The sequence below is a fragment of the Microcaecilia unicolor genome, chromosome 4, assembly GCF_901765095.1.
Source record: "Microcaecilia unicolor chromosome 4, aMicUni1.1, whole genome shotgun sequence".
In the NCBI taxonomy this organism is placed as follows: domain Eukaryota; kingdom Metazoa; phylum Chordata; class Amphibia; order Gymnophiona; family Siphonopidae; genus Microcaecilia; species Microcaecilia unicolor.
In genome coordinates, this window is record NC_044034.1 from 79,547,346 (window position 1) to 79,672,036 (window position 124,691).

A 124,691-nucleotide genomic window follows, 5' to 3' on the forward strand; every position below is an offset into this window, starting at 1 on the left:
GGTAGGTTGGGGGGGGGACTCAGATGGGAGAAGGGTGTGTGGGGTGGGGGTTCTCAGGTGGGGGGAAGGGTGGGGAGGGGGTTCTCAAATGGGAAGGAGACTACTACTTAACATTTCTAAAGCTGAGGTGGGGAGGGGGTTCACGGATGGGAGAAGGGGGTGGGGAGGGGGTTCTTGGATGGTTAAAGGGGACAGGTGGGGAGGGGACTGGGGTTCTTGGATGGGAGAAGGAGACCGAGGTGGGGAGGGGGTTCACGGATGGGAGAAGGGGGTGGGGAGGGGGTTCTTGGATGGTTAAAGGGGACGGGTGAGGAGGGGACTGGGGTTCTTGGATGGGAGAAGGGGACTGAGGAGGGAGTTCTCGGATGTGAGAAGGGGACGGGTGGGGAGGGGACTGGGGTTCTTGGATGGGAGAAGGGGACCGAGGTGGGGAGGGGGTTCACGGATGGGAGAAGGGGGTGGGGAGGGGGTTCTTGGATGGTTAAAGGGGACGGGTGGGGAGGGGACTGGGGTTCTTGGATGGGAGAAGGGGACTGGGGAGGGGCTTCTCGGATGGAAGAAGGGGGCAGGCACTGGGGTCTGAGAAGTGGCCATATGGGAAAATGGGGGCCATGCCTGGGGCTGGTGGGAAAATGGGGCATGCGTGGGTCAGGTGGGAGAATTGTTCTGAAAAGGGGGCCCTAATACAAGGCATGTGGATGAAGGGGGCTGGAACTGGGGCTGAAAAGGAGGGTAGGTGGGATAAGGGGGCTAGTACTGGGACTGGAGGCTGAAAACGGGATAGGGAGAAGTGGCTGGGGGGCTGAAGCTCGGGACTGGTGGGAGAAAAGGGCTGGGGCTGAAATGGGGGACTGGTGGGATAGTGGGGCTGGAACTGGGGACTGAAAAAGGGGCAGAGAGAGGGGCAGATCCTGGATGGGGTAGCAAGAGGGAGGGCAAACCCCGGATGGATAGGAGAGGGAGGTCAAATTGTGGATTGAAGGAGCAGAGAGAAAGGGCAGACAGTGGATGGCAGGGATAGAAAGGGAAGACAGTGAATGGATGGGGGAGAGAGAGAGGGCAGACAGGGGCAGATGGTGGATGGATCATGGAAGGGGCAGAGATAGAGGGCAGATGTGGATGGAAGAAGCAGGGAGAGAGGGCAGACATTGGATGGAGGGGACAGCAGAGAGGGCAGACACTGGATGACAGATGCTGGATGGAAGGAAGACAGTGAAAAGAAGATGAGGAAAGCAGAAACCAGAGACAACAAACTGTAAATAAAATATATATTTTTATTTTTTTGCTTTAGGATATAGTATTGTAGCTGTGTTAATAAATTTTTATAAATAGAACATGTAAATAAGGTAATCTTTTTATTGGACTAATTTTAATACATTTCGACTTAACTTTCAGAGAAGAAAACCCCCTTCCTCAGGTCAGGATAGGATACTGTAACAGTACTATACTGTGTTGACCTGAGGAAGGAGATTTTGGCCTCTGGAAGCCAAATGTATTAGTCCAATAAAATGGGATTATTTTATTTTCTGTATTTGTTTTATTTCTATTTGTTAATTTGTAAAGTGGTGATTGGTATTTGTTAGTTTTTTCAAATTTACATCTGCTGTCTTTATATTTTGCACAGTACTAGGGGTCATTTTCTGTTTCTGTGGTGTTGAATTGTATGCAGAGTCTGGCATCTTGGGGGTTCAGTTTAATTTTTGTCTAAAAAACTTATTAAAAAACACCAAGTTTATTGGCCTATGCAAAACATATGTAGATCAGTCTTTCAGTTTCGCTTCTCACCATTCCTTTGTTCAGGGAATGGGCTCAACAACTTCAGAATGGGTTCTGTTTTATCATGCTACCACCCACATAGTTGTCCCTGTTTGGCTACTACCACCCAAGCAGGTTCCTAACTGTTCGCCCTAACTGTCTTAGGGTTGTCTATACCCAAGTTGACTGATGGTAGGCACTCTTAAGAAAGTCTGAGTATGATTAGGATTCCTCCACCCCCTTCTCTTTTCTAATGATAGGACATATACCCCACCATATATGCCTATGTCCCATCCATGCTGTGCTTAGGCACTACTTTATGGAATAGCATCTCCTGCATATGTATTTATCACTGCTAATTATTGGCACCAATGATGTACACAAGTAGTGTGTACTTCTAGGCACCCATTTATAAAATGTCCCCAATTATTCTGTAAAACTCCTCATCACCCTACTGAGACACAGTTTATAGTGCTTCTCCCCATTGAACTCCAATATAATGTGCTTGAGTCTGCATATGGAGGAAAAGGCAACTTGCCATTGCACCACATTGTAAGCATACACTCTTGAATTTGATAATTTTTACTTTAATGTTTTATGCAATTTCAAATTGTTAACTACACCTTATTAATAAAGGGCTCCTTTTACAAAATGGCGCTACCAATTAGCATGCGCTGAATGCGAAGAAACCCATGGGAATTGAATGGGCTTCTTTGCATTCAGCACACTGCTAATCAGTATCCCCGCTTTGTAAAAGGAGTCCAAAGTGAAAAAGAAATACAGAAACTTAGTAATACAATAAGAGACTTCAGGAAAAATACAATTAACAATATCAACCACACTAAAAAGGAAAAAGTGGAAAATCCAAATAAAAGAAAATCTTATTATTTTAGGCTCCCTCATGTTTCTTCCTAACTACAGTTGAAAAGATTTTCAGCTGTAGCTAGGAAGAAATAGAATATGAAAACCATCTAGGGGACAAAAACTGGCTAACAGAATTAACAAATTGAAGAATCCTTTTCCTTATTTTTCAATTTGTTAATTCTGCTAGCCAGTTTTTGTCCCCTAGATGGTTTTCATATTCTATTTCTTCCTAGCTACAGCTAAAAATCTTTTCAACTGTAGTTAGGAAGAAACATGAGGGAGCCTAAAAACAATAAGGTGAATTTTTACTGGTTTTAAAGCTAATGTTAAATTCACCTTTTTGGTGATGTTCCCTCATATATATAGATAGATGTAAATATAGTATACACATCAGAAATTATAATATTTAGGGTACTAGTCTCAGATGTAAAGGTCATTGAAATTGACTTCCAAGCTTGAAAAACGATAGATATTCTTCTCTTGATGGGAGTCAAATCAGCATCACATGGAATCATAGGAGCCGACTCTGTGGGTGCTGTGGGTGCTTGAGCACCCCCAATATTGAGAAAATTCCTTGTATGGGTCCAAGGAAGGGTTATTTCCACTGGGCTTAGCACCCCCAATAATTTTGAAAAGTTGGCTCCTATGCATGGAATGAATGGGATAATGAGAGCTAAATTTACTAAATGGTGCTATCATGTTACTGCATGCCAACATGCATTAATGTGTTATTTACCACATGTCTCACTTTATGCAATGGGACCCATTTACGAATAACATGCATTAATGCATGTTAGTACACAGTAACACAATAGCACCTTATAGTAAAATCACAGACCGTCAAAACACTGCCTTCGTCTGCATGAGAGAGTGGAAAATGATTGATGGTTTGACTATCATCTGTACTGCACAGATTCCTGGAATATCTGACATTTCATGGTTCTGCTAGCGATTATGCATGGAAAAGAAAAATTTTAAACTGTCATCTGTCTTCAAAGCTAAGTACAAACATGGGAAAAATGTAGAATCCTATTTTTGATTTGCAATTATATAATTCACCTATGCTTAGTGACAGTTGAAAAATATGGAGCATTAGGCTCTTCTTTTCCTTTTTTTTTTTTTTTTAGCAAGAAACTGCAATAACATCACAGCTATTTGAGCTTTATACAGTGGAAAACGAGATCCACTTAGTGATGGTGCAGTGAGTTCAGGAGAAATATTTACCTTACTTTTAATTTACTGACCACTACTATAAGTGCCTAAAAAAAATTCAAAATGCATTTATTAAGAAACTTCCACCATGCATTTTAACTGACATTACACAATCATCTGCCTTTGAGACTGACAAACACATTCTGTATCATCACGCTCTTCAAAAAATATGTTGCTGCAATCCTGCATAATAATGAGCAGAAATCCCTAAAGCTTATTTTCCAAAACAATTAGTAATTGCTCTACTTGTCAACACTAGGCTTTCCATTCTATGAACAACAGGGTTTAACTATTCCTCCTCTTCACAGAGAGACAAGCACTCAACTCCCAACAAAGACTCCCAAAGCAGTCCAGACTGACATTTGTCTAACACCCCCAATGATACATCTGGCTCTTCAGGCATGCTCCTGCCCAACAAACACATTTTCACATGGTAGCAGATAACTAGTGCACAAATCAGACACGATGAAAGGATCCTAAACCATACTTCTGAACCAGGTTAGAAATGCAGTGCAAACAAAACTCTAATGGATTACATTTTTGATAAAAAAAAATTACAGAAACCCCCAGTCCTTACTATCTTATCAGACAAATATTTACAATTGGTTGTCAAGGAACTTGCAGCTGAACATTCAGAGCTGTACCATAAAATAGCAAAGTCCTTGTAAATGAAACTCCAAACTTTCAGTTAAAATTGTTATTGCATGAGAATTTATTTACCTGATAATTTCAAGTCCAAACAGTTCTGAAGTTTAAACCAGCACATCACATTTCCTGCTTTTATCTTCTTGCATACAAAATCTTAACAGTCAGAGATTCATAGATACATCTGCCGAAACCTGCTCTCACTGTGCACCAATGGGGAGAGCCAGGCACAGCATGTGGGAAGTGGCTTCCCTGGAAGCCTACCATACAAGCATATGCTCTCTGAGTCTGAGGTGCCAAATTGGCTTTGCTGACTGGTTTACAAATCATTTCATTATGGATGCCCTATGAACTTTATCAGACAAACAGCACAGCCTACAACACACGCTCTATGCGACTCTCAACATGTATGAAGTTAGACATTTAAACAATGCAACTTACCATGATCAAGGCTATTCCGTTAATGATCTGCCTTATGGATATAATGTGACTTCTCTGGTTTGCTTTATTTAAGATGAAAAATAAGGGGAATACTTTGTGGTCTACTTTGTATCAGAAAAGGCTTTCAGCAGTTATTTAAACTGTCTCAAAAAGGCTAGTCAATGACTTAGAGCATTGTATTCACCACATGCGTTTTTATCATTTCAGGAATTTGTACCCTTGCTGTGCACATGCTCTGAATTGCACTGAGCTCCAGAATGAAAAATGAGAAGATTATTCTGTTGTTCTACTGTAATCAGATCCAGATGTTTGAAAGATAGCAAGAGGCAAAACAGATTACATCTATATACTATAGCCCACAAACTCCTTCACTTCTAGGGGCATGGAATTAGAGTCTTGGACCCTCTCCATCAAGGCAGAACACCACAGGTTGCTCAAAAATCACACTCATTACATCATATTGGGCCTTATTGCTGTTAAATGTTTTCTTCTGCTTTAAATAGATGGGCTATGAAAACTCTTAACCAACTATGATCAGTCTAGGCTCTACAACAGGGCTTCTTAAACTGTGGGTAGCAAACCCATGTTTGAGACACATCATCAGCTCATGACTTCGGGGATGGGTGGGGGGGTCATGCACCTTCTGTGGCTGCACAAATGGGATCACAGCCACAGAAAGTTTAATAAGTGCTGTTATAGAAGCATAACAGTCTCCCACTACTCTGCCAGATTACACCATACAGCAACACAGGAAAAGGTACAGAGTAGAGCAACCAAAATGATAAACAGGTTGGAACTCTTTCTGTAGGAAAAAAGGATAAACAAATAAGGGCTCTTCAGCTTGGAGAAAAAAATGACTTAGAATTGATATGATAGAGATTCATAAATCATGTATGGTGTGCAACAGGTAAAGAGGGAATGGTTACTTACTCTTCCAAATAAGGACTACGGGACATTCCATGAAACTGAAGGCTAGCAGTATTCTTTCACTCACCAACAAGCTGTGGAATTTGTTGCTAGAGGGTGCTATAAAAGGCATCTAGCTTAGCTTGGTTTGAAAGGTTTAGACAAATTCCTGGAGGACAACAAACCTTTTTGTAAGGGAAGTAAATAAAAGTAAAAGAAAAACGAGGCTGCTTTGATCGCAGACAGAGGAAGACAATATCTGGAAAAGCTGAAAGAAGCTGGTAGAGTAGTCAGGAAAGAAAAGTTACAAAAGAGAGAAAATGAAAATGAAAGATGCAAATGAAAGAAAAAAATAGCCAATACGGTAAATGGGAGGACAAGACATTTTTTTACATATGTTAGTGATAGGAGGAAGTGTAAAAGTGGTACTGTGAGACTCAAAGGTGAAGGGGAGGAATATGTAGAAGTTGATAAAGATAAGGTGGAATTGCTTAACAAGTATTTCTGTTCTGTGTTCACAGCTGAAGGGCCATGAGTAGGACCACAGAAGACAAACACAAATAGGAACGGAGGGATAGTAGTCCCTGAACAATTTTCAGCAGACTGTGTCTGTGAGGAGCTGGCTAAACTAAAGGTGGACAAAGCAATGGGGCTGGATGGCATGCATCCAAAGGTACTGAAGGAACTTAGGGAAGCTCTAGCGGCTCTGCTGGTTGACTTTTACTGCTTCTCTAGAGTCAGGAGTGGTCCCGGAGGACTGGAGTAGAGCAGATGTGGTCTTTCTCTATAAAAGGGAAAGTAAGGAAGAGTTTGGGATCTACAGGTCAGTCTGACTTCTGCGGTAATTAAATTAATAGAAACACTTTTATAACAGAGAATAGTAAAGGTTTTGGAAGCCAATAGATTACAGGATCCAAAGTAACATGGTTTCACTAGAGGCAGGTCTTGTCAGACAAATCTGATTAATTTCTTTGACCAGGTGACCAGAGAGTTGGATCGAGGGAGAGCACTAGGTGCAGTGTGTTTAGATTTTAGCACAGCCTTTTGACAAGGTTCCGCATAAATGACTAATAAACTGAGTGCCCTTCAATCTCATATTTCAACAAACAGATTTCTTCATTGCCATCTTCATCCTATGAACTGTTTAAAATAGTTAAGAACCTGATAACTAAGCCTCCAAATATGGAGAAAATTAAAATGTCATGCAATGATTTTGCTTTGGTATTTGATAAGAAAGTAAAAGACGTTTTGCTTTCCTTTGTGGGTCTTCCATTTCCCACTGAGAATTTTGGAGATCCCATTGTCGTATGGGCTGAAATGTCGCAAGTGTCTACTGAGCAGATAAAGTTAGGAAGTAAGAAACACTGTGGCAATGTTCAGTTATCTGTCAATCAAGTCACAGTAACCAAGTCACAGTAACTGATTAAAGAGGGAACTTGAAAAGGGCCCTAATGTAACACTGTTTGCAGTACGTCTTCAAAATAACGCAGGCACATAAGAAGCCAAAATTTCAGTTCTTCTTTGTCCAGAAGAGGTGCTGTGAGGACTTTCAGAGCAGGACAAATCTTCACTGGTAAGTTATTTGCTGGGAAATTGCTTTTAAAATTGGGAAAAGTAGATTGAGAGTTAAATAGGTTATCTCATTGTCTTTATTTTTGAGTTACTGTACTTATTAAGCAAAGGCAGTTTAAGGAATTGTTTTTGTTGTTTTTTTTTTGTTTAGCAGTCTTTATTACAATTCCATAGGCTAGCAGTTAAGGGACTATTCTAGTGTCTTCCATAACATCAATGTAAAACAGAGCTGATAAGGAAACCCTACTTTAGAGTTTTAACTTTAGTTTGCAGCACAGTTTGGCCATTTATAAAAAACAGAAAAGGAATACCTATCAGAAAGCAAGATAGAGTCATACTTATGTGTCTCTATCTTAATATTATTTGTTAAAAGAAAGTTACCTTCACAGAGAATCTTTTACAAAGAGTCTTCCTGTTAGGAAGTAAGGAACACTGTAATAGTGTTCAGTTATCTGTCAATCAAGTCACAGTAACTGATTACTACCATATAGGATGGGAGAGAGATTGATAAGCTTGGCTCAGGAGAGGGACCTTGGGGTGATAGTTTTACTACTAGCGTCTAGTAGCACTATAGAAATGATTGGTAGTAGTAGTAGTGATGGTGTCTGAAGATCAAGAGGTGATGAAACAGTGCAACAAGGGGCAGTGGCTACAGCCAGAAGGATGCTAGGCTGCATAGAGAGGGGTATAACCAGTAGAAGAAAGGAGGTGTTTATGCAAGTCATTGGTGAGGCCCCACTTGGAATATTCTGTTCAGTTTTGGAGGCCTTATCTCTCTAAAGATGTAAAAAGACTTGAAGTGATTCAGAGAAAAGTGACTAAAATGGTAGGAGGTTTACATAACAAGACATGCTTGTTGAGACTTACTGACCTAAACATGTATACCCCTGGAGGAAAGGTGAAACAGGGGTGATATGACACAGACATTCAAATATTTGAAAGGTATCAATCCACAAACAAACCTTTTCCAGAGACGGGAAGATGGTAGAACCAGAGGGCATGAATTGAGGTTGAAAGCATGCCGACTAAGGAATAATATCAGGAAGTATTTTTTCATGGGTGGTAGATACCTGGAATGTCCTCCTGCGGGAGGTGGTAGAGATAAAAATGGTAATGGCATTCAAAAATGCATGGGACAAACACAAAGGAATCCTGTTTAGAAGGATCGGATCCAAAGAGGCTTAGCAGTGATTAGGTAGGAAAGCCGGTGCTGGGCAGACCTCTATGGTCTGTGCCCTGATCGAGGCTGAATAGATTGGATGGGCTGGAGTGGGGCTATTCAGGGGCTTTGACAACAACTTCAGAAATTTTGGAACGGGGCCAGTGCCAGGCAGATTTCTATGGTAAGTGTCTTAAAAATGGCAAGGATAAATCAAGATCGGGTATACAAATTTATCTATCTATTTATTTATTTATTTATTTTATTATGATTTATTTACTGCCTTTTAAAAGGAATTCACTCAAGGTGGTGTACAGTAAGAATAGATCAAACATGAGCAATAGGTAATTACAGTAGTAAAATATTCAAATAAAAATACAAAGTATTAGTCTACTACTTACAATGTCAACACAATATGAAATAGAACATTTTAATTGATAGTGAAGGGTAAAGCAAAGATGGAACATATAAGTAGGTAAGAGAGTAAGAAGGGTTAGAAAGTAAGATGACTAATTTAAAGAAAGTTGCACATGAGGTCAGAGAGATGGTTAAATATTATCTCAGCTAGGGTAGGAGTGGATAAACATGTCCTACTGCAGTTAGTTACTTCTTCCATTAAAGGTCCGATACATATAATGTATCACTTCATACCATATGTAATGAGTTTATCTTATTGAGCAGACTGGATGGACCACACAGATCTTTATCTGCTGTCATCCACTATAATACTATGTTACTATGAATAAACCTACATAGATGCAAAGAAGCCCTTCTACCAAAGTACATTAAGTAATTAATGCACAAATTATCCTGTGTTGTTTCCATATGAGTACATCAATAGAAATAAAACAAAATAAAACATGGAAAATAAAAGAAAATAAGATGATACCTTTTTTATTGGACATAACTTAATACATTTTCAAAAGCTAATCAAAAATGTATTATGTCCAATAAAAAAGATATCATCTTATTTTCTTTTCCGTGTTTTATTTTGTTTTATTTCTATTGATTACCTTTAAAAGTGGACTAACTACTACTACCACATCTCTCTACACATGAGTACAATAGCTTTTCCTGCAGTGGCATGATGGCATGCTAATTTGCATGTTAACTGTATTCTATATTAGGGGGCAGGAACTGGATACTGCAGTTAGCACATGGTAGTTATTATATTTATTAAATTACCCTGTATGTGCATTTGTGCTAGTTGCAAACAGTGTTAATGTGCAGTAAAGAACTTTTCAGTGTGGAAACTGCAGAGGATCGTCTGCCTTGCTGTTTTTAGTGCTGAGATGGTCCGGGGCAGAGTTGGGCTGGATTCAAAAGTTACCCAAGTAACTCCAATGCCTAACTGAGCATAATGGGCATAGAAAGAGAAGAAATGTCAAAAGGACAGGAGAACCTGGAAAGAGTTAAGGTGTGGAATGTATTTGCTTTTTGCAGGATTTGTTTATTGGAGCTCTGAAAAGATGTCTTTCAGCCCCCCCCCCCACCCCTTCCTTACCACCTTGGGAGAGCTGGTGCTATAGGGGGTCCCATCTCAGTTTTTCTGCCTGGGCCCATTCAGTCCCAGCTATGCCACTGGTATCAACAAAAAAAATATCTTCTTGTTTTCTATATGAAGGCATTGATGTATGCCACCTATCACTTCTGGTATCGGCTGATGAAAAGGGTGCTTTTAATACAGACACTTTCTGAAGCAGAAACTGTATAGATCATAGCCCAGTAAGAGCCGTCAGCTGCTTTCCTGTAGGTATACGTTTAGTTAAAAAGATTCTTTTCCTTGGCATAAAGCATAACTCTGAGTCCACTTGTGATTTAGAGACCATAAAAAGTGTGCTGCTGGACACTGTAAATACTTTTCTATACAGCTGCAGGCTGCAATCAGTAATAATGAAAAAAAAATCAGAAGCACTTTTAAGATTAACTGAGTTCTGTGCACTGCAGTTGAACAACACTGCAAAGAAGATAAGGCCTTTCAGTGCCTTCCAAAAACAGCCAGCCTCAATTTATGAGTCACCTATAAAGCATTTAGCAACTGCACCCATAAACCATATAGCATCTGCTGATTGAATGAGTAAGATATGTACCAGCTTCACTTCTGAATTCTAAGAGTTCATGAATGGCTTCATTAAAGACAGAGAATTAGCTTTATACTAGAGCAGTAACATGTCATCCCATTGGATTGCTAATGGATGCCATGCTTTTTATCCCAATGATTTAACATTTCAATGGAACCATTTTTCTAAGGGAAATGTATTTTCTCATCTTTGTCTTTTTTCATCAGTGAATGCCATGAATTCTTTGAATTTAAGTTATGGTAAATAAATCCTATAATCGTTTACTAAAAGAGGCTGTGAGTGTGTGTGTTGGTGGTGGGGGGGGGGGGGGGAGTCTATTCATCTCCAAAGATATCAGCCTCCCTTTAGTAAAATGCAGCAGATTTGTCCTCAAATAGCAAATGTCATAAGGGGTCTGCTTGCCATGTGTGACTGCATATGATACATGTATTATCCCTGTCCTATGCTAAAACATGGAGAGCTGAGCAGGGTTTCCTATCTGGGAGAGCTGTCATAATTAATTTTAGGGATCTGCACATTCAGTGATCTATCAGATGGTGTGGAGGGGCATAATCGAACGCGAACGCCTATCTCCATGGGCGTCTATGTCTGAAAACGGGTACGTGAAGAGGCGAGACAGACCGTATTTTCGAAAAAATGGACGTTTTTCAGCTGGGCGTTTGTTTTTTTTTTTTTTTAGCCATAATGGAAACTAAAAATGCCCAGCTCAAAAACGTCCTAATCCGAGCCATTTGGTCGTGGGATGGGCCACGATTCATAGTACACTCGCCCCCCTGACATGCCAGGACACCAACTGGGCACCCTAGAGGTCAGTGCGGTGGACTTCAGACAACGCTCCCACATGCATAGCTCCCTTACCACGGATGCTGAGCACCCAACCCCGTCCCCCAAAACCCACTACCCACAAATGTACAACACTACCATAGCTCTTAGAAGTGAAGGGGGCACCTACATGTGGGTACAGTGGGTTTTGGAGACCTCCCATTTACCAGCACAAGTGTTACAGGTAGGGGGATGGGCCTGGTCCACCTGGCTGAAGTGCACTGCGGTACCCACTAAAAGTGCTTCAGAGACCTGCATACACACAGGCCTCTAGGATTTGTTGCTGCTATATAACATTGGCACACCAGTTGACACCTGAAGACTAATCTCTCCGAAAAGGTCCTTTATTGGAATAAGCACGCTTACTCACAGTTAACTGCAGATCAGAGGTTGTGCCCCACTGGCAACGAGTCTCCCTGGTACTGAGATTAGCAGTAGGTCTGAGCTGGCAGAATGGTGTACAATGCCCTCTTTCAGCCACATTCAAGGTAAGAACTAAGTTCTGTAACGTGGCTAACACGTGAAAGGGATCTAAAACTGGCTTACAAAAATGGCCACTACCTCATGGACTACCGGAAACAAAACAGGGCACACTCTGACCAAGTAAGCAGGGAGAAAAGCACCATGGGAGTAGAGCCTACCAACTACCAACATTGTGAGACTGTAACACAAGCTAGTGGAATCACGGAGCCCAATACCCTACACCCACCACAATGCATTGCTGATGTGACTCTGCAGTGCGCATAACAGAAAAGGTGTCACACTCACCCGAGAGCCACATCAGAACTAGGGAAAGGCTGTCAGAGGATAGAACACATTCTGCTGTCATGGAGGTGGGTATGGCATTTGAGACTGGCATAGAGGCTGGAAAAAAAGTTTTTAAAGTGGGGTTTTTTTGGTGGAAGGGGGTTAGTGACCACTGGGGGAGTCCGGGGAGGTCATCCCCGATTCCCTCCAGTGGTCATCTGGTCAGTTGGGGCACTTTTTTGGGACATGTTCATGAAAAAAAAGGGTCCACAAAAAGTGACCCAAAATCGCGGTAAAAATGCCTTTTTTTTTTCGATTATCAGCTAAAGATGCCCATCTCTCCTCGGCCGATAACCACTCCCCAGTTCCGCCTTCACCATGCCTCCAACACGCCCCTGTCAACTTTACCCGTTTCCGCGATGGATTGCAGTTGGAAACACCCAAAATCGGCTTTCGATTATACCGATTTGGGCGCCCACGGGAGAATGACGCCCATCTCGCGATTTGGGTCGCAATATAGGCGTTTTTCTCTTTTGATTATAAGCAGGATAGTGGACCAAAGATTTATTTATTTATTTATTTATTTGTAGCATTTGTATCCCACATTTTCCCACCAATTTGCAGGCTCAATGTGGCTTACATTTGCCGTAATGGCAGTTGCCATTACCGGGTAACAGAATTACAAATGGTATTGCATTAAGGTGCATACATACATGGTAACATACATGGAACATGGCATATATGGAACAGATCATGGTATATGTATATACCATGTGCATACATACATGGTAAAGAAAAATAAATTATGCTATTGCATGAAAGTTTCTGAGAATAAATTGGATTGTAGCATACATTAGGTCATCAATTATAGAGAGTCCCTGTTCAGCATGAGGTTGAAGTGGTAATACTTGATCATGAGTATCAAAGAGGTTAATCAGTCATGAGGTAAAAGATTGGTTATGTATAGATCGTGTATAGCGTTGTTATTTAGTATTTAAGGTGGATGTTTATGGTATGCCTTCTTGAAAAGATCTGTTTTCAGTAGCCTTCGGAAGATGGTTAGGTCCTGCATTGTTTTTATGGCCTTCGGTAGTGTGTTCCATAGCTGCGTGCAGATGTATGAGAAACTGGTCGCGTATGTGGATTTATATGTTAGCCCTTTACAGTTAGGATAATGGAGATTGAGGAATGTGTGTGATGATCTTTTCGCATTCCTAATAGGCAAGTCTATAAGGTCTGACATAAAGGTCGGGGCTTCCCCATGAACGATTTTGTGGACCAAGATTCAAACTTTGAACGCAATTTGTTCTTTTAGTGGAAGCCAATGTAGTTTTTCTCTTAGGGGTTTGGCGCATTCGTATTTCGTTTTCCCAAATATGAGTCTGGCTGCTGTGTTTTGAGTGGTTTGAAGCTTCTTAATGATTTGTTCTTTGCATCCAGCATAGATGGCATTGCAGTAGTCTAGATGACTTAGCACCATTGATTGTACTAGGTTGCGGAATACTTCCCTTGGAAGAAAGGCTTGATTCTTTTAAGTTTCCACATTGCATAGAACATTTTCTTTGCTGTATTTTTCGCATGGTCTTCCAATGTGAGATTCCGGCCAATTGTGACTCCAAGAATCTTCAGGCTGTCTGAGACTGGAAGGGTGTAGCCTGGGGTGTTTATGGTATTGGGTTTGTTTGAAATCTTCTCTGTGGCTAGCTACCACTCATGTCCTACCCCTGAAAGCCAGTAGCTGTAGGCATACTAAGCTAGTGTGGTTCCCAAATTAGTCTGACTTTAGTTATAAACTAAATGAATGGTCTTCTGTTTCATAGGCAACAGTGAATTTTAATAATTTCTGATCAAACTGTTTTCTGCCTCTCTCCTTTATTCCACTGAAGGAAATCCAATGATACCATACTCACATCTGTATATAGGTTTCTGGCAGATCCAGTGTTTAGGGATCCCAATTTTGTTTTTAGCACTGACCTCCCAGGAGTTACAATTTCCCCAGCCTGGGAGCTAGATAGGGCACCTTCTCATGCTACTCTATTTCAACAGTTCCTCCAAACAGCATTCTGGAGTGCATCTCCCTCTAAGCTTGGAGTTCTGCCACTAGGGGTCTTCAACACCCAAAAGTGGTTATTTTAGAAGCTCTCTTCCTATTTTGGATATCCAAAATATGGCATTTAGATGCCCATATTGCATGGATGTCTAAATCCTAATTTTATAAAGCCACGACAGGGGTAGATTGACAGTGATCTGGGCTCCAGGGCACTATGGGTCAGGGCCTGTAACCACCTATCAAAAATGATTAAACTAGATGGAAGCTAGGGGAGAGTGGGCTCCACTGTTCCCTCTAAGCTGAGCAGGAGTCCTCCAACTGCATTGCTGCCAGTGGAAGGTGAAGCTTCAATACTGTGTTTTCAATCACTAGGGACAGGCAGGTTCCCTGGAGTCCTGCAGAGCTTGCCTATCCCTCGCTATTGAAAATGTGATAGTAAAACAGCAGCACCCACTGGCAGGATTTTAGGTGGAGGACTCCTGCTCAACTTAGAGGGAACAGCGGTGAGCCCCTATTGTTGTGGGCCCTCGAGCACTGCCCTATTATCCCAATAGCCAGTCCATCTCTGAGCTGGATTATGGAAGTCTAAAACTGCAGTAGGTCTATATGGCAAGTGGTCATAGTCTGGGTATGTTTTGGGAGGGACTAGGGAGAGGCCAAAAGATGGACATCTGAATCCGATTGCAGAAAGGAAAGGGATGTCTATGTCCAAAAAGATGGACGTCCATATTTAGACCTAGTACTTGACACATCCAGGTTACAGTGAGGTGCTCCAATTGAGCAGTTCTCCACTGGAGGGAGTAAGGAAAGTCACAGTAGGAAATGTTCTGTCACCGGAGGGCTCACAGTTTAAAAAATAATAGAAATTTACAAAGAGCTACAGTGGGATTTGAGCCTGAGACCTCTGGTTCTCAGCCAGGCTGCTCTAGATGTAGGTGTCATTGTAGACAGTATGCTGAAATCTTCTGCTCAGTATGTGGCGGCAGCCAAAAAAGCAAACAGAATGCTAGGAATTATTAGGAAAGGGATGCAAGATAAGACCAAGAATATTATAATGCCTCTGTATCGCTCCATGACCTCACCTTGAGTATTTGTTCAATTCTGGTCACTGTATCTCAAAAAAGATACAGCGGAATTAGAAAAGGTCCAAAGAACAACCAAAATGATAAAGAGGATGGAACTCCTCCCATATGAAGAAAGGCTAGAGAGGTTAGAGCTCTTCAGCTTGGAAAAGAGATGGCTGGTAGTGGTGTGTGGGGGGGGGGGGGGGATATGATTGAGGTCTACAAAATTCTAAGTGATTTAGAATGGGTAAAAGTGAATTGATTCATCACTCTTTCAAAAAGTACAAAGACAATGGGACTATCAATAAAATTACATGGAAATACTTTTAAAACAAATAGGAGGGAAATATTTTTTTCACTCAAAGAATAGTTAAACTGTGGAACTTGTTGCCGGAGGATGTGTTAACAGAAATTAGTGTTTCTGGGTTTTAAAAAGGTTTGGACAAGTTCCTGGAGGAAAGTCCTTATTCTGTTGTTGAGATGGACATGAGGGAAGCCACTGTTTGCCCTGTAATTGGTAGCATAGAATGTTGCTACTAATTGGGTTTCTGCCAGGTACTTGTGACCTAGATTGGCCATTGTTGAAAGCAAGATACTGGGCTAGATGGACCATTGGTCTGATCCAGTATGGCTATTCTTATCTTCTTAATCATTTGGCTACTCACCATTTTATAATATGAATGTGCCTATGCTATCACATAACCATCCATGTCCCTCGTTCTGTCCTGTTCACAGTTTGGACATGTCAGTTTGTAAAATGGATGTTCATGCTGGACATAGCCAACACTTGGATGTCCTTTTCTCATGTGTTTTATAACAGGCTGTATGTCTGCAGATCCTATTCTAAAATACATGAGAAATGGACATCCATATCTGACATACAGACTTAGATGCCCATATTCTGAGTTAGACATCCTTTCTAAAATTCTGTTCAAAGTCTCCTGGATATACTGTAAGGGACATATAAATCATTTCCCAATATGTATGGCAGACATATTGGGCTAGATCCCAGGTTCCTGGCAGGAGAGGTACTATCCGAATTGTGCTGAAGCAGTCTCTTCGATTGTCAGAAGCATTATCTGGATAATGTCACTGAAAATGCAGTATGGACCCTATAAGAAGGACTTATCCGGGTTGGATGTGCTCCTAATCGGTCAAGTCCTGCTTAATATTGACTCCTTTGTTTATTTAGTGAGAAGACATTTTTTCTTGAATCATTCAGCTCTTAATCATAATTATACAGTAATCCACCACCATTCAACATAGACAATGCCCTCATTTTCAAAAGAGAAAAACATCTCAAGTGTGACACAAAGCGACAAATAGACATTTTCCCACTCTTTAAACGGATGGCTACAAAGAAATATCTCAGGGGTCCTTTCACTAAGCTGTGGTAAGCACTAATGTGTGCCTACCACAGCTTAAAAGAGCATACTGTGAGGCACACTAAGATGTCCTGTGGTAAAATTCTGATGTCACACTACCCTTGTGCTAAAAACTTAAATTTTTTTTGGCCAAGGGGGCGTGTCTGGAGGGTGGAGAGTGAGAGTGTCTGTCCCTACCGTGCACTAACTGATTAGTTTATGATTAACACATAAGTCCTTACCACCTACAAAATGGGTGGTGATAAGGGCCATGCATTAATAGCAACATTAGTGTGGGGCCATTAATGCTGAAAATTAACAAATCAGCCATTTTGTAGCTGTGGCAAAAAGCAGCCTTAGCATGTGGGAAAGACCCACGTAAGGGCATGTTAAGGCCACTTTTTACCACCGCTTTGTAAAAAGGCTTCTAAATCTTTTACATTAGAACAACCATGCAAATATGATACCTATGTACTGTAAGATGGAATGCCATTCACAGCAGCTATATGATACCTTTAATTAGTCTGGCATCCCCATCTTGAATAGTCACATAGAAACGTGTTGCAAAATTCCTCTTCTTTCTTGAGCAAAAAGTAGGATCATTCACTAGCTAAGAAAACATTGGCATTGAAACTATCTGAACAGTCACGGTCTGTCAGAGCCACAACAGATGTACATTGCATGGATTGAAGTTATGATATCACAGCTCAAGAATTTGAGGAATGATGAACTGAAGTTCAGCCATTAACAATAACCTACTCAAATTGTTCTTTTTCTGAGAAACATTACAGTCCTGGAAATAAGTTTCCATTTCCAAAAATTAGCATTATCTGAATATGTCATTCCTTTGAATTCTGACTTCAAAAAGTTGGTCCCTGCTTTCATGGAAATTATTTACTTATTAGCTTCTTTTGATTTTTGTGGTATTCTTCTTCATACAAAATATATTTTATTTGAATCTGTATACACTGCCTGTGGGTTTGCCTTTTTAACCTTATCCTCTCATCAATGGACTGATAATACCCCTCACCCCAACCCCAGGGCTGCCCTTCAGCACTTTGAAAGCCAGCTACTCCCTTTCAAAGTTGTGGCCTGGCAGCTACACCAGCAGCCAGTTTTACATAAAGATGAAGCCACACAGAAGCCACCTCTGGACAGACTTCCAGTTGGCACTTGCCTAGTCTGTGTTTGGAGACCTGCTTCTGCATACCATAGTATTTGCCCTCTAGCTGAGAAGCCCACATTCTGTCCTATATGAGAACTTTTCTACTCAAGGGCATAGCCTTAGAGGAGCTTTTGGGGCCTGGGTCCCCCCCCCCCCCCTCACTTTGGGCTCATGCTCCCTCCAAAGGTTTCAAGTTGTCTAGTAGACTGAGCAAAGGTTGTTGCATGGATTGTAAATTCTATCATGGAACATATTCTTTAGTTCAACAGAGGACATCTAGTATAGGCACTACTCATCAAAACTGAACAGCTTAAGAAAATGTGGAAAAGAAATGAACCAAGGTCAAAATACTAGAGACAAACCACTGGTAGCTTCCCTTTTCTTGGTGTGAATTCCATTTACCATGACCCTTTGTTATATAAATAAAAGAGAAAATATACATTTAGATTTACCTGGGTTGTCCTGCGAAACTTGAGAATCTGGGGTTTTGCAAGGTGGTGATCAGGAAAGGGTTATGGTAGTCTGAAAGAGATTGGTTGCAGGATTGGAAGTGCAGCACATAAAAAAAAAAAAAGAAAGGCCATAGATTGCATAAAAGTTGGTGCTGGGGCAGTGAGGAAAGAGACCAAGAAATATGGCCATGAATGAAGCTGCACTGAGCTATAAGTAAAAGGGTGGGAGTAGACAGTGCTGAGTTGCAGGGATTGTGGCTGACAACTGAACAGGCAGGCGCAGGCCTGAACCAGCAGGCCACAACTTGCCAGGAACAGGGAGAGCTGCACTGGGGCCTGCAGCAGGCCAAACACTGAAGTTTCACTAGGCCACATTTTATTTAAATGGTGTAGAGGCGTAGTGGGAAGAGACTGCCAGAGTAGGACAGTCATGAGAAGAGAGCTTTGAGTAGTGTTGTGAGGTTCTGGGGGGGGGTTTTTTGTTACATTTGTACCCCGCGCTTTCCCACTCATGGCAGGCTCAATGTGGCTTACATGGGGCAATGGAGGGTTAAGTGACTTGCCCAGAGTCACAAGAAGCTGCCTGTGCCTGAAGTGGGAATCAAACTCAGTTCCTCAGTTCCCCAGGACCAAAGTTCCCCTAACCACTAGGCCACTCCTCCACTCCAGGGAACTGTGCACCAATTTTAAAAGTGTTCAACTGGGGATAAATGTCAAGTTCCCTGTCTATGCAGAGTATGGGCACCGGAGGATCGGATGGCCATCTTGGTTTTGGGCTTGTTCCAGGTTTGGGCAGCCATCTTAGTAGGGGGCAGCTTGTTATGGCAGCCATCTTGGAGTAGGGCAGCTTCAGGAAGGAAGCCCATATTTGGGCGTAGGGTGTCACCAATGGGGCAGCCATCTTGATTTCAGCTGTGCTAGTTTGGGCCTAATTTCTACACTATTTAAGACTCTGCCCTCAGTCCTTCGGCTTCTACTCAGTTCGCTGTTTAGTTGCAGTGCTTTTGGATCTACTATTGACCGCTGCCTGGTATTGACCTCTGCCTGTCCCTGGACCTGCTACTGACAGCTGTCTGGTATCGACCTCTGCCTGTCCCTGGACCTGCTACTAACTGCTGCCTGGTATCGACCTCTGCCTGTCCCTGGACCTGCTATTGACCGTTGCCTGGTACTGACATCTGCCTGTTCCTGGATCTGCTATTGTCTGCTGCATGGTACTGACCACTGCCTGTCCATGGATCTTCTGTTCTCTGCTGCCTGGTCTAACCCTGTGGACTTTGTTCTCTCTCCTGTTGGCTACCCGCACTCAGGGGCTCAACCCCTGGGGAATGGTGGGAGACACAGGGGGAACTCGGGGTTTTGACCGACAGCCGGTGAGGGGTTTCCCTCATCGAGTACAAGGGCTCACCTCTCCAGGAGGAGTCATAGGAGCTCCAACTCTAGTCCTATTCAAATCTAGACTAAAAGCCCACTTTTTTGAAGTTGCTTTTAATTCCTAACTCCTAGTCATCTGTTCAATACCCATGTCTGTCTGTTTTGGTCATTCCCACAACATGTAATTCCCTAAAGCAGTAGTTCCCAAACCTGATCCTGGAGGCACCCCAGCCAGTCATGTTTTCAGGATATCCACAATGAATATTCATGAGATAGATTTGTATGAGGTGGAGGTAGTGCCTGCAAATCTCTCAAAAATATTCATTGTGGATATCCTGAAAATATAACTGGCTGGGGTGCCAGGTTTGGGAACCATTGCCCTAATCCCTTATTTGTCCTGTTTGTCTGTCTTGATTATATTGTAAACTCTGTCAAGCAGGGACTGTCTCATACATGTTTAGTGTATAGCACTGTATCCATCTAGTAGCACTATAGGAATAAGTAGTAGTAGTAATATTAGGAGCTGGGTTTTATGGGATTAGAATGGTATAGGGAATATTTTTTTTTTTTTACAAATTTGACTGGGGTACGTGGTGGTTTAGTGACAGTGGAGTTCAGGAACAGGGTATAATTTAATAGGAAAAAGTCTACTTTAAAGCATTCAAAGCTTAGCAACATTCCATGCATTACAGTTGCCAACCCATGCCATAGTCCCAGCCAAAACTGGATGTTAGACCAAAACACAATATTGAAAACCTGAAATACAGGATTCAAAGCCTTTTGAGAGAAATTTAAATAATTTATGATATGGAGTATGTGCCTATGCTTTCCGTTATTTAACTTGTAACTCTCAGCTTATTAGCTTATTGTTACCCAAGGGTTAAAATGGTCGGGTGGTAAGGGCTGGAGCAGGTAGAAGGGGCCAGCACTGAGGGTATAAAGACATCACAGAGAGCTACCAGCATTTGTAGCAGCTGATGTGGGACAGCATGGAGAGGTGGCAGATGTGTGCCAGGCACCTGGAAGTGACTGTGGTAATGAAAAGAATGTCACTTAGGGTCTGATGGGGTTTGGGAACCTATGGGATATGCTGGGAAAGGTGCCAGAATGCTACAGAGCAGCACTTTTTATGTTGGGGAGTTGGCGGCACATGCACAGTTTTCATGCATGCACGAGAGGTAGGCCCAGTGAGCAGGCAAACACAACCTATATAGCAGGGTCCTGGTAAGGTACCTGGGGGCTCCAGAAGAGCCCTGAGTAGGCTGGGGCACAGCTGAGGGATCCTGGCAAGGTAATTGGGCCATTTTGGGCTTTGAACAAACCCCCTCAATGACCCAGAAGTAATTGTGTGCATTCATGAACATGCAAGTGCATGAGTTTAGGGGAGAAGTGAGCTGCTGCAAGGAGAACTCAGTGGGAAGAAGAACATGACACATGCTGGAGCTTAAAAAAGGACAAAGAAGTGAATGGAGTCATATTTTGATAAACTAAAATGCATGAAGAAGTTTCTGTGGAGTAAATATACAGTGGGGGAAATAAGTATTTGATCCCTTGCTGATTTTGTAAGTTTGCCCACTGACAAAGACATGAGCAGCCCATAATTGAAGGGTAGGTTATTGGTAACAGTGAGAGATAGCACATCACAAATTAAATCCGGAAAATCACATTGTGGAAAGTATATGAATTTATTTGCATTCTGCAGAGGGAAATAAGTATTTAATCCCTCTGGCAAACAAGACCTAATACTTGGTGGCAAAACCCTTGTTGGCAAGCACAGCGGTCAGACGTCTTCTGTAGTTGATGATGAGGTTTGCACACATGTCAGGAGGAATTTTGGTCCACTCCTCTTTGCAGATCATCTCTAAATCATTAAGAGTTCTGGGCTGTCGCTTGGCAACTCGCAGCTTCAGCTCCCTCCATAAGTTTTCAATGGGATTAAGGTCTGGTGACTGGCTAGGCCACTCCATGACCCTAATGTGCTTCTTCCTGAGCCACTCCTTTGTTGCCTTGGCTGTATGTTTTGGGTCATTGTCGTGCTGGAAGACCCAGCCACGACCCATTTTTAAGGCCCTGGCGGAGGGAAGGAGGTTGTCACTCAGAATTGTACGGTACATGGCCCCATCCATTCTCCCATTGATGCGGTGAAGTAGTCCTGTGCCCTTAGCAGAGAAACACCCCCAAAACATAACATTTCCACCTCCATGCTTGACAGTGGGGACGGTGTTCTTTGGGTCATAGGCAGCATTTCTCTTCCTCCAAACACGGCGAGTTGAGTTCATGCCAAAGAGCTCAATTTTTGTCTCATCTGACCACAGCACCTTCTCCCAATCACTCTCGGCATCATCCAGGTGTTCACTGGCAAACTTCAGACGGGCCGTCACATGTGCCTTCCGGAGCAGGGGGACCTTGCGGGCACTGCAGGATTGCAATCCATTATGTCGTAATGTGTTACCAATGGTTTTCGTGGTGACAGTGGTCCCAGCTGCCTTGAGATCATTGACAAGTTCCCCCCTTGTAGTTGTAGGCTGATTTCTAACCTTCCTCATGATCAAGGATACCCCACGAGGTGAGATTTTGCGTGGAGCCCCAGATCTTTGTCGATTGACAGTCATTTTGTACTTCTTCCATTTTCTTACTATGGCACCAACAGTTGTCTCCTTCTCGCCCAGCGTCTTACTGATGGTTTTGTAGCCCATTCCAGCCTTGTGCAGGTGTATGATCTTGTCCCTGACATCCTTAGACAGCTCCTTGCTCTTGGCCATTTTGTAGAGGTTAGAGTCTGACTGATTCACTGAGTCTGTGGACAGGTGTCTTTCATACAGGTGACCATTGCCGACAGCTGTCTGTCATGCAGGTAACGAGTTGATTTGGAGCATCTACCTGGTCTGTAGGGGCCAGATCTCTTACTGGTTGGTGGGGGATCAAATACTTATTTCCCTCTGCAGAATGCAAATAAATTCATATACTTTCCACAATGTGATTTTCCGGATTTAATTTGTGATGTGCTATCTCTCACTGTTACCAATAACCTACCCTTCAATTATGGGCTGCTCATGTCTTTGTCAGTGGGCAAACTTACAAAATCAGCAAGGGATCAAATACTTATTTCCCCCACTGTATGTGTGTGTGTGTTTGTGCACGAGACAGCGGACAGGCTTGCGGTTCCTCTAGACTGCAGGGGAAGCGTAATTATTCTAAACTGCTCATTTTAGCAGTTGGGTGGATAACAGTAAAGAGTTAAGATGTGTGATTGTGCGAGTGATTTATGTTGTAGGAAAACTGAGAAATATTTCTAAGATAAGCTGGTGAATGAATGTGCTTGAAAAGTGTTTCTCAGGCAGTTAACTGGCAGAGCCCCATGGGAATCTCTTGGATCTTAAGGGAATGAATGTGTGAGTATTGTGTCATGTTAGGGAATGTTGTGGTTTTGATAGGCAATTAAAGTTATCAGTTATAAACATCTGTCAGAACAGAGTTATGTTTGTTTGTTTGTTTCATTTGCATCCCACATTTTCCCACCTATTTGCAGGCTCAATGTGGCTTACATAATACCGTAAAGGCATTCGCCTAGTCCGATAGAAAAACAAATACAAGGTGATAGAGTTGATTATAGATACATGTGGGTGGATACAATGGGGATAGAGGAGAGGAAGGTTAAATAGTGTCCATTATTATTGGGATCGAGGAGAAGAGATTGTGTAGTATCCAATACGATCTTTGGGTTTGCTGTGTTGCGGTGTTTAGATGGCTATGCTGGGTCGGTGGGGAATGCCTTTTTGAACAGGTTGGTTTTTAATGCTTTCCTGAAGTTTAGGTGGTCATACGTGGTTTTCACAGCTTTTGGTAATGCGTTCCATATTTGTGTGCTTAAGTAGGAGAAGCTGGATGCATAGACTGCTTTGTATTTAAGTCCTTTGCAGTTTGGATAGTGAACTTAACTGAAGTGGAACAGTAGCCTAATGGTTAGTGTAGCAGCCTGCAAGCCAGGGGGACCAGGTTCAATTCCCACTGCAGCTCCTTGTGACTCTGGGCAAGACACTAAGAGGCCCTTTTACAAAGCTGCGCTAGCGATTCCTGTGCGTTAAATGAGAGGAAGCCATTCAGTTCCTATGAGCTTCCTCTCGTTCGCCACATGGGAATCGTTAGCGCAACTTCGTAAAAGAAGCCCTAAACCCTCCATTGCCCCAGGTACAAAATAAGTACCTGTGTATAATATGTGAACACTTTGATTGTAACCACAGAAAGGTAGTATATCAAATCCCATCCCCTTTCCCTGAAGAGAAGAATATAATCTTCTTGTTTATACATAATTTTCTGTTTTTGAAAAAAAAAAAGGACTGAAACTGATAGAAAATGTTTTTGTTTATCCTTAAATAAATTACTTAATGGCCATTGGTAAGTTATAAAAAATAATAATAGAGAGAAATTTCTCTAGAAACAATTCACACTACTCTGGTGACAGTAGTTAAGCAGTGAGCACTGTTATAGATTTCTTTCTACGTATATCACTGAGAATAGAACTAATATAAAACTCACAACCCTTTTGAGGTCTAAAAAACACCTGAACACTGGTAGAGCTAATGACTGAAGCCATTATTACTAAGTCGCAGGACAGCTGTGCATGATGGATTAGGCTAAAGAAAGAAATTGTACAAATTGGAGAGAAACCGGTTTGAATTCTCTTTAAAAAATATTAACAACCCTGGGCTGCAGGCTGACAGGCAAGACTGAATGGAAGCTTATGAATTCCATGTGCATTTCTATGAAATCTCAGCCATGAATATATTCCTGAAGAGTAGAAAGTGCTTCCTTCTCCTGACTGCTGAAATGTCCATATGATTCCAGAAGATCAGGAGATGGACAAAATACAAGGTAGAAATGAAGTCAGAAAAAAAGGCAGTCTTGAATACAAATATGAATAAAAACTTGAAGAAATCTGCAAACTATAACATGAGCAAAAACTGTAGATCAACCCAGTAAAGAGATTACAAGCAGTGGTTTTGTGGTACTACCACTAGAAGCTGTGCTGGAGCCGGCTTACGTGAGCCGTTTGTTAGTTTTTTAAGAATGTTGGGAGCCGGTTCTTAAAGTAGCTACTTTAATAACCTGCTCCCAAAATTTGGGCTCAGGTCCCTTCTTGGCATTGTCCTCCTCCCCTGTTGCTCAGGCATCTTGTCTCCCCACCCCACCCCACCCCACCCCCAATGCAGCACCTCTCTGCTCTCTCCCTCTTTGTCCTCCCCCTGCAACTGGTACCTCTTCTGCCACAATTGATTTTTTTAAAGCAAAGCCAGCACCCGTCAGCAAGAGCACTTATACTGACAGACAACAAACACAGGTGCTAAATAAAATACTAATGAAACTGTGTTTACAAGAAAATAATATAACCAAGAATGAAAATGGGAAATAACTAAGACCTAAAAGTTATGAACAAATGCTAGGTAAGCTTAGAACGAGGTTGGAAATAAATGTTCTCTATATGCTTTAGAATGAAAGCTTATCAGAAACTATTTGGGTAAATATACTCCCTAAGTTTCACAAGTCACCTGTTTTATTACCCTATAGCAAATACTGAGCTCATCTTATACAACCTCACAGTGAAGCAAGTCTCCTTCCCTCAGGAGTGGTGGGATCAGAAGTTGGTCCTAAGCTGACCGGGCATGCTCTGAAGTGTTCCAATAGATGAGCTGATGAGATGAGTACAGATAAGTTCAGAGGAGTTCACAAGAGAGATAAAGATGATGATGATGCGAGCCCGAGATAACCTGACCCTGGTAAGTACATAAGTAATGCCACACTGGGAAAGACCAAGGGTCCATCGAGCCCAGCATCCTGTCCACGACAGCGGCCAGTCCAAGCCAAGGGCACCTGGCAAGCTTCCCAAACGTACAAACATTCTATACAAAGATATTCCTGCAATTGTGGATATTTCCCAAGTCCATTTAGTAGTGGTTTGCTCTAAAGGCACTGTATCCGAAGATAAGATAGCTGATTAGTTACATTCTGTATGTTATGGTTTGCAAAATCACAAGAATGTCCTTTGAAGCTTTCTATGAATTTGGGCACCATGGAAACTGGGTTGTCCTGACCAAGAGCCCTTACTACTACTACTACTTATCATTTCTATAGTGCTACTAGACATACACAGCACTGTACACTGGACATAAAGAGACAGTCCCTGCTCGACAGAGCTTACAATCTAATTAGGACAGACAAACAGGACAAATAAGAGATAAGGGAATTACTAAGGTGGGAATGATAAAACATGGGTACTGAATAAGTGAGTAAGGGTTAGGAGTTAAAAGCAGCATCAAAAAGGTAGGTGATGATTGCAAACTTTTTGCATCAGCCAAAGTAGATCACAGGCATCTTTCATCGGAAGTGCAAGTCTTAGTAATAATAAAAACAAAGTTCATGCTGTATTGAAGAATCAGCCCAGCACATTCTGTGAAGAAAGGGATAAGGGAACAGAGAGGGGGGGGGTACTGGCGGAGGAGAAGATAAGGCCCAGAGGAGGGGACAACCCAGATTCTTAGCTCAGGGAGTTCCACATGTCAGGAGAAAGCATAGATCATTTTCCCCAGAGGGCTGGAGGCAGGGTAAAAACTACGATTCCCAGCAGCCCTTGAGGAAGTCTTACAACAGAATCAAAGACTTCCTATCCCAGCAGCCCCCAGTACAGCTCAAGGGAAAGGCAGGTAAAGGTGAAATCCAAGACACGGAGGGGAGGCCAGGAATGGAGGGGGAGCCTCTGAGCAGAGCTAATCAGAGGGAGGAGGATCAGCTGGGGAATGGGTGGAGCGAGGAGCCCATGGAATGGAAGGGGGAAGAAAAGGAGGAAAAAGTGAGGAAAGAGGAGCCGACGGAGATTGCAGCTCTGGCAAGATCCACAAGTAAAAGGTTCAGACAGCAGGTAACCACTTGGTGCGGGGCCTTGATAAACAAGGGAAGGCAGTGACTATCGTGGAGGAGCCAGGGAGTGACGAGGTCAAGTGGGAGGAAGCCAGGAGATAGAGCTGGCCAGAGGAGGGAGGGGACCACTGGGAGCTCTCTGCCTCTGAACTGCTGATGGGATTTCTAAACTGCTTGTTTGAACTGCCTGCTTGTAAGTGCTTGTTTTCTTTGAACTGCTTGTTTTTCTTTGTGGAACGTTTTTTGCTTTTGGGATTACTTATTTTGAATTGCATCATTGGAACTGCTGAGATTCATGTCCTGTGGGTTTATGAACTGCATTTTTGAAGCTGTGGAGATTCCTGAACTGCTTTGCTTTTGGAACTGCATTATTAAAAACTACTTTTCTAAACTTTGGTTTTGGGATTGCATTCTTGAAACCGCTGGGATAATTTCCATGACGGATATCTTGGGAGCTGGGCTGGAATAGTACTGCTGACGTACCTCAGGTTGGAGGGTACACCTGGAGGATTACAGGGAGTTGTACCTAAGTAGAATATCATATAGAAACTTGGGCCGGAGGCCAGAGCTTCCTGAAAGGAGCAGAGGGATCCTTCACAATTCATATTCTGGAGCACAGAAGGCTATTGACCAAGCTCTGTAGTACATTACATTGGTGGGGTCTTGCCCCTACAATTACAGTGCCTATACGGTGATCAATCTTCTTTAAGTTTGCGGCCAGCACAGGCACAGATTGGGGGCATCAGCAACAGCTCAAAAGTGGGAAGGGAAGCGGAGGAAGATTATGGACACGGAGTGGGGGGAAGAAAGGGAAAATGAGATGTTGGCCAACTGAAGAGTATTGATGAATACCCATGGGGCCCTTTTACTAAGCAGCAGTAAGCTCACTGTGGGTTTACCGCACAGCAATCCAGAACTACCACCAGCCCAACGCTGGCACCAGCGGTTGTTCCACCCCAGCACATGGCATTTCTGGTGCTAGGGAAAATAGGTTAGCACAGGAGTGTTTACCACTACCTCAATGGGTGGCAGTAAGTGCTCCCTCCTCCCCCTGCATGGCCATGTGGTATGTGTAATCTTACCGAATGGCTATTTCTTTTTTTGTCCTTTTTACCTGCTGCGGTAAAAAAGAGTTTCAGAGCATGGCAAAAAGGCTACCACTGCTAGCACAGGGCCCCTTTTACTGCAGCTTAGTAAAAGGGCCCCTGTGTGAGCCAGAGGGAAGAGCAGAGGCCATTAATGAAGGATCTCTAGTAGTCCCTTCAGCTGGATGTCCTGAATATTTTCTAGAGACGTACAAAATGTGTTTCTTTTTAAAAATATTTTTATTCAAGAATTTTTGTTATATATACAAAATATATTTCTGAACATCATAAATATGTCACAAATATCTCTTTCTGCAACAGTTGTTGTTTAGGAAAGCATTAATATCTCAAGATATTACCCCACAAGAGCTGTGAACTGAAGCCCATATGAGCAACAACTTGCTGGTCTTATATTTTTTCCATTGGATTTATATAAAACAGGACAGAGATAAATGAGATAATTATGGATTTCATTGTTTAAAAGAATGCAAAGAATGTGTGGCTACCCTATAAACATTCTGCTGTTCCTACAGTGATTGTCATGTTTGAGCCTGCAGCATGCAGGTTTTGCTTGCACATTACCTTCCAAGAATTTTATAGTACAGGAACAAGAAAAACAGAATAACTCCTGTTAATACGAACATCTTAATGGATGGTTACACAAGAAAAGGCCTTGAACACTCTAAGCTCACTGAGAAACATACATGCTCTTCAATATTATGGTGTTCACAGCTTATTTTAGTTCTTTCTTTGATTCTTTCCTTCAGAAGCAGATATTGCATTTGTGTTCTTTCTTTTTCTGTCTTTTTTGTGTCCTCTTTACCATTCCTCCATCTCTTTCCCCCTTTTTCTCCCATTCTGCCTCCTCCATTCCTTGTTCCTTCCTCCTTCATTGTGGATTCCTTCCCCCGCTGCAGTCCAAGACCCCCTCCTTCTTCATCTCTTGCCAACCTTGGCCCTTTCCTCTCCCTTTCATTCCTTCCTTCCTATCCCCCCTTTTAGTTTCCACTCCCCTTGCTCTGATCTTTTCATTATTCATCCCCCATCTTTAATTCCCTTTTCCCCAACTTATGCTCTCTCTTCTTGCACTTCCCTTCTTCTTTTGCTTCGACTTGCTCTAACCATTATGCTCTTCAATAGTAACTACAGCTTAGATTATTATATAATCAATATCCCTGATCTTAGCTCGAAAGGAAATCTATTGATCTTCTAGGCCACTTGATAGGGCAGGCCTCCTTGTTGACTGCAGCAGAAGTGTTCATGAACACGCAGTTCTCACTTCACCTGAAACCTTCAAAGGTTTTCCCATAGTTTTATTTTCCTGGAACTTGTATTCAGAAAACAGACACACATAAAAGCAAAAAAAATATATATATATTTTCAAAGTTCAAAGTCCTTTCCTCTTTATTGATGACCAACAATTTCAAAGTATCTCTTACGCTTGGTGGCTTCCATATCTGATCCTTCCACAGGGCTAGCTGAGTCAGGATTAGCAAGTGAATATATACCCCCTAATCCTATATATGGTGCTCATAATTGCATGTGGAAATTTGAACACATGCCTAATTTGCACATGCAGTTTAATTCCTTAATGAGCCAATTAGCACTGATAATTAGGAACTAACAATCAATTACAGGCACTAATTGGCAATAATTGGAATTTACATGCACATTTTTATAGTCGTTATTCTATAAAGATGTGAATGCAAAATTTTCTGCATGGATCCAAAAAGGGACTGTGGCCATGGGAGGGTGTTACCCATCCAACAGAACCAGTAGTGAAAGTAGTCATAGATGCTTTATTTGTTCCTTTAGTCATAAAACTAATTTCTTTCTCTACTGTCTTCACAACCTGTCTCAAATACATAATTGACCTGGCCCTTTGGTGGTGCATGGAAGTTATGCAGATACAACCAATATTCAGGGCCATACCCACACAGCTAAGCAGGCAAAGTTAAACTGTCTTTTTTGTGGTCCTATGTGTCCAGTTAGTTATGTGGGCACTGGCACTGAATATCACTGTTGCCTGCATAGCTCACAGCTGCACCCTGACTCCATTCCTGGACTGCCCTTAGACCTCCACGGTAGTCATGCCTGATTTTCAATGGCATCATCCAGTAAAGTGCTGCTGAAAATCCAGAGATTACCCACTCACCATGATTTAATCAGGTAGGACCTTCTCCTGCCTTGATAAATTGTTCTGAATATTGACCCCTCTGATTTTTTACTAGCCTTTTGTTCAGAATCCCAGTTCTGGCCTGGATTGAATTATTGTGTGTCAGTGGAGTGTGGATTGTGATTACTGGTCCCTTGTCTGAACCCATCAACAAAACAAATATATTTTATCTAAGTGTTCCGCTAAAACTGATTCAGGCAGGAAGGGGCTACAGTAGTCGTTCTGTATGACAACATTCGCACCGCTCTGGATCAGCACCACTTGGTGATTGTCGTCTCCCTAGATCTATCTTCTGCCTTCAACCGACACTGTCTTGAACTGGTTTTCTAGCTACCTCTCTCACTGCTCCTATCAGCCTTCTTTTGCTGGTATGAACACAAGGTGGGAAAATGTGGGATACAAATGCAATAAATAAATAAAAATCTCCACTTTCACTACACTCAGGTGTCCCCATCCTTGCCCCAATTCTCTTCAATATCTTCCTCACTCCCTTTTTTACTATTATCCAGGACTACTGTTACACCCCTTTTTCATATGCGGATGACATCGAGATCTTCTGCCAAGTCTCAGACCCACATCCATCACCCACCTCAATAGTTGTTTGTCTCATGTCTCATCCTGGCTTAGATCTAATCTCCTTTTTCTTAATTCAACTAAATGTGAATCCGTCCTCTTCTCGCCCTTTCATTATGCCCTCTCTACTGTTCCTTCTCTGGAGCTCTTTGCCAGAGGCTGTGGTAACAGCAGTTAGCGTATCTGGGTTTAAAAAAGGTTTTGACAAGTTCCTGGAGGAAAAGTCCATAGTTTGCTATTGAGACAGACATGGGGAAGCAACTGCTTGCCCCAGGATTGGTAGCATGGGATGTTGCTACTAATTGGGTTTCTGCCAGGTACTTGTGACCTAACCCAGGATACTGGGCTCGATGGACCATTGGTCTGACCCAGTATAGCTACTCTTTTCTGATGATGGCCACTCACTACTTTGCAAAGACTGAATTAGAATCCTCAGTGTTATCTTGATTTAAAATTCACAGTCAAATCTCAAATAGATATAAGGTTTGACTGTTCATCTTTCTTTGCGCTCCACCGAATCCATGCTATCCATCTCTTCCTTCCTGTGCCCTTCCTACGCCCTTTCATTCTGGCCCTTATGATATCATACATTGATTACTGTAACTCACTTTACACTGGGATCCCCTTTATTCCTTCAAAAGACTACAACTGGTGCAATCAACCACAGTCAAACTTCTTCACATGCAGGTTTAACCATGTCACTCCCCTCCTTTACTAGGTCTGTCAGTTTCCCAGCTTTTTCGGGCATCGCTGGGCATAATGGCATTTTTCACCACAATATAGGCACAAACCCTGGGTCCACCTTTGCTGCATCTTCTGGTCAGCAACTTCTCCTGGTCAGCAACCTGCATAAGCTCATCGGCATCTCCCACAGGGTTACTTTGTGAGAAAGTGGAACCCTTAGGAAGATATGAGGGTCCTAAACAGAATGGCCAATGACTCACCTGGTGCTCCCAGGCTCATTCCTGGAACTGCACATCCACTCAAGAGTAAAGGAAGACCAGGTCATCGAGGCTGGTAGGGAGTTCACAACTGGACAGCTCATCCTTGATAGCTGAGGACACTCCTTGCCAGAATACGGAGGTGAGACTTTCATCATTTCACTCAAGCTCCGCGGATATGGTCTGAAAGCGGAGGGCATAGTCTCCGACAGTCTGATTTCCTTGACACAGGTTTAGGAGTTCAGCTCTCATGAAGGAGGCCTTGCCAGGTTTCTCAAAGATACAGTGAAAGTGTGTCAAGAATTCTCTGAGATGCTTCAGAATGGAGTCATTCCTTTCCCACAATAGAGAGACCCAACCCAAAGCTGGTCCTGTGAGGTGAGAAATGATATAGGCTACTTTCACTTTGTCAGAAACAAAACCTCGGACCTGCAGCTTGAAGATGATCTGACACTTATTTAGGAATCCCCTGCATATCTTGGGGTTTCTGTCAAACCGTCCCCACGGCTCCCAAGAGTTGCTGTATCTGTTGTAACATTTGCAGGGCTAGTGACTCTGTCAAGTTCATGGCCTTTGCGTGCTGTTGTGTCTCTTTAAGGTGAGCCCTTGGCCCACAGTGGGGAAGCCCAGCTGTGGTAGACAAGTCACTTCCTCAAGCAGGCAATAGGAGCAGTAGTGTGCCAGGGAAGGATGGAGAAAGGTCTCAGGAATCGTCCTATGGCACAGGTGTGGTAGAGACTTAGGAATACCCTCAGGGACTTGTGCTGTATCATCTCAGGAACACTCTGAGGCAATAAAAGCTGGAGCATTTCAGGAAACCTCTCAAGCAACAGAAACTGGAGGGTCTCAGGAACCCTCTCAGGCAGCAGAGGCTGGAGCATCTCATGAACCCTCTCAAGCAACAGAGGCTGGAGCATCTCAGAACCCTCTCAAGCAACAGAGACTGGAGCATCTCAGGAACCCTCTCAAGCAACAGAGGCTGGAGCATCTCAGGAACCCTCTCATGCAACAGAGCCTGGAGCATCTCAGGAACCCTCTCATGCAACAGAAGCTGGAACATCTCAGGAACCCTCTCAGGCAACAGAGAGGCTAGAGCATCTCAAGAATCCTCTTAGTCAACAGAAGCTGGAGAAAGGTCTCAGGAACCCTCTCAGGCAACAGAGGCTGGAGCATCTCAGGAACCCTCTTAGGCAACACTGTCTCAGGAACCAGTGATTAAGAGGATGGAAGGTCTGTCAAATGAGAAAAGGCTAAAGAGGCTATGGCTTTTCAGCTTGGAGAAGTGACAGCTGAGGGGAGACATGATTAAGGTCTATAAACTCCTGAATGGAGCAGAACAGGTTTGTGAATTGTTACTCTATCAAAAAGTATAAAGACTATGGGACTCTCCAAGAAGTTACAAAGTGGCGCATTTAAAACAAATAAGAGAAAATATTTTTTATCACTCAGCATATTCTTATTGGCAGTGGAGAAACAAGCTGTATGTATTCATTACTTTAGAAGAAATTGTTTCTGTCTGTTTGGGAGCTATATATCCAATCATTGCCTACAAGGGCAAGAAGTAAAATATTAATGAGTTAACTGTGTAGACCTATTAACCACAGATTGCTCCATTAGTACCATTCTTTACACTGTCCTTGGGAGAGGGGGGGAAGAGGGATGGTACAAAGGTTTTAAAGGGGGGAAGAGATATAGGAGGTTGGGGGAGGTGGGGGAGTTGTTTATACATTATCTTTGATGATATAACTGTAACGCAAATGGAGCAGTTGGAGTGCTTTTCTTCATTTGGAATGCTATTACCTCTTCTTGTATTGATGGTTAGTCATTCAATAAAGAGAAATTTAAATAAAAAATGTAACAGAGTTTAAAAAGGTTTGAACAAATTCCTGGAGGAAAAGTCTTAAACCATTATTAAGATAGACCTGGGGAAAGCCACTGTTTTTTTTCTAGGGATTAAGTAGTATGGAATCTTACCACTTTTTGGGACTCTGCCAGGTCTAGTGACCTGGACTGGTCACTTGTTGGAAACAGGATATGGGGCAAGATGGACCTGTGGAGGGTCATTTTCAAGAGGGTGTCCAAGTCAGAATAGAGACATCCAGCCTATAACATCCAAAACAGACATCCACCTCACATGTATTTTCCAACAGGAAATACTTATACAAGTCTCCTAAAACCTGTTACCTGAAAGTCTCAGTATCTTGCAGTTAACCTTGACATACCAGCACACCTGAAGTCTCTTTCTTATCTAATAATATTAGACAACATTGCCCCAACTCAAACCAGAACCTCGCACAGAAAGAACTCAATACCGTGGTTCAACGAGGAACTGAAAAAATTCAAAACACAAGTTAGGAAATTAGAATGTTGCTGGAATAAAAAGAAAGACGATCCCACACTTAACGCTTGGAAACAACTCCGAAGAAAATATAAATACACCATAAGACAAACCAAAAGACTATACTACAAAACTGAAATTGGACCAAACTAAAAGGACACACACAAACTCTTCCAACTCGTGAATAAACTACTAGACACCACACCAGTCATGAACAACAGCAAAGACACACCAGGAGCTGACAACCTCGCGAAGTACTTCAAAGAGAAAATCGTACAACTGCGGCTTAAAATACCTGTCAGCCCCATCGAATACGCTGCACTCCTAGACTGTCTAGACCCAGACCCTGGAGTATACCCAGCAGATAGGATTTGGACTGAATTCGAGATACTATCGGAAGATCTCATCTCCCAAACGCTTAAAAGATTTGCCAAATCTCATTGCAAACTAGATATATGCCCAAATAACCTTATGAAATCGGCTCCTCAACAATTTATAACAGACCTAATGAAACACGTCAATTTTATGCTACAAAATGGACTCTTCCCAAAGGAGAAAGGAAACATTCTACTTACCCCCATACCCAAAGATGCAAAGAAAAATGCGAGTGAATTAATCAACTAAAGACCAGTAGCATCCATTCCCTTAATAACCAAAATAACAGAAGGGATGGTGACCAAACAACTCACAGACTATCTAAACAAGTTCTCAATACTACACAACTCCCAGTCAGGATTTCGTTCTAATCACAGTACTGAAACAGTACTAGTTACGCTCATGACTAAATTCAAACAAATGATTGCAACCGGCAAGAACATACTACTTCTACAATTCGACATGTCAAGCGCCTTCGACATGGTTGATCATGGAATTCTACTACACATCCTTGAATACTTTGGTATCGGAGGCAACGTTCTTAATTGGTTTAAGGGATTCCTAACCACACGCTCATATCAAGTGACATTAAATTCGATTACCACATGGACACCTGAATGTGGAGTTCCACAGGGATCCCCCCTCTCACTGACCATATTCAACCTAATGATGATACCCTTGGCCAAACTACTATCAAACCAAAACTTCAACCCATACATATATGCTGATGATGTAACGATCTACATCCCATTCAAACAAGACCTAAAAGAAATTTCCAACGACATCAACCAAAGTCTACATATCATGCACTCCTGGGCAGATGCATTTCAGTTGAAACTTAATGCAGAAAAAACCCAATGCCTAATACTCACCTCTCAACACAACATGAACAAATTCACCACCATCAACACACCAAAACTAAATTTACCAATTTCAGAAACCCTAAAAATTCTTGGAGTTATCATTGATCGGCACCTAATACTTGAGAATCACGCGAAAAACACAACTAAAAAGATGTTCCACTCAATGTGGAAATTAAAAAGAATAAGACCATTCTTCCCAAGGACCGTCTTCCATAATCTGGTACAATCATTGGTACTCAGCCATCTAGACTACTGCAACTCACTCTACGCTGGCTGCAAAGAGCAAATACTCAAAAAACTCCAAACAGCCCAGAACACGGCAGCCAGACTCATATTCGGAAAATCGAAATACAAAAGTGCAAAACCCCTACGAGAGAAGCTACACTGGCTCTCACTCAAAGAACGCATCACATTCAAAGTATGTAACCTAGTTCACAAAATCATCCATGGCGATGCCCCAGCCTACATGTCAAACCTGATAGACCTATCACCCAGGAATGCTAAAAAATCATCTCACACATTCCTCAATCTTCATTTCCCCAACTGTAAAGGTCTAAAATACAAATCAATGCACGCATCAACCTTTTCCTATATGAGTACGCAACTCTGGAACGCGTTGCCACGCAACCTAAAAGCGATCTATGAACTGACCAACTTCCACAAACTACTGAAGACCCAACTCTTTGACAAGATATACCACAAAGATCAACACATGTGAAACTCCCCACATATATCCAGAAATGTTTAATAATGCCTTCTGTTATATTACTATCATGTATTCCATTACCATGCAACCCAAAATCCTTCTGTAACACCAAATGCCTATTCTCTTCTTACATTGAGCCTGCAAAGAGGTGGGAAAATGTGGGGTACAAATGCAATAAATAAATAAATAAATAAATAAATAAATAAAATATTTTCTTTATTGAATAACGCAACAAAGTACTCATGGTCAGCAGTTCAGAAGGATTGCCTCATGGCACAGAGACTTCATGATTCTGACAGTTGCTTCAGTGGATGGAGACAGAAATCTGAGAAACCCAGCTTTGCTGAACAGGTGAAAAAACACAGCTGGGTTTACAGGAGAGGATCAGAGCTGGTCTGTTGGAAACGTTATATCTTAACATAAAGATATGCCCAAGGTAAAAAAAAAACCAAGTTCTCTTCAGAGTGTTTAACAGGACATGAGCTGACTGAAAGTAACATGGAGACAGAATCATAGAGAGGGAGAAAGAGAGAGGGCCAGAAAGTAGGGCACATGCAAGCCCAGAGGAGAAGGTAAAGACCAATAGAAACAGAGCTTGTCAATGAGGTAGCAAGAGTGGTTGCATTACCATAAACTACACACAATGCCTAGCTCACATGACCTAGCAGTGAAATAATAACAAACATTAAGCCATTCCAGGGTTCCACTGTAACTTAGGCAAGGCTAACTTTGCTTTGCCAAAGATGAATCCCACATGGACACTGCCGATGGCATCTATGGTTTTCAGGTATGCTACTGCAGCTATAGCTTTCTCTGATGCATCCAAGAAGACACAAACCTCCTTGTGGCAAGCTTTCGTGAGGGACACTCCATGTCCCTCACGAAAGCTTGCCACAAGGAGGTTTGTCCGTGGAACATGGATTTCTTCTACTGATTTCAGGGAGTTTCTCCATGTATTCCACACTTGTTTTTCCTTTTGCGGCAATGGGGCATCCCATTCTTTTGAACTTGAAGAGAGCTCACAAAGCAGCGATCTCCCTTGGATAGTGATTGGCACCACAAATCCTAGTGGGTCATACAGTAGTCCTAAGCTTGACCCATTTCAGTAATGCCCAGGGTACAAAAAGGTGCACTAATTGAGCATCTGACCACTACAGAGATGTAGAATCTTACCACTTTTTGGGACTCTGCCAGGTCTAGTGACCTGGATTGGTCACTTGTTGGAAACAGGATAAGGGGCAAGATGGACCTGTGGAGGGCCATTTTCGACAGGGCGTCCAAGTCAGAAAAGAGAAATCCAGCCTATAACATCCAAAACAGACATCCACTTCACATGTATTTTCCAACAGTAAATACTTGAGAAGGATGTCTGTGTACAAACTGGAACATCCTACATATGAATGGTACAAAAGCAGGGGCAAGTATGTCTGTCTGACAGCATTCTTAGAAGAATAGCTACACTGACATCCATGCAGAACAGAGGAGCAGCCTAGTGGTTAGTGCAGTGGACATTTGGGACACAGGTGAGCCCTCCAGGAACAGAAAAATGCCTACTGTACCTGAATGTACACCACTTCAATAGCCTACAGGCTTGCAAGTGGCTTAAATATTCAGGTACCGTAGGTATTTTTCTGTTTCTGGAGGGCTCACAATAAAAAACAATGAGTTAAAGTGGAATTTGAATCTGGGTCCCTGGGTTTAAAGTCTACTACACTAGCCTCTGGGCTACTCCTCAGACTTGCTTCCTACTTTGCTAAGAATGTCCATAATGCCTGAAGCTGTCATAGACTCTGGCATCTCCTTTCAGTTTCACTTTCAGAGGAGAGGGAGGGGGACAGCAAACACTGGGGAATTAAGGAGGTGTTATGTCTTAATCCCTCTAGTGGTCAGATCGCTGTTGGATGTCCTGATTTTAGACCCTCCTTCGACCCATCCAAAACATGCCCACAACACCCCCCCCCCCCTTGCTATTTGGACATACTGCAGTGTTGGACATCCTGATTTTGGGCCCTCCCTAGTCCTGTCCAAAACACGCCCACAACACACCCCCTTGCTATTTGAACATACTGCAGTGTTGGGTGTCCCTTTTCTGCCTTTGCAAAATTGGGATTTGGAAGTTTCAAGCACATGGACGTCCATTTGGGCATTTTTAGACATCCATGCGTTTTGAAAATAAGCTCCTTGGTCTGACTCAGTAAGGCAATTCTTATGTTATGTACACACATACCCTTTGCTTGAATAATATTATTTGTATATAGCTTCTGTTATATCTGTTTGGATTTCAGTTTGAAAGAAAATACACCAAAGTAAAGGTTCTGTGGTTGGTTTATATTGTGTCTGAGATAATTTAAAGAGTATGAGGTCTTGTTCAATATTGGTGAGGCTGTTGAATATATATCACACAGAAAGCTCAAAAGGGTCCTCGAACCCTGATTTCCAGGTAGAGGGAAAATTACTATCTCACAGCTTTTCTCTCATACCTGAAGGTAACTTCAGGTCCCCTTTCCTGGTAGTTACAGGGCAAATAAAAACAGAACTCTAGTTCTTATTTGGATACTGCTTTATTCAATATTGGCAAAGAAGGAAGAGAGAGAGAATCATTTTTTTATAAGGCCCTAAATTTTTCAGTTTCACTGCATCAGTCAAATTATAGCACTCGATAGTACAGCAGTTGCCATAAGCATGCACGGCTCATGAGCAGAAATCCCAAGAACAGACACTGATAGCAGGTGTTACTCAGAAATACAATCTGTGCTTAGCTTCTTTGTTTTCTTATAAAGAAGCAATTTATACAACAAAAAAATGTTAGCATGGAATAAAAATGATATATGGCTATTCTACCTAGGGGAAAATCCTGCTGAACAGTGGAAACCTCAAAACTATAAAGAAATGAACATTCTGAACAGTAGCTGTTAAAATGATCTTTTCTCCATAAACAGAGCTCCAAATGTACAATGCTAAGTACCAAACTGTATTTCCATTCCCAGAAGAATCATTTGTGTCTGTAGGACAGTAAAAGAACCCCTCCCACTATGTTTGCCTGAGTAGAATAAGGATATATTAATTTTCCTATCATTGTCCTTTAGGGCATTGGTTGCTGTTTAGAAATATGGTATATAAAATGGTATGAAGGCATATCCTGCAAAATATGAAGAGTAAGTCATTGTAAAAAATGTAACCTGCCTCTACCTCAGTTTTTAATGATACCAGGGCAGGCAAGTCTCGGATCTTCATTTTTGATGCATAATAAAAACATTAGATGTAAATTCTCCCATCTTGTGAGCCGTGTGTCATCCTTTACTCCTTCTTCTTTGGTCTTCCATTGTTTCCCATAGAGGGCATCCTCCTGCTCTCCTTATAGCCTGCCTCTACACATCATGGGGACATTTAACCATAATTGTAAAACACAAGCTGTGTGCTGTTGGGTGGAAATAATAGTAAATCAGAAAACAAGTGATACATTTTTAATGTAATTTCATGAAAGATTCTATTTTTGATGTGTTTTGTGAAACACAGGATTGGACTTTGTCTAAAAAAGGCAGTATACAAACATGCCGTATCTTGCTAAGGATGTAAAAAGAATTGAGGCAGTGCAAAGAAAAGCTACAAAAATGGTATGGGATTTGTGTTACAAGACATAGAAGGAGAGACTTGCCGACCTGAACATGTATACCCTGGAAGAAAGGAGAAACAGGGGTGATATGATACAGACGTTCAAATATTTGAGAGGTATTAATCCGCAAACAAATCTTTTCTGGAGATGGGAAGGCGGTAGAACTGGAGGGCATGAAATGAGGTTGAAGGGGGGCAGACTCAAAAAAAATGTCAGGAAGTATTTTTTCACAGAGAGAGTGGTGGATTCTTGGAATGACCTCCTGCGGGAGGTGGTGGAGATGAAAACAGTAACGGAATTCAAACATGCGTGGGATAAACATAAAGGAATTCTGTTCAGAAGGAATGGATCCTCAGAAGCTTAGCTGAGATTGGGTGGCAGCACCGGTGGTTGGGAGGCGGGGCAAGTACTGGGCAGACTTCTACAGTCTATGCCTCAAAAATGGCAAGGATAAATCAAGGTCAGGTATACATATAAAGTAGCACATATGAGTTTATCTTGTTGGGCAGACTGGATGGACCGTATAGGTCTTTATCTGCCATCATCTACTATGTTACTATCCTGCTTATTTTCGAAGGCGATCGCCGGCCATCTTCCGACACAAATCGGGAGATGGCAGGCCATCTCCTGAAGCTGGCGAAATTGGTATAATCGAAAGCCGATTTTGGCCGTTTCCAACTGCTTTCCGTCGCAGAGCCGGCCAAAGTTAAAGGGGGCGTTTCTGCAGGGTATGGAAGGCGGGATGGAGGCATTGTTAAGACATGGCAGGCTCAGCCAATAATGGAAAAAAGAAGGCCGGCTCGGACGAGCATTTGGCCAGCTTCACTTGGTCCATTTATTTTTAGGACCAAGCCCCAAAAAAGTGCCCCAATTGACCAGATGACCACTGGAGGGAATCAGGGATCACCTCCCCTTACTTCCCCAGTGGTCACCAACCCACTCCCACCCCCCAAAAAAATTCAAAATTATTTTTTTCCAGCCTCTATGCCAGCCTGAAATGTCATACCCAGCTCCATGACAGCGGTATGCAGGTCCCTGGAGCAGTTTTTAGTGGGTGTAGTGCACTTCAGGCAGGTGGACCCAGGCCCATCCCCCCCTACCTGTTACACTTGTGGTGGTAAATGGGAGCCCTCCAAACTCCCCCGAAAACCCACTGTACCCACATGTAGGTGCCCCCCTTCACCCATAAGGGCTAAGGTGTGGGGAGTGGATTTGGGGGGCTCAGCACATAAGGTAAGGGAGGTATGCACCAGGGAGCAATTATTGAAGTCCACTGCAGTGCCCTGGCATGTCAGGGAGACCAGTGCACTACAAATGCTGGCCCCTCCCACAACCAAATGCCTTGGATTTGGCCGGGTTTGAGATGGCCAGCATCGGTTTCCATTATCGGCGAAAATCAATGCCGGCCATCTCAAACATTTGGCCGGCCCCAACCGTATTATCGAAATGAAAGATGCCAGCCATCTTTTTCGATAATACGGTTCGGGACAGCTGTTTGCAGTGCCAGCCATAGAGATGGCCGCCCATATAGATGGCCGGCACCGTTCAATTATGCCCCACTATGTAACAACCACTTCTTTGCAAGATATATCTACTCTCCTTTCTCTCCCACCCCCTTTTTTCCTACAGAAGGAGAAAAGAATGATTTCTCCAAGACATTGACAGTATTTATTGTTATATGTGATATAATGTAATTTTGTCCTAGGGAGTCATACCATTCTACCAGTAACGCAGTACTCACTGCATATTACAATAAATGATGAAAATATAACACAGCAATAAATAAGTTCAATAAAAGATAGAATAGCAAGAAATCATTTAATACATACAAATACTAACATGAAAAATAAAACAATAAAACACATTAAGGACTAGATTCGGTAAATTGCACCGATTAAATTATGCATCAAGCGCGATTCTATAATGCCACCCAGCAGTAAATGGCAGTTTGCGTGTGCTATGTGCTTACCACCCAGGTAGCGCGTGAGACCTTACCACTAAGTCAATGGATAGCGGTAAGGTTTCAGGCTGAAAATGGACGTGCACTGGTTTTCATTTTGCCGCATATCCATTTTGCAGCCCATTAAAATAATCCATTTTGTCCAGACACGGTATAGTAAGGGTCTGGCACATGCCCACACTGCTGTAGGCCAGTTTTTGGCGCGCCTTTGTAAAAGGGCTCCTTAGGTGCCCAAAAACTGGCCTACAGCAGTGTGGGCATGTGCCAGACCCTTACTGTACCATGTCTGGACAAAATGGATTACATTCTTGTACATTCCTGCTATTAGCACATCTTCTGAGAGGGCATTTTCTATTGTAAGAAGGACTGTGGAAGACAGGAGTGCTTCATAGGGAATATATCTTACCCACTTGGGCATACAGAGCAGGTTGTATTTTGTACCCCCCCCTGGACAGTTTAACAGGGTGGATTAGGGTTCCTTGGGGTAGTGGAAGTCAGCTATTGTTGGGGCTGGAAGGGTAGAGGGTGGTGTTGGGGGGGGGGGCTTATTATAATTGTTCATTATTATTATTGCTTTCTATTTGTGATTTATAAACAACAGTTGTAGAGAATATTGTTCCTTTTCATTCTTTAATAAAAAGATTTAAATATAAAATCGTAAGTGTTCAAGGCTTGTGCAGATGAGGACAGAGCCCATGGAGAAGGGGTGGGGATGGGAACAGAGCCCACCAGGGCCGACGAGAGCAGGGGCCGGGCCCGGGACAAGGTCGCCCCCGGGCCCCCCCACCCAAGGTCACGTCGCATTGCGCCCCCCCACCCGAGGTCGCCGGGCCCCCCCCCCCCTCTACCCGCTGCCAGTGCCAGGCTCTCTGAACTAACCTGAAGCGCCTTCATCTTCGACACAAGCAGCAGCACCAGGGCAGACCTCTCCTTCCTTCCCTGCCCCGCCCTCACGGACGTTACGTCAGGCGAGGGCGGGACACGGAAGGAAGGAGTAGCCTGCCCTGCTGCTGCTTGCTTCGAAGATGAAGGCACTTCAGGTTAGTTCTGGGAGCGACGGAGAGTGGGTGGGCCGGACTGCGGCGGCGCGTGGCCTCCCTGGAGGCCCGGGGACTTTTGTGCCCCCTGTCCTCCCCTCTCAGGCGGCCCTGGAGCCCATGGAGAAGGGGTGGGGATGGGAACAGTGCCCATAGGAATGACACAGGGACAGGGGCAAGGACAAACTTTGTCCCCATGTCATTCTCTAGTTTGAAATACTAGAGGTGATTTCTTCACTGGTGGAGGAGTTAGAGGAGACAAAAAGAGGAGAGTATGAGCCAGTTCTGACTGCTAAGTCTTGCCTTGTAATTCTTACCCCTCACTGTTCTTCTATTATAAGTACATAAGTATTGCCACACTGGGACAGACCAAAGGTCCATCAAGCCCAGCATCCTGTTTCCAACAGTGGCCAATCCAGGTCACAAATACCTGGCAAGATCCTGAAAAAGTTCAATACATTTTATGCTGCTTATCCCACAAATAAGCAGTGGATTTTCCCCAAGTCAATTTAATAATGGTCTATGGACTTTCTTTAGGAAGCCGTCCAGACCTTTTTAAAATCCCGCTAAGCTAACCGCCATTACCACATTCTCTGGCAACTAATTCCAGAGTTTAATTACACGTTGAGTGAAGAAACATTTTCTCTGATTCGTATTAAATTTACTACTTTGTAGCTTCATTGCATGCCCCTTAGTCCTAGTATTTTTGAAAAGAGTATACAAATGATTCAAGTCTACCTGTTCCACTCCACTCATTATTTTATAGACCTCTATCATATCTCCCCTCAGCTGTCTTTTCTCCAAGCTGAAGAGCCCTAGATGCTTCAGCCTTTCCTCATAGGGAAGTCGTCCCATCCCCTTTATCATTTTTGTCGCCCTTCTCCGTACATTTTCCAATTCCACTGTATCTTTTTTGAGATGCGGTGACAAGAATTGAACACAATATTCGAGATGTGGTCGTACCATGAACCGATACAAAGGCATTATAATGTCCTCACTTTTGTTCTCTTTTTCCTGGTCTTTCTGTATATGTGAAAGCTTGGGTACTAATGTTTGTGATTGAATCTTGTCTTTGTGTGTCTTTTTTGCTCATGAGAGGAGTATCTGGACATGACTTCTGTGTGTAAGAAGAATACATGAGCTAAGTGGCTTAGCAAAGAATGTGTAAGATGAGGGACTAGGGCTGTTAGCAGCTGTGAAGTACACAGGCTAAGGAAAATTAAACAACCTAATCAGTCTCAGTGTGGATGGCTGCTATGAATTTTCAACTTGGGTATCCAGATGTCTGTGTCTCATTTATATGCTCACTGCCAACACCTGTTCTAAGACCTATCAGTTTTCTTCCCTGTTAAATTCACACTGTAAATACTTATGCAGAACTATTAAGTAGAACACTACAGTCCAAAAGGCAGACAATCCCCAACAAAAGGGCAAAATGTATTATATCGCTAATGAGAATTGTCAGTCATCCCCCAAGCTATCATTCAGGGCTGAGAAGGAGAGGGAGTGAGAAGAGTTGGGGAGGAGAGCATGCCTATCACAGAGGGAAGTGGATGGAGTGCCTCAACAGGCAGCCAGGGCCAAAGGGAAGAAGCAACCAGAGCAGAGAGAGGGAGAAAAGATACAGGCACCATACTGAATAGCTAGGATCCAGCAGACTCTCTCTCCACCACCCAGGTGGTGCATTAATGGTGTCGGCTTCACCCAGGAAGAAAATAACTTCATACTGGAAAGCAGGGCTTTTTTGAGGGGGTACTGAATACCGGCACCTTTTCCATTGTCTGCTAAAATTGACCCATGGTCCCCAAGTTTTAATGAAAGACCTCAGGCTCTACACATCGATTCTGCCTTGTCATAGATTCTGTGACTGGTTGCAGGGGGCCTGGCTATTGTGGGGTGGGTCCCTCAGTGATCACTCCACCCTTGAAGAGTGGCCTGGCATTTGAGTACTGGCACCTTTTTTGCTAGAAAAAAACGCACTGCTGGAAAGGGACATACAGCATTACTTACAGCAGAAAAACAAGGATGCAGCAGATCATGCATACACCGATATTTACAACCTAATTCTATATATGGTGCTATAAATTGTGCATGCAAATATAGGTGCACATAATGTAATTGATAAATGAGCTAATTAGCACCATTAATTGGAAGCTAATAATTATTGGCGCTAATTGGCATTAATTAAAATTTGTATGCACATCTTTAGGTGCTGGGATCTGCATGTAAATTTTACATGCAGATCCAAAAAGGGAGCGCAGCCATGAAGGGACATGGGCAGATCAGGGACATTCCTGGAATTTGCGCGCTTTATAGAATAAGGGTGATCCGCACCTAATTTAGGTGCAAAAATATTCACCAGGTTTTACTTGGTGTAAATCCTCGCACCCAAAATTGGGCACAGATCCTGGCACCAAACGCTATTCTGTAAATGATGCCAATTCCAAGCACCGTTCATAGAATGCACTTAGCACTTATTTTTATTGACACATTATTTGGCTGCCATTTCTAGAACTGAGTCCTTTGAGCCTGATGCACTAAAGGATTTTTTACAGAACAAAGGGTGGGAATGACCTCAAACAGCAGATGAACCAGGATGATAAACCAGAGCCTTATTCAAAACGGTGGTAAAAAGTCCTGCATATATTGGGAAAATGTTTTGTACATCTGGCCCATAAACTTGAAAAGCAGCAGAAAAGAATAATTTACTCAGTTAATCATGAAAACTACAAGCTGCAGAAAGATATGACAACCACTTTTTTGGCACATCCTCTTTTCCAGCTGGCGCTAGCAGTGAAGAAAATGTTCTCAGTAGTATAACTTTCATTATACCTTCTGCTGTGTCTAATCTGAAAAACACTTCAGGCAGTGTTTAACACACTGCAGTTGTTAAAATAAAATTGGTGGTTGTTGCTGGTATATCGTTTGTTCTCTTGCAGAATATTATAGTAAAAAAAAAGACATCTTAATGGCAATATCTTCCAGTGCTGACAAACATGATGGCTATACTGTGTTCACCTCAGCAGCAAACTAACTCAAATCATTTCACCACTCGACTGTGCTGAGATCTCCAAGGATAAAAACTAGTCTTAATATTCAGTAGCGGGCCCTTTTACAAAGGCACGCCAAAAAGTGGCCTGTGGTAGTGTGGGCGTGTGTATTGGACGTGCGCTAAATGCTTTTTCCAGCGTGCCTGGATAAAAGGGGGGTTTGGGGGGGGCCAGTAAATAGATGTGTGGCAAAATGAAAACCAGCGCACGTCTATTTATGACCTTATCCCTTAATGCCACCCATTAACTTAGCAGTAAGGGCTCATGCGTTATCCATGCAATAACTGTCCAGCGCATGCCAACTGCTGATTACTGCCAGGAATGCCCTGCGGTAGAAAATTATTTTCTACCATGTGTTTTCGGCGTGTTTCAAACTCAGAATTACCACCAGGCACAAGTGCTAGCTGGGCGGTAATGCCAATTTGATGCATGCTGCACATGCATAGGCCCTTATGCGTTTTTGTAAAATGGCCCCTAGCTGTCTGCCATATTCTAACTAAGATTGCCTTAAACATACCTTTAATGCTGTCCCAACATCTGCAAGTCTTTAACATGAATATTAACTTGTGATAGAGTTCTTCTGTCCTGTGGGTTGTTGTCCAGTCTTCAACCTCTCTCTTGAGACTGCCAACAAAGCTGCCAAGGAGTACATAACTGTGACAGTAGCTGTAGTGATAGAGATGTTTTTCCACTGAGAACTGAATTTTTAAAAAATCACTCATTTCACACAGGCCACAAAATCCCATCGCAGGTCCTTGTGATCTTGGCCTTCCATTGCCTCACGTTCAAATTTAGGGGCCCTTTTACAAGGAACGGGAGGGCTAATGTGTGGGTTGCGCATGCCTAATTGTCACTACCGCTGGGGTAGCACATGTGCCTGGTGGTAATTTCGATTTTGGCATACACCGAAACCAATGGTAGAAAATAATGTTGCATTTTCTATCGTGGGGGGCATTCCCGGTGGTAACCAGCAGCACACCTACGTTAGCGTGCACTGCATGGTTATCATGTAGGTAGAACATGAGCTCTTACCGCTAAGTCAATGGGTGGTGGTAAGGGCTCAGGCCATAAATAGATGCATGCTAGTTTTAATATTAGCACAGGCCCATTTCCCGGCCCATTAAAAAAAATTGCCCTTTTCCCCAGCCACGGTAAAAAATGGCCCAGCACGTGCCTAAATGACACTCCTACACTACTGCAGGCCACTTTTTACCGTGGTTTTCTAAAAGGACCCCTTAGATTGTGAGCCCTCCAGGAACAGAAAAATACCCACTGTACTTGAATGTACACTGCTTTGATAGCTTTCAAATTTTCAGTTAGTACATGAAAATGTAAATCTTCTGTCCTCGCAATGTTTCATCATAAAGTTTGACATAGCGTTAAACCAATATTAACATCACCAGGGAAAGACTCAAAACTCTTGATCCAATTGTTCTTTAATGCAGTTAATCCAAAGAAAAAGAAAAACAAGCACTTACTATTGAGATGTATTGGAAATAAAAGCCACTGTCACTGCAGATGAGAATCTGTTCTTTATATAGCCCCCACAGACAGGAGAGACTGGTGAATTCAGCTACACAAGCTGGCTGGTAAGGTTGTAAAATATATGCGTGTGTGGTAAAAAAAAAACCACAATGAAATCACAGGGACTTGTAAAGCACAAGCAATAAGTTTACAGGCATGACATGGTGAACATTCTGGACTCAGACAAGATGGTCATGGGAGGGGGACAGGGTTCTTACCCAGCATGTTTGAAGAACAAGCAATCCAACAAGGAAATCCCATAAGACACTGGGAGCAGGGAACATGTTCTCAGAAAGGGCCATTTACAGAAGAACTACAACAATATAGGGCCCCTTTTACTAAACCGCACTAATAATTCCCGGCATACCAAATGCGACACAGCCCATTCAATCTGAATGGGCTACGTCGCATTTGCCACACGGGAATCGTTAGTGCAGTGTAGTTAAAGGGGCCCATAGAAACTTGTAGTTCACAGCACAACATTACACTGTAATCTGCCCACATTTAAATGGGGGCAGCACATTTAATTAAATTACAAACTTACAGCTAAGATTGGTACTAGTTGAATTTGAACTAGTGAACTTCCATTATTAACGTGTTTAGTTCTCACACTCTTTCAAATTTGTTTTTACTGGCAACATAAACATCTAAAATAACTTTTCAGGATCCAGAGAGTAATATGATGCTCTTAATACAGTGGAGGAAGTACATGCAAATATCTCTCATGAATACTTATTGTGGATATCTCAAAAACCTGACTGGCTGGGGTGCCTCCAGGATCAGGTTTGGGACCACTGTATTAATACATGTTTTATTAAGAGCAGATTGTTGATGGCCATACTCTGATTAGTATTCCAAAGAGAAAAGTAAGCCTTAAAAGTAAATTAATGTTGAGTCCAAGGATATCTACATCACAGTTCACAACATGGTACAAGCACCCATATATCACTTGACTATCTCCTGACTTCTACTTTTTTCTGTAATCCTTATCTAGCAACAGCCAAAAAGCTATTTTATATTTTATTGCTTATTGACTCAAATTACTTTTAGACCATCTTTGTCTTCTAAAACTATGGAGCCCTTTTACTAAACTGTGGTAAGCACTTAACACACATTTTACCATACGCCTGTTATGACTGGAGACGTGTGAGCCCTTGTGCCCCGACTGAGCACGGCGAAGATGGAGAGATGCCGTACTAGGTCAGGCAGCCAGACAACCCCTAGCTTCACCTGGGAAGCGACCACCGTTCACCGAGAGTTGAGCCCTCAGCTGCAGGTGGCCACCAGGACTTCTGGAACTGGCGGGGTTGCACAGCCGCTGACCAGGATGGCAGGAATACAGACACAGTCCAGCACCAAAACTCCGAATAGGCAAGAATAGTCAAAAATCAGTCCAGGGTCAAGGCAGGCAGCAAACAAGCGAAATCCAAGAAGTAGCCAAGGTCCAGTACACAGGAAATCAGGAACAGAAGATAGCCGGTGAACAGCACTCCGACAGCAACTCCTCAGAACAATTGAGGCTGAAGCAAAGAAGGCCTGGAGGCAGTGCTTTAAATAGTGAAGCAATCAGAGCAAACCAAACTCAGGTGCATCCAACATGGCAGCCCCCATAGGAGATCCTCCCACAACCAGATATGGAGTTCCTTCCTGTTCTCGTTTAGACAAGATGGCTGCACCCTCCTGAGCTAGCCAAGATGGCTGCTGCTCTTGCTCCAAGCCGGATGACGGCTGCCAGGTTAGGAAACAGATCCATCCCAGAGAAGTGTAGCAGAGCGTAACAACGCCTTTGCGGTATTTTCACAGTTAGTGTGCAGCAATCCTTGCGTTAGTGCTTTTTATGGGCGGAGAGTGGACATAGAAGGCATTTGGCAGTTTGCTTACCACTCACTAACCCCAAATTTTATATATTGTGCCTTAATTTCCATGTGAAAATCGGAGCATATCTTATAACATTGCGCCATAGGAGCCGACTCTGTGGGTGCTGTGGGTGCTTGAGCACCCCCAATATTGAGAAAATTCCTTCTATGTGTCCAGAGAATGGTTATTTCCACTGGGTTTAGCACCCTCAATAATTTTGAAAAGTTGGCTCCTATGCATTGCGCGTAACTTAATTAACTAGCTAATCAGCACTGTTAATTGGAAGTTAACAAGCAATTATCAGCACTAGTCAGCATTAAGATTTACACGCACAACTCGCTAATCGTATTCGGTAGCGTGGTACACCTAAATTCTAAGTTGCATCGTTGAAAAGGGGGCATTGCCATGGGCGAGGCATGGGCATTTCTAAAATCTATGCACTTCTTTATAGAATACACCAGCTTTGCGTCTAATTTAGGCATTAGGATTTACGCCAAGTAAAACGTGGCTTAAATGGATGTGACCAAATTTGGTCACGTGGAGAGGCACTTGGTGTATTCTATATACCATGTGGAAATCTAAGTCTATGCTATAAAATTTAGGCGTATTTAGAGAATACGTCTAGGCATATTTTTTTACCGCGTGGATTTTTCAGGTGCCATATATAGAATCTAGCCCTAACTGCCTAATAGGGAGTTAATGTGTGACCACTTACCACCTCCTAAATAGGAAGCACTTAGGGCCATATTCAGTAAATGGTGCTCAAATTTAGGCACTACGAAAAATCTACACTAAACGTTATTCTGTACAGGGCGTTCCAGACTGAGTGCTCTTTATAGAACAGCGCTTAGATCAAACTCCTGCGCCCAACTTTGGGCACAAGGACTTATGCCAACTGACACCTGGTGTAAACCCTGGTATGCAAGTTGGGAGTGTAACCCCAGTATTTTATAACACTGCACCTAAATATTTGGATTGCCCCTAACCCACTCCTGCCCCTTTTGGGTTGCATGCGAGACACTTTGAGTGCACAACATTATAGGAACAGCGCATAAGCAGATACATGCATAAATCCAAATTAGTGCCAATGACATCAATAATGAATTGGTAGCACCCAATTAACTAATTAGTTTACATTTGCATTTGGGCCTTAAACTTTTGGCAATTTATATAGAATCCAGGGGTAAGTGCTTCTGTATTTACCAGGAGCAGGTACTGTGAATTAATCTGTATGGGGCCCTTTTACTAAGCTGTTGTAAAAAATGGCCTGCGGTAGTTTGGACATGTGGAATTGGCACGCGCTGGGCCTTTTTTTTTACCGTGGCTGGGTTAAAAGGCTTTTTTAATGGGTCAGTAAATGGCCGTGCACTAAAATTAAAAGTAGTGCACAGCTATTTACTGCCTGAGCCCTTACTGCCACCCATTGACCTAGTGGTAAGGGCTCACGCACTACTCACACGGTAATCATGCGCCAATGTGGCCATATTGCTGATTACCGCCAGGAATGCCCCCATGGTAGAAAATAGAACATTATTTTCTACCACAGTAAACAGGGGGTGCCAACTTCTGAATTACTACCGGATGCCCACATACCCCGGCAGTAGTGCCGAGTTGGTGCACGCTACCCGCACATTAGCCCTACCGCTGCTTAGTAAAAGGGGCCTGTATTAACATAAAACATGCAATAGAAAAGAGTGGGAATGCCCCCAATAGGTGCCACATTACAAAATGCAGCTCCCATGCAGTAAAAACCTGCATTAAAAGCCATGATAACTAAACATTTTACCATAAAGGACCCCTATAAATATATGATTTGTGCATTTTATTTTGTGACAGACACTGAACAAGTTAAGGAGTCCTTTAACTAAGCCACACTAAAAAATGGTTGGGGGTAGTTTTAGCACATGGGTTTCCAGCACGCTCCGGCCACTTTTTACTGTGGCCGTAAAAACCCTTGTTTTCAATGGAGGGAGGAAATGTCCGTGCGCTAATAAAAATACTGGCACATGGCCATTTACTACCCGAGCCCTTACCGCCTCCTATTTAGAAGGAGGTAAGGGCTCACGCACTACTCACATGGTAATCAGGCAGCGCATAGCAATGGCCTTGTGCTGCCCATTACTGCTGGGCAACCCCCCCTACAAGAAAATAAAATTTATTTTCTGGGTGTAGGAAATGGCGCACACTGAACACAGTACTACCGCTGGGCGCCTGGACATGGCCAGTGGTAGTGCTGTTTTCCTACGCGCTACTCACACAGTAGCCCTACCGCCCTCTAGTAAAAGGGCCCCTAAGTCAATTTATTTTGGATTTATGCAATTTCAAATGCATCCATATTTTTTATACTCCCAATGATGTGCATACAAAAGGAATTCATTTTCTCTATTGTAATTTTGATTTTTTTTTTTTTCAAATTAAAAATGAGAAAAATTCTGTGATACTCCCTGCATGTCTCCTGTACCATGCTTGAAACTGAAGTGACAATATAAATGAGTATAATGCCATTTTAAACCAACTACCACAAAGTGCATCGAAAGCCAGCAAGAGATTCAGCAGCTGTGAAGTACAGCCTTAGGAAAATTAAAACAACCTAATCAGTCTCACTGTGGATGACTAATATAAATTTTCAGCCTGGGTGTCCAGATGTCTGTGTCTCATTTCTATGCTTACTGTAAACAGTTTTTGAGACCTATCAGATCTCTTACCCTCTTAAACTAAATACTTAGCAAAACAGCTAAGGAGAATACTACAGTCCAAAGGGTAGGAAATCCCCTTGAAATGTACACACTTTATTATATAGCAAATGATAATTGGTTACTGCCTCCCCTCCACCCCTAAGTTATCACACAGTAATCTTTGAGGCCCATCTACTAAAGAATGCAGCTTAGTAAAAGGGCCCCAGAGTGCAATGTTTGCAAAAGTACACATAGAGGGGCATAATTGAACGAAAACGCCTATCTCCATGGGCGTTTATCTCCAAGAACGGGTCCGTGAAGGGGCGGACCGAACCGTATTTTGGGAAAAAATAGACGCCCATGTTTTATTCAACAATGTGTGAGCTGGGCGTTTTTGTTTTTCAGCGATAATGGAAAATGAAAGCGCCCAGCTCAAAAACGAATAAATCCAAGGCATTTGTTCGTGGGAGGGGCCAGGATTCGTAGTGCACTGGTCCCCCTCACATGCCAGGACATCAACCGGGCACCCTAGGGGGCACTTTTACAAAACCAAACAAAAAGGTAAAAGAGCTCCCAGGTGCATAGCACCCTTCCCTTGTGTGTTGAGCCCCCCAAATCCCCCTCAAACCCCACTGCCCACAAGTCTACACCATTACTATAGCCCTAAGGGGTGAAGGGGGGCACCTACATGTGGGTACAGTGGGTTTGGGGGGGTTGGACGACTAATAAGCATTAAGCAGCACAATTGTAACAGGTAGGGGGGATGGGCCTGGGTCCACCTGCCTGAAGTCCACTGCACCCCCTAACAACTCCTCCAGTGACCTGCATACTGCTGCCAGGGAGCTGGGTATGACATTTGAGGGTGAAAATAAAAAGTTGAGAAACTTCATTTTTTGTGGTGGGAGGGGGTTAGTGACCACTGGGGGAGTCAGGGGAGGTCATCCCCGATTCCCTCCAGTGGTCATCTGGTCATTTAGGGCACTTTTTGGGGCCTTATTCGTGAAAAAACAGGGTCCAGAAAAAGTGTCCTAAATTCTAGCTAAAAACGCATACTTTTTTCCCATTATCGATGAAATGCGCCCATCTCTGTTCGGCAGATAACCACACCCCAGTTCCGCCTTCGCCACACCTCTGACACGCCCCCATCAACTTTGTCCGCATCCGCGACGGATTGCAGTTGAAAACGTCCAAAAATCGGCTTTCGATTATACCGCTTTATTCGTTTTTGTGAGATAAACGTCCATCTCCCGATTTAGGTCGGAACTTGGGCGTTTTTCTCATTCGATTATAAGCAGGATTGTTTCTCTCTTTTGCACACAATTCAGCTATTTGCTTTCACTTGGTTATTTGTATGCTTAGCTTTGTGCATAAGACTAGAAAAAATGCAACCAAAAAGTCAACTTAATAGATTTTTTTGGATCCTCAGATGGCCCATGAGCACTCAACGTCTTTAGAACTCAACTGTGGTCAGCATCCTCATCGATCCAATTTTCATAATTTTTGTATATACTTTTCTCAATAGTCATTCTCATTCAGTTCAAAACTATAGCAAATAAATTTTACTTATCATGATTCAATGTTCAAGGTTCAATGTAAAGCCATATCTCCTGAATGAATCCATTTTTTCGACAATCTGAGTCAGGGTTGAGAAACATGAAAAATATTAAAAACATGAGAATCCAAACTATTTCAAACTTTCTTAAGCAAGCAATACCATACTTCCAAAGATAATAGCAAAATTAGCCCGTGGCCATTATTCGTTCCATTCAAAATGGCGGCGGTGTGCAAACCTGCTCCTAATAAGCAATATGCGCATAATAACATCACTGATGACACCAATTTAAAGAGACAAGTAATCAAATTAAGGACTTCAGTTCTTCATTCAAACCTTCAGGGGAGATGGTATGTAATTCATAAATCCACCTTTGTTCTTTAAAGTTCAACAGTTGTTCGTAGTTTCCACCCTCCCCCCTAACATTAATGGCTTCCAAACCTCTCCATCTCAAATCTGACACAGAATGACCTGCAGTCACCCAATGGTTCACCAGAGAGGCTGCTTTCATGTTGGTATTCACATGAGACTCATGTTCAGTAAGTCATGTTTTCACTGGTCATGATGTTCGCCTGACACATAAGGACATTGGATCAGGTAGATAACATATGCTGAGTCACATGATGTATTAACACTACTTGAATACACCTTAACAGACACAGGATGTGTCCAATTTCTTCCAAACACAGCATAACAGCACCATTGGCAGTGACCATATATATATTATGTGGGCCCTGTTGATGAGCTTTAAACACAGGTTGAATCATTGTATTGATCATTTCTCCAATAGTTGAGCCTTGCTGAAAAGCAAACAATAGTCTGTAAGGGAACAATCCCATGCCAGTGACATAAATAATTTGATTAACATGGATAAACAATGGCCAGTACTTCTGAAGAAATGTTAAAGGTGTTTCTTCAATTTTCTGTACATATTGAAGCAGTTCACATAGGGCATATCACACTCTCAAATAGGCAGATTTTACCATCAGATATGGGTAGCCGCACTGAAGAATCCTATTCTTAAGTTCTGTAGCTAGTGATTTAAATTCCTCCAATGTAGAATTTAAAGGGGGTTTGGACAGATTCCTGAGGGAAAAGTCCATTGAACATTATTTAAAAAAATTTTTTTTTGGTTTTGCCGGGTTCTTGAAGCCTGGATTGGCCGCTGTCAGAGACAGGATGCTGGGCTTGATGGACCCTTGGTCTGTTCCCAGTATGGCGGTGCTTATGTACTTATGCTTATGTACTTATGTACTTATCCTTCTGAATCTTAAAAACTGGCTAATAGGTAAACTCTGTCTCATACAGTTTGGGTGGAAACTATGAAAGTGATCAATTTCCCATCCAATTTGTAAATCTGTAAATCCAAAAAAATCAATCTTTGTTTGACAACAATTCATAATGAATTTAATACAGGGATCAAGAGTATTCAACCACTTCACAAAGAGGGGCATTTTCAATATGACGTCTAAGTCCGATTTTGGACGTTTTGCTAAAAACGTCCAAAATCCGAATAGGAAAGAAGGTCATTTTCAAAAAAGAAAAAAACATTTATTTAATACTGTTTTGAACAAGGTTTTGTGATTTGGACATTTTGGTTTTTGGTCCATTTTTGAAAAAAAAGAAGAAGAAGAAGTGCAAAACGTAGAGATTCATGCCACTGGGATGTAGGAGGAGCCAGCATTTTTAGTAGAATGGTCCCCCAGACTTTTCAGGAGAGCAATGGGGCACCCTAGAGGGCACTTCTGTGCACTTCATAAAAATGCTCCCAGGTACACATCTCCCCTTTGTTCCCCTATCTTGTCCCCTAAGCCCTCCAAAACCCAACCAAAATCCACTGTCCCCTACTGTACACCACTACAATAGCCCTTATGAGTGAAAGGGCACCTATATGTAGGTACAGTAGGGTTTTGGTGACCTTGAGAGGGCTCATAGTTTCCACCACAAGTGTGACAGATAGAGGGAGATAGGGACCTGGGTCCCCCACTGTGTACTGCACCGACCACTACACTACTCCAGGGACCTGCATGCTGCTCTAATAGACCTAACTTTAACATGTGTAGCTGTCGAGGCTGGTAAGCCATTATTCACATTTTTAGGGGTCGGGAGGAGGTCAGTGACACCCTAATCCCACCTTTGAAATGCCCTCAACATGCCCCTTTGTGATTTGAACACACTTCTGACAGACTTCATAGAAAAGCATCTAAAAATAGGTTTTGAAAATACTGATTTGGACATTTTTGTCAGAAAAACATCCAAATGCTGCTTTATGCCACTTTTTAGATGTTATTCTCTTTCAAAAATGAGCCTCAAAGTCATCCAAAGATTCCTTAGTGGATGTCCAGATAAAAAAAATGTTGCCCACAAATCACTTCAAAATACAAACTGCTTGAAACTTAGCTGAAGGGTTAATGTCTCTTTCCTCCAAATTAGTGTGGCTAGTACTGGGGCTATAAAAAGCCCCCATGGCAATACTATAGGTCTGACGGTAGTAGTTACCCTGAAACAACAAAAACAAAATGTATACAAGTCAGGCTAATTTAAGCAAAAAATAGGTGGTAATTCATGAGGTGCCCTAACAATGAAGAAACAAATTCTCTAATAGTTGTACTGGTCCATCAGGTGGGATCATTGTGTAGAGGGCTGTAAAATCTATCATTACTAACCACCAGCCACTTAAAACCATTTGCTGTTCTTTTAAGATGTTCAGCATATGGGTGGTATCCTTCAATTAATATTTTACCCCCAGGAGTTCTTTCTGAGGAAAAATATCCAGAAATTTAGAGAGCAGTTCTAATACTGAATTTCTAGACGAGACTATAGGTCTTCCGGGTGGGGCTGTGATAGGCTTATGAATTTTGGGGAGGAAATCCTTCGTGTCACAGGATCGTTCTGACACAGGTACGTCGCCTTTCTTGATGTTAACATATGAGATTTCACAGCTTCTGAGACAATTTAATTTCCACCATAATTTCCTCCTTTGGATTATAGTTCTGTTTTATATAATGTTGCTCATTATTCAATTGTTGACACTCATATTCTGCTGAGGTGTATCGAGGCTGGACTACAGTAGCTACACGTTTATCAGCACGAGAGATGACTAATTCAGAATCAAATTGAAGACTTTGTAATGCTTCCCACTGATGTATATTTATTTATTATCACATTTGATTTATATCTCGCCTTATATCTGAGGCAGATTACAATAAAAACATACATATAAAACAATACAACAAAAGAAACATAAAATCATTAAAATTTGAAAGAAAATCTAACATTGAACTATTTGTCAGAAAAAAAGTCCATAATGCTAGCATGCCTTTGTAAACAGGGCCTTAACTCTGTCTATCAGGATGCTTTGATTTTCTATTTATTTCCCTGCTTATAACACTAGATACACTTTTATTTTGTTTTATATAGGTCCTCTAGGCTACAGTTTAAATATATTTCCATAAAAGCATAGTCTTACTCTTAAAAAAGGGCCTGCATGGTCTCCCTTGATGAATCTAAGACCCTACCACAGTTAGGAAAAGTAGTGCCTACTGGGTGTGCTCTCATTGTTGGTGTGGGAACACTGAGCCCCACGTAGGTGGTGCCGGGAGAGGAAAGCAAGATGATTCCAGTCTTGACTGTCCTATTGAACTATAATCAATCCCTCAACTCAACAATGTGCAACTATGGGAGAACAGTCTAGACCAGTGATGGCAAACCTATGGCACACGTGCCAGAGAGGGCACGCAGAGCCCTCTCTGTTGGCACGCACGCCGTCGCCTCAGCCAGTTCCAGCCCCCCTCCGAATAAAAGTCATACCTGCTCAGGGTTAAGGCGGTGTCAGCAGTGAAAAGCGCTGGCTCGGCATGCCTTCAGCTTTCCCTTCTGTCTCTCAAGCTCTGGTCCCGCCCTCATTTCCTGTTTCCGCAAGGGTGGGACCAGAGCTTGAGAGACAGAAGGGAAGGCTGAAAGTGTGCAGAGCCAGCACGCTTTTCACTGCCGCTGCTGACGCCGCCTTAACCCTGACCAAGTATGACTTTTAAATTTCGGAGGGGGCCCTGGTGCTCGGAGGGAGGGCGGGCAGATGGCCTTGTGCTCGGAGGGAGGGCAGGAGGACAAGTAAGGCAGCCTTGTGCTTGGAGGGAGGGCGAGCGACCTGCCTGGTGCTCAGAGGGCCTGCCAGGTGCTCGGAGGGCCTGCGAGTGGCCTGCCTGGTGCTCGGAGGGTCTGTGGGTGACCTTCCTGGTGCTTGGAGGGCCTGCCTGTGTGCTCGGAGGGCGGGCGGCCTGGTGCTGGGAGGGAGGCCTGGTGTTGGGAGGGAGGGAGGCCTGGTGTTGGGAGGGAGGGAGGGATGCCTGCCTGGTGCTAGGAGGGAGGGAGGGAGGGCAGCAGCCCCAATGAGAAAAACCTAACGGGAGGTGCAGACCTCCCGTTAGGCTTTCCACGGTGACTTCTTCAGAAAACGGTAGTGCATCGCATCGTATTTTAATACTAATTTGCTCATTTGCATACCATTTTCGTTGTCTGCTACTGTGACAGGAAAATGCCCTTTTGTGCATGTCCCCGGTTTACTACTTGCGTTCTAAACTGGCTAAACCAGTTTAAAACCCACGTTGCTGTTATTCATGTTAAATTGCCCTGTTGGCACTTTGCGATAAATAATTAGATTTTGGGTTCCTGTTTGGGCACTTGGTCTCGGAAAGGTTCGCCATCACTGGTCTAGACTACCACCCTAGAAGCATAGGCTTCGCTACAGGGTGGCAAGTGCCACCCCCCCAAAAATGGCTTGCCATCCCTTTGCCACCCCAATTTTACCTGGCATGTAGGTCATTAAACCTCCGTTGGTTCAACATCTTCCACCCACCCTCCCACTAAGATACAGCTTCTCTTCTTCTCCCTGGCATGGACCAAAACCTCCTTTCTATTCCCTTCCTCTGCTCCCCCTTCCCCTCAGTGGTCCTCCAATCATCCAGTGCATTGCTGATATCGTCAGACATTCAGGCAGGGCACTGCTGGCTGGCCCCATTGGTGTTCTCACTGTTGCATCCTGCCTACTCTGATGCAAATTCCTGTTTCCGCGAAAGCAGGACATGGTGTAGAGAACGCTTCTTGAGACAGCTGATGGTATCCTACTTGAATGTGTAATATTGCCAGCAACATTACCTACCTTGAAGGCCGGTGTTGCAGTGGCCTCTGTGGCTGTGGGGGCAGGAAAGAATCCCACTCTTTCCTGCTCGCCACTGCTATTGTTTTTTTGTTTGCTCTTCTGTGCCACGGGCAGCACCACTGTGTTGAAAAAAGGGCTGCCGAGACTTTCGCCGGAATCCTCACAGCCATTTTTAAAACACGTTGGCGGCCCCCACAGCACAGAAGAGCATACAAGAGACAGGGTAGTGGCAGCGGGCAGGAAAGAGTGGGATTCTTTCATGACCCCACAGACAGAGGCCACTGCACCACCAGGGACTTGGGAGGGCTGTAGCATGCGGCGGCAGTGGCCAGTGGAGTGCAGCACAACGGGTATGCATGGCAGTTTCTGGTGCCCCCCTGCCATGCATACCGTTTACCACGTTCCACCGGCCCTGGGGTGGAAGTCTCCGTTTCAGTTTTTATCTGCATGCCGTTTGTAGTCCCCTGCATATGTGACTGAGGTGCAGGATTCTGCTCTCATGTAATGTCTAAGACTTGTTAACAATATACCTACTTCTAGTTTCCCAGTAATAGGTGCATTGATGCTCTAGGGCCAGTGTAATATTTATAGCCCTGTTTTTTCACAGATTGATTAGGGCTCTTATGGTTTGGTAAGTTTACTACATAGGTTTTGAATATCTTTTTGCAGGGTTTTCTCTTATTTTGAAAAGTGTTTGGCCTTATTTGAAAACAGGCCATTAGCACCCAAAATAAAACATAAGTACATAAGTAATGCCACACTGCGAAAAGACCAAGGGTCCATCGAGCCCAGCATCCTGTCCACGACAGCAGCCAATCCAGGCCAAGGCACCTGACAAGCTTCCCAAACGTACAAACATGTTATTCCTGGAATGTTATTCCTGGATGCCTTCTTTGGAATTGTGGATTTTTCCCAAGTCCATTTAGTAGTGGTTTATGGCTGCTCAAGACTAGTGATCTCCACATCCTGTAGATTCATCATACGAAAATCCATCCAATTTAATGTGTCTGGCAGTGGAAGTGTGCTGTTCTTGAGCTGATAATCGTGTTGTAAGGGGCAGTGATGATCCTTGGTCAGCTGCCACCTGGGGCGGATTGCCGCTGTGCACTCCCCCACCCTGGGTGCAACGGCGTCCGTCCCCCCAGGATGCAGCACAACACCCCCCAGCGCGACACCCCCCCTCCCCCGGCACATCAAAAACCCCCACCACCCCTGGTGCATTCTTAGCTGCTGGGAGCAGCCGCATGCTCCGCTGGTTCCCTGCTCCCTCTGCCCCGGAACAGGAAGTAACCTGTTCCGGGGCAGAGAGAGCAGGAAACGAGCGGAGCCGACAGGTGCGTGGCTGCTCTTCACCTCTCCTGCAGCGTGCACCCGGGGCGGACCACCCCCACCGCTCCGCCCTCGGTACGCCACTGGTAAGGGGCTAGCTCCATTGTTAGGGAATATAGAGTTTGTGATACAGAACTGGAGATTCAGGGTTTATACTGAGATTATGTCTAATCCTGTAGAGAATTCATGCTCCATTACCACACTGAAGAATTTACTGAAAAAATGCTATCAATTATAATGGCAGTTTTACTGGACAGCTGAGGCTAGCTAGAGGGGGAGGGGGTGGAGGAGTAGCCTAGTGACTAGTGCAGTGGGCCTTAATCCTGAGGAACTGAGCTCAGTTCCCACCACAGCTCCCTGTGACCCTGGGCAAGCCACGCAACCCCCCATTGCCCCTGTACAAAATAAGTACCTGAATATATGTAAATCATTTTGAATGTAGTTGCAAAAACCTCAGAAAGGCGGTATATCAAGTCTCATTTCCCTCCCTTAATGCATAGAATGATTTGATGTTTATTTTGCTAATTTAAAAAAGGGGGGTTGGGGAGAAGGGTATGTGACGTTGTGAACATGAAGCCCTCCTGTGCCCACCACAAATATTTCTGTCTGGAGTCGCCACTGCCTACAAGCCCTGCTTCTAAGGGTTTGCTGAACCAGATACATATCACCAATTAAGCAGGAAATAGAAAAACGGATCAGCTTCTCTCTGTTGCACCAGACTCTGTAACCAGGATGATGGTATAATAAAAGCTTGTTCTCTGTTGCCATCTGCTGGTAGGGGAACATTATAACTCCCTTTTGACAGGTAGGGCAATAAGGAATTACATTGTCGAAGTATTACTCAACGTATACACAGGGGCTTTAAAAGCTAATTTCTAAGATTGTAATAAAATACGTAGCAATTCTGTAAATTGTAATCTAGTCAAATCCGGAAGTTGTGAAGTCTCTGAAGATAAACCGGTTGCTAAACAAAATTAACAATATTTAAAAGTAAATTTTGTCATACGAATAATAACCACAGTATAACGAAGAAAGAGAGAATATGTTTTATTATCCCAATTAGTGGCACCCATCTAGCAGCTAAAAGGCCGTTCGGAAAAATGACTGAATTTGTCCTACGACACTTGCCGTAGTTGGACGCAGAACTCGCTGTGCCTGGTTGGTTGAGAATTTGTCTTGGCGCTCGCGGGAAGCTAACGTAGCTGTTTTCATTTTCTTTGAGGTTCTGTCTGTGCTCGTTCTAAATTCTCTGGTTTGATTTTCGCGCCCTGAGTTCATGCACTGCGACGGTGTCAGCGATGAGTCTCTGGGTGGATAAATACCGTCCGAACTCCCTCGGGAAGCTGGATTACCACAAGGTGCAAGCGGTCCAACTTCGGAATCTGGTGAGGCAGCACAACTTAGCTTTGCGCTTCCTGCGCGACCGGTACAGGGCAGCGAGCTGAGAAGTGCTTCAGCTTGCTCTGGCGGCCCATCTGCCTCCTAATATCACCCCCGGAACATTGAGATTTCTGATGTTTAATTGCGGGAGTAATTACTCTCACTGTTTACTTTATGCAGTCCTGTGTTAGCATTTCCTACCATTCAATCTACCTAGAATATGAAAAGTGATACCTCGAACATATGGAAGAATAAGCTATATATGATTTTGGGTTCTTCTACATGGGAGTTAAGTGGATTTATTGCCAGCAACTGTTTATTATTGCCAACAACAATTTATTAGTTTTACAAGTTATTAGTTTTATTTTTTTTACAATTTATTTTATTAACAGCATAACAATAGTAAAATAACCAAATGGAAGCATAAATGCAATTAATGAGGTAAACTTCGAAATGGCAAATTGAAACTTAGTAATAATAGAACTAGCATAAAACAGTATTAGAAATATAAACATTTATTAGCACTGTAGAGCAATCATGTAACAGAAATATGATAAATGTCAGTACAATTCCAATGATACCATAATAGCATGGAAGAACATTCAAATAACAGATATATCAGCTAATACCAGTGAAACACCTAATAGGCAAACATTATCACATTCAAATAAAAAAAGATATGTTTCATTGTATTGTAGGAACAGCATTAGCTGAAGGGTCAGGTGCAGATATATAAACAGGGACAAGATGGGTATTACGAAGTTAATTGGGATAATAGATGGATAGCTAAATTGAAGGCAAATTATATGTACAGTTAAATGCAATAGGAGGAACTGGTTTAAGTTACAGTGTGCAACAAGCAAGTCCAGGTGTGGAGTGAGTAGACAGTTGGAAACCATGTGTATTAAAGGCTTGGGAAAAGAGCAAGGCTTTTATCTGCTTCCTGAAGTAGCGCTAACTCTAGTTAGATGTAGTCCTTCTCTGGGAGTAAGCTCCAGAGTGTGGAGGCAACTATCACATCGTGCAATTTCTTTTGATGAGGGTACACATAGTGATGCTCCTTCAGAGTACCTGAGAAGTCTCAAAGGAATGTAGAAGTCTTTAAGTACTTTAGAGTTTGAAGTTTAGCCCTGTTACTTGTGGTCAGTGTAGTTTTTGCATGAAGGCAGTGATGTGTTTACACCACTTGCAGCCTTCTGAATTACTCTAGTTGGAGCTGGTGCAAACTCTTTTTTGTTTGTCCGGTGTACAGGGCATTACAGTAGTTCAGTTGTAATGTTATAGCATGGACCACTTTGGTCAGACTCGTTTTTTTTTCAATATATGGAGAGACTTCATAGTTGCAGTAGGTGATGGAAACAATTAAGTTGTTTGAATTGGTGGAATTATAGTAAGCGATGAGTTTTAGCAGTAACACAATATTCTTAACCTGTGATTTTAGGGGAGTTCATACTTTCTAAAAGGTGTTTTGAAGTTAAGTATTTGTCTATTTGTGTTAGGAATCTCTGTTTTGCTTGGGTTCAGGCAGCTTTTGTTGTTTTTTTGCCCACTCCTGAGTTGCTATTACATAGGAAGTCAGTTTACTCTAAGCTGTACTGATTAAATGGGTATGAGTAGTTGGACACAAAGTGCTATATCTATGCCAATGATGTGCATCAACCGAAGCAGCTCAGCTAAAGGCTTAAGGTGGATATTAATTAAAATAAGTGACTGTATGGATCCCTGTGGCATCCTGCAGTTCAGTGCCCAATGTGATGTTGTGCTGTTGCTGAACAGAACTGATTGTTGTCTGTCTGACAAATAGGACATGAACCATATAAATACTGTGCCACTGATATGTTTCTGCAAAACTTGAAAACATAATATGATCCACAGTGTTGAAGGCTGCTGAGAAATCCAGCAACATTTTTATTGAGGCATATCCCCTGTGGAGATCAAGAAGGGACACACAAACTGCCTCCATTCTATACCCAGACTTAGCCAGTTGTTGAGCTGAATGTAGACCTTGCTATAAATTTTACCAGGAAAGAGTTGTTAGAGACTGGTCAGTAATTTTTGAGCTTGCCTTGGTCAAGGGAACTCCATTTTAGCACGGAGCACACCACAGCCCTTTTTATTGTTGGCAGCTGCCCTTCCACAAGAAAGGAGTTAATTTTAGTAGCCCCTTGAGTGAGGTCTATTCTTGCTGCGCTAACCGTACTGTCTTTGCTGGGCAGGGGTCAGGAGGCCATGTTGGCTGTAGACCTTTCAGGAGCCTCTTCTGTGACTTTGCTGAATAAGTCCTAAATGGCTGTGCATGGTGGGGAGAATGAAGTGTTCTCATTAGATGGTGGGAGGCTCAATGGGACTCTGTGTAGGTCCTCAGTTGACGGCTTTCTAAAATGCCTTTCTATCTTACTAGGAATCTATGCTTTAGCCTGCATATATCCAGATGAATTTTAAGAATAAGGTACCTTGAGTACATTGAAATATCTGAAACGAGGGTGCAAAGTAGACAGTTTTACTATACATGTACATTTTAAACAATTAAGGGGTCTTTTTACTATGGTGTGTTAGCATTTTTAGCTTGCGCTATAATTCAGTAGGGGCTAGTGTCAGCAATCGTTGGGGAGTAATTGGAAAAGAAATATTTTGAGGAAAGAACAGATTAAAACAAAAGTGTCCAGCTCCAAGGTAGTACACCCTATGTGAGACAGTGGGTGAATACAAAAGTTCGGCAGTCAGAGTACAGGAGGCTGAATTGTTCCAGCAATAATTTTGACTTCCAGGAATCCTGACAGCTAGCGTTTAGCGCAAACTAAAAACGCTAGCACACCATAGTAAAAGACCCACTTAATATATTGCATAGTTGCCATCAGCTCTACCCCCATAGATGCCTGTTTGTAATGTGGATAAAAGAATGTGCCATTCAGCCATTTTATCCATGCAACCCACATAGTTCCAAACTAGACCTTTTAGATATTGCCCTCAAAATTTGTGGTGGTAATCTTTTAATATTGCACGCAGTTCTTTTAATGAAAAACACACACACACATGAACTTTGCAGACAAAATAAACCCTTCAGTTCTCCACAAAGGAGTAGCATATCTGATTGTTGCTTGATTTGCTATGTTTTTGCAGGTGCAGTGTGGCGATTTTCCTCATCTTTTAGTGTATGGACCATCAGGTGCTGGAAAGAAGACCAGAATAATGTGTTTACTGCGAGAATTGTATGGGCCAGGTGTGGAAAAGCTGAGAATTGAGCATCAGACTATAACGGTAAGACACCTCATTTTATTTTTTTTAGGCTATTTTGGAGACAATTTTCAAAAGGATTCTATGGGTTTATTATCCCTGTTTAAGGAATCACGATAGTAAAACATGAGTTAAATATGCACCAAAACTTAGCACACCTTTTATGTTACTGATGTTTTTAAAAAATTGCATTAACCTGTGATGCTCTAAGCCACAGGTGGGCAGCCTTGGTCCTCAAAGGCTGCAACTCAGTCAGGTTTTCAGGATTTCCCTAATAAATATGCATGAGATCTATTTGCATACACTGCCTTCATTGTATGCAGATAGATCTCATGCGTATTTATTGGACAAAACCTACTGCATTGTTGCCCTTGAGGACCAAGGTTGCTCACCCCTGCTCTAAGCTAATTGCATACTAACAAATTAGGCATTAGAATAAAAGGTACACATATAATAATAATGTACACATCTTTTTATATTGGCTTAATGTGTTAAGAATGATAGTAAAGTTAAAAATTACGTTATCTTTCTACTGTTTTTAATTTGGAGGCTTTCTAGTGCGGTCCATGACTCTTGTGCCAGAAGGACTCAGGCCCAAAACTAGTGCATCCCCACCCAACATACTCGCACATTAGGCCCATCACCTCCTAATGTACCCCCATACTCTGCTTGACACCATACCAAATATGCCTCCCTAACCAATTTGGGAGATGGGGGAAAAAAAGAAATAGAGAGCGGTGCGTTAATGGGTTAGGGGTGTCAGGGTGTAGTTATGGGTTTAGGAGGAGTCAGGCTATTTTATTTATTTATTGCATTTGTATCCCACATTTTCCCACCTATGACCCCCCTAAATCTAGTAATGTAGTGCATGAATGTCTAAATCTAGAAATGCACCCTGCTGACTCACCAACATTTTAGTTACCCACCAGCACATTTGTGCTCAGCAAAACTATATCTCCCTCCCTCTTCCATACACACACATATATGCATACTTTCTTGGGGGAGTACCTAAAGTGATTCAGCAAGTTTGTGGTTACAATAATTCACTCAACAGATGTTGCACCTGTCTGCCCAGGGTTGATTTAGGGTTGTTGGGTATAATGGTACACTGGTGGGTTGAAAGGAATGTTGTAGGATTGTTGACTTGGAGAGACAGATGGTTGTTAATGGGGTTGGGGGCACGGTGGCTTATGTATTAATTTTAGAGAAGTGAGTGTTAGTAGGCATGGGGAGTCAGAAGATTGCATTTCTAGATTTGGAAGTCTAATGTGCTATGTTACTACATTTAGGGGGTCAGAACATAATCCCCTCCAAAATCCAGTATTGTATCCCATTGAGGATAATTCTGTGAAAAATGCCACCTTTCCACCAAAAAATAAAATGCATTATATTATAGGAGCACATTAAATGATGGCCTTTTCCTGTTCATTATAATTCTTTACTTACTTTGATTTTTTTTCTTTGATCACATAGCATGCCAACCATTTTTGTTTTGTTTTTGTTGTTGGTCAAATTAGTTATAAATGGATGTTCAAAACCTTTTTCCCCAGAAGCACAAAGCTATCATGTAAATGACAAGTACGTATTTTTATATTATTAATAATAACTAGAAAGCTGGTGAGATGATGGAAATTTAAATTAATTTTTGAAGACCTACATGCTAGTCATGCTCAAATATGGATTACATAGGTTACATCAGTTACACCACAACTTTTCACATAACTCAGAAGAAAAGAGAAAAAATTTTATGACCCTACCAGTTGTCTTAATATATCATTTAATCAGTGAATTGGTATGTTCATTAAAAAAATATATTATCCTGACATGGTAATATTAATGTAACTGACCCAAGCTAACTGTGTAACTGACGCAACAGAAGTGATGTAGTACTTAAAAAGTTACTGCACAACTAAACTATAAAACACTTCTAGTGCCTTTTTTTAGAACCTGAATTTTCAGGAAATGCCACCAAAGAGTGCAGCTCAAAGAATGAAAGTACAGAGAGTGTGTATGAGCACAGAAAAACATGAGCAAATGTTAGCCAAGAACAGAGAGCAACAAAAAGCATCACGGACAAAATACAGTAGTAGAGGAAAGGGTAAAGAAAAAGAACAAAATTAATTGAGGGTGAGGAAGTCAAGAATGAATAAAATGATACAAATGTACACAGAATCACTTGAGTCAACACCATCTCAAGCATTTAAGCCACCTTAAACACTTGGAAAGGCAATGAACAAAGCAAAGGCAGCTTTATCAAAGAATCCAATGAAGATAATTGTAGTTGTAAAGAAATTGGCCAAAATGTTTGGAATAGATACAAATGATAACATGAAAAGAAATTCGTATTCTTACTGCTTTGGAGAAATCAGTTCTGGAGTTTTATGGGAATGATACCATATCAGGTCAGCTACCTGAGTGGAAATACTTTGTTGTGGTTAAAAGAGATTGTAAGAAAGAAAGAATGCAGAAAAAGTTACGGAGGCACTCAAACAGTTTTAAGGCAGAAAGTTATATGGCTAAAATCATAAAATCCAAGTTTGCCAACTTAAGCCTGCAGCATGTTGTTCCGATCAGCGATAAAGATCATTCAGTTTATTGTTATGTATCATCATAATGTTGAGATGTTACTGGATCGTGATTTGCCAAAAGCTGAAAACCTTATTCAGGCTAGCACTGTGTGGGAAATGCATTAGATTACTGGTTAACCGACCTTTTGGTTATCCAACACTTTGGATTAACTGACTGGTCAGTCCACTGGACACGGCCTACTCCCCACCCCCACCTCCAAACAGCAGCTGCCTTCGAGCTCTGACCCCTCCCAGCCATCCGGCAAAGCATAATTTCTCCATGCACAAGCAGGAGTGACTCAGGCATACAGGTAGGTGGCATCATCCAGTGGCAAATAAGTACCTGTATATACTATGTAAACCGTTTTGAATGTAGTTGCAAAAACCACAGAAAGGCGGCATATCAAGTCCCTTTCCCTTCCCCCTTCTAGTGGCAAAGTGGAGGAGTAACCTAGTAGTTAGAGCACTGGACTGACAACCAGCAAAGCTTGGTTCAAATCCTGCTGCTACTCCTTATGGTCTTGGGAAGGTCACTTGACCCTCTATTGCTTCAGGTACAAACTTAGATTGTACGTCCTCCTATGACAAGGAAATACCTTGTGTATCTGAATTGAACTCACTTTGAGCTACTACTGAAAAAGATGTGAGCTAAATCCAAAAAATAAATATGTTGCCAGTTGGATATCATCATGTATTCAATTTTCTTATGATCAAGCAGATAGTCCTCTGACCAGCACAATAAAATATTACCAGATCAGAGCTGCTGCTTTTCAGTAGACAAACCTGCAAAGCAGTGACCTGTTTGTTAGTCCATACACTCACTACACATGGCTGCCTGGACCAGTCTTCCATTAGAAACAGTTCTTCAGTCAAGAAATACTTAACATTTTGTTCATATGAAATATTCAACACTTGCACAAATATGTGAGCAGGTTGTTTCTCAACAGTGGAACAATTCTCTGAGAAGATGGAGCAACCCTGACCTTGGGAGTTGTCCACTTATGGGGCTAGCTCTGTCCTGCTTGTTGACAGAGAAAGCAAAATTGTCTACCTGTAACGTATGTTTTCTGTCAACAGCAAGATGAATTGGTCATAAAATTTCATCTGGCTCTCTGAGAGCTTTTAAATTGAGTAGACTGAGGACTGCTGCATCTGGGAAAGGCAACATATGCTCAGAACTTTACACTAATTCTGAGCTCTGGAAGAGCTATTCTGTCCTGGTGCTGTTGGATGACATCACTCTTGTGTGCCTGATTTAATCCTTTCAATAGAGAGCACCTGTTAAATAAGAATAAGGCAAAGTTCCTTACATTTTCCTTGCTAACATTGTTCTTTAATTGAACAGACACCATCAAAAAAGAAAATTGAAATTAGCACTATTGCAAGCAACTATCATTTGGAAGTTAACCCAAGGTAAGTAGTTAATATTATATTATCTACAACTCACAAACATTTTTTGGTCAAACTATCAATATAGTAATGCCACTTCTGTAATATAGAATTTCTACTTATTCTTTCACCTTATGATTTTAAGTGAATCAAAACTTCAGAGGATTCAGATTGGGGAAGGAGATGTTCCTTTGCTCTATTTCTGCTGCTTCTATGGGTGCCACCCAAATTGTAGCACCCTTGTTAAGGCTGACAGGATCCGCAAGCCCTTCCAGCTGAAGAGGGCTCCTCTGATAATTGGAATACTCCCATACTCTGCAGCCAGGGGCACTCTATGGGCTGCTGCCTCATCTGCTTCTCTCCCTGCACATGCTCAGTTTTTGCATGGGAGAGTACGGGAGTGTTCCAACTGCTGGCGAAGGCCCTCTTCAACTGGTTGGGCTCAGGGATTTCTGCCTGCTCAGGTATTTATTGAGTTTATGGCTGTGGGGGGGGGGGGGGATGGGGCGCGGAGGTGAGGAAAACGTGTTCTCACCCATCTTGAGCTCAGGCCCACTGAGAATCGCACATCTGCTAAACCACTGGTGTGTTCAGTTACCACTTCTCTGCAGCGCACCAGCTGTGATGCCACATTACCCCTAAAGCACAGTATGGTAGGTGCTATTGCCTGTAAGTCTACTAGCCTCCCATTGTCTCCCTGGCACAAAGTGCTACTCACCACCATTTACTGCTGTCATACCTGCTCTGTGGCCACTTGTGCTGGCTACCTTGGCATCACTAACTCTTACAAAGGTATATAACTAGTACATGTCTGAGTCCCAAATATAGCAGTCTTGTTTAGGATGGGCTATAGAGACCATCGACAGAAACTCCAGTAATTTGGAACGTGAGGACAGTTCCAGGCAAACTTTTACATCTGTGTCCCAGAAGTGACAAGAAGGATTCGGATAGGCTGGAGTGGGCTTTGATGGCAACTCCAGTAGTTTTAACATAAGCGATGAAGCTACAATGTAGTAAATTTAAAACGAATTGGAGAAAATGTTTCTTCACTGAACATGTAATTAAAGTCTGGAATTCGTTGCCAGAGAATGTGGTAAAGGCAGTTAGCTTAGCGGAGTTTAAAAAAGGTTTGGACGGCTTCATAAAGGAAAAGTCTATAGACCGGTATTAAATGGACTTGGGGAAAATCCACTATTTCTGGGATAAGCAGTATAAAATGTTTTGTACATTTTTGAGATCTTGCCGGGTATCTGTGACCTGAATTGTTGGAAACAGGATGCTGGGCTCGATGGACCTTTGGTCTTTCCCAGTATGGCAATACTTATGTATTTATGACAGAGCCGGGCGGACTTCTACGGTCTATGTTCCAGAAGCAACAAAGAAAGACCATGATCAAGTATATAATATCACGTTCATTGCTGATTTAATCTTGAATTGAGAATGAACGTGACTATTGGGCAGACTGGATGGACCATTCAGGTCTTTATCTGCCATCACTTACTATGTTACTATTTGACCCACTTCAGTGACATGACCTTGCAGTATAACACAGGGCAAAACCACAGCCTAACTCTTCAAGTGCACCCTCTATGCATATTCAAGACACACAAGAACTGACTATTATTAGAACAGAAACTTTGTGGTCACTAATAATACTTTACCTTCTTGCATTACCCAGCCAGATGAAGCAGTGAATATTATAACAGAAGCTTAGGTTGGTTTTCTTTTTGGTGATTCCATGACAGCAGTTCCAGGTGGGGATTTCAGCCCAGAACTGGAAATGAAAATTCCTTTTCCTTTGCAGGGACCAAGACTATGGAATCAGTTGCCACATGATCTAAAGCACATATCCTCCTACTTCTCCTTTAGAAAGGCCTTGAAGACTGTTCAACAGATAGTTAGGCACTATGTCAGCAATCTCAGCCAACTCATGTAGCTGTTTTTCTTCTTCCATCAATATTCTTTGAGATGTCAATTATCTCTATATGAAGAGCCTTCACCTCTCTTTGTAAACCGCCAAGAATCATCTATGGAAAATGGGCGGTATATAAGACTCCTATAGAATGTAAACTAACATCTCTTCAATTTCACTTTTATTTTAAATCTTTTTTATTGAAGTGTATAAAGAATACAACAAAGAACCAATGACATTTGAAAACACCATATATGCTACAAATGTTGAATTCTCAATAAACATGTTATATACGATCACATATCTTGTCTCCTTTGAAAGTCATTAAGTTTCATCTATTCATTGTCTCATTGTATGAAACCTGTTACTTAATGTTCGACAGGTGGCCTTTCTGATACCACGGACACTTGTGATCCTTCCGCATACTTCAACTCATTTTCTTCTTTTATCCCTAGACCCCCCCCTCCCCCCACCCTCCCGTCCTTATAATTATAAAGATCAACAGATTTTCTTGGTGATCCTGCGAAGCAAACAATGTTCCTCTAGTGCTTATACAGCACTACAGCATATTAAAGAAAACTCTGTTACAACCTTATGATACAACTTGATGCCAAATAAAAAAAAAAAAAAAAAAAAAAAAGAGGACATAGCCGCTTATAGTCGATTCAGAATATAACTCCTCGCCCTGGGTGCCAGGGACTGGATATAGGGTTCCCAGATCCTCAGGAATGCCTTCTTCCCCTTGGGGGAGGATCCCACCTCTCTTCTCTCCATCAACAGTAATTCATACAATCTATTTCTCCAATGCCAATACTCCGGCGGATCAGAGTGTACCCAGGCCTGCATGATCAGTTTCTTGCCTACCAGGCTGGCTTTCCTGATGAATTGCCGGGTTCCCCCCCTGTGCGAGACAAAGAGCTCATACTGATCCAAAAGGAGACCCTGCGGAGTAAGTGGAATCTTATTCTTTAATATCCGCTCTAAAAATCCCACAATTTGCCTCCAATAATTCTGGATCTTGTAACACTCCCAAAGGTAATGATATAATGTGCCTTCCCTCTGCCCACACTTAGTGCACAAAGGATCAGCTCCTCCTCCGAATTTGGATAGTTGCTGCTTGGACATGTAAGCCCTATGTAAGATCCTGTATTGACATTCCCTCATAGCCGCATTTCTCGATATGGTGGGAATCCTAGCAGATAGTTTCTGAAAGTCTAGTTTCAGGTTTGGACGCTTTAGATCTTGGGCCCATTTCCCTAGAATATAGCCTGTATCTTTACTCCTGTTCGTCTCTCCCAATGCTTTTTGTAAACCAGAGACCGATAAACGCTCCCCTCATATAGAACTAAAGAATGCCCTTATCTGGCGCCCATGCCCACTACTCAATTTCCCTTGTTCTAGAGATCTGACATAATGTGCTATCTGGTAATACGCAAATTGATGGCTTTGAGTTATACCCACCCCCAAGGCTCCAAGCTCCAATAGTCGTCCCTTAGAATCCAGTACATGTTCTAATCTGGTGATCCCCATCATTGCCCACCTACATATTACTTTGTTCTCCGTACCTGGTAAAAACTGTGGGTTGCCCTGCAGCGGTAGAAGGTCTGTCCCATCCGCTGCTAGCCCCCAGATCTCATTTAACTCTCTCCACATTTGTCTCAGAGGTCTTACCAATATGCTATTGCTTGCCCATGGCGGGAGTTGTCGGCTTGGGCATTGTAACATGAAATATAAATGGTATGGTTTAAAACATTCCTGCTCCAAGTTACGGGGAGTGTAGTCTTGCCTGTCTAGTAACCAATCACCCAGGTGCCTTAGTAAACTTGCCTGATTGTAACGGCGGAGGTTTGGTAGCCCAATGCCTCCCTCTCTCCATGACCCCATCATTAACTTCAAGGGGAGTTTTGGTTTTGCTCCTCTCCAGATAAATTTCCTGACATATTTACCGATTTGATTTATGTCTTTAGCCCGTAATCGTATAGGGAGTACCTGAAATAGATATAACCATCGTGGAAATTCCACCATACGAAATAGATGCACTCTCCCATGCAGATTAAGTGGCAGGGCTCCCCATCCGTCTAATCGATCCTTCAAAGCTGCAATCCTATGACCAATATTCATCAGATGTATTTCCGATGTTTTTTTAGGAATCTGTACTCCCAAGTATTTAAGTGACTCTGATGCCCATCGCAGCGGGAACTCTGTTCCCCACAGCTGCCTTACCTTATTATCTGTGGCCAGTGCTAATGATTTTGAAAAATTTATTTTAAAGCCGGCGAAATCCCCATATTCCCTAAAGAGTTCTAATAGGGCCTCCAATGAGCTCTTTGGTTGCGTTAAATGAACCAACAGGTCGTCCGCAAATGCGGATATCTTAAACCCTTCAGGTCCCCATTTTACCCCCTCTATTTCTGGATGGTCCATAATTTCCCTAATCAGCGGGTCTAAGGCCAAGACAAATAGCAGGGGCGAGAGAGGACACCCCTGTCTCGTGCCCCTCTCTATCGGAAACAAGGGCGATTGTTCCCCATTGATCCATAAATATGCCTGAGGGTTTACATATAGTGCTCCTATCGCGTCCTGGAAAGCCCCTTCAATGCCCATCTTTGTCAGCACCGCAAACAGAAAGCCCCACACCACCTTATCAAAGGCCTTCTCTGCATCAAAACTGACCACCAGAGAAGGCCTTTTCTGTCTATCCACTGTCTCCAAGGATGCCAACAGGGCCCGCACATTTTTTGCCACTGTTCTCCCTCGCACAAACCCAGCTTGAGGGGATGCTATTAACCCAGGCAAAAGCTTTGCCAGTCGATTGGCTAGGATCTTTGCATATAGTTTTAGATCACTATTTAAAAGGGAGATTGGTCTATATGAACTTACGTCAGTATCATCCTTCCCTGGCTTTCGTAATAGTATGATTTTTGCTATGTTAATGGAGTCTGGCGTTGTCCCAGTTGTGATCATGTGATTATATAAATCTAGCAGAGGAGGTGTAACCTGTTCTTGTAGGATCTTGTAAAATGCTACACTAAACCCGTCTGGCCCTGGCGCTTTGTGCAAATCACTTTGTTGTAAGGCCAGCATCAATTCCCCTTCCTCAATAGGTTTGTTCAAAGTCTCCCTCTGCACCTCAGTAATCTTGGGCAAATTTTGGTTTATTAAATATAGGTTACTGTCTTCTATAATATCAGTAGGTTTTGCATATAGGGCCCTAAAATAGTCCCTAAACCTCCCTATAATACCTCCAGTTTCTTTTATAAGGTTCCCTCCTCCATCCTTCACTTGCAAGATCCTTGAGGGCCCTTTCTTCCCTTGCACTAACCTGCCTAAAAGTGTACCTGCTTTATTTCCGTATTGAAATAATTGATATTTATAGTACATTTGCGTTTTTTGTGCTCTTTGATGGAGGAGCTCGTTTAGGTTTTTCTGAGTTATGAGCAGTTCCTTCTTGTTCTCGTCCGTTACTTCCTCCCCTAGTCTCTTCCTTCTTGTCCGAACCTCCCTTTCCAAGCGGAGAATCTCTTTATCCCTCAGTCTCCTAGCTCTGGCTCTGTAGGCTATCACCTCCCCCCTCATTACAGCTTTGGCTGTTTCCCAGTATAGTGCCACCTCCTGCCTATGGCCCTCGTTAAATTGCTGGAATTCAATTTCACTTTTAAAAAAATTGATGCCATATGATGTAAAAGCCCATTGAATGTCTGTTTTAGCTGAAGATGCCAGTGCATTTTTGGCTGTAACTGAAACTTAGTGCTGTGTCCAGTATCCCCCCTCTGAACAGGAGGAGGCCCCACTGCCTTCCTCCCTCCCCCCTTCCCTAAACAGAAGAAGCCCCTACTCACTCTGTCACTCACTCCATGAACAGAAGTCTCCACTCACTACCTCCCTCCTTAAACAAGAGGACCCCTCCCAGGCCTACCATACAACCAGTGGTGGTCTAGTAGCTAATTAGGGCAGGAATAATCCCTAGTTGCTCCTGCCCATTCTATCTCCGCCATCAATATGGCTGCCACAACCTCCTGTGGCAAACTCTAAGAGTTCTGCTGAAGACCGTGGCAGCTATTTTAACAGTGGAGAGGACGTGGGCAGGAGCAACTGGGGATTGCTTCTGCCTCAACTAGCCACTAGACCCATCACTGGTTGTTCGGGTGGCCCGGGAGGGGTCCTTCTGTTCAGGGAGGGAGAGAATGAGTGAGTGGGGGCTTCTGTTTGGGGAAGAGGGAGGGAGGGAGTAGAGGCTGTTCTTAGGGGCAGGAGCTGGGCCTGGCCCTAACAGCCGGTTTCAGTTGCCTTTAATATGGTGTTCTAGGGTCACTTGAATTTACCTGAAAACACTGAAGAGTTTCATTCCACTTGGTGTTTTGCAAAGTTGCATGAACCAGTCATGCAGCTGATGAACCTCTTTGTCTTTAGAGATTTTCTGTGATTTTCAATATGTTGTCTATAATTATGTGCTACATAGAACTCACTTTTAATGTCAAAATCTTACAGTGTCAATAAACACGCTATGTATACTCATGCAGTATTTTCCAAACTGGTCATGGAACTCGCAAGTGTAGTTTTCAGACTATCCTAAATAGATACAAATGACATATTGTTACATACACCGGAGATGATGTATAGAAATTTATTTTCTGCATATTATACTGTGGATAACCTGAAAATCCAGGCCTGTTAAGTGAGCCTCCAGAACCAGGTTGTGAAATACTGTTCTAGATTTGCATAAGCTAACACTGAATGTGAATGGTTTTCTTGACTGGTGTTACTATGAATTATGAACAGTTGCAAAAATCACTTTGCAGGATTTAGGGAAAGGGCATGGGACTTGATATACAGCCTTTCTATGGTTTTTGCAACTACATTCAAAGCGGTTTACATAGTATAAACAGGTACTTATTTGTACTTGGGGCAATGGAGGGTTAGGTGACTCCCTGAGTCACAAGGAGCTGCAGTGAGAATTGAATCCAGTTCTCCAGGATCAGAGTCCACTGTGCCAACCACTAGGCTACTCCTTCACTCATTCAACCGAAAAGAACAGATATTTGTTTCAACACATTTTCAGCGAAACATTAATTTAAACTAAATTATAAAAACTTAAGAATCAATGTGATTGAAAATGTGTAAAATGCCCTTCGCTCTTAACAAAAAAAAAACCCCAGAACAAAGCTGGTAGTAGCACAGTTATTTCTAAGATTTTAAGATGTGTTTGGAGAGCAAAGGGAATAAAAACAAATAATTCACAGCATACAATGTACAAATGGAAGCATACTAAATTTGATTATCTGTTAATGCTGTTTTTGATTAATGAGATTTTCTTAGTACATTTCAAAAGAGGTAAAACATTCCAGTGCTCTTAAAATCAAAAAGAGCTGTAGTCATACAGATGCCAACAATGGCATCAACGAATTTCAGTGCTTTTACTCCATTTTATATAGACTTAAGACATAAGCAGGGGGCAAAGACTCTACAATAAATTCAGTTTAGAATTACAAAACACAATCAATTGAACATGTTTCTTAAGTACACTGTTAGAATTCCTAAAATAGTAAAACCTGCAGATTCATTTTTTATAATTTACTCTCAATTGAGACTTGGAATCTGATAATTAAAGAAATGAAAGATTTTGTTCTGTGGTGCTGAATAATTCAGCTGGTGGAAGAACAGTTATCTGCTGCCTCCCTTGTGATTTCATACTGATCTGTTCATTAACTTTGGCCAAAGATCACAGCAAGAATGTTTTGGAGATGATATAGGGTAGATATTCTGCCGGCGGCAGTGAGTGTTTATTTAGCCGCTGCCAGCATTTATCCCCAGATATTTAATGCCAGGCCCTGCCAGATACTGGCATTGAATGGATATCTCATATGCAATTAAGTGCAACATTCAGCACGTAACCAACTAAGTGACATTACATAAGATAGGACTGTGTTTTATGCCAGTGTTTCCCAAGTCATTCCTGGAGTAATCCCTTGCCAGTCAGGTTTTCAGGATATCCACAATGAATATGCAGGAAAGAGGCACTCCACTACTCACCTTCCTTTCCTCCAAGCGGATTCCATTTACCACCACCCTCTGTTGCCTGTCGGTCAACCAGTTTTCAATCCAGTTCACCACTTTAGGTCCTAAGTTCAGCCCTCTCAGCTTATTCACAAGTCTTCTGTGAGGGACCATATCAAAGGCTATGCTGAAATCCAAGTAGATTATATTTAGTACATGGCAACAAGTAACATGGTAGATGACAACAGATAAAGAAGACCTGTATGGTCCATCCAGTCTGCCCAAACAAAATAAACTCATAGCATAAGGTATAATGTGATAGGTATATTTGATCTCGATTTGCCCTTCCCATTTTCAGGGCACAAACTGTAGAATGTCAATGTAAGTCTTACTTATTGCAATTTCCCTCTAGCAAGGGTTCAATGCGATTTACAAATTAAGAAAACCCAAAGGTAATCCTAAATGGTTGATAACTTTATATACTTGAAAACTAACAATTATTAATAGCACTAAAAATAATATGTCTTAAATCAATACAGTATAGATTCTTTCCAAGGTTATCGATGATAAATTGAGGAATATTTCACACATACTATTAAGAAGAATTCAAATCAATAACAACATCCAAAAAAAATATGTCTTTAACAGTTTATGAAACTGTAAATAATTATTCTCAATTCTGATAGATAATGGGAGAGAATTCCATAAAGGTACTGCTATAACAACAAAAACAGTATTAAATATCTTCTGAAATCTCATCTTACCAAAAGACATTGGGTGAAGAATTAGTTGGCTTGACAGTCTTGGCAAATGACCAAACAAGGATCTTAAAAACTGCATTGATCAAAAGATAAGAGGTAGAATTATATTAAATCTGATGGAATATACATAATGCTTTAAAAGAGGCACACTCCTTTACTGGAAGCCAATGCAATCTCATCATATATACTGAAACACTGGTAAATCTGATTAGTCTGAAAATTAATCTTATTACAGATTTCTGAACCAACTGTAACTTATGAAAATATCTAGAACAAATTCCCATATACAACACATTGCAGTAATCAAGCTGAGGAAGTATCATCATCTTTACCAGCAGAGTAAAAGTCTCTGTGGTAAAAAGTCTGCCCAGCACTGACTTTGTTCTTCAACTACTGAAGCTGTCATCAAAGCCCCACTCCAGCCCATTCAAATCTGTCCAGCCATGATCCAGGGCACAGTCTGTAGAAGTCTGCCAATACTGGCTTTGCTTCCCAATTACTGGAGTTGCCATCTAAACACCGCTAAGTTGTTTGGTTCCATTCTCTTTCCATACAGGATTCCTTTGTTTATCTGGTACATTTTTTAATTCAGTTAGTAGCATTTGTACTCGGTAACCTCATTGCATAGCTCCTAGTCCTTGTAATTTGGGAAGAGTAGACAAGTGATTCACGACTAGCTGTTTATCTCCATTCCATTTCACACATGATTTTATAGACCTGATTTGTATCTCCCCTCAGCTGTCTGTTCTCCAAGCTGAGCAGCCTTGCCTCATAGGACAGTTGTTCCATCTCCTTTATCATTTTGGTTCGCCTTTTCTGTACCTTTTCTTGTTCAGCTAAATCTTGTTTGAGATGCGGTGACCAGAACTGCAGACAGTATAATCTCTGTTTTATTCTCCATTTCCTTTCCTAATAGTTCCTAACATTGTGTTTGCTTTCTTGGCCATCTGTGCACACTGAGCAGAGGATTTCAACATATCATCAATAGTGATACCTAGATCCTTTTTCTGTGTGGAAACTCTCTAATGTGGAACCTTGCTTCAATTAGCTATAGATTGGGTTTTTCTTCCCTATGTGCATCACTTAGCAATTGCTCACATTACATTTCATCTGTCATTTGGATGCTCAGTCTCCCAGTCTTGTAATATCCCCTTGCAATTTCTCACAATCCTCTTGTGGGGAAATACCAAGGGGGCTACCTATCTACTCCAGGCATAGCAGAATTATTAGTTCAGCATGTGATTTCACAGACTTATCGGAAGTACTCTGTCCTGCCCTCCCAGCAGTTGAAGTGATTGTAGAAATACTGAGTTTCTGCTTAAAAAAAAAAAAAAAAAAAAAATATATATATATATATATATATATATATATATATATATATATATATAATTTTTATTTTTTTAATCTGTTCCAGGCAACTACATGCAATGGCATTATGACTCAAGCCCTCCTACTTTCAATCCAACATCCCTATGATGAAGCCATGGTGACCTTCTCTGCATATAACAATATGCAGAGGAGATGGGTCTCAAATGTCCCTACTTGGGTATTTAACTCCCAGATAGATTCACAGCTGGTGAGTCTTGCTAGGAGCTCTTTCTGTTGTGTCCCCCATATAGCTTCAGCCAATTGGTTCAAGGGATGGCCATTGTGCTTATGTCTATGCTTCTCGGAAGCTCCCCTACACTTCAGTCTTGGCCTTGTTATGCAGTTTCACTCTCTCTATGAGGTGATTTGGTGTTTTTTTTTTTTGGTGTGTGGGGGGGGGGAATCCCTAGTACCTTAGGGACAAAAATTCAGAGGCTGACCAGAGGTATTTATTAGGACTCCCTACCATGTTACTCCTCAATATCTGTCCTGATTGGGCCATTTCAGAGGCCACAAGCAATATTGTTCAGGCAGCTCCCTCCCTTCCTGGGGAAGGTTGGTTCAACTGGGACAGATCCTGCCTTGATGTGGACAGCTGTAATCCTGCCTTGATGTGGACAGCTGTATTTTTGCTGTGGTCCTTTATGGCAGAGTTTTCTTACTGTATGCTTGGATACTACTACTCAAGGGGACTTTCCTGTTGATCACAGTGTATGCTTCAGGGGTGATGGTAACAACAACAACAACCATTTCTAAAGCGCTACTAGGGTTACGCAGCGCTGTACAATTCAAACATAGAAGGACAGTCCCTGCTCAAAGAGCTTACAATCTAAAAGACAAGAGAACAATCTAAAGACAAGTGAACAATCTAGAGGACGAGTGAACAGTTAATCTGATAGGGTGGATAGATTGGGGTATTTTATATTTCTCGAGCGGTTAGGCGCTGAAGGCAGCATTGAAGAGGTGAGTTTTAAGCAGAGATTTGAAGATGGGTAGGGAGGGGGCATGGCGTATGGGTAAAGGAAGATTATTCCAGGCATAGGGTGAGGCAAGGCAGAATGAGTGGAGCCTGGAGTTGGCAGTGGTGGAGAAGGGTACTGAGAGAAGGGCTTTGTCCTGTGAGCGGAGGTTGCGGGCGGGAACATAGGGGGAGATGAGGGTGGAGAGGTAGTGAGGAGCCGCAGACTGAGTGCATTTGTAGGTAAGGAGGAGGAGCTTGAATTGTATGCGATATCTGATCGGAAGCCAATGAAATGATTTAAGGAGAGGGGTGATATGAGTATATCGGTTTTGGCGGAATATAAGACGTGCAGCAGCGTTCTGAACGGATTGAAGGGGGGATAGATGGCCGAGTGGGAGGCCGGTGAGGAGTAAGTTGCAGTAATCAAGGCGAGAGGTAATGAGAGCATGGACGAGAGTTTCTGGTGGTATGCTCAGAGAGGAAAGGGCGAATTTTGCTGATGTTGAGGAGGAAGAAGCGACAGGTCTTGGCAGTCTGTTGGATATGCGCAGAGAAGGAGAGGGAGGAGTCGAAGATGACTCCGAGGTTGCGGGCAGATGTGACGGGGTAATAGGCAATTTGGTCAAGCCACATGTTTTAGGCCATTGTTTCTCCTTTGAAAAGAGGTTAGGGGCATAGAACAATTTTATTTCAGGTCTCACAGAAAAGGCTGTGAATCTCTCTTTCTTGGGGACCCTTTGCAGAATACCAGACCTCTTCTTTGGTGGATCCCTACATGAATGAATGTACAAGGCATTTTCTTCTTATGCCTTTGAAGGGTTCTGTCAGATGTTTCTTAAACTTATTATCCTGAATTCCTCACCAATAGCTTTAGGCAGTTCTCTTGTGCTAACTATTATACCAATTACCTGTCGGTAAAAAGATAATATAGGCTTCCCTATACAGGGAGGGATTCCTTTTGGTTTTTTTTTTTAACCATTATTCAGATATCTGGATTTTTAGGGCCAAGCCAGAGCAGGAGATTTGTTTGACTACATTCAGGGCTCTGCATGTGTAGAACTCCTTTGCTGACTGATGATTGACGAGCAGTTAGCAGTTTAGTTCTTCCCTGTCTCTGGAGTGTAAGGGAGTGCTCTTGTTTCAGAAGAAAATAGCCTTGTGGCCTTGGTCATCATGGGCTCAAAATGTTCAATTCTGTTTTTCATATCTACTGGTTGTTTTTTTTTTTTTTTTTGTCCTTCTCCAGGATGGCCCTTTTGCAGATCCCAGGCTCCAAAGCAGTGGATCTGAATTTAGTGCTTGGTCAAAGAACCACATATGTCTCTCCCAGTTTGCACTTTTTCAGGGTCATCTCCATTAGCCTAGTGTCACGAGACTAGAAAGAACCTGAAAAGTGTCTTTGGTAGGAAATGAATCTGGAGTCGACCTTGTAGTCATGTCTGTTTTGTACTGTCGGACAAATAGCCATGACTACAAGGCTGGGAGAGGAGTTGTGGTCTGCCAAAGCAGGAACAGTAGGTCTAGGCTGAGAAACAGAACCAGCCTGCTACCAAACATTCCAGCAATCGTGGTGGTGGACAGTGCAGTACCATTAGCTTGTGGGAACAAGCTTTGGGTGCCTTGGTGATTCTGTCAGACTTGTTCTGGGATTGAGCTGCTCTCTAGGACCTGGCAGCTGGCAGCAGGTCACATGGCCAACAATGCCATTGTATAGGTGAATAGTTTGAGTTAACACTTTTGGACCCTGAAGCGTGAGGACTGGCAGGAGTGTCCTATGCCATACTAGAGAGCAAGTGGGGCACCTCTGAATCAACCTCAGATCCGCCTGGCAAAATTTCATGAAATGAAAGCAGAAACCAGGGGGTTGGATATATTTGTAGAACAGTAACTGGCATACGATTTCCTGTGCTTGTTCTGTTGGGAGCCTGGAAATTAATTAATTACATTTTGATTTATTTACCGCCTTTTTGAAGAAATTCAGCCAAGGCGGTTTACATCAAATTCGTTGGACCTCTGTTGCAGAAGCTCTACTCTACTTGGAACATGAGCTTAGTCCCAAAGGGTGTGTCCTCCCATCCCTGTTGCTGAAGTCCATCTTTACAGTGGCCGTTGGTAGCTTTAAAGGAAAAAGTATCTATGCCCCCAATTCTTCCCCTTTTTTAGGGTAGTGGTTCACTTCTCCTGGAAGTGGGCTTTTATTTTTTTATTTAAATTGCCTGACTTTAGAAGGCGATGTCAAGTGATACAGGCCAGGGCTGGGAAGGCTATTCGAAGTTGGTTGTAGGTTACCTTTGAGATGTTTATAGGTACTCCATTCCTTCTGAATATCAGATGGGTCTTCAGTCTATCAATATGTGCTGATAATGCCAAGCAGACTACAATTTCAATACCAGCAACAGTTTGCAGGTCCTAGAGGATTGGTGAGCCCACTAGCTGAGGATGCAGGAGTTCTAGGCAGAGAGAGAGAGAGTGTTGAAACAACCATGTTGTGATCAACTTTTAAATCTGGGAAATGGCTGCTCTGTACGAAATGTAAGTGGAAGGGAATTCCGAAGTTTAGGGCCAATGTAACTAAAGGCCAAGTAGCGAGTGGCATCAAATCTCAAGCAGAAAGGGGAAGGGTGTGATAACATAATAACATAGTTAACAGCATCAAGGTGTTGCCTAAATATGAGTTTGCAGTTAAAGATGACTCCTAATATTTTGACGGCATCATTAAAGGATAAGGTGTGACCATCAGGCTGGACAATGTGAGTAGGTATTTGAGAAAGTGGATTACTTTACACTTGGCAGAGTTAAGCAATGACACATTCTCTCTAAGCCAGGCTGAAACTAGTTGAAGACAGTGGTTAAGATCAGCAATGGAGGAAGTATTGGAGAATACAAAATCTGAATATTATCAGCCTAACACAAAGGACTACATCCTTGACATTGAATAAGGGTGAGTAGAGGGGAGAGAGAAAAATATTAAATAAAGTGGGTTCCAGAATAGAACCCTGTGGCAGACCACTAGTGACTGGAAATGTAAAAGTGACTGATCATATGAAATTTCAAAAGCGTGGTCATTAGAAAATTGAAACCAAGCTAGAACAGTACCTAAGAGCCCAAGACTGTGAAGATGTGCAGTAAGGAGATTGTGATCCACTAGTTAAAGGCTGATGAGAGATCAAGTGAGATAGCAGTCACAGAGAAGTGTTGGTCTAGTGATGTGTGTATTCCATGGTAGAAAGCTGCTTAAAAGAGTTTCTGTGTTATGTCCTTTCTTGGACTAGTTTGGCATGGATGATAAAGAGGCAAATTTTAAATGGCCAGACCACTTCAGAACCTAAACATGAAAGCCATGCTGATAAAAGTCCATAAGCCTGAGAAGTTATGGAAATTAGCAGTGAGTATGATGTTGCATCTCTGAAGGTAGTTGGCCTAGTCAGATAGGTTTATGGTAAGATATTGAATCATTCCTGGGTTAGTGACCATGAAAAGGAAGTTTGACTTCATTGGGTTTGGCTGAGGTGACGAATTGGAAAACAGAACACAACAAATGCCTTTGGTTGCCTTACCATTAAGATACCGATGAGCTGAAGGCAGCACCGGATCCTTATAAGAGAGTGAAGTCAGTTCTGAGGAGTTTGTTTTTTTTCTTCATCTGTTACTAGAGGGATATAACAAATACATAAGTCATTTATCTGGACTGGCAGTAATAAGGGAATGGAAATTAACAGATAATTTGAATTTAACGGTTTTCTTCCCAGCTGTCAATGTTCTTAAAAAATAATAACAAAAAAATAAAATAGATTTCCCCCAATAAAAATGGTTTTTGACCATTAACCCTTGCCATATGGGAACAGATTGATGGGAACATTGGACACTAAAGGGTTAATGGTTCTCCTTTTTGTTGGTAACCCTTATCTGGGGTATCCCACGTGTGTGACAGGTGCACTTGCTTGTCTTCAGAGAAAACAGAGTTCCTCACCTGTAATAGGGGTTCACTAGCGACATGAACCTTCCATTCTCTTGTTAAAAGGTTGTTCTCTCTCTTCTGTAAGCTTGTCCAATGGAAGCTGAGCAGCTGAATCGCTGTGGGAGTGCGGACATTGCCACATATTAGCAATAAAGACATCTAGTCTTTACCAGAAAGCCCTGGAAAGTTTGTTCTGCTTGGGGCCATTCATGTTCACTCATATAACTACACTTTTGCTTCGGAGAACAGCTGTTGCAAGTAAGCAACTTTGCTTTGTCAGCCTTATGCACATGTTGAATATCAAAGGTGATAGTAACATAGTAACCTAATAAGTGATGGCAGATAAAGACCTGAATGGTCTATCCAGTCTGCCCAACAGATTTAAATCAGCAATGAACGTGATGATATGTACTTGTTCATGGTCTTTCTTTGGTGTTTCTGGGATATAGGCCATAGAAGTCCTCCCAGCTCTGTCCTTATGTTCCAACTACTGGAGTTGCCGTCAAAGCCTACTCCAGCCTATCCAAATCCATCTTGTCATTTGTGGGCCAAAGACCATAAAAATCTGCCCAGCACTGTCCTCATGTTCCAAATTACTGGCGTTTCTCTCCAGCCCATCCTAAACCGGATTGCTATATGCGGGACTCAGACCGTGCAAGCCAGCCCAGCATCAGCCTTAGTTGATGCAGCCAGAGTTGCCATCTAAGCACCACTTGTCATACAAACACATATGCAACCCTTTAAGTTTTGTTATTTATAGCATTCATTTTCTGTTTAGAGATTCTTTGTGCTCATCCCATGCCTTTTTGGATTCCACCACTTTTTATTTTCTACCAGCTCCCTCGGGACGGCATTCCAGGCATCAACTACCCTCTCCGTGAAAAAGAATTTTCTGAAATTACTCCTAAGTCTACCACCCCACAACCTCAATTCATGTCCTCTAGTTTTACCATTTTTCCTTCTCTGGAAAATGTTTGTTTCTATATTAATGCCTTTCAATTATTTAAACGTCTGTATCATACCTTCTCTGTCCCTCCTCTCCTCTGGAGTATACGTATTCAGGTCTTTCAGTTTCTTCTCATATATCCTTTGGCATAAGCCCCATATCATTCTTGTCACCTTCCTCTGGACCTCTTCAAGTCTTCTTACATCTTTAGCAAGGTATGGCCTCCAAAACTGAACACAGTACTCCAGGTGTGGCCTCACCAACGACTTGAACAGGGGCATCAACACCTCTTTTCTTCTGGTTACACCATTCTTTATACAGCCTTGCATCCTTCTTGCTACGGCCACCGCCTTGTCATACTGTTTTGTCGCCTTCAGATCCTCAGATACTATCACCCCAAGATCCCTCTTTTATGTTTCAATCATATCTGTTAGCAGATCAACAAAATCAGTACAGCAGAACAAGCTCAAGAATAATAAAAAGAACAGTGTATATCCTCTGACAATGCAACATAAACAATTTTCAGTGACATCTGTTTAATTGTGTTTTCTGATATTTATGGATACAATATTTGTCTTGGCAGTGATGCTGGAAACAGTGACCGGGTGGTAATTCAAGAACTGTTAAAGACAGTTGCTCAATCCCAACAACTTGAGACAAGTACTCAAAGAGATTTTAAAGGTTAGTAATGAAAAGCACAATACAACAATATAGGATGATTGACAAGTCTTTCATCAAATGACATATGTTTAGGTGGAGAGGCCAGTTCTTTCTAAATATTCTGGAGGAAGAGTGAAGGCTCTGAATCAAATCTGAGACCATAAATATGAGATGTCATTTCTGAATTACATTGTTGCATGCATAACCTGCTAGTAAGAAAAATAAATAATAGGTATTGGAAAGAGAAGGTATAGGTTACTTTTATAAGCAAGCATTAATGCTCACTACTCTAGTCAAACTCCTCACAATGTCTTTTCAGCCAATATAGATGAAGACTGAGAAGTGAACATCTAAAATATCTCTTTGCATTAGGTTTATAGAAAGGTGCTATTGATTATGCACAGCAGATCAATAACCTATTAAAAAAAACACTTTGTGGGGCAAAAGAGAAGATAAATATATGAGCATTTATTTCCAGTTCAAATCCAGTATAGGTCAGTACCGACAGTTATTGCCATTTAGTGGCTTATATGAAACCAGTTGGTGTTTTGACCCTGTGCCATCATACAGGTTGTTGACATCACAAAAGAATCGCCACAACTGCCAAAGAAAAAAATTTGGTACCTGTTTTGGTAATCTCAGCATAGGTGCCAAAGGTTGAACAGGCATGAACACTGAATTACCTTCTCATCCTTAAAGGTAGTCTATCCAGAGCAGGGTTGAGGTACATTTGTCTAAGATGTATGAAGAAGCTTGCATTTGCATTGCCCGCCCTTGTTGAAGTTGGTCTCTGTGGTGGCCCTTGGTAATTTTAAAGAAAAGGGTATTTATAACTCCAATACTGTGGTGCTTGTTCTGCAAATAAATGAAGAAACTGAAGTTACTTACCTCTAACCGGGGTTCTCTGTCGACAGCAGGATAAGTCAGCCACACACTGCTGGGAACATAGTGAGCCATACAACCAGCAAGAGTGGTCTCTGCAGTGTGTACAAGGGATTAATAACAAAAGGCAGTATTCAGTAGACAAGCAGAGTCCAGTAAGAGTCGAATCACCGCAGATGTAAAGGGGCCAGGCTGGTATGCTTGGTTTGTCGAGAAAGGACAGCTAGTGGAGACTGTGAGCAATGAGTGGGGGCAGCGCTCCAGGAACAGATTGTGAAACTGCTCATATGCCTGTGATGAGAACACAGTGCGCGGGACTGTTCAGCTTAGGAGAACTGTTGGTATACAAAAGAAGTATTTGTGGTAGAGGTTGGATGAGAAGCTGTGGCTTATCAATAGTTTACTTCCAGTTTCTCAGTTCTTCAGAAGAAAGGGTGAATTTGTAGTCTTTCTACAGCTCGGATATAATGGACCCTGCATCTTCACTGGCTCCAGTAAGGTTGACGGACAATGTCCTTTTTCTGTCAAAGTTCACGCTGCTGCCTCCTTTCAGAGGCCAGTTAGGAAGAGTGTGGTTTTGTTATGGGTATACAAAGAAAAGAGAGCGGAACCAAAGTATACCAACCAAGCAGAACAAGAAAAAGCACAAAAGGACCTTCAGGAACAAGAAAATGGAAGTTTCATTATTAGACCTGACACGGGCTGTATTTCGACGATAATTCACCTGCAATGAATTGTTGCAAAACAAAGCGGTACTGCCAATAATGCAAAGCAGTGCAATCCCACTTCAAATTTAATTATATATGTTCTCAGTTCGCTTAGTCCTGCAGACAAGAAAAAATGCTGTCCGAAAGAACCACCAGAACAGACTGCATGCCTGGAAGAAGAAAGGTTGGGATATTATTTGTCCTAGTGTGTTTTGCATTTTTTGGCTTATGGGTGGGAATTGTCCAGATGGGAATTGGTGGGTGAGAACTCTCCGGTGGGAACTGACCTAGAACCGTATATGTATGTATGTGTGTGTGTATCTATTTCTACATCTGTGTGTATATATATATATATATATATATATATATATATATTATATATCTATAGATCAATTTGTCTATCTGAAAAAAGGTAGATAAAACATAAGGAGGCCTAGTTTGCTAATCATTTATTAAACATATCATTCTGGCTCCAATCTCAAAATGGCTGACGCAACCTCTGGCAACAGCAGCCTTTTTGACAAGGGAGCTAGCAGGGGCAGGAGTGAGTTGGGCTTTCTCTTTCCACAACTGCACTGCTGGACCACTAATGCTTTTAAGGTAAGCCCCGGGAGGGGGGGAGATTGTGGGGGTTGCACAAATTTCAGAGACACTGCACTGTTTCGATTTCGGCCAAAACTGAAACAAGGCCGAATTCAGATTTCGGGTCTGTTTCGGCTGGCCTCTAGAATAGATGAGATACTCAACATTAGTTCCCTATATCAAACAGATCAGCTTTAGAATCTTTCAAGTAAGGGAAAACAACAGCAGGTTTCCATCCTAGGGGAACGGAACCAGTGCAAAAACTAGTACAATTTATAGAATGTTGAGGGTTAAGACAACAAAGAGGCAAATAATTGCTTCAAGAGATGTCAGAATGGGATCTGTTGGGGCTGTGGAAGAGCTCAGTTAGTTAAAAATGTGAGTCTGATGTGAGTCCTCATTTAGAAGCTTAAATGACAAACATACTTCACTCTGCCTTCATACATCTAGGCAGCAATGTCTGTGGTATCGCACAAGAGGTTCGTCAGCATTGAGGATGTTCTATAGTTTGCTGCAATGTCAGTCTGCCCTTAGACTTTGAGGATACACCATCTTAAAAAGGAAAATTCCAGTCCCTTGTAGGCTTAGCAAACGTGGTTCTTGGGGTTCAACACTGTATTTCCTGCCTGGTTAAATCACCTGTGTGGGAATATTCAGTGGAACTTAACTGAATAGTGCTGCTGAATAACTCTTCTAACTGCCTAAGCTAAAACTGGCTATGATGCGGGCAGTCCAGAGGTAGAGTCGGCACTTATGTGATTAAGTGATAATATTCATCACTTAACCGGATAAGGTAACTGGCCAAATCTGACTGCATAAAAAGCAGTCCTGTCTTTTTCTGGTTTCACTTATCTTGTTAAGGGCTGAATATTGGTCCTTAACAGGATAAGTGCCAGCTGTCCGTACATACACGGATATTCAGTGTCAATGCTCAGATGTGGCCTGGCATTGAATATTCGAACATAAAGCTGGCAGCGGCTAAAAAATCATTCACCCCCGCTGACTATTTACCCCAATATTTCTTGCTTCCCTTACTTACATTTTCCTTGCCATATTAGAACGGAAGGGCAAATAACACACTTTTTAATGTTTAGTTTGGAGCTTTGTGTGCAGAGAAAACATTTTTAACCAAATTTTACATTTTTTTGAAGTAAGTGGTGCTGGGCAGTGGGTTGCTTGCTTTCAGTACTTTGTTAGATTGAGTTGGGGAGCTGTTGAGCTTTTTATGAATTAATCATAGCCAATAATAATTCCCAGCACGATAAGCTCTGAAGGTGTCCTGACTGGTTGCACATTAATAAAAATCAGGTTACTTGTTTATGTTGGGAAAATTATCTGCTTGAGAAACTTAGGGCCCGGTTTACTAAGCCGCATTATAGGCGCATTAACCGTGTACATGCTTACAATATCCCTATAGGCGCCTACACAGCACACACGCTAATTGTAGGCATGTTAAAAATGCTAACGCACCGTAATAAACAGGGCCCTTAGTCTTTCTGCTATCAATGAACTGTTCTTAATAATTCAGATATTAAAGGGCTTGAAGTTTAAATTTTTAAAAATCATTTCTTTAATATCCTTTTTTAAATAGCATTAGGTAGTGTCCTTTAGATGAGAGGCACTTTGCTAAACAGTGTGCCTCTCAATAGATTTGACACAAGACATTCCATAGTGTACACTGCAGTTTTTAATATTACTGTTTGATATTATCTGGCTTGGTACAGCAGTTGCTTCCGGTTTCTGTCTGGACTACTGCACCAGTATTAATAGGTTTACCTTATTTGATATCCCTCCCAACTCAACCTAGCATAGTGCTGCTGCTGAATATTGATATGAATTTTAAGTCCAGCCACTAGGTATTGCCATTTGAATGATGATGCTCTCTCCTCAAGCAGTTAATGCTGAATGCATAATGTCCATATCTGGTTCAAGGAGCAGACAACCTGATTGAGAAATTAAGCCCATGACCTTTACATAGCAGCATGCAGTACTTCCTTGATCTACCAATCCAGCTCATTATTTCTTGATTAATATGTATATGTTTGTTGCTCTTTCATGTTTCCAGTGGTGGTGTTGACAGAAGTTGACAAACTTACAAAAGATGCTCAGCATGCCTTAAGAAGAACGATGGAGAAGTACATGGCTACTTGCAGGTTGATTCTATGCTGCAATTCCACCTCTAAAGTCATCCCTCCTATTCGAAGCAGATGTCTAGCAGTGCGGATTCCTGCCCCCAGCATTGATGACGTAGGGTTTGCTGTATTCATCTTGTCTGTTTGTGTGGATGGGGCAGCAATTTTCCTCCTACTTTTGGATTTACAGCTAAATAGAACTGCCCTTTAGTGGAATCTGGCACTATGAGTCTTCACTCATAACCACCTGGTGTTCCCTCCCACCCTCCACCCCCATTTTATATACCCTGTCTCCAGGTTGGTTCAGTCATTGTATTAGCTATCCTTAGCCAGGGACCAAAGGCTGCAGTTGAGTATGTGGTTGATATGCTCCCTGAGTCTGTCCTTGGTATATCCGGGTACATATATGATTATGCAATTAGGTGCGAGCATTTACGCCAGCCATAGAGCTGATGTAAATGCTTGCGCCTAAATGCCAAAGATAAGCATGCAACTTTTTTATATTATCAAACTACTGAATTAGCTTATGTCAGTTATTTCCCTAATCGGGGTTCTCTCTCCATGGCTTTAATTAATAATAATTTTCTCCCATTTGATTACTATGGAAATAGTTTTAGAGAACATGAGTCAATAAATTCTATAAGAAGGAAGGGAGTACTGTGTTAGCTTACAGTCCATGTCTTGGGTAACCTCTTAATACAGAAGAAGGAAGAGTGGCATTTTTCCACACAAGATTATATTCCTAAGATTAGGTTATTTTATACTTGTTTACTTCAAATTCAGATGTTTTGCTTTCTTTGAAGACAAACAACTCACTTAGTCATACATGTGGGCCATGTGATAGTGCTTGGCACCAAATGATCTGTTTCTCAAGAGCTTTCCTAAAGTGTGTGCTCAGTTATGCATTAATTACATGAATATTTCATTATAATACTGGCATATATGAATGTATGTGCCAAAACTCTGCCTAAGCACTATTGTGTCAATACACACATCTTGCATAGCGCGTATTTACAGATGGGAGTAAGTTACGCATGTATCTCTGACACTTAGGTGCACACAAACCAGTTCTATGACAGATTTAAGTGCTCATGACAAACTTTTATAGGCATGTATATTAGCAGTTACACTAATATTCTATCATGGAAAGTAGGTGCCTACATTATTTTATAGAATTGGCTCCTACCAGGTGCCCAGTTATAGAATTGCCCCTAAGTGGGAGTACACTAAACACCACCTTTTGAGATGGCATTAAGTGATCTACAGTAAAAGTTAACATGTGGTGGGTTACTGTGTGTTAGCTGCAAGGTGCAACCCACACTCATTTCCCACCCTATTCCACACTATGCACATGGAGGGCAATTCTGTAACTGAGTTCTTAGTGGATGCCTTCTTTCCTTTATAGAATACTAGCGTAGCCACTTAAATATGCACTTAAAGGTTAGGCATAAGCATTTACATCATCCATAGAGTTGGTGTAACTGTTAGCACCTAAACGCCAGGTATAAGCATGTAACCTATAAGTAGTTTTTAAGTTAGGCATGTAAATGTGAGTCCTGCCCATATTTATGGCTCCCCTGACAAATATACACTATATAAGTTAAGCCCTTAGATGTAATTTTGGCAGTTACATGAATATGTGCATAAACACCATTATTCTAAACATTTACATACATAGTTCTCATGTTATAAAATTACCTCCTTAATGCGTGAATTAGCCCATGCTAAGTATCAAGCCAGTGTGCTAAATTGCATGTTAAAGACTACATTCAGTAAATGGTGCTTAAAAATATGACTCAAAAAAATCTGCACAGAGTGCTAGTCTATAAATGGTGCTCCGAGTTGGGCGCTGTTTATAGAATAACACTTGGAGCCGATTTCTGTGCTAAACTTTGTGTTTGAGGATGTGAACCGACTGAAACCTGGTGTAAATCCTGGCATGTAATTTAGGCACAGATTCCCGGTTATTCAGTAATACTGCGCACATCTTTAGTGATGCCTCTGACACTCCCATGGCCATGTCCCCTTTTGAGTTGGACGCTGTGATTTGCGCATTGATCTTTGTAGCACTTAGCAAAATCTGTACGCAAATCCATATTGTTGCCAATTAACACCAATAATTGATAGCAGCCAGTTATTGGCACTTGCTCGTTAGCCAGTTTAGTTATGTGTGCATATATCAGAATAGTTCAGAAATTTGCATGCCATGTATTGAATTATCCTTTAAGTGCTTAACACAATTTATTAAGACCACTTTTTACTGTTTTAAAATATATAAAGGCTCCTAAAGAAGTAATAGTCATGCTTATTCATAGACTACTAAAAGAATTACAGACAACAGCTTTGGCAGATCCTGTGTCAATTCAACTAATCACCAAAAGCTTAAACTCAAAGTATGAAATACAGCCTTCTCCAGGATAAAACAGAGTCCAGATATCACAACAATAAGTAATTCTTGAGCCAGCTGTGGTTAAGAGCAAAGAAATACAAACATTTTTTAACAGTCTATCTGGAAAATATCCTAAGAGGCTAAATCATATAAGGAAGAAAGCAATGTCAGTACAGGCATTTCTAAAAGTTGCATACCTACCAGGGAGAAGGGAATCAATTAACAGCAAGTTTAGTTGAGTTGTACAGCGCCACAAATGGTTCGTAGAAAACAAGATATTCTCCCATACCTCTTATGTGGAAGACTTTGCTGAAGCTCAAGCAAGACCACGATTCTGATTGCCCCTTACTGGCTCTGACAGATCTGGTTCTCTCTTCTGGAGTTATCCTTCCAAGAACAGTGGAGATTGGATTGTTGAATGAGGGATCTCTTCTGCATCCCAACTTCCAGTCTCTGGCCCTCACAGGAGCTTAGAATTTGCTTCCTTGCATCTTCTTGAGGGTGTCTCCCGGGTCTTGCTGGCTTCCAGAAAAGATTCCACCATGAGATGTTACTCCTTCAAATGGAGGAGGTTTACCATCTGGTGTAAGGGCAAGGCCCTAGATCCTATTTCCTGCCCTAACACAGACCTGGCTTGAATACCTTCTTCAACTTTCCAAGTCTGGCCTTAAGACCAATTCTGTAAGAGTTCACCTTAGTGCAATTAGTGCTTATCCACGTATAGAGGGTAAGCCTATCTCTGGACAGCCTCTTATTGTTCGCTTCATGTGAGGTTTGCTTTTGTCAAAACCTCCTGTCAAACCTCAGTCTGTGTCATGGGACCTCAACATCGTTGTCATTTGGTTATGATGTGTCTCTTCAATGATTTTTCAAGTACCTCATAATGAAGGCTTACGATGAAGTTAAAATAAGAAACTAAGTTAAGCTAAATAATTGATCTATTTTATATGAGGTAAGAAAATGCAAATGTAAAGGAAAATGTAAAAATTTTACAGTGGCTTGATGACAATTACATGCTAACCCTTATTCATGCCACGCTCAAAAGAAATTAGCCTAGTGGTTGAAGCATGCATATCCAATGAATCCAATAGTAAGTTTATAATCGCAATTTAAAATGTTTCTTAATAAGAAATATTGATAGGATCTACGTTTAGGCAGTGTCATTGCCGACAAGTTAGTATTCTGTAATGGCTTTGGCACGCAATTTGGCCATTATAGAATTGTGGCACCCTATATAGAATTGCCCCCATAGTGGATTTATACATATATCACTATACGTATAAGGCCCCAGATATTGAAACAGAAAAATTGTAGTTATACACTTATCATGGCACAAAACGTATTCTCCTTAGCTAGGGAAATGCAGTCATATTGAAGGTGACGTCATTGGCAGAGCTTTGTGTACCAGAGCACCACTCCAGCTCTGAAAAGCTCCTTCCCCCCCTCAGTCTTTATCCCTCTGTGAATGTGTTAGCAGCACTCATCCTTCTCCTTCTTGCTTTTACCTCAGCATTTTTTCAACAGCGTATCTCTCCTTTGCAGTCTCTTTATTTTCTCAATGCCACTGTTCCCTTCCATTAACTGCATTGCTGGCCTGCTTAGTTTCGCTTTTATTTTTGTCACCATGACTACAATTCCCCCCCCCCCCCCCCCCAAGGCATGTGAACAGAGATAATATGAGGCAGAATGAAAGGCGAAACAACAATACTGCCACTCAGCGAGCCAATATCCTGTGGCTGAGGGTTGTGGTGTGCAAGGCTCGCAGCACCAAGAGTGTCGCACCACCTCCCCTTCCTTCTTGTCCCCATGCCTCTTCAGATACAGTGAGTAAATCGAGAAAACAAAGATAAAAAGAAACGCAATCTCTCTAAGTCAGGAAGTCATCCTGAGTGAAAGGGGAAAATCTTCTAGTAATCAGCTAATGGAAAATATAACATTTCTAGATCCTCCTAGCCTGACGGTTCACTTATTAACCAGGCACATCCTAATCGGGAGATCCATGCCATTACTAAGTCCGGCAATTACCTTATCCTCTGCTACAGTGGACCCTTCAGAGTTAGTTCCTTTCCAGTGCCTAAGAAAATTTGTATAGGAAAGCACTATTATATTACAGTCAAAATCTATGCCTTCTTTGCCACAGCAGTTCACCATCTCAGGGTCATTGCAAGTGCATTGTTCTCTTCGGTGATCCCCTTTCTCTTCACCTTCTTGTTGGTCCTCCCAGCATTCACCTTTGCCTTCAGAACCTTACTGCTCACCACAAAACGCCTCAAAACTCATCACTGGGAGCTCATCCTGGTTGAGAATCAGCCTACACAGAACTCTGCTCCACAGCAGGACAATCAAGATGGTCATCCATAGGTGTTTGCTTACTCAAAATGTATGCAAAAGATTTAAAAAAACTTTCTGACTAGTAACACCCCAGCCCGTGGGTAACAGAAGAGACTTCTACAAGAATAGCAATTATCAATTTAGAAAACTCCTATATTTCCCACTTCTAGACTCCTAAAACCTTGTTACAAAGTTTCCTCTGCACCTGGACATGACCAGCTCCTCTCATTCCAATCTGCAGTCTCCAAGGCAGCCCTAAAGAAACAAAGGGGCCCTTTTACTAAGCCGCTGCAAAAAGAGGCTTGTGGTAGTGTGGGTGTGTGTATTAGACGCGCGCCGGGCCAATTTTTACTGTGTCTGGGGGAAAAAAGAGGTTTTCTAAATGGGATTGGAAAAGGGCATGCGATAAATCTGAATCCAGTGCACACCTAAAACTGGCCTGAGCCCTTAACGTCTCCCATTGATGTAGTGGTAAGGACACATGGGTCAGCACGCGCCAACTGGTGATTACCGCCAGAAACGCAATGCCTGGGAGGAAATAAATCATCCAGGCGTTACGGGCGCATGGCAAATCTGAAATCACTGCCGGGGGAGCATGGTAGTCTCATTTTGGCACTCGCTGCATACACATAGAGCCTAACACGCCTTTATAAAAGGGCCCCAAATTCAGTAAAGCACAAATCTGTGGCCCTCCAGGGAGGTTTCTAGACTCCATGGGGAAGAAGGTATATTAGAGTTCCGTTCTTATCCTTAATAGCTCATCAACTTCATTGATGAAATCATTCATTCATCAAATCATATACGACGTAGTCCCAGAATACATGATAGACCTCATAGACTTACCAATAAGAAACAAAGTCAGATCATCAAGATCCTACCTAAACCTACACTACCCAAATTGCAAAGGACTGAAATACAAAACAACTTACGCAGCCGGCTTCTCCTACACGGCTTCTCCTACATAAGCACACAATTATGGAATGGGCTCCCAAAAGCTGTGAAAACAATCCACGACCACTTGAACTTCAGGAAATCACTAAAAACCAACCTCTTCAAAAAGGCCTACCCCAACGACCCCACGTAACCTTCTTCACCTACCAACACAGCATGACAATGATCGAACAGGGCAACACGCAATCTTCATCCATTCCGACCTTCCACTTATACCTCATACGATCACTATACAACTTTGTATTTGTTATTCACCGACTGGGCAAACGCCTTTGACAGTACTATGTAAGCCACATTGAGCTTGCAAATAGGTGGAAAAATGTGGGGTACAAATGCAATAAATAAATAAATTGTCTCCAATTCCAAAACACCAGAATGGAAGCTACCATCTTGGGCAGCTGCCTGGATCTGTCAAATGGTTAGGCTGGTTTGCTGTCATTTTACCATGGACCAAGCAGGAAATTGATTATCGAGAGAAGACATCCATTGGTTGTTTATATTTTTTATTGTATTTAAAATATTTATAATCCACACTGTTTGCCACTCTAGGCATAGTTTTTAGTTGAGAGCATCTATTTCATTGTACAGATGAAGCAGCATATACCCACATTTGGGCTGTCCATTACAGAAGGGTTCACCAGTGAATTTATTAGTATTGCTTCTTTATTTCAAATGTATTATGTTATAAGCCTTGAGCAGATAAAACAGCATCACGTGTCATGTAGTTAAGTTGTAAGTAAAATGTAATAGGCTGAATGATTGTGTTTGACTGCACTTCTTTGTTCCAGATCTGTCATGTTTTATCCAATGTGTGTAAGAAAGAAGGGCTAACACTTCCTCAGGATCTTGCTCGTAAACTTGCAGAAAAATCTGGCAGAAATCTCAGAAAAGCACTGCTGATTTGTGAGGCCTGCAGAGTGCAACAGTAAGTATACATACTACTAACATAGTGTTGTTAATTTGTTTGCAGTAAAAAAAAAATGTTTAAAATAAACATTTAAAAAATATTTAGGTTTTCAAGACAAAATATGCTCAATACAATGTAAGCAACCACAAATTTTATAATTTTGGATTGGGAGCACATGAAAAGACTGCCTTTGTTTTTTTTTGTTTTTTTGTTTATTTTGTTTTGTGGAGAAAGGGTGGCATCATTTTGTTTTTCTGCCTTTTCAGCTGATAGAAGTAGTAAACCTCATGTATTTTGCCGGTTCATCAGTGAAGAGACTGTCTTCAGATTTTATCTTTGTGTCAGTGGAGGTTACATATGCTTGTTGTCTCATTTGAGCAATGTGTTTTTTGTGGGGGGTTTTTTTTTAATAAGTGCAACATTTGGGGGGGGTTTCAGATTACCACTTTTACTTGGACTGATTGCCAAAATGTTTCTTGTACAGGTATCCATTTTCTTTAGACCAAGACATACCAGAAACAGACTGGGAGGTGTATCTGAGAGAGACTGCTAATACTATTGTCAGTCAGCAGACACCACAGAGGTATGAAGTTTAACAATCTCCATTGATCACCTGTAGCTTAAAACTTTTAAGTATTACAAGATGAAAGAAGGGTTTTATAGAAAAATCTTATACCTGTAAGGAGTAAATTTTCAAAATCTTGGGTGTATTTTTACACAAGTAAAAATAGCTAACCTGCCAAAGTTAGTCATATCCTGAATTCATGCATATATTTTAACGTGTACATTTAGGCTACACAGAATATAGACATTCTGGTGGGCATTGGGGGGGGGGGGGGCAGTAGTTCGGAGGCATATTCACAAACCACATCATAGGAGCCAGCTCTGTAGGTGCACACCACAAATATTGTGGAAACTCCTTGAATGTGTCCATGGAGGGGTAATTTCTGTTGGATTTTGCACCCTCAATCATTTTGAAAAGTTGGCTCCTATGAACTATATGCATATATTTAATTTCCAGGCAAAGGGAAAACATCCAGTGACATGACTTCAAGGAATGCTATCCAAAAGAAATGAGGATATGCTGGCAGTAATACTTTTGGAATACTGGGAATATTCATTCTACAAAAATAAGCAGGATATGAAGTTCATGGGCAAGGGTGACATCATCCGACAGAGACCAGTTTGGGTGACGTGAGAAGTAAGGGTCTTGACTGAACAAGAGGAATCAACTGGTTTTCCCTTGGCGCCTTCTCCACTTAAAGAAGAAAGTCCCTATTTGAGCATGGTCACCAGATGAAGTTAATATAGTGGCCCCAAGTCCAATTTATTTGATATACTGCTTATATAATGAGCGTCTAAATGATTTGAATGGTCTAAATCATCAATAAAATATAAAAACGAGGGAAGAAATATAAAATTATGCAACAAAACAGTAAACAGACAATGAATGTATACGAGAAAGTGAGAGGGGTAGGGGAATATTACAATCTAAAGCAAGAAGAGATGGCGAGAGAAGAATATAGGGAAGCAATCACAAATCTGTTCTGTATCAAGAGTTTTTGGTTTCTGAAAAAAGTTCTACAGTGTTTATTCATCGGAAGTATTTGGGAAAGCGAAAGAGAAGTTGAGAGTTAAATTTAATAAAGGAGGATTCAGGCCTCAGGTAGAGAGGGAGACTGTTCCAGAGGTTGAGGCCAGCTGCGCTAAAGCAAGATGAAATAATAGTGCCCAGGTTCACCTGACGGAAGAGGGAACAGGTAAAAGACAATGTTGGGACGAGTGAAGGGCTCTTGACGGGGAATATGATGTAAGAAGACTGGCCAAAAATGAAGGTAGTCCAGAGGATAGAATCTGGTGACATATGGTAAGTAGTTTGTTGGGAATTCTGTAAGAGACTGGAAGCCAGTGTTTGGCAATAAAAAGTGGTGTCATATAATCATTTTATTTCTGATTGTGCATGAGTTTAATAGCAGTGTTCTGGATTAGTTGGAGCCTATGTATTTGGTAATTAAGGAGACCAGCAAGCAGGGAATTTCAGTAATCCAATTTAGAGATACAAGTGCAAGAAGAAGAGTACGCAAAAAAGAGGGTTCTAAAAGAGGTGGAACAGAACATATGTTCCCAAGGATAAGGAAAGAAGAAGAAACCACCTTAGAAATATGGGAATGAAAAGAGAGGGTGTTATCAAGAGTAGCACTCAGTGTCTTAGTGGATGTACTATAAGGAGGTGGATTACCTTTGATTGTAAAGGAGGGAAGAGATTTTGAAGGTGAATTGAAGCCCCGCCAGTTCAAGAAATCCACTGCCAAAGTGGCTCCCTTCCTCCTTGTGCTGCCTTAGGACCGAGGAAGTCAGTGGAGTGCCTCCAATCGCCGATGCCGGCACTCCCCAAACATGCTTGGGGAGTGCAAGCTTTGGTGGCGGGGGCACCTCGCTGACTTACTCGCTTATGAGGAGGAAGGGGGTGACTCAGCCAGCAGATTTCTTCAGCTGGCAAGGCTTCAGCTACCCCACCAGTCATTGAACAGGTTCTGCATTTCTCCCTCCCCCTACTTCCCTCCCTCCCTCTCCTCTACCCCCAGGTTCATTATCTCTCTCTGTTCCCTCTCTCCCAACCCCCCCCCCTCCGAGTCCACCACCACCTCTCTTCCTTCCCTCCACCCCAGGTCCATTATCTCTCTCCTCCCTCCCTTCCTCTGTCTGAGCCCAGCATATCTCCCTCCACTTCCCTCCCTTCATCTTTCTCTTCCTCAGTTGTCATCTCTCCCTATTTCCCCCTGCACAGTTCAGCATCTCTCTCCTCTTTTGGCCCTGTCTGCTGTTCCCTCCTCCTTCCCCCCCCGCCCATGGTTCTCTCTTAATGACCACACACGGTTCGCTCTGAATTCCCTCCCCTCTTCCTGCCACCACTACCCAAGGTTCTCTCTGAATTCCCCCCCTACCTCTGCAGTTCTCTCTTAATTCAGTTCCCTCCACTACCTGCCTTTCATTCTCTCTCAGCTCTTTCCCTCCCCCGCCCACCTGCATGCCCAGTCAGTCCGACATATCTCCCAGACTGCCAGCCGTTCTCTTCAGTTCCCTTCCCTCCCGGTTTACCTTTCATTTTCTTTCAGTAAGTCTTCGCCCTGCAGCAGTAGCCATATTGAAATTCTGCCTCAGACTGCACCAGGCCTTTCCTTTTGACCCATCCCACCCCCTTCTGAAAACAGGACGTTGCATCAGAAGGGGCAGAATGGGTGAGAGAGAAAGGCCCAGTGCAGGTCAAGGCAAGTTTCAATATGGCTGCCACTGCATGGCGAAGACTTACTGAAAGAAAATGAAAAGGTAAACCAGGTGGGGAAGGGAGAAAGAGCCGCTGGCAGTCTGGAAGGGAGGAGAGACGTTCTGGAGTGACCGAGTGGGGGAGAGAGGCTAACTGAGCGCAATAAAAAAAATTTGAATCGCGATTAATAACACATTAATTGCGGTTTTACATGCAGCCCTGCTTCTTATGACATGTATGGTTAAGGGATAAGCCAAATGTATATTGGATTAGAATGAGGTTTTGGGGGGGGGGGAGGGTTCATGCCTCTTGCCATTTGAAGCTGAAGTTATCAAAATATAGAGATCTGTTTTTTAGCTGTATTGTGTATACATATGTTGCACTGTTTGTAACTAATCTGAAGTGAAAGTTGAACCTCAGCTTTTTAATCTTATTTTGTAAGCTTCCTAGGACATACGGCTTGGCAAAATATAAATGTTTAAATTGGCAGCTTAGATTTAATGCTAAAAAATGCAGGGTCATGCATTTTGGGCTGCAAAAACCTGAGAGAATGGTACAGTTTAGGGGTTGAAGAGCTTTTGTGCATGAAAGAAGAGCGGGACTTAGGTGTGGTCATATATGATGATCTTAAGGTGGCCACACAGAAAGAAGAAGGCAACAGCAAAAGCTAGAAGGATGTTTGGGTGCATAGGGCGAGGAATGGCCAGTAGGAAAAAGGAGGTGATGATGCCCCAGTATAAGATTCTGGTGAGACCTCATTTAGAATATTATGTACAAGTCTGAAGACTTCATCTTCAAAAATATATAATCAGGGTGGAGTCGGTCCAGAAGGTGATTATTAAAATGGTCAGTGGTCTTCGTCATAAAGTGTATAGGGACAGACTTAAAGATCTTAATATATATAGTTTGGAAGAAAGGCAGGAGAGGGGAAATATGATAGAAACATTTAAATACCTATGTGGCATAAATGCACAGGAGGCAAGTCTCTTTCAATTGAAAGGAAACTCTGGAATGAGGAGTCACAGGATGAAGGTGAAAGGATTTAGACTTGGAAGTAATCTGAGGAAATATTTCTTCGTGAAAAGGTTGGTGACTTCATGGAATGGACTCCCGGTGGAAAAGGTTGGTGAATTCATGGAATAGACTCCTGGTGGAAATGGTGGAGACAAAATCAGTATCTGAATTCAAGAGAGCTTGGAACAAGTCATAGGATCTCTAAGGGTGTGATAGGGAGAGTATATGACATGGATGGGCAGACTGGATAGGCCTTATAGTCTTTATCTGCCTACATTTTTCTCTGTTTCAAATGTATAAGAAGTATATAGTTTACTTTTTAGTTTGAATTTTTCTAATTGGCTATTATATATGTAATGTAGTCTAATTTGCAGAAAATAACAGTGTTAGTGGAATGGAAAGGTTTTTTTTTTAATATTTATTACTTCAAATACAAATAAAAAGAAGAGAGAGAAAATCTCTATAAAATAGAGGAAAAAGAATATTACAACACAAAAAAAGGAAACATTTTAAAACCACAATAGACCTGTAATGGAGGGAAAGCAGAATCAACAGGAATAGAAATGTTAAATAAATGCATTCATTTTTTAGGTTGCTTGAAGTTCGTGGACGACTTTATGAACTTTTAACCCACTGTATTCCTCCTGAAATAATAATGAAGGTAATATATCAGTAAACTAAAACTGCATATCATTAGTGTACCATAGTTGTATATTTGGTTCATTCTTTTGAGTTACGGATGACAACAGTTGAGAAATTTGACTAACAAATAGGATGATCATGCAGATGCATGGCTTTTAAATGCATTACAATCTAGATTTGTGTTTTGGGGTGCCGTATATGGGATGTAAGGAGGGTGAAGAGTTTTTGTGTCTAGTGGGGGTGTAGGAGTGTATGGGTTATAGCTATTTGGTTGTGGGTTTGCATGTTCAAGAGAGGGGTAGCTGCTGTATAGAAAAACAGTATGTGGAGGAGGGTGTGGTGGGCATTTCATTTTCTGAAAAATACTTGGCTGAAGTAGTATGATAGCCATGTTAGTCCATTTTTAATCAATAAAAATAAAACAAAAATGGAAAATAAATGATACCTTTTTTTCCCTAAGGTCAGGCAGGACAGTTTCTCATATGTGGGTGATGTCACCAACAGAGCCCTGCTGCGAACACTGTCCAGCGTTCTACAACTTCTAGAAGTCTTTTGCAGGCCCCCACCGTGCCTTCCCACTTGCCTGAGTTGCACAGGATCCGCAGTTTCACTTTCTCTACGGAGCCATGAAGACATATCTTCAGTCACTGCAATGAGCGTGTTTTTCTCAGAGTTCAGGTGAAGAATTGGGAGATGCCCGCTCTCTGTGCAGGTTGTTCCTAAGAAGGCGGACTCCATGTTTGGAGTCCAGAAGGCTTCTGAATTTGAGAAGCTGCATTGGAGCCCTGCTAGACATGGTTCAAGCTGAAGCCTATCTGCTTCAGGTGCTGGCAGATTCTCTCATTTACATCGCCACTCAGGCTCAGCCCAGCCAGCAGGTCACAGTTCACCAGATGTTGAGTTGGTTGGGCCACATGGCCTTCACCATACATGTAATACCCATGGCTTGCCTCCATTTCACCCTTGCTTCCCAGTGGTATCAGGCCACGGAGAACCTTGCAGATGTCATCTCTGTCACACTGGAGTTGGCTCGGTCATTTCTCTGATGGATGATTAATGTTTAATGGCACTTGATATATCGCCTTTCACTTAATCAAAACAGTATTAGAAATAAAAGAAACTATAATGTCATTGAGATACAGAGATAGGAATAGAAAAAGGGACAGTCGGAATACTGAGAAATAGGGCCATACCGAATATTCGTATTCAGCCGAATAGCAATTTAAATTCAAATACGAGTAATCTAGGACTCTACTGTGCTAAATCCTTCTGACATGAGCACTTTTTCTGTGATTCCATATTGCTTATTTTATTATTTGTTACATTAAAGCCCAATGCCCATTGTTCGTATTCAGTATTTGTATTCGGCCGAATAATATTTTTCATTATTCATTTTCGGCCACATAGTATTCTATTCAGGACAGCTCTGCTGAGAAAACAGCATGCTGCAGGCAGGTGGCCCAGTCCACACTTCAATGCCAGGGGGAGGGGCAAAGCGAAAAGATATGCCTTCAAAGCGGATCTAAATTTGGGGTATGTATGCTCAGACCGAATGGAAGTAGGAAGGGAGTTCCAGAGAAAAGAAGCACAACATAAGAAAGCTGAGTGGTGAGTTGATTCAAGTGGAGATCAATAAATAGGGGCTATGAACAGGTGGCCGGCTGGCAGATGCAGAACAGAGACCATGAAGGAGATATGTAAAAAGTAATGAGAGAAGAGAGGTCGGAAGGAGTTCAGATATGTTATACCTTGTGTGTCTTGGTAAAGGTTTTATGTTGGATAGGGGAAGAGATGGGAAGCTAGTGATGATGGACCAGGAGAGGAGTGACGTGGTCATAGCGATTTGATCCAGTTTGATTCTGGGACTTTCATTCCAAGTTCCTCCATCCCAGGCGATACTAACCACTGATTCATCCAGTCTGGGATGGGGAGCTTATGTAGAGGGGCTTCACACCCAGGGTCACTGGTCCGCTCAGCACACCCAACTACATATCAGTCTCCTAGATTGTGGATGATCTGGAACGCTCTAAAGGCTTTCAGAGATCAGCTGCTTAACCAAATTATTCTCATTCAAGCAGACAATCAGGTTACCCATCATACTATGTCAACAAGTAGAGGGTTATGGGATCCTACCACTTGTTGCAGGAAGCAGTCAGGATGTGTCCGTGGACTACCAGTTATGGCATGGTTCTCTGAGCCACATATCTGGTGGGAAAAGACAACAATCTGGTGGACAGAGGGAGCAGGGTGATGCAACTGCACAAGTGATGTCTCAGTATGGGCATTGTCTGTAAGTTTTTCTGAGAGTGGAGCACCGCCTCGGTGGATCGTTTTGCCACTCATCTCAACAACAAGGTCCCTCAGTACTCTCCAGACTTGGATCATATGGCAGGCTAGCATCTAATACCTTCCTTCTTGATTGGGGGGGGGGGGGGGCTTCTGTATGTGTATTCTACAATCCTGCTAATAGGGAAAACTCAAGCAGCACCAGGGAACCATGATCCTCATCGCGCCGTATTGGTCGATGCAGATCTGGTTACCTCTTCTAGAGTTACCCTCCAGTGAATCTTGGAGATCGGAATGTTTTCTGACCCTCATCGCACAGAACAAGGAGTCGCCTCTGCATCCCAGCCTCCAATCCCTGGCCTTCATGGTTTGGATGTTGAGAACATCAAATTTTTATCCCTTCAGCTACTTGAGAATGTCTCCAGGATCCAGGAAAGGTTCCACCAAGACGTGCTATACTTTTTAAATGGAAGAAGTTTGCTGTTTAGTGTGAGGGCAAAACCCTAGATCCTCTCTCTTGTCCTGCACAAAAACTGCTTGAATATCTTGTACACCTCTCTGAGTCTGGTTTGAAAACCAACTCTATAGAAGTTCACCTCCATGCAATTAGTGCTTACCATCACTGTGAGGAAGGTAAACCCATCTTTGTACAGCCTCTAGTTTTTCCACTTCATGAGAGGTTTGCTGTTGACAAAATCCCCCATCAAACCTCCAACTTTATCATGGGACCTCAACGTCATCCTCACCCCGCTGATGAATGTTCTTTTTTGAGTCACTTGATTCTTGTCATCTAAAGTACCTGACCTGGAAGGTCTTGCTTTTGGTGACAGTCACTTCAGTTCGCAGAATCAGTGAGCTGATCCATCTCGCATAGTTTCACCATAACAGCATAGTTCTCCACACGCATCCTAAGTTCCTTCCTTAGGTGGTGTCGGAGTTCCATCTTAATCAGCCAATTATCCTGCCAGCATTTTTCCCAAAACTGCATGCCCATCCTAGAGAAAGCACACTGCACACCTTGGACTGCAAGCAAGCCTTAGCCTTCAATCTAGAGCAGACTAAAGCCCATAGAGAGTCCACCCAGGTTTTTCTCTCTTTTGACCCAAAACAGGATGGGGGTAGACATCAGTAAACGCACTTTATCCAGTTTTGTAGCAGACTGCTTCTATTATGCTCAGACTGGGCTGACTTTAGAGGGTCATGTCATGGTTCACAATGTCAGATCCATGGCTGCATCAGTAGCCCACTTGAGGTCTGCCTTTTCCATTGAAGAGATATACAAAGCTGCAACATGGTCTTCAGTTCACCCATTCACGTCATTACTGCCTTGAGCAAGAATACCTGATGTAATAACCAGTTTTGTCAGACAGTTCTGCAGAATTTGTTTGGAGTCTTGAATCCAACTCCACCCTCCTAGGCCCATTCTTTTCTGTTCCAGGCTGCACCGTCACAGCAGGCCTGTTTATTTGTTGGTGCCATTGGTTCTGGTTGGCTGTGCCATTGCAAGCCTGTATTGACCGTTTATTGTTTTCACTGAGCGTGGTAGTTAGAGATTCCTACATATGAGGACTTCATGTCCTTCTTGTCCTCAGAGAAAGCAAAGTTAGGACAGCAGGACATTATGTTCTCACATACCCTCCCACTTCCCCTAAGTTCTATGATTTTTATCCAACTGTGAGTCTCGCATGAGTTGGGCAGGTGAGAAAGCACGCCCGGACGCATGGTAAGGCCTACCAAATGCTTCTAGAAGTTTTGAAAACATTAGGCAACATCCATACTGGGCTCTGTGGATGATGTGGCCCACATTTGAGAATATGTGTCTTGCTGTCCCTGGAGAAAATCTGCTACAAGTGAGTAACTTCACTTTATTGCACTACCACCTTAAGTTAAAATACTTTTTGACTAGCCTTTGGAGGTCATTACCACCTCCTTCAGGTAAGAACATTAGACATGAGGAAGGAGTTTTTGGACTGCAAAAACTAGTATATTAATTTAGTGCAATAAAAAGGTATTTTCATTTTTATTTTTATTGATCTGAAATACTGATACAATTATAATTTTCAAACTTATCTGATATTCAGAGTTCTTTTTCTGTATGCCAAAAATGTGGTGAAACTCTTTCCAACATACTATTTGTTGAAAAACATAAAAGCTAAAGGGTCAACATTCAGCCAGCAGCGGTGAGTGTTTTTTTAAATGCTGACTACCATCGGCTAAGATAAATCCAGGTATTCAATGCTAGGCTGTGTACAAGCACCGGCATTGAATATCCAGGTCAGCAGCAATACCCATAGGTTATGTAAGTACAACCAGTGTTCAGTGCCTTACCCAGCATAGCTAACCGGGCAAAGTTAGGAGTGCTATTTTAGTGGTGCTGTTTGCCCTGTTAACTATGCAGATACTAGCACTGAGTATTGCAGGTGTGCACATAGCTTCTGGGACCACTCTCAGACTGCCCCATCTCTGCCAGGGCAGTGCTGCTGCAGTCAGAGTGAATATTCAGTGACACTGCCTGGTGAAGTGCTGCTGAATATCCCCTTCTGAGGTGCTCATTCTGTTTTAACTGGGCAAGAGCCTCTCCTGCACGGTTAAATCCCTTTTGAATATCAGGCCTTAAATGGCTAGAAGACCCAGTTTTTTCTGACACAACTCTGAAATTGAACAGTGCTTGCAAATTTAAAATCATAATGTGTCACTGTACTCAAATTATTTTTAAATTGAAGATTACAATAACAGAGCAATCACATTATATAATGGATATATGATCCATTTGACTAGCTTCATATGTTTGCTAAAATAGACATGATTAAAAAAAAAACCCAAAAGCAATATACACCATTTGGAAGAAGATTTTGGTTTTAAACTTTTAATAACATTTGAGAGTTTTTTTTCTGTTTCACTGACATTGTTTTATTTACTACAGTATATTTTTTCTCAAGTAAGTAGATACTGATCTGTTTCTAACATTGTTTAAGAACAGATTCGCTAAACTTTGTTCATGTAGATAGAATTGGAGAAAAGCCTTAGTAAATCAGTCCCTTAGATAGTATACCTAGCATTATGTGCTGCTTTGTTACATCAGGGCTTTTCAGGGAATGGAAAGACCAGTGTATGTAAATCCATGAAACTAATAAAATGGTCTGAAGATATATTTTTTTAGTTAACTTTTAGAGATGAAAATGGTGTTAAAGGGGCGATCAAGGAGGACAAAGCCGTAGCGGAGAAATTAAATGAATTCTTTGCTTCGGTCTTCACCGAGGAGGATTTGGGGGGGACACCGGTGCCGGAAAGAATATTTGAAGCGGGGGAGTCGGAGAAACTAAACAAATTCTCTGTAACCTTGGAGGATGTAATGGGTCAGTTCAGCAAGCTGAAGAGTAGTAAATCACCGGGACCTGATGGTATTCATCCCAGAGTATTAATAGAACTAAAAAATGAACTTGCGGAGCTACTGTTAGAAATATGCAATCTGTCCCTAAAATCGAGTGTAGTACCGGAAGACTGGAGGGTAGCCAATGTTACTCCGATTTTAAGAAGGGTTCCAGAGGAGATCCGGGAAATTATAGACCGGTGAGTCTGACGTCGGTGCCGGGCAAGATGGTGGAGGCTATTATTAAGAATAAAATTGCAGAGCATATACAAAAACATGGACTGATGAGACAAAGTCAGCACGGATTTAGTGAAGGGAAGTCTTGCCTCACCAATCTAATGCATTTTTTTGAGGGGGTAAGCAAACATGTGGACAATGGGGAGCCGGTTGATATTGTATATCTGGATTTTCAGAAGGCGTTTGACAAAGTGCCGCACGAAAGACTCCTGAAGAAATTGCAGAGTCATGGAATCGGAGGTAGGGTATTATTATGGATTAAGAACTGGTTGAAAGATAGGAAGCAGAGAGTAGGATTGCGTGGCCAGTATTCTCAGTGGAGGAGGGTAGTTAGTGGGGTCCCGCAGGGGTCTGTGCTGGGTCCGTTGCTTTTTAATGTATTTATAAATGACCTAGAGATGGGAATAACTAGTGAGGTAATTAAATTCGCCGATGACACAAAATTATTCAGGGTCGTCAAGTCGCAGGAGGAATGTGAACGATTACAGGAGGACCTTGCGAGACTGGGAGAATGGGCGTGCAAGTGGCAGATGAAGTTCAATGTTGACAAGTGCAAAGTGATGCATGTGGGTAAGAGGAACCCGAATTATAGCTACGTCTTGCAAGGTTCCGCGTTAGGAGTTACGGATCAAGAAAGGGATCTGGGTGTCGTCGTCGATGATACGCTGAAACCTTCTGCTCAGTGTGCTGCTGCGGCTAGGAAAGCGAATAGAATGTTGGGTGTTATTAGGAAGGGTATGGAGTCCAGGTGTGCGGATGTTATAATGCCATTGTATCGCTCCATGGTGCGACCGCACCTGGAGTATTGTGTTCAGTACTGGTCTCCGTATCTCAAAAAAGATATAGTAGAATTGGAAAAGGTACAGCGAAGGGCGACGAAAATGATAGTGGGGATGGGACGACTTTCCTATGAAGAGAGGCTGAGAAGGCTAGGGCTTTTCAGCTTGGAGAAGAGACGGCTGAGGGGAGATATGATAGAAGTGTATAAAATAATGAGTGGAATGGATCGGGTGGATGTGAAGCGACTGTTCACGCTATCCAAAAATACTAGGACTAGAGGGCATGAGTTGAAGCTACAGTGTGGTAAATTTAAAACGAATCGGAGAAAATTTTTCTTCACCCAACGTGTAATTAGACTCTGGAATTCGTTGCCGGAGAACGTGGTACGGGCGGTTAGCTTGACGGAGTTTAAAAAGGGGTTAGATAGATTCCTAAAGGACAAGTCCATAGACCGCTATTAAATGGACTTGGAAAAATTCAGCATTTTTAGGTATAACTTGTCTGGAATGTTTTTACGTTTGGGGAGCGTGCCAGGTGCCCTTGACCTGGATTGGCCACTGTCGGTGACAGGATGCTGGGCTAGATGGACCTTTGGTCTTTCCCAGTATGGCACTACTTATGTACTTATGTACTTATGTAAAAAAATTGATGTACACCCTTGTTTTTCTTCCACTAATATGTGTTCATTTTTGTCAGGGTCTTTTGTCAGAGCTGCTAAATAACTGTGATGGACAGCTGAAAGGAGAGGTTGCACAGATGGCTGCATATTATGAGCACCGTTTACAGCTTGGCAACAAAGCAATTTATCACCTGGAAGCATTTGTGGCTAAATTCATGGCTATTTATAAGAAGTTTATGGAGGATGGACTAGATGCCATGATTTTCTAATCTGTAAATATGATAACAGTATACTTTCTTAGGAGATTGGAATTTCTATTGGAAATATACTTTCATCACATACAGCTTCTATGTTCTGTAAGGGTATGATTGTCAAGCAGTTATTTCATTGTATTTCCATCGTGGTCAGTTATGTCACAAGTAGCTTTTCAGTGTGTTCTAGGTTTATAGGCAATTTTTTTGCCAGACTCTAAATTTGCATATATTATAGTTAAACTTGGCCAATAGTAAGTTCTAATCATGGAATTGTTGCACTGCAGTTAACATGATTAAGCCCTGTATCCCAAAAATAGATATTATTTTTCATGTAACATAGACCTTTAAATCCAAACTGCTGGAAAATAAGCCACAACAGAATGTGTCCTGTAGTTTGTCTTGGAAGCTTGATTTATCTGTTTTTCTTGTTTCTGCTAATCTAAGATCAGTAATGTAAATGTTTCATAAAGCTATATTGTCAATGAAATGGGGTTTTTTTCCAAGTGAGTGTGATCTCTTTCTTAAATTTGTCCTTAATAAAAGAGAAAATTTAATTTTAACCTAGAAAATCTTATATTTCATTTATTTTTATTCCAGTTAAGTAAAACCTTTGTAATATCCAACATATTGCTTTAGTATTACTGCATAGTTTTCAAAGTTTTTAGAAAGGCCATTTGCATGCATGTTAGTATTCTTATCTGGGAGGTGACGGTTATGCTTCCCTGCCAGCAGATTAAGAAAGAAAATAGACTTTTTTGTTGAAATTGTCTGCACTATATAATATGGTGAAGAGCAACGTCCACAAAAAAAGAGAGCCCCCACCACCACCACTGCAAATGCTAAAAGTCAAATAAAACAGTAACACTGAAAAGCAGGATGCACTCAAACATAAATCAAGTTTAATACAATTGTATATAGTTTTAAAAGAAAAAAGGCACTAAGGATGTTTTCCATAAACAGCAGAATCCAACTATAAACGTATTCAAACATGTTTCAATATCAAGTCTGTATCAGAGGCACATTTGACATTGATTCAAACTGAATACACTGGAAACACAAGGGTGACAAAACCGTAAAAGATAAAAGTAAAGATCTTCATGAAATGTGAAGAGAAATTATTTTAAAACATATTTCTGTGAAAAATATTCTCCGAGGACAAGCAGGCTGCTTGTTCTCACTGATGGGTGACGTCCACGGCAGCCCCTCCAATCGGAACACTTTCTAGCAAAGTCCTTTGCTAGTCCTCGCGCGCCGATGCGCACCGCGCATGCGCGGCCGTCTTCCTGCCCGAACCGGCTCGTGCCGGCCAGTCTTCTTTTGTCCGCGCTCGGTACGGTCGTGTTTCGCCGTTCGCGCCCCGAAAGTTGACCTCGCACGTCGTTTTTAGACTTCGCTTCAAAAAAAAAAAAAAAAAGAGTGTCGGAAGGAGACCTTTTCGGTCTGCTCCCTTCCTGTATTTTTTAGTTTTGCCCCGGTAAGTTTTCTTTCATCGTCGGGGTAGGCCCTTTTTAGGCCTCGGTTCGAGGTTTTTCTTCCCCCTCTTTTTGTGGTGCCATTTTCGCCATTTCGAGTTTTGATCTCGCCGGCGCGATTTTTCCGCCCATGACATCGAAGTCTTCCAGCGGCTTCAAGAAGTGCACCCAGTGCGCCCGGGTAATCTCGCTCACTGACAGGCACGCGTCGTGTCTTCAGTGTCTGGGGGCTGGGCACCGCCCGCAGGCCTGTAGTCTGTGTTCTCTTTTGCAAAAGCGGACTCAGGTAGCGAGATTAGCCCAGTGGAACGTTTTGTTCTCGGGCTCTTCGTCGGCACCGGGAGTATCGACTGCTTCGACGTCGTCGGCGCCAGACCTTCATCCTCGCCCCCGAGTGCATCGAGGCATCGTCCCTCTGCATCGGGGCGACATCGGAGGGCTGCGTCGGCGTCGGTGGTATCGAGACTTCTTCGTCTGCTGATGTCGTCGGACGGTGGTGCTTCGTCTGGAGTGCAGGTGAGGGCTGTCCATTCCCCTGCTGGTGGCGGTGAGCCTTCGGGTGGGTCTCCCCCTACCCTGAGGGCTCCTGCGGTACAGCCCCCCCGAGACCGACCTCCTTTGGCCTCGGCCCCGAGGAAGAGACGGCTGGATTCTACGTCCTCCTCGTCGGTGCCGGGAAGCTCCGGTGACATGCTTCGTCCCAAAAAGTCGAAGAAGCATCGTAACCGGTCCCCTTCCCGTGTCGGCACCGAGAGCTCTGGGTCGCCGAGGGAGTCGGCACCCAGTAGGCATCGGCACCGAGAGGACCGCTCGCCCTCTGTTCAAGAGGTGTCGGTGCGCTCCCCTTTCGACAGCCCGGAACAGCCTCCACGCCCGGAACAGGTTCTGACATCGACTCCTGCATCGGCTTCCATGTCTTTTTCCACAGCCGCTCTGCACGAGAGCATCCGGGACGTTCTCCCAGAGGTCCTGGGAGAGCTGTTGCGCCCTACCCCTCCGGTACCGGGGGTGCTTGCGCCACCGGTGCCGTCGAGCGAGGCGCCGGGTGGCCCATTGCCCGGGGTGAGGTCTCCGACATCGGTGCCGCTTGCGGTACCGACTGCGGTAGCCTCCCAGGAAGGCTCCCCGACTACGTCGGCGGAGGGAGCTTCGCCGGTGCGGGCGAGGGAGTCTACCTCTCGACGCTCCCACCGTGGCCGTGGTTCCACGGAGTCGAGCCGGGCACGGCTGCAGAGACAGGTCCGTGAACTTGTGTCTGACACCGATGGTGAGGCCTCGTGGGAAGAGGAAGAGGACATCAGATATTTCTCTGACGAGGAGTCTGAGGGTCTTCCTTCTGATCCCACTCCCTCTCCTGAAAGACAGCTTTCTCCTCCTGAGAGCCTGTCTTTCGCTTCCTTTGTCCGGGAGATGTCTACGGCCATCCCCTTCCCAGTGGTTGTGGAGGACGAGCCCAGGGCTGAAATGTTCGAGCTCCTGGACTATCCTTCTCCACCTAAGGAAGCGTCCACTGTACCCATGCATCATGTCCTCAAAAAGACATTGCTGGCGAACTGGACCAAGCCTCTAACTAATCCCCACATTCCCAAGAAGATCGAGTCCCAGTACCGGATCCATGGGGACCCAGAGCTGATGCGCACTCAGTTGCCTCACGACTCTGGAGTTGTGGATTTGGCCCTAAAGAAGGCCAAGAGTTCTAGGGAGCATGCTTCGGCGCCCCCGGGCAAGGACTCTAGAACCTTGGACTCCTTTGGGAGGTGTCAGGTTCTCAGGTTCAGAGCCCGCGGGGCTGGGCTCTGGAGCAAACGTGAGCCCTTGGGCTGCTGACGAGGAGCGACAGCAGCAGGCAAAACCCACCAACCAACACTGGGTATGCACACCGGCAGGGACTGCAGGCACTGCCCAGCGAACCGGAACACATGGACTGGAATCCCCCGGACTGGGGAACACAGGACTGGAACACACACCGGACTGGAGCACACTGGACTGGTCCCCCAGACTGGAGGACACAGGACTGGAACACGGGACTGGAGCACACTGGACTGGTCCACACAGCTTCACCTGCACTTAGCTACTAAGCCCCCCAAGAGTTGAGCTCATGGGTTCGAATAGCCAGCAGGACTTACTGGACGACACAGGGACCAGGACTAGAACAAGCTGTAACTGAAGTGCACCTAACTCCTAAAGTGACCAAAAGTGTTCCTAAGCCCAGCACCAACAGAAAAGCTCCTAAGCCCTCCACTAACAGCAGTGCTCCCAACAGAAACTAACAGGGGTGCCCCTACGCCCTACACTAACAGAAGTGCAGGGAAACCACAAGGGAAAAGGAAGGGAAGACAAATGCCAGACCTTAACACTGGTGCTTCCAAAGCACCCAGCTACAGCAGCTAACCACAGGTCATGAGGAAAAACGGGGCAAGCACAAGGAAACAAGCAGGAAAGCCAAATACCCAACCACAAAAGGTGCTTCCTAAACACTTACTCACAAGGGAGCTCCCAGCACCAAACTCCAGCACTGCACTAACAGCAGTGCTACACACCGTAACAAAAGGGAAAAACAGGGAAGTCAAACACACAAGTCTCAAGTGCACACAGCACTAAACTAACCTGGACCTAAAGCAAGTAGCCAGAAGCAAACATTGCGAAGGCCCTGAAGGAAAGAACCCACTTCCTTATCAAGGCCCTCCCAGATGATGTCACTCTCCCTAGAGCCAGGCAGAACACATTCAAACCCTGAGAGGCCCAACCCACATCAATGCAACACCGTGAAACACTTGAAGCCAGTACACCCAAAGAGAGTTAGAGCAACTCGGACTACACCCACAGCTGCAGTAAAGAGACAATTAACCCCATGCTGCTGGAAGCTGCCAGCACAGAGAGACAGAGCCAGCTCAGAAAGGAAAGACAAAAGAAACAGAAGCCAGCTAAGAAGCTGACCCCCAGGAAAGAGGTAAGTTTGAGAGGGGTTCTGACCCCAATCATAACAGCACCTCCCCCTCAAGGCTCCCGTGTCCCCACGGGAGCTCCAGGTCTCAAAAGACAATTTAGGTCTCCATGGGTAGCTGTGATGAAATCTCCCAATGGGTTTCACAACATAAATCTGGGCGGCTGGGCAGGAAGTGACAAGTACATCTGGAACTTGGAAACCAGAGTGGCTTTCGCCGCCACGAGGCTCTTTAGAGCGGCTGCTAGGCAGGATCAGAGTCTTGGATGCAACAAGTGGAGTTCTATTCAACAGGAACCATTTCCTGAAGGAGTCCACAACTTCCTTGACTTCCTGGCACTCCACTGTAGCAGCCAGAACTGGGCTAGAGCCCACACCCATCCTGTAATCTGAAGCCGGACAGGAACTCGAACAGGACTTCAGACTGGACCTTGCCTCTTGGCTGGAGCTGGAACTCAGGAGGAGTTCAACATCTTGGTTAAAGTGGGAACTCAGAGTAGACTCAGCATCTTGCCTGAGACTGCAATCTGATCCGGCCTCAGCATCTTGGCCGGAACTGCCACTCAATTCTGACTCAGCCTCTTGGCAGGACTTGGTACTCAGCGTAGACTTAGCATCTCGGCTGGCACTGGAACTCGCTCCGGACTCAGCATCTTGGCCGGAACTGCAACTCACACCGGACTCAGCATCTTGGCCGGGACTGTAACTTGACCCGGACTCAGCATCTTTTTTTTTAAATTTGTAAAGTTTATTGAACAAACCTTATAAATGTTACAGTATAATGTCTCATCCTAAATTCTGGTAACAACAATCATTCTTTTCTCTGAACCATACAATACAAACATAAAGACAATAAAGAATGTCCTCTCTTATGTCTCCTCCATTTTTCCCCCCCCCCCCCTCCCCTATTCCCCCCCCCTCCCCTCCCTTCCCGCTTCCTTAGTCCCTTCCATTCCCAAGCTCCCTTCCTTATTTCCCCCCCCCCCCCCCCCCTTTACAATTCTTTCCCCAATATCCGTTCAAGTTGTTTCCATTCTTTGGCCTGAACATTATACCTCCCCCTTCGTTTATCTGTCAATTCCTCCATCACCATTAAACCCTTGACCTTCCCAATCCAGTTATGTATTGTAGGTCCCTTGTTTTGTTTCCAGAACACTGCTATTATAGATTTTGCAGCCGCGAGGCCCAGCCTCTTAATCCTTTGTCCCCATTTTTCTCCTTTTTGATTCCCCCACCCCAATAAGCACCATTTTGGATCATATGGGAAAGAAGTTTCCAGGGCCTCTGTCAATAGTCCCGTCACTCCCTCCCAAAATTTCTGTATGAGCACACACTCCCACCATATATGATAAAAGGTGCCTTTTTCCTCCTTACATCGCCAGCACCTGTCTGAAGCCTCCGGGAATATTGCCTTTACTCTCTCCGGCGTGTAATACCATCTACTTAGTACTTTATATGCATTTTCTTTCAGTAACACACAAACCGAGGCTTTTTTAACCTCTCTACATACTCTTCCCCACTCGGAGTCAGTCAGTTCCTGTTTCAGATCCCCCTCCCAGGCCTGCATGTATTTATGTTTTACGAATTGTGACCCCCGTATATGATCATATAGCCTAGATATTCCTTTTCCCCATAGATCAATCTTCCCCCATACATCTTCCATCTTTTCCTTTTCTACTAATTTATCTTTAATCCACCTTGTGGAAGCTATATAGTGTTTTACTTGCATATACGCATACATATCTGATGATGATAATTCATAGGCCTCCTGCAATTCTGCAAAGGGTTTAATCCCCTCTTCTGTCAGCAGGTCTCTGAATCTGATAAGCCCTTTATGGAACCATGTTTTAAACACTCCACCCTGAATCCCGGCCGGGAAGCCTGGGTCCTGTGTGATCCAAGCAAATGTGGATTTAGTCCTAGATCCCCTAAGCCTAAATTTTAAAGTGCCCCATAATGTTAAGAGATGTGATACAAAGGGATTTAGGGTAAGCCTCTTATATGTATTATCCGGAATCTGGGCCCATAACAATCCCTCGAGCACCCCTTCTTGTACAAAAATCTGCTCTAGTTTTGTTATGGATGATAAGTCTACCTTTCCCCATACCGCGATTTGTTTAAGCTGTGATGCCCAATAATACCAGAGTAAATTTGGTATCCCCCTCCCTCCTTGATCTGGTGTGCCCCACATTATTTTCCGCGCTAGCCTTGCCGGTGCTCCCCCCCAAATAAATGTTCCTATATCCGTTTGCAACCTCATTAGTTCCCTCTTGGGTACTGGGATTGGAAGTGTTTGAAACAAAAATAGAAGCCTAGGGAGAATATTCATTTTTACTGATGCAATACGGCCCCACCATGAGAGCCACCCCTTTTGCCATTTGGTCATGTCCCCTCTTACTTTTTTTAATAAGGGTATATAGTTTAATTGATATAATTTAGTAAGATTCCGCGGGATCTGTATCCCTAGGTATCTAAAACTCTCTTTAGCTACTTTAAATTTGAACGCTTCTTTTATTCTTTCTTCCTCCACTTCTGATATCGTAACCCCCATCACCTCTGACTTATCATAATTCACCTTAAATCCGGATACCCATCCATAACTCTTCAACTCTTCAATTAAAGTAGGCATTGTCTGCATAGGGGTTGAGATGTAAAATAAAATATCATCCGCAAATAATGCGATCTTGTGCTCCTTCCCCCCCATCTTGACCCCCCGTATCTCTCGGTGTAACCGGATCCTCTGGGCGAATGGCTCTATGGCTATGGCGAACAATAAGGGTGAAAGCGGACATCCCTGCCTAGTACCCCGCTGAATATCAAATTGTTCAGAGTATCCCCCATTAATTTTAATTTTTGCCACCGGGCGAACGTATAATTTCTGCAGCCAGCCTAAAAAATTCTTCCCCATCCCCATCTGTGCCAGGCTCTCCCATAGGAACTCCCAATCCACTCTATCGAATGCTTTCTCTGCATCGATCGCTAAAAGAGTTAGGGAATCCCCTCTCCTCTGGGCTCCCCACTTAATATTCAAAGTTCTGCGAATGTTGTCCGCTACTTGCCTGTGTGGCACAAACCCCGCTTGATCCTCATGGATCAAAAATGGTAAAAGCTTGCTCAAACGCTCTGCCATCACCTTGGCTAGAATCTTAACATCTATGTTCAATAAGGAGATCGGCCTGTAGGAGCCGCATAAAGTGGGGTCCCTCCCTGGTTTGAGGAGTACTGTGATCCCCGCTGCATGCATACTCACTGGCAACTCTTCCCCCTTGAAACAGGCATTCCCCACTCTTATCAGCAGGGGAGCTAATTCGTGCCTAAATACTTTATAATATTTCCCCGTATATCCATCCATCCCCGGCGCTTTCCCTCCTTTTAGTCCTTTGATGGCACCTAACACTTCCTCCAACGTTATTGGAGCTTCTAAGCTCACCCTTTGGGTCTCTGTTATTCTATTGAGGCCTAACTCCCTTATGTATTTTTGCTTCTCCTCCACTGTTGCTCCCTCCTCTTTCGAGTATAATTTCGTGTAATATTTCACAAACTCAGCCCTGATATCCCCGTCTTGATGCACCATGTTTCCTCCCCCCCTTTTTAGTTTGGTTATCGTATTTTGCACCTGTCTGCAGCGTAATTTCCGAGCTAACATACTGCCTGCCTTATTGCTGTATTCAAAGAATTTTTGTTGTAATAATTTCCGTTGGAATTCCATCTTCCCAACTTGTAACTTTTGCAGCTCAGTTCTACAAGCCACTAATTCTCTGAACACTTGGGCATTCCCCTCTGTCTGGTGGAGCACCTCACATTCTGCCAATCTTTGACGAATCATCATTTCCCGTATCCCTTGTTCCCTCTTTCGTTGTGCCCCTTTTTTAATCAGATGCCCCCTTACCACTGTTTTAAGAGCATCCCATAAGGTCCCGTCTGTTACTTCTGTGTTATCATTGAATGTCAGGTATTCCTGAATTATATTTTTCACTTCCTTGCAATTTTCCTCAGTGTCAATCAAAGACTCATTAAGCCTCCATACCCTTTCCCCTCTCTCCTTGCCTAAACCTCCCACCATAACCCACACCGGAGCATGGTCTGATGCATGTATATTATCAATTTCAGACCCTCGAAGAGCTCCCCATAGCGAGCGACTGCCCCAGATCGCATCAATCCTACCATATGTCTTTTGTGCATGTGAGTAGTGCATGTAAGTTTTTTGTCCTGGATGTTGTAACCTCCAAAAGTCCAGTAAATCTAATTCCCGCATTAGTTTGATAAATTTCCCTCTTGTGTATTTCGCCCCTTGCTCTTTTCCTTTCGAGTGATCAAGCCCTGCTGCGGGAAAATTAAAGTCACCCCCCAACAGTATCTGACCCTCAACAAAAGGCATTAGACTTGTTCGTATTTTTTCAAAAAATTCCCCTTGTCCCTCGTTTGGTGCATAGATGTTAATGAGTGTGATTGGATGACCCTTAATTGATCCTTTGATTGCCAGGCATCTACCTTCCCTCCCCCTGAATTCTTGTTCTTTGGTAAATTGCAGATTATCTTTAACATATATAGCCAGTCCCCCAGATTTCCCCCCTTTGGGATTCGCACATAGGTACCCCTCGCCTAGTACCTGGTTCCTTAACAATTTTTCATCCTTCTTTTGTATATGTGTCTCTTGTAACATTACTATATCCCACTCCAGTCTGCGTAATTCTCTGAAAATAATACTTCTCTTCCCGGGGCTGTTAAGGCCATTTACATTCCACGATCCTACCCTCAAAATCCCCCCCTTCCCCCCCCTCCCTTGTCCTATATCCCCCCCTCCCCCCACCCTCCCCTTCCCCTTCAACTGGCTCTCCTCCCTTTTCGCCAGTTCCTCCCAAAGGAAGTAAGTCCCCACTGGCAATGTCCCCCGACATTTAACTTCTCCATGTCCTCCCCCTCCTCCCCAGTCGAATCTCCCCTTCAATCTTGCAGCCTCCTTGAACTTTCATGTAACTTTATAGTCTATAGCTTAATTCACTATATATAAAAACTTGAGTCCCCATGATTAGCTTATCTGCTCTTATTCAGTCCACTCCTTCATCTTCGGATTCTCTCTGCCTCTCCTTCATAATATTCGGTTCCTTTTCTCCCCTGGTCTGGCTTCCTCCAAGACTCCGATCTTTCACTGGTGTCTGCTTGCGGTATGGTGTTGATCTTTCCTCATTTGGCAAGTCCTCACACCCCATTTCTCTCAAGATCTTCCATGCTCCTTTAGGTGATTGCAGCCTTCTATGCGTCGTTCCAACAGTGACCTGGAGCCCAAATGGATACAGCCACCGGTATCTTAGACCCATCCGTTGCAAGTATTGAGTCACCTCTTTAAATTCCTTCCGTTTCTGAAGAGTGGCTCGAGCCAAGTCCTGATAAATCTTTGGCTTGCAGTTTTTCCAGTTGAAATCTCCCATTGCACGAGCTGCTTTCCATACAGCTTCTTTCACTCTGAATTCATGGTAACATGCAATAATATCCCTGGGCTGCCCGCCTCTTTGTGGCCCTAGGCTTCGGTGTGCTCTGTCCAAGACTGGTAATTCTCTCTCTTCTTGGTCTCCACCTCCCTGCCGCTCTTTAAGTATGTGTGCACTAAGTTCCTGCACCACTTTCAAGGCATCTCTAAATTGTTCTTCCTCTGGTATTCCTTTAAATCTGAGATTGCATCTCCTTGAGCGGTTTTCCAAGTCCTCCACCGTTTGTTCAAGATCCAATCTGGACTGCAGTTCTTTCTTTAATGCTACCTGTAGCGTCTGCACTTCATCTCCCAGCGTTTCCACGTGTTCCTCCGTCTCAGCTACCCGCAATCCAATGTCTTTCAGCTCCTCCCGGAGCTCCGCCACAGAGGCCTGTATTCCCTTCCGGGTAGCAATCGTTTCCGCTTTTAGTTCTTTGAACCAGCGTGATATTTCATTTCTGTCCAATTCTGTGCCACTTACTGCCGGTTCCTCGGGATCTGGCTCCGTTTCGGAGTCTCCGGCCGCCATCTTGCCGCCTCGTGTGCCCGATCGCGATCCCGCGATCTTGCTTGCCTCGCCTTTTTCGCTAGCGAACTTGTACTTCGCGAGACTCTTTCGGGCTGCCATAGGTTTAGCTATCCTTCCGATAGAAATTTATGAGTACTGCGCTCAATTTGGAGGGATTTTATCTTATTTTTGTTCCGTCAGGAGCGGAGCTCTCGCTTCAGGCGTCCATTACCCAGCGCTGACGTCACTTCCTCCCGGACTCAGCATCTTGCCCGGGACTGTAACTCAATTCTGATTCGGCATCTCGGCTGAACTCTGCACTCGATGCAGACTCAGCACTCATCGTGGACTCAATATCTCGGCTGGGCTCTGCCCTCGGTGCAGACTCAGCACTCATCCTGGACTCATCATCTCGGCTGGGCTCTGCACTCGGTGTCGACTCAAAATCCCGGCTGGGACTGCAACTCGATCCAGACTCAGCATCTTGACTGGAACTCCAACTCGATCCAGACTCAGCATCTTGACTGGAACTACCACTCGATCCAGACTCAGCATCTTGACTGGAACTGCAACTCGCTCCAGACTCAGCATCTTGACTGGAACTGCAATTCGATCCAGACTCAGCATCTTGACTGGAACTGCAATTCGATCCAGACTCAGCATCTTGACTGGAACTGCAATTCGCTCCAGACTCAGCATCTTGACTGGAACGGCAACTCTCACCGGACTCAGCATCTTGGCCAGGACTGTAACTTGACCCGGACTCAGCATCTTGCCCGGGACTGTAACTCAATTCTGATTCGGCATCTCGGCTGAACTCTGCACTCAGTGCAGACTCAGCACTCATCGTGGACTCATTATCTTGGCTGGGCTCTGCACTCAGTGTAGACTCAGCACTCATCATGGACTCATCACTCGGTGTAGACTCAGCATCCCGGCTGGGACTGCAACTCGATCCAGACTCAGCATCTTGACTGGAACTACCACTCGATCCAGACTCAGCATCTTGACTGGAACTGCAACTCGATCCAGACTCAGCATCTTGACTGGAACTGCAACTCGATCCAGACTCAGCATCTTGACTGGAACTACAACTCGATCCAGACTCAGCATCTTGACTGGAACTGCAACTCGATCCAGACTCAGCATCTTGACTGGAACTGCAACTCAATCTGGACTCAGCATCTTGCCTGGGACTGGAACTCGAACTCGACCCGGACTCGGCATCTTGCCTGGGACTGGAACTCCAACTTGACCCAGACTCAGCATCTTGCCTGGGACTGGAACTCCAACTTGACCCGGACTCAGCATCTTGGCCAGGACTGCAACTTGACCCGGACTCAGCATCTTGGCCGGGACTGCAACTTGACCCGGACTCAGCATCTTGCCCGGGACTGCAACTCGATCCAGACTCAGCCTCTTGACTGGAACTACAACTCCATCCAGACTCAGCATTTTGACTGCCACTGCTGCAACTCGCTCCGGACTCAGCATCTTGGCTGCCACTGGAACTTGGCAGCGGCTTGGCTAGCAGGGCCACTCGAACTGGCATCCGAGGCTCGGTCAGAAGCGTCCTTTGGATTGGACTCAGGGGCTTAACTGGCCGTGCCACTTGAACTGGGACCGGAGGCTCAGCCAGAAGCGCCACTTGAACAGGAATCGGAGGCTCAATTAGAAGTGTCCCACTGACTGGACTCAGAGGCTTGACTGAAGGCGCTACTTGAACTGAGATTGGAGGCTCGGTTAGAAGCGCTGCTCAGACAGGCCTCCGAACCTGGCTGGAATTGGGCCTCGGCTTGGACTCAGCATCTGGGCTGGAACTCAAAACAGACTCAGAAGCTTGGCGGGCAGAGTCAGGAAGCCACCTTCTTTCAGCTTGGGCTTCAGGAGTATCCCGCAGGGCTGGCTCCGAGAGGAGTTGGAAGCGGTAAAAGAACAGCTTGGTAGAGGGATCAATAGCAGAAACTGGGTTTTCTTCGAACCCAAGCCAGGAGACATGCCTTCTATCCGCTGCAGCTTCAGGAGTATTCTTCAGGGCTGGATCAGACAAAAGTGCAACCCGGTAATCCTGGAGTGTCAGAAACGGATCCAGATCAAAAATGGGGTTGGAACTGGGATCCAAACTGGTACTAGGAGGCTTGGTTTGAAGCGCCACTTGAACTGGACTCAGAGACTTGGCTTGAAGCGCTGCTTGGACTGGAATCGGAGACTCAGAAGCATCCCTCGGACTGGACTTGGAGACTCGAATGGAAGCGCCACCTGAACTGGGATAGGCGGCTCGGTTAGAAGCGTCCCTCTGACTGGACTCTGAAGCTTGGCTGGAAGCGCTTCTCGGACTGGATTCAGAGGCTTGTCTGGGCGCACTGCTTGAATGGGACTGGACCCCTGCTGGGCCCAGAGCATGGAATTCCCAAGACGTCTCCTCTCAGCGACAGCTTCAGGAGTATCCCACAAAGCTGGATTCAAGACCAGGCTGCGGCGATATTCAGTGAGCGTGATAAAAGGGTCCATATCTGAAACTGGGTTTTCAGCGATTCCAAGCCACCGGACACGTTTTCTCTCAGCTGCCGCTTCAGGGGTCTTCTTCAAAACAGGATGAGACAAAAGTTTCCCACGATACTGACGAAGAGTCATAGAAGGATCAAGCACAAGGACGGAGCTGGACCCCAGCTGGGTCAGCTGGGCGGGGGTTCTTGCCGGGCTCATGGCCTTCGCAATCTGTCAGGTTCTCAGGTTCAGAGCCCGCGGGGCTGGGCGCTGGAGCAAACGTGAGCCCTTGGGCTGCTGACGAGGAGCGACAGCAGCAGGCAAAACCCACCAACCAACACTGGGTAAGCACACCGGCAGGGACTGCAGGCACTGCCCAGCGAACCGGAACACATGAACTGGAATCCCCCGGACTGGGGAACACAGGACTGGAACACACACCGGACCGGAACACACCGGACTGGAGCACACTGGACTGGTCCCCCAGACTGGAGGACACAGGACTGGAACACGGGACTGGAGCACACTGGACTGGTCCACACAGCTTCACCTGCACTTAGCTACTAAGCCCCCCAAGAGTTGAGCTCATGGGTTCGAATAGCCGGCAGGACTTACTGGACGACACAGGGACCAGGACTAGAACAAGCTGTAACTGAAGTGCACCTAACTCCTAAAGTGACCAAAAGTGTTCCTAAGCCCAGCACCAACAGAAAAGCTCCTAAGCCCTCCACTAACAGCAGTGCTCCCAACAGAAACTAACAGGGGTGCCCCTACGCCCTACACTAACAAAAGTGCAGGGAAACCACAAGGGAAAAGGAAGGGAAGACAAATGCCAGACCTTAACACTGGTGCTTCCAAAGCACCCAGCTACAGCAGCTAACCACAGGTCATGAGGAAAAACGGGGCAAGCACAAGGAAACAAGCAGGAAAGCCAAATACCCCAACCACAAAAGGTGCTTCCTAAACACTTACTCACAAGGGAGCTCCCAGCACCAAACTCCAGCACTGCACTAACAGCAGTGCTACACACCGTAACAAAAGGGAAAAACAGGGAAGTCAAACACACAAGTCTCAAGTGCACACAGCACTAAACTAACCTGGACCTAAAGCAAGTAGCCAGAAGCAAACATTGCGAAGGCCCTGAAGGAAAGAACCCACTTCCTTATCAAGGCCCTCCCAGATGATGTCACTCTCCCTAGAGCCAGGCAGAACACATTCAAACCCTGAGAGGCCCAACCCACATCAATGCAACACCGTGAAACACTTGAAGCCAGTACACCCAAAGAGAGTTAGAGCAACTCAGACTACACCCACAGCTGCAGTAAAGAGACAATTAACCCCATGCTGCTGGAAGCTGCCAGCACAGAGAGACAGAGCCAGCTCAGAAAGGAAAGACAAAAGAAACAGAAGCCAGCTAAGAAGCTGACCCCCAGCAAAGAGGTAAGTTTGAGAGGGGTTCTGACCCCAATCATAACAGGAGGAAGGCCTACCATTCTTCTATGCTCCTGGCCAAAATTCAGTCCTACCAGCTCTACACGAGCATACACATGCGGAACAATGTGCGGCAGTTGGCGGGCTTGGTGGACAAGCTCCCCCCGGAGCAAGCCAAGCCATTTCAGGAGGTGGTCAGGCAGCTGAAGGCGTGCAGAAAATTCCTGGCCAGAGGGGTGTATGACACCTTTGATGTTGCGTCCAGGGCCGCTGTTCAAGGTGTGGTGATGCGCAGACTCTCATGGCTGCGTGCCTCCGACCTGGAGAATAGAATCCAGCAGCGGATTGCGGACTCGCCTTGCCGTCCGGATAATATTTTTGGAGAGAAAGTCGAGCAGGTGGTAGAGCAGCTCCACCAGCGGGACACCGCTTTCGACAAGTTCTCCCGCCGGCAGCCTTCAGCCTCTACCTCTACAGGTAGAAGATTTTTTGGGGGAAGGAAGACTGTTCCCTACTCTTCTGGCAAGCGTAGGTACAATCCTCCTTCTCGACAGCCTGCGGCCCAGGCTAAGCCCCAGCGCGCTCGCTCTCGTCAGCAGCGTGCGACTCAGCAAGGCCCCTCGGCTCCCCAGCAAAAGCAAGGGACGAGCTTTTGACTGGCTCCAGCAGAGCATAGCCTCAGTGCCGGGCGACCTGCCAGTCGGAGGGAGGTTGAAAGCTTTTCACCTAAGGTGGCCTCTCATAACCTCCGATCAGTGGGTTCTCCAAATAGTCCGGCAAGGATACACCCTCAATTTGGCCTCAAAACCTCCAAATTGTCCACCGGGAGCTCAGTCTTACAGCTTCCAACACAAGCAGGTACTTGCAGAGGAACTCTCCGCCCTTCTCAGCGCCAATGCGGTTGAGCCCGTGCCATCCGGGCAAGAAGGGCTGGGATTCTATTCCAGGCACTTCCTTGTGGAAAAGAAAACAGGGGGGATGCGTCCCATCCTAGACCTAAGGGCCCTGAACAAATATCTGGTCAAAGAGAAGTTCAGGATGCTTTCCCTGGGCACCCTTCTCCCCATGATTCAGAAAAACGATTGGCTATGCTCTCTGGACTTGAAGGACGCCTACACGCACATCCCGATACTGCCAGCTCACAGACAGTATCTGCGATTTCAGCTGGGCACACGTCACTTCCAGTACTGTGTGCTACCCTTTGGGCTCGTCTCTGCGCCCAGAGTGTTCACGAAGTGCTTGGCTGTAGTAGCAGCGGCACTTCGCAGACTGGGGGTACACGTGTTCCCATATCTTGACGATTGGCTGGTGAAGAACACATCCGAGGCAGGAGCCCTGCAGTCCATGCAGATGACTATTCGCCTCCTGGAGCTACTGGGGTTTGTGATAAATTATCCAAAGTCCCATCTTCTCCCAGTACAGAAACTCGAATTCATAGGAGCTCTGCTGGATTCTCGGACGGCTCGCGCCTATCTCCCAGAGACGAGAGCCAACAACTTGTTGTCCCTCGGGTGCGAGCGTCCCAGCAGATCACAGCTCGGCAGATGTTGAGATTGCTGGGCCACATGGCCTCCACAGTTCATGTGACTCCCATGGCCCGCCTTCACATGAGATCTTCCCAATGGACCCTAGCTTCCCAGTGGTTTCAGGCTGCTGGGGATCTAGAAGACGTGATCCACCTGTCCACCAGTTTTCTCAAATCCCTGTATTGGTGGACGATTTGGTCCAATTTGACTCTGGGACATCCTTTCCAAATTCCTCAGCCACAAAAAGTGCTGACTACGGATGCGTCTCTCCTGGGGTGGGGAGCTCATGTCGATGGGCTTCACACCCAAGGAAGCTGGTCCCTCCAGGAACGCGATCTGCAGATCAATCTTCTGGAGTTACGAGCGGTCTGGAACGCTCTGAAGGCTTTCAGAGATCGGCTGTCCCACCAAATTATCCAAATTCAGACAGACAACCAGGTTGCCATGTATTACATCAACAAGCAGGGGGGCACCGGATCTCGCCCCCTGTGTCAGGAAGCCGTCAGCACGTGGCTCTGGGCTCGCCGTCACGGCATGGTGCTCCAAGCCACATATCTGGCAGGCGTAAACAACAGTCTGGCCGACAGGTTGAGCAGGATTATGCAACCTCACGAGTGGTCGCTCAATTCCCGTGTAGTGCGACAGATCTTCCAGGTGTGGGGCACCCCCTTGGTAGATCTCTTCGCATCTCGAGCCAACCACAAAGTCCCTCAGTTCTGTTCCAGGCTTCAGGCCCACGGCAGACTGGCATCGGATGCCTTCCTCCTGGACTGGGGGGAGGGTCTGCTGTATGCTTATCCTCCCATACCTCTGGTGGGGAAGACTTTGTTGAAACTCAAGCAAGACCGAGGCACCATGATTCTGATTGCTCCTTTTTGGCCGCGTCAGATCTGGTTCCCTCTTCTTCTGGAGTTGTCCTCCGAAGAACCGTGGAGATTGGAGTGTTTTCCGACCCTCATCACACAGGACGAAGGGGCG

At 43.4% G+C, this 124,691-nt stretch overlaps 1 protein-coding gene across 1 annotated transcript; it reads left to right on the forward strand.

The window, feature by feature from the left end:
* Window positions 1-60,541: 60,541 nt before the first annotated feature.
* Window positions 60,542-108,401, forward strand: RFC3 (replication factor C subunit 3). The gene is made up of 9 exons (XM_030200374.1): window positions 60,542-60,782; window positions 63,898-64,035; window positions 67,924-67,991; window positions 84,451-84,548; window positions 88,764-88,945; window positions 95,290-95,426; window positions 95,893-95,991; window positions 100,279-100,348; window positions 107,699-108,401. Exons 1-9 carry the CDS (start codon window positions 60,696-60,698, stop codon window positions 107,888-107,890), a joined length of 1,071 nt encoding a protein of 356 aa, XP_030056234.1. The 5' UTR covers window positions 60,542-60,695; the 3' UTR covers window positions 107,891-108,401.
* The last annotated feature ends 16,290 nt before the right edge of the window (window positions 108,402-124,691 follow it).

Excerpts from the sequence above, each read along its gene's own strand:
- RFC3 (XM_030200374.1), top strand. The coding sequence starts at position 60,696 with ATGAGTCTCTGGGTGGATAAATACCGTCCGAACTCCCTCGGGAAGCTG. Across the intron at positions 67,992-84,450 it reads CATTTGGAAGTTAACCCAAG|TGATGCTGGAAACAGTGACC; the intron begins GTAAGTAGTTAA and ends TTGTCTTGGCAG. Across the intron at positions 100,349-107,698 it reads CTCCTGAAATAATAATGAAG|GGTCTTTTGTCAGAGCTGCT; the intron begins GTAATATATCAG and ends CATTTTTGTCAG.